The 118,540-nt window shown below is 43.4% G+C and overlaps 1 protein-coding gene across 7 annotated transcripts; it reads right to left on the reverse strand.

The window, feature by feature from the left end:
• Window positions 1-7,694: 7,694 nt before the first annotated feature.
• Window positions 7,695-105,473, reverse strand: LOC107223403. Of its 7 annotated transcripts, none has more exons than XM_046743482.1 (22): window positions 105,328-105,473; window positions 61,344-67,363; window positions 52,466-52,509; window positions 50,479-50,569; window positions 48,161-48,214; window positions 47,013-47,021; window positions 43,815-43,889; window positions 39,805-40,021; window positions 33,825-33,945; window positions 27,493-27,599; window positions 21,397-21,538; window positions 20,370-20,816; window positions 19,862-20,012; window positions 16,776-17,510; window positions 16,478-16,699; window positions 15,957-16,409; window positions 15,743-15,874; window positions 15,448-15,673; window positions 14,402-14,545; window positions 12,473-12,571; window positions 11,979-12,141; window positions 7,695-11,258 (listed from the first exon to the last, which is right to left on the reverse strand). In XM_046743482.1, exons 2-22 carry the CDS (start codon window positions 66,768-66,770, stop codon window positions 10,964-10,966), a joined length of 9,354 nt encoding a protein of 3,117 aa, XP_046599438.1. In that variant the 5' UTR covers window positions 66,771-67,363; window positions 105,328-105,473; the 3' UTR covers window positions 7,695-10,963. The 7 variants fall into 7 exon arrangements, with proteins under 7 accessions (XP_046599438.1, XP_046599435.1, XP_046599436.1 ...); XM_046743479.1 differs by having other exon boundaries at window positions 39,805-40,024; XM_046743480.1 differs by lacking the exon at window positions 27,493-27,599 and adding an exon at window positions 31,948-32,054 and having other exon boundaries at window positions 39,805-40,024.
• Between the last annotated feature and the right edge of the window lie 13,067 nt (window positions 105,474-118,540).

Here is a 118,540-nt window from a genome sequence, read left to right on the forward strand (position 1 = left end):
TTTTAATAATAAAATTCACGATAATGAAGATTATTATATAATCTTAATACGTTATATCACTTATCGCCCTATATATCATTTTGTACATTTCAACAAATTGAATATGATCAACGAACGTAACATATTATAGTACATATATTATATACTATATATATATAATTATATATTATATAGTATATATATAGACTTTGGGTTTTATTTTCATTTTCACGTATTACTTCGTTCTTTCGTCAAATAAGTTGTACATTACGTACTTCATCGGTTCATTGACGCTGTAGTAGGTATAGGTATATTGTTTACAACACTACGTGTGGGAGGAATCGTTGAGCTTTATGCGAAATCTCTTGAATGGGACGATTTGCGATCTACGAATAACGTTTATTAACACATGAAAGTCTGCTCCTATTCGCTTCAGCGCGTTTACTGCGAATCCCGGGGACCTGCAAGCGTGCGTCTTGCGTACAATCTCTATAAGGTTTTTAATAAATGGGTACGAGAGCATTATATGTAAATACAAAAATAAATCACGGAGAATCTTAGAACGAAACGTGCAGAAATACGATTTCATAAAAGAAAAAAAAAATAATAATAATACGATTAAATCAAAACTGTTTATGCGATAAGTGATTTTTATACCGGAAATTTTTAATTACGCAAGACTAAGGCCAGTTAATTTTCGAGGTATATATAATATTATACATTGCATATAGTCAGTGAAGTATACAAACCTCAAAAATGAAAAGGCATTAGTCTTGCGTAATTGGAAATTTCTGGTATAAAAATCACTTATCGCATAAGCCGTTTCGATTAAATTTTCTTTTTTTTCACACATGAAATCATATGTCTGGATATTTCGTTATAAGATTTTTAGTAATTTATTTTTGTAATTCCACGTGAATATGTAAAATGGAAATTTGTGACTCACTGTTGCCTCGTAATTAGTTTCTGCGGAACGTGAATTTTAAGCGACTGCTATATTTAAAAGCCGATAAAATTTTTAAATGGCCACTGTTGATCCGCTCGCAACTTTATTTTGGTTTCACGATCATTTCCATCGCTTATCAATTTAACGAGTGCGGCTACTCAACGCCGAAGAAAATAACGGCAAGAACAATGTAGGTATATCGTTTCATCTTTGAGTGGAGCTTAATTATGACTGTTGATTGAACAGCTTGCAAAATTAGCTCCTACATGTATAATTACGCGCACGTACGTATCACCTGTGTAACAGCGGCTCACTCTCAAGCATACCCGTCAATTATCCATAATGAAAAAATATCTCGATGCTCGTTTATAAGTATGACGCAGAGAAATTTTGACTTTCGTTCGGTGTATCGATGCTACTTTCCGCCGCGAAATTAGCCTTTTCTCTGTTGGTATAAAAGTTTCAATTCGGGATAGCCTTTTCTCCATGCCTTTCCGAGCGGTATTTATTGTGCAAATCTAACCGTTGATTAATTGCATACGTGTATTTTCGACGCTTGGTTATAAACTATAATTTTCAAGCGCGCAGTGAGCTACGGATTTCCATATTTTTTTATAGTATAAGATTAACATATTCGTCTAATTTTCATTTCACTGCTTTAATAATTTTTCTCAATTTCCTATTTTTCGTTCTTCTCGCAGTTGTTCTTCAGCGTAGATTCACAATACCGAATGAAAGTTTCGCATTCAAGGCTAAATTTTTGAAAATGACGCTTGAAAGCGTTATACTATGTTTCTCATCAACAACAACCCATTAACACACATTAAATTGATCGGTGAAACATGCATGTGTATTGTATATATAATATCTATACGTCAGAGAAATTATTTCTCAATTAAGGCTTTTTCTTGTCTGTCATGAGCCCGAAGGACGTGACGTCAATTAGCTAATGTACAAAAAATCGTCCCGACTTTATCGCCAAGTAAAAAACAGTGCCGACTCGTCATTCAAATCTCGTGAAAAGAAGACCGCACATTTGTCACCATGAAACTTTGATCTATAATCTTAAATTTGTACGCAGAGTTTTAATCCTTTTTGACGATGCTTAATGATTTCTCGGATTAGATTTTCCGCACCATATATTTTCGGTGTATACAATATACTGTGCCTACACGCTTATCGCTGATAAGTGTGATAATGTGTGTCAGTTGACGAAAGAACGTAGCGAGGTACAATGAATTATCTATATACTTATTATAATAATAGGCGCGAAGAGAGAATAATGAATATTTTTCGACCGGAAATATAGATGCTGAGAATTACATAGGGTATGTAATCGTTTATAATTTATACATACGAGCAATGCGAGTGACGATGATTGGACATATCTTGTAATAATATATAAATATACATATATATGTATATATTCATGAGAAAGTATGCTGTGCTTTCTACGGTGATCTGCACACACGATATATCGTATTATGCGCTATTAGTATCGCACTGTGAATATTTTATTTACATATGTAGCTACATAAATATATACATATACTTATTATCCATTATCCTTATACTTCTTTGTTCTCTTCGTTTCTTTTCACTTCCTTTCTCATTAGCAAATCGGTGCGAAATTAACCGACGATTATCGACCAGCATGAAAAAATTACGTGTGCAGTATTATAATACATATAATATACGTACGCGTACCGTAAAGCTGAGATGAATGAATCTGTGTATCTGCTATACGCACACGGAGATAATGAAAAAAGAAATCTTACGATATCTCTTGGCATAATTCCTGAATTTTGTGAACTAATACGGGCAAGTTCAAAACTCCGAAAGATGACGTAAAAAAACGCCCATGCGCATTTCGGCATCGTTCAAGTGTCAAAATTGAAAGCATTAGTTGCCAAAGAACGTTTCTCCGTGCGTATAATATACACACGAGGCTTGCGTTTCACACTTTACAATCGGATTGGACACGCGAAGTAAGCAGCTATCGAGTTTTTTTTATTCTTTGTTTTTTTCCTTGTTCCAACTTTTCAACACTTACGCCCCGCGAGGCGTGACCGATGTTAATATAACAGGTACTATTAGTCAATTATCTCAGCTAAAAATTAAACGCTTTTGATCCACTGATCCTTGTATAAGAGCACCGATGGGATATGGTACATTCACGCGGAAGGGAAACACATGTTTGAAGAATTTTACGACAGAAGCTTGCAAGTTATTTGCGTATAAATGCGTTTATGAGAAAAAAATCAGTTCAACATTTATTTTCGCACGTTCCAGCAAAGGGTTTCGCAAAAATTATAAATAATTGAACAGCAAAGGTTGGGCGGGGGGAGTTTGTGGGAATTATTTTTGCACACTCGCGTTACGTCTGCACCTTTTCATTATGAAGATAACAAGAATTTTCAAAAATTGTATAGTCAATTTACGTATACATTCGTTCTAAAGGTATATGCAGGAATTATATTTTATAACGGAAAGGATTAAATTCTTGTTTACATAGTTATATTTAACGCTTGCCATGTATAGATGGAAAATTGAGTCGAATAATGCCAAATGGAACATGAAATGTATTAATTTACGTAATGATCGAGGAAACGTCCACGAAGAACCAGTTACTACTGTATGTTTGATAATTACTGTAGAGTGGAATTTCAAGAGATTTCATTGGTATCTCAGCAGATTGATATTCTCTCCCCCTCACCTCGTTGCGCTTCTTCCAGTTTTCCCGCACCTTTAACCAATATATCGGTTAATTATTACCCTGACATAATGTCGGATTCATTTATACATCGATCTAAAAGGTGTTGCGAGGGTAATTTTGAAATTTCCCTGCAGCTTAATGTTAATCATGGTTCAACGTTTAGATAGGTCTATCGAAACTTAATAATATTAATATTTTTTTAATGTTTTTTTTTTTGTAAACATGTAATGATATGAAACGCGGCACAATGATCAACGGTGATATAATTTAGTTGATTTATTTGTTAAAATTTTACATATGTATATATATATATATATATAAGTATATATATATATATATATATATATATATATATATATATATACATATATATAATTGTTTATTCCTTAGCTATATTATATGTATGTGTATAAATTATTAAGGTAACGTTAACTCTTACGATGTACATCATAATCATTTCTCACGTTTATCGTAGTCTATCTAGCTACTACGGGCTAGACTCGTGCTCACTTTTTCTTCCATATACCATATTTAAATGTATATATTATTTAAATTTACCGTTATGTATGAATGACGTAACAAACAATTTTCCCCTGCGCATTTCGAAACGCGGGTTATACACACTATAATATTTATCTTAAACTTTCTATTACACTTTGAAATATATCGCCAATGGTTTTCATTTATTTATGAATACGAGGTGTGGTGATCTTTTAGGTACATGATAATACCAGCTTAAACGACTTTAAACCTATACCTACAAGGTATGTAACACGATGGTTTTACCATAATTATCGATTCACGCGGCGCCTCCGGACCTTTGAATCCGATTTGCATGACGGGGCACGTATTTGCAAATAGGATTTCGGTGATTTATCATACACGAATGTCGATTATACCTATAAACCTATGTATTCCCATTCTCACAATTATTTGCCTCTCTAATTTTCACTCATTCGTTCGTCCGATAAAGAAGTTGCAGCAGCTATAATTCGAAAACGGTGAAATCGTCTGACGGCCGATTTCGATATATTAGGTGTTGGTACGAGAATACGGAAAGGGCGCGAGTACATCCAGTATATATGTTTAATATTTCGCGAATATGACGAAAATTAGCGAAAAATACCGCCGCTGTATCCGCGAAATGGACGGTTGCAGTTGCGCCGTGAATCACGGATACACTTTTCACTTGTAGATTACAGTCGAGATGCATACCTGTATACGTCTATGTGCATGTGTGTATATATACGTGGGTACTAATATATGTGACGTATAAAATGGAAAAGATTTCAGGTTCGAGTTCTTGAATTATTCTCACCTTTATGCACAACGTATATATTTTACATTGAACGTGTAATACGACGCGAGAAAGGAAAATTAATTAATAAAACGTAAAAATCTAAACTATTCAAAAACTTAAATTCGAAATCCTTTTTACTTTATGCGTAAGATGCATTAGCACATGTATACATATACTTGTAAATGTAGGCGTACATCTGCACTATACACGTAACAAGTTTATGCATACAAGTATAAAGCTTTTGCGTTTTAACGTCATATGCAAGAAATAAATCTCCTACATACGGATGTGTGAAGTGTACGAAATTCCGGTGAAGTATGAGCTGAAATCTTTTCAACTATACACGTACATGAGATCTGACATCGTCCCTTTTCTTCAAATATAAGGAAGTATCTGTAACAGAACTTCAGTGTTGGTTCGAATAATTCTTACAAGGGTATAAATTAGGTTCTGATTTCCTCTTGTCGGTAATGCGGATATTGATATGTGAAAAATATCGTGAGTTTTGCGAATAATGTTCAGAACTAAATTTCCTCGATTGCGTTGCGAGGAATATCGAATTCGGGATTTGTCGAACGAGTTGCAAACTATACCCATTCGAAATGTTCAACGACAGAAAGATGAGTGAAATAAGTAATAAGCGAATGAAGAGAAGATTTTTTTATTCCCTTGACATTCCTTCTTCGTCCTAAATGTGCGTGTTTGGTTTGATGACGTCAACGGGAGACTGCAAATTAGGGTGTAACATTTTTCGTACACGGGTAACATATTTTTCCATATATATATATATATATAAATATTTATATTTATATTTATATAATATATATATATTTTTTTTTGCTTCTTCTTTACGTCAACAACTTTTTTAGTAACAACGACAATTTTATACACAAACACGCAGTCATATCGCATCATAAACGCCCGAGTTACAAATTACGCCATAATTTCACACATACTTTCTTGCAAATACGTCATGTGCTACATGTGCATGTATGCATGTGTATACCGATAATCATTACGAACGATAATTATGATTGAATTTTTATTAATTGTGTGTATATACTTGCGAAACACAACACAAGCATTCTCTTCATTTTTCATTATATATTGTATAATATTTATTAGGTACGTAACACACGCAAATTTCATATACGAATTTTCAAGCATAGTATTGTCAACAGTTGTGTATTTTTACTTACTTTTTTTAAAAATTCTTTTTCATTTTTCTTTTTATTTCTCCTCTCTCTCTCTCTCTCTCTCTATATATATATATATATATATATGTACATATATATATATATAGTATATATACATATATATCTCTCTCGCTATCTCGCTACCTCGCTATTTCGCTATCTTACTTTTTACATGCTTTTCTTTTCTGGTCCTTCGGCTAGATATTATACAGGCTAGTTGTCTGTGATATTTTATCTCTGCATTTGACAAATCATTTTTAGGGCATTCCGCGTACTCTCGTTTCGCCGTATACCATTTCATCACTGATTTTCAGCGCCGCGTCCTACGTATAGATATATACAATACATTTTATACTGACGCGACGTGGCAAAGTGATTGCGTGATAGTCAACGCACGCGAAACTGATGCCAAACGCCGGCCCAAATTCGTCTCGAGATTTAGAAGAACATATTTTTCCCCTCCGTTAACATTGATTTCCTATAACCGTTATTCAACTTTGCGGCCTAAACTTGATCACCGCGTGGCTGACCTCTGGTGAAAATAATTGTCTGAAGATTGACGAGATTTTTTGTCGAATGTATTCTGATAATTCGAATTCAACAAAGTGACAAAATCAACGGTTGGTAGAAAGTTGAGGAAGAGGGGAAAATATACCCACTTACAGGGAGTTCTTAATGCAAGTTTTGAATAACCGATCTACTGAAGAGGTAAATTATTATAGTCGCTGGACCCGGCTCGCGATAATCAAGTTGCAAGTATACAAGATAGGTACATATATTTGTGATTCTCACGGTTTTTCGCGTTATTGCAATTGCGTAGTATATATAATGTGTGTATAGATTCGATTGGAACTGACGTGGACGTTGATGCGTACATAGAGTAGAAATCGTAATGGTATTATCTTTCTAATATCTTTTTTTTAATGTATGAATATTTATTTATTCATGTATTACTATCATTAATAATATTGTTTCATTTAATTATATGTCAAATTTTTTTTTTGTTTTTTCGTTTTTTTTTTTTTTTTTTTTTTTTGAAAGAGAAAAATACCGTTGCTATTGGGAAAATATGTTTTAAAGGGTAATTATCACAGAATACACGAGATATTTCAAGCTTATACAGGACATATTATAATAATCCAAGCGGAGTCGATAATTAATAATAACAGTAATAATAATAATAATAATAACAACAACAATAATTATAGAAGAAGAAATACAATACGACGTATTTCGTCAAGCAGCTGATCGATTTCTGCTGATATATTGTATAATATTTTATTGTTATCATAGACGAATTTCATCTCTCGTTTGACGAAATCATTATTTACATCCATATTATTATTATATATTTACGACGCCGCCAGCGCGCCCTCACCGTTGGCTTTTTACCGGTTTTTAAGCAGCGAAGAATATAGATGTTTTTTAAAAAAAGATCGTACAACGAGTTTCAGATTTCAAATATTTCAACAAACATTGGGCAGATAATTATACGAAAGTCGCTAACGATAAGAGTTTTATTTCGTTACGGTAATGGATGATTTTATTTTTTGTTTCTTCTTGTTTTCAATTCGTTCATAGATATTGTTTTGACTAGACTTGAGGAGGATTGTTACAAAATTGAACATTGAATTGAACGGATTGATCGAAGAATGTCGATTTTTAATTGTTTCATTATTCTAGTATTAATTTCTGAAAATATTCGCGTCATGCCAATTGACGTAAGCCACAACCATACTGCAAGTAGGGTGTACAGTATTCTACGTTAACTATTATAATGTACACCCTGTCTCGAAGATGTTTTCGACTGTTTTCTGTCAATCGAACCATAAACAATATTGAGTTTTTTAATTTTTTTTAATTTCACGTACGCTACTGAAGCGGCCTACGTGTTTATGATTAACGTCAGGTAAGTGCGTCTATCTAATCGTCGTTTCCGTTTCAACTTTAGATATAACTGCAGTATTGTACGTAAATACGTTTCACGGTATGATATACCTAATATTGTGTGTAAGGTAATGTAAATTTTTTTTAACAGAACCGTTGTTTCTGGCGCGTGGGTTTTTTTTTTTTTTTTTTTAATATGAAACACTTTAAAAAATCAGACGATTACTCGTAAATTGGGCAACATGTGTACACGCTATCGTAACAGATTATCTCGAATGCATGCTTGTTTCGTTCCCTGCCTCCACTTCTGTGTAGTAATCTTTGATTTCTCGTTTTTCTCCGTAATCCGAATATATTCAATGGAATATGTGTAAAGGCGTGTATTACAATTTGGTTATCAGGCGCGCGACTCGATGTCTAATTCAAAGAAAAATTCCACCTTCGCGATCTGACCTGGGAATTCTGTTTGTTGCATTTTAATATACACCGCTTCGTTTATTTCACGGTCACAACCAATCCTTCATGCTCACACTTTTTCAACTGACGGATCTGTATTTTACATCAGCACATATCACTGGCAATCCTTGAATTTGAACGATTAGCAAATCTAGCAATTTACAAAAAAATTATTTTCTCCTTTCTTTTTCTACTTCCTCAATTACAAGGTACTGAAACTTTTTTCAAATATTCAAGTTACCACCGATACGCCTTTTCGTTTTTAACATTGTTCTGACAATATTTACTTTTTTACTATATTTTACCCAGCACGTTAATGCGAATTCGCGAATCACCGGATACACCCAGTAGTTTCCGAATTGTCTGCTGATTTGCTGATTATTCAAATTTTCCGCATACATATCTGAATGCTCAATAAGATATTGCTATTCAACCACGTACGGCTTAATCTATTCCCCTTCGATCGCTTCGAGATATAATATATCCCGTGTAAATCGTTCAGCAAGCGCCCGTGTTTACAAATTCCAAATGCCAAAAAATTGCCTAGTCATTCAACTCCACAATCAAGCGTATCACTCTTAAACATGTACTTATATAAAGAACGTATGCACATGGTACATGTAAATCTATATTTTTACACGTTATTCAAGGGCCTACATTCATAAATCGTTATTAACATTTCAATATTTATTATCGTTCTTGTTACTATTGTTGATAAAATTATTGTTATGCCATTATTATTATTCTCATTAGTAACGATTAATTTTTAATGTGTTATTACTCTTATTATTTTTATTACTATTATTATTATTATTATTATTATTATTATTATTGATATAATGAATGTAAGTAAGTTAATTTTATGATAATTTTTATATGTTAGTAATCATAATTATTACTAAAGCAGCGCGCCACTTTCAACGAAGCGTGGCGCGCGTCTTTTTTGGTCGTCCTCAAATGCTATATACCTTAATTTTTATTAGAAAAAAGAGAGAGGAAAACGAAAAAAAAAAAGGAAGAAAGAGAAACGAACGAAAATGATGAGAAAACAGTTATCGTCAACAATTTTATATAGTAAGTCTATACAATAAATTGTCCTCCGAATGACGACCCAAAATTTACATCGAGTCTTTTACGTTTCCTAGCTAGACTCAAGGCCCGGATCTCTTTCTCTCTTTCTCTCATTCAGCCACACACTCTCGTTATTCTTTCATTTAATATCTGTTTGTCTGCTTATATTTTCTTGTTCAAGTTTTTTTACTACTCATTCATGGTTTATCGTATCAACCCGTTTATTACACAGATTAAATTGTTATGTTTATTTATTGTTTTTCTGTATTTGTTTGTTATTTTTTCTTCGTTTTTAATATGCGTTTATGTGCTTGGACAACGGATGAATTTATTCGGTATGGGTTTTTTTTCACACTTAATATTTACACATTTTCACAGTCTCAGTTGTTACATAGCTATACGTACACCAACATGGCAATAAGTCTGTTTCGCATGGCTGGATACTCACGTTTTGCCTTTTTTTTCGTCGTCTTCGTCGAATAATTTTCTTTTCTTTTATAATCACTTAATTGTATTCAATTTTAATTACTTGTATACGAATATGGTTAATATTGCGTACTGGCAGCACTTATTTCACGGTCTAAAATCCAATCCGTTCAGCCCCCTTCCCCGCCGTCAGTTTTATTCCATATATTTTAATCAGTTCGTATCCTCGTAATCGCTGTACAAAAAGTATATGTACAATATCGATGCCAGAGGCACGGCCTCCGTAATTTCGTGTATCGTCATATCAAACAATAGATTAGGCATAATCTCGTATCGTGATTCCGCATCTTTGGCAATGACAGTCTTGCGATTTCTTCCATCCATATGTCGTCTTCGACGCGCGTTCGTGGCGTTCGGATCCTCATCTCCGTGAAGCTAATTGAACGCAGGACGTAGAACGACGTATGGAAGTCGGTTCGTCGTACGAATCGCGAAAAGCTCGTCAGCTTTGGTCCACAGAGCCAAAGATGAATTTTCCTTGGCGGATATTTTGCGTCGTGCGTTTTAGGTACACGCTGTTGCGGGGGCTTCAGCTCGGATGCATGAGATGTGGCAATTCGAGTAACGCGTTCTTCGTTTTAGAGATTGAGAAATCGTCGACGGTACGTCCGGAACCTGACGCGATCGTTCAACCGTTGCAGCCAGTCGGAGGTAGATATACTTGACTCGATAAAACCCGGTGCCCTCTGCTTGTCTCGATGCGATGCGTACGAAACTGCGGTGAAGATGACAAGGTAGCGATTTCTAGTCATTCTCTTCGACGACGTCGAGCAGCGCGTTTCGCTGCACTCTTACTTCGGCAGCTCAGATGTGAGGGATCCTATTTTTATCGGATGAAAATTCTCCCCCGAGCTCTTTCGAAGCTCAAAGAACGCGTCGAACGGGATTTATCTGTATTATTTATCTTCCTACGTATCGCTGCAGCTTCAGGTCGGATTTGGCAACGGGTTCTCCTGCCTTATGTCACTCTTCAACTTAACGAATTCCTTCGCCACCTCGTCGTTGTTCCTCTGGGAGAGTATCCGTAGTATCGTCCATCCGGTCTCGTCCATGTGGATTCGCTTCCCCAGGGACAACCAGCACGCGCAGGATCCTTGATCGACGATATCCTTCAGCTGCATTACCGCCACTCCCACCAGACGATCCTCACGCGCGAAGCAGTAATCCTTAACGCAGATGTGAAGCTCGAAGAAATCCAGCTGCTCCTCGTTACCGATTATACTGCAATAAGTCGAATAGGAAGCTTAGTCGATTTTACCATGCAGATTGCCAAATCATTTTCAACACGGTTCTACTTAAGTACGAATTTTGTGACAGCTGTACCAACACGTCGCTCTGTGTTGTCCGGACGAAAAATGAAAAATATTTATCCAACTAAGCGACGCTGTCCAAGTGGAAATAGCCACATGAACGCGATTCAGATTCACGCCAAGTTTGGGTTTCAACATTGTGAGCTTATCAATCGGACGAACCAGTGTTACAGAGCGCGGAGATCCTTCTCAGAAGCACCTCCACGTTTTGAGCAGGTACCCGTGTAATGCTCGGTTCGCAAATGAGTGTGCATTGTTTGGCAAACGGACGCGGTAAATACGCCGTTCTGATTTATTTATGTCAATTCACTTTCCTTTAAACCAGCCACTTTTCGTGAGATCCCCTGTCCTCTCGCAACCCTTAGTATATTGTTTTCCCTCCTCCGAAATCAAGACCTTTTCAGTCAACTAGGATTGTTATGTATGTATGAAGTGATTGAATGCTTTTCAGAATTCCAAATGCCCATTTATTCCGATCTTAAATATTCCTGGATAAAATTTAACCGTCGAGTATTCGACCATCACCCCGCGGCTTCTGCGTGTTGGTCGTTAGCATTAGGGTATTGCAAATTAAACAGACACGGATTCTGATTAGTACGAAAATAGAACGGAAGCGTGAGCTTCGACTTACAAGTGGAACGTATCGTTGAACTTTGGTGACCAATTGTTGCTCTTCGACTTTGTTGTGTGTTTTCTCTTCTTGTCGGCGAGGTGAGGACCGATTAGATTCACTTCAACGAACGGTCGGAACATTCCCGTCGCCAAGGGCCACTTTAGGTCGTTTGCAGCGACCACTATAATTAAGAATGGCCAAAGTTGATGAGGACACGGATTAAAGTACTTGAATAAATTAGATACGTATCCTAAGGCTGCGGAAAATAATTTTCGTCACTGAAAGATTCGGCTGTTGCGAACGCGAAGCATGGTTTTGCAGAAGAATTCTTTGACATTAGAAAGGTTTTATCTCTGCAATTGGAACAATGCTTTTCGACTTATTGCGGTAGCCAGGAAAAGTTGTGTACGTGTCGTGTGGGCGAAAAAGTTTAAAGTACTTCTGCTGAGAACGTAAAAATTGTTGACATCGAGTCTGCGGTTACTTTTGGAATTGAGAGAAAAGTTGGGTACCTTTTACGGTGACCTTGTGCTCGCCAGTGCCAGGATGAGTGAAAAGGTCGACTTGGATGCTGACTTCTCCCACGGAACCTTCGTCAGATCCGGTAGTATCTGGAATATGCAAGGCATTTAAGAAAAAATCGTCCGCTCAACGTAGCTCTGTAAGCTCAGCGGGTCCCTAGAGGTTAAAATCAAGGTTTCCTTCGTCTCTTTGGCCTCCTGCAGGCTCCAGAAAAGTCGTATTCCCGATGTTTACTTGCAGCTATTTTAAAAAATCTTCTAATCTATTCCGTTACTAATCCTAGAACAAACGTCATGCCCTACTGTATAATTGTGCAGCGGCTATATGTACATTTAAATAAATAATTGTTTGCACAGCGTTATTATATGTGGTGGGTGTAAAGTGTTAAGCGGCTTCCTAATGAAAACTAGCACGCGTCACACTGGAACAGGATCCTGGGCAGCTTTTCCAGCTGAAATAATTTTGCGACTATGTATGTGGGTTTGTCGAGTGGGTTTGCAAAGTGGTGGGAGTGTATGCAATATAGCGAGCGAAACGACTGACTTACGATTAGAATTTGTTCAGACACAAGTGTATGTACAATATTCTATGCGAATTGGTGTCAATGATTGAGTGTCAAGCTGTGGGTTTTTTTCATTTATCGTCGAAGGATTGTGAAGTGGAATTGGTTATTATCAGCAGCAGCGCCTAATACAGCTATCGAGACGTCCTTTAAAGTTTAAACCGTGCAGCGTTGCTTCACGCTATTTTGTTTCGCATGCTTCTTCTTGGAAGTGAATTTACGTATCTACATATTCAAATGTAGGAGCAGAAAAAGAGAGAGAAAAGTACTTTGCGAGACGGTGAAAAGAAGAGAAAAAAAAACGTCGTGGAAAAGCATATCTCAAGAACTCACAATCAGCTATATTCATAAATTTGTTATGGAATAATATTCTTCTTCTTCGAACCTCCAACGAACAAGGAGACATTTCCGTTGCGAGTGCTTTAGCCGAGGGTGTGATTTTACAAACTTTTGCGATCGTTCGCAAACTCGGTGAATAAACGAGGGCGTTACGGTTTTGAATCCGTCGATCACGAACGAATAAAAACGCTGACGACAGTAAAAGCCGTGTTTGATCAGTCCTAGTCGTTGCGTTTCTTCAAACATGTGACGGGTGATATTTTACCCTTCATTCATTAATGCATATTGGAAACAGTTTTACCCAGCTGGAATATGAAGCGTGAATTGCGGCACTCGTAACGGATATATTTCTCGTAGAAAAGTACAAAATATGATGTACGATAACTGGAAGATGGGATTCCCGCAATTGTCCTTGTACTTTATGGCTGTTAAAAGTTGTGTGCGACACGAAAATTGGCCCGTTTGAATTCGCGACTCTGGTTGCGTTTGCTATACAGTAACAATGGCTCTATAAAGTTTCAGTGTGGATTCGAGAAGTTGTATTGAATTGATTTATTCCACAAGACTTCGTCGAATAAATGGTATCTTATGATTCCTGGGAGCAAAAAAGTTTGAGAAATGTTGGAATCGAGTTCGTTCCCCCTTTTACGAAGAAGCGAAAAATACTTAGCGTACAGTTAAGCACGTCGCGTCGCGCCTTAATTAAAACTTCTTTCCCCCCCCCGTATAATTGAATGAATCCTCTCACTTTCTCTGAATCTCAATTGTATCCCGATTTCAAATAAATTTCTGGCAGAACAGGAATGATGTTCCGGTTCAATGGCCATTCCACGGATAATCGAAAGCTTCGTTTCCTCGTGCGTGTGCCGTTACGCTGGTCAGCAATAATTGGCAATTAGTCAAACCGAAGGACGTCTCGATTCAATGCAAACTCTACGAGCTACGATCATAACGTCTAATATTCGAAGCTGAATATTAGGCTAGCTGGCGATCCTGGTCTAAGGTGGCAACAAGGTACCTTGGCGGCTCTCCCGTCGAAGCGGGGGATTTCGCTGGCGAAGAGGCTCTTCGAGACCCTCCATGCCTTCGGCTGTGTCGCTTTCATCCCCCCGGTCGCTGCTCATGGACCGTTGACGCAACGTTGCCTTGTCGTTCAGCGGCACTGTGTTTCCACCACAATCATTCATAATGGCGTTGTGAGACGTGTTTTGCACGATTGTGTTAACAATGATTCAGTGTTCACATAATAATGTCAATGCAGTAACAATGGAGTATCAGCCGTATAAGTGAATCGTGTATGCGCGGCGATGTGGAGTCTGCAATTTCGCCATTCGTTAATGGCTCAATTATACCTCACATTGTCGTCCATGTCACTAAACCATTAGCGTTACTGGGTTGTTACGATCGAGTGTATTATTGCCGATAAATCAACCTCTCCGCTATACCTAACCAGTTATCCTCGCGACTTGAGACCTGGCCGTTGCGTCGGACCATAAGTGATAAAACGTGATCTCTCCCTGGGTAATTGCTCAGGTAGCTATTACGGCTAAGTTAGTATAAAGTTGAGCGGAAAACGCGCGACGTTGACGGAAATGGAATTTTTACGCCAATGGCACGGAGCGTGGCAAGTGAAGTGAAATTTTTTTCATCATCCTTTTGTCAGCTGTGCGAAATGGGTTTTTGTCGTTCTTAGAATCCTCGGCCCTTATGCCCATAAAGCGACGAGCTTTATGGCAAGTGACCAGTCACTGTTATTTTACTATGGGTAATTTTACGTCCGTTCTTGCTGCAGTATGGAAATTCATGTTATGTGACGCACGTAAAGTTCTGACCCCGTTACTACGTCGTGAACAGCGAGATAACGGCGGCAGCGGTACAACTAATCATTCGGATAATTTCACGATAGGGGAATGCAAAGAAACGGGTTATCGTGGATGAAATTTGATGCCTTTTGCAAGTTTACCGTGTAATCGAGAAATCTTTAGTCAGAAAACTTCTCCACCGCTACCGCTAGCCTGAAATATATTTGACGATAAATTAAAAACGGATCGAGGAGAAGCCTACCTTCGTTAACTTGGGATGTCACGAAGGTCTTGATGAGAGTGTCCGTCGTCTGCGTGTACAAGCTGAGGGCGTAACGAAGGCTCTGTAGCTCGGGTGATTTCTCGAGGAAATTCTTTTTCAGTCCATTTCCGCCAGCATGGAAATACTGCTTGATCGTGTCCAACGCCACGTCGAGCACAGCGCATTGTTTGGGCGACAAATTCTTCTCAACCTCCTTCGATATGTCCTGAAAAATCAAACTCATCGTGGCTCAGTATAAACGTAATTCGGGAGTTTCACAATAACTTGAGCTTACCATGACACCGCTGAGGGCATTTTTCACGTCTGGTTTACCGGCCATGTGATTTTTGAACAGCCTCGACATGTCTTCGATCTTCGCATTTGCAGCCAAGTTTTTTGCGTTGTCCGTCAGGTTCTTGAACATCATCTGAAACATCGAAACGAAGAGTCAGACTTCACGAGCTTTGGGGGTTCGACGCAAGCTTGAGTGCTACCGCATCGATGCTCACGCTCTTGTCCGTCATCGGTGGAAGAACGACGGTTTTTTCTAGAATCCTCATAACGATTTTCCAGAGCTCCTTGAGCAGCCTTTTCAGCACGGTCTTCTCGCAAGATTGGGCGTAAAGCGAAAGGCTGCCGTCGAGAAGAACCATCAACGGCCTCAGAACGTCGTCCGCTTCGACCGCAACTGCGTTCCTCTGGGCGGGTTGAGTGAGGGTAACTTGTCCCCCACCTTTGATGGCCAGAAGAAGTTCACCGAGTTCTCTGACAGAGGCTGTTATCCTCGGTTCCAAACTTTTGGCGAATAACATTGCGAGGTCGTCGAGAGCGCCATTAAGTTGTTGCTGAAGTTCTTTCAGGATGTTGGCAGCGTCTTCTTCGAGTTTCTCCCCTCCCATTGACTCAAACATCTTTTCGAGTTGAACCCGAAGCTGCTGGATGTTGTTCATGAGGATGCAAGCCTACGTGAGAAAGAAAATATGTCGTTACGGCACTTTAACAAGGTGAATCATTTTCCGCGGGCACTTACTATCCGTTCCTCCTTCAAGTGGCTCGGAAATTCCCTCTTGACGATGTCGGCGTACGCAACGAGGACCTTGACGATCGTCTTGGCGAACCTCTTCATGTACCTCTTCCATATCTCGGGATCGGGACACTCGAGTTTTGACACTACGTCGAAGCATTGGGTCAACTGCGTGAACACGTCGACCACCGAACAACTGAACAAGGCGTGTTCGCTGCTCCTTTGGAACTGGAAAAATGGAAGGTGAAAACTGAACATGCAGGATAATTCTCAGCACCGAGGCGAACGCTTCGAAAATCCTTACCGCGTCCTTTTGGTCGCGATTAAACGCCCCGTGGAGATACTCGAGTGACACGTCGTCGTTTTCGTTGAGCCACTGCATGACGAAGGGTTCGAACCAGGCGGGGTACTCGGGAACGGCCCCCTTGTACGGGGGAACATCCTTGACGTAGTTGGCGTGAAGCCACTTGACCTTGAAGTGGAGGTTCATGTACGCGGACGACTTGCACAACCTGTGCTGCTCGTGTTCCTCAAGGGCGTACTTCATGTCGACCGCAAACAGGGACCACATCGTAGCCGCCGATAGTTGACCGATATTCAACTCCTGGGGGAACTGATTGAGCACCGGTGCGTAGCTGTTCCTATCCTCGTCGATCACCGATACTATCAGGGCAATCAGCTTGTGCCAAAAGTCGAGTGAGTCCAACCGCGGTCCGTGATCCTCCGAGTCCCGTTTAGCCTCATTGGGATCGACTTGGAACTCGCGATTGTACAACTCGTAGCAATTCTCGAACAAAAATTGGTACGTCGACCTCAGGCAGGCCTTCACGCAGTCCTTGACGACAGTGCTGGCTCGCGGGGGACTCGACAGCTCTTGCACTTTCATCCTGAAGAAGGTTATGCTCGTGAGGAGATCCACCGTACTTTTTAGATCCATCAGTTTTTCCTGGCTCGACGCTGGGAAGTTGTTCCGATACATCGACAAGTCTATCCTCAGGGAGTTGTGCAGCTGGTCTAGCAGTTTCACGAACTTTTCTTTCTGCAAACGATAAAATAATATCCTATACCAAGTTCTCGCGCCGTTCTATCATTCTATATTTTATCGACGATATACAACCGTAGAACAAGTCCAACTTCAAGCTTTATTCCGGAACTCTTCATCGCTTCTTATCGACTACCTTCGGCTCGGTATCCTACACCGAACCACGCTTACTTGTTTCTCGAAACGGATTTTTACCGATGAACAAATCGCCTTGAATCTAACAGGTTCATAGAACTATGAATCTTGGTTGTAACTATTCATGGTTAAAATATGTTTTCGAGTTGCCTCAGTTGATGCATTATAGTTTGTAATCAGCGCGGTAATGTTTTAATTACTACGTAAAATAGGCTCTTTATATTACAAGATTTCAAATATTTCAGACTCCCGTTAAGATTTCCAAGACCCAACACAAGATTTCACCGAGATTTTCCCGAGATTTCTCAAGAATTTTCTATAACCATTAAGAATTCAAAAGGGTTTCCCGGTGTTTCTACAAGATTATACGATGTTATTGAAATTTCGTTGGTCCCGGCAGAGTTTCACGGAATTTATATTCCAACGGTTATATCGATTCGATTTTGAAACTGTTCAATAGCGCTGTGCTGGAATTCGGGTTGTAATTAAAATGTACAATATACGACATTAAAATAATTTGATGAATCTGTCCATCGATACCGGCAGATAAAAAGGTTGGGAAATGTAAAATTTTCACCTCAACTAAATGAACACGACTTTAGTCCAGACGTTGAAATTAAAAGACGACGAGTCTGCTGTACACGGCCCATTGCACTGCATAATAACGCACGATCTCTAAGGCTTCCGATACGAGACTCAAGGGATCAAGCTTGCCCAGACCGCGGCGGTGTAAAATGTATAGTGGGAATATCCGGTGAATCTTGATTTTCGCGGCAGCTGAGGTCGCGGTGGGTTGCCACATGGATTCGAAGAGGCAGAGTGCTGAATAGAACGGATTCAAAGGAGAGAGGGATCGGGAGGAGGTGGAAATCGGAGCAAGGAAGGTGCGGTCGGATGAAGTTCCCGCAACACCTTATTCTCCATGCAAAGTTCAGGAGAATTTTGCGGATCGTGGAATAGTCAGGTGCATTGTTTATGGCACCTTGCTGGCTGCCTGCCTTCGACCGCGGCACGTGCACGAGAGTAAAGTGCAAAAGGGGAAAAAGTTACTACGAAGAGCAGGAGGAGGGAAGGAAGAGAACGAACGGATGAAAGGAAGGGGAGAAAAACGTCTAGTCGGTATCACGAGAGAGCGAGGCAGGGCGGAGCTTGGTTATTTCTCGTCTTATAAATGGGCCCGATAGTCGAGGGACGCGATATCATCAATATGGATAAAACTTCGCCGTTGTCTCTGGGCGATGCCTCCCTTGACACATCTACTCGCGATCTCTTTAGCGCTGATTCAGACTCGGGGCGCACGGCGATTTGAGCGTGACTTTGTCCTCGTGAATCATCAATGGACCGGGACAGATTCGCTTGATTGCGTCTGTAGTTTCTTGTAGTACGCCAATGTGTACATATCGAACGAAACATTGCATTCGACACATCGAGTGAGCGTTGCCTCCATATTTTACTCTTTGTAGCGCCAAAGCTCAAGATTTCAAAGCAGCGCTTTATCGCCGCGTTTCGCGTATACTTCTCCGAAAGAGCAGTAAAGATGCAGTTTCTGGTCATGATTTATTATCAGTGTTGTTACTAAAGAAGTAAGAGTATCGGAGCTGACGCTTGTCGGCGATTCAATTCCTGTCAAGAATAATAACGGTAGAGTAGTTTTGTTATTCGATTCAAAATGTCGTATAATAAAATATTGACGAATCAATTTATTGATATGATTTTACCAATCTTGATGCCAGTTTGTTTCTGGAAAACCTTGAGAGCTGTTCCTAAACTTAACGGTTTACATGAAGATATTCGTATGAAACCACGGGTTTCAACCTTACGCTATTACAATTGGTGGAAAGGTCTGCGCTTCACATGTTTTACAAGGGTCAGATTATACATCTGTTTCCATGCAACGGGAGTTCGAAAGGTCGAATTAGGCCGATTTCCTCAGTCGGTACACATTGCAAACGTAATCAAGGATCGAGTTATATATGCAAATATGAAAGGTTGGAACCACGGACAGTCGAATCACTCAAGACCGCGGTGTTTGTTTATTAATCCGCTCCGCACTGCAAAAGATACTCAATCAAAACCTGTAACTTCTTAGGTAAGCAGGGTGCGGAATTCCGGTCGACGAATCAGCAGCGTCGTTTGTCTTGCAGGTTAACATACTGACATGAAAAAAACCATACACGTATCTCATCCTGGAAACTCTAATTCTACAAACTCACCCCGAAGTTGCTGGCAGCAAATCTATCACTCGCCGAGACTGCGGAGCTCGCTGTTGTGTGGGCATAGTAGGCGTTTATGTTGGCCAACAAAGTTGACATCACTGCGGGAACACCCGGGCAAAGGTACTTCGTTGACAGACAATGAAAGTGGCTGAAATTAAATCATACATAAGTTCCTCGATAGAGATAGATAGAGAGAGCGACATCAACCGAAGTTGAACAACGTGAGATCCGGACGAACCGACCAAATTACACAAGTGTCATTAAACATTTTCGTAATCAGATTCGTTTCCCATTAATTTGCCAAAAACATCGTTTCAAAAGCTGGCGCACCACCGTGTATTGCCTTTGCAGTCCTCGTTTATCATAAATTCACAGTATCGTGAGTCTGGTACCAACGCAATCATCAAAGTTGAAAGCTGGCATTTGAAATTATGCTACGGATACATGTTGCGGAATACAACTAGATAACGTATCGACAGGGTGTTACGGAGTATTTCACACTTACGTCATAGCCTGGTAGATGCTCTCGATGCCGTACCGCATTGCGAATTCATCAACCAGCTCCTCACCGGATGGATCAAAGTATATTTTCCACGCGTCGTCACCCTTGGCTTGTGGAAGAGTAACAATGCCGCCGTTCTCCTCGCACAGACTGTGAAACAAGTTTTCGTGAAGGCAGGTGTACTGCACGTGGTAAGGGGCGACCTTCTCCTCGCCTTTGATTTCCACGCTTATGTGCAACCGGATGGCACCTGAGACCGCGCTTTTATCAGTCCTTTTCTCGAGGTTGTACCATACGTCCATTTCACCACTTAGCGTCCGGACTTCGATGATGGTTTGTCCGAGGAAATCGTCGCTCTCGCGAGTCAGTTTTTGCCTCAGCTTCGACTTGAGGTCGTTGTCCTCGTCCCATACCCTCACCTTTATGCGATCCGACGAATTGTGACACTCGCTGTGCAGGCGGAAACAAACAATGGATTTTACGATTTTGTTCGTACGATGAATTGCCCGATTTCGTATCAATAATGTCATCGCGATACGCGGAACCGTCGCATATTTCGTCTTGTTTTGGACCGTCGAAGTTACATGCGATTGCGCTGTTATACCGCACTGTTATTTCAACACTAAAACTTGTAAAGACGTATTTGTACAGCTCGAGGGATGCAAACGCTTCGCTAATATCTTCCAAGTTTGTACAGAACGGAGGATTCGTATTGAAGGGGATGAAAACGTTGCTGTGAACTGGCTGGTACAAACAATTTCAAGTTTGACATTACGGTGAAAAGTTTAAATTGACTTAAAAATTTCACTACATGCTTAAGCAGCGCCCGCGGGTAAATAACTATGAGGAATCCCTTGCCTTTTCACGATCGGATGCCACTACGACGACGGGCTCTAAGATCGAGCGGATGAAAGGCGAAGGAGATTGAGAAGGGAAATGAATAAAAAAAAAAAAAAAATCGAAGATAAATGAGAAAAACCGTTCGCGACTTTTGTCGTCAACCGCCCGGTCCTGCATTCAATTTACTTACAAGTAGAACTTTTCATTCCAGACTGGATTCAGTTCTTGCGGCATCGTTCTCGTCCGTTTCTTCACCTTGCCAACTTGCACGGTAACGTAGGGGTCCGATGTGCCACTCTTGTCTTTCGCAATCAACCCCTGAGCGCAAATCACTGTGAAAGAAGTTTTACAACGTGAGTACTGGCTTGTCACGTTCCCCCTTTCACCAACGTCGGTCGGTTAAATGTCAAGAGGAGAGTGTAGATGTGTCAAGATTCGTAAAAAGCAAACGGTGAGTGCTTTCCTCCCACTTGCTCGTTCCGTGAATCGAAAAAAAGTACGAATTGTGCAATTTTATTTTCCGAATCAAATTCCATTTAATTATCTAGGTCTCGACTTAACGGGGACGTGAAATCGATCAGCGAGTTGTGGAAACGGCCGTACCAAACGAATGTCCTCAGCTTCTTCCATTGGCGTATGCATGTACGCGATAGGTCAGCTATCAGGTTAGTGGAAGTTTACGGCGCCGAGTCGCGTGCGAAAAATTTCAAGCTTCAAAGAGTAGAGGCGTTTCCGTGTAGGTACTCAAGGATTTCATGGGTATGCGTGATTACACGGTCGTATAAAGATAGGAACCTCGACACGGTGTACTCGAAGAGCTGACAACACGTGCACGAAGATAGGCCAGAGGGGTCAGCCGTCGATAGTTTGGTCCTGGAATTTCCGACCTGGGTTATCCTGAAGGGCGGATGACCGTGGAACGCGTTACTCGCGGATTACATTTACACGGGTAAAGCTGATATTTTGTTGAATTTTTCAGACGCGATTCGTCATTCCAACCTTCCCCAGATCGATCTTGAATGTTTCAGTGGGGGGAGGAAAAGTACAGTCTGTCTGTCCGTCGAAACTGAGAGACGTAGAGTTTGACGATATAACGTCGCCGTTGAAATGATTAAATTCTCAGTCCGCATTCCGTCGGGTCGTAGGTGTGAAATTTTATCATAGAATTTAGAGTCGAGGGCACTCGTCTTCCGTACAAGGTCAGCGCGTATATTAGGAACGATATCAAGGTTGTTGTTTTCATTTTTCATTTCTTTTTATCTTTCTTGTGAAACGTGTCGATGGTGTGACGAATCAAACATGCATTAGCTTTCAGGGATGTTGGCGTGCGTTCGTTATTCGTGTTATTGATTGTTATAATAGCAGCCACGATGCAAGCGTGCATTATAAGCGCGATAATTGTTACACGTGCGGTGATATGGACGCAGCCACACAGACGGACAAATCAACATACAATTATTATACATAATTTATATCATTATACACGATAGTCGGACTGCCGTATTACCAGACACACATGCTCATGCTACAAACGGTTTGTCCGCCATTGGTGGGAAGGGCCAGAATTATCCTTGGTCGATGAGTGTGAGATAATTTATTCCTACCCTAAATGCGACAAAGAATCGTTCAGAGTTCTTTTCTTATTCCTGTTTCTAATTTTCTCTTACACTCGTGCTCGGCGCGTGTGTGCGTGTGCGCTCCACCGCATCATTACGTGACAATCGTACAACGTACCCGTGACTTATTGTTAGGGGTGGGATTATTTTTCAATTTCAACATTTGCCCAATTACTTTTTTCCTCTTATTATTTCCATTTCGTTCTTTCACTCCGTCGTTCCGATTTACGTTCGAAATATTCACAATTATATTACGGTTCGTTCATCGGTGAATCATAATATTAAAAGCTCGCAAAAGCACACGCGAGTCGCACACAGTTGCGAGTGACGGAGGTATATATGTATATATATATATATATATATATATATATATATATATATATATGTATACATATATACACACTGTGGTACATACATATTCAAGAGGGTGAGTAATTTAGTCGAGCCACGAAATCAAGCGAAATGCACGAGTCGCGAGTTTAATGGACGAGCTTTTCGATTTCAAAGTACAACTGTTCAAACATACTTTTCACATTCAAGGGTTGACTCGTCGCGACGTATTACGTTATACCCGCCCTCTCGACACGTACACAGTGCCGTCTAATTTTTTTCACAGCGAAGGAGTGAATTAGGGTATATAAATGAAATATCTGTCCGCGTGTTGCGTGGCCGTCTTTGTCGGGTTATAGCGGCAAGTCGAGAACTACGATCCTTCGGCCGAAGGTGTTTGCACGCCACGTTACGTCGTATGAATAAATAGGCCTATAGGCGTGAAAGATCGTGTTCTGGGTCTGATTCGTATTAGTATGGGCGATAAAACCGTCCCGGCACAACGGAGCATATATATGGACATTGTTCAACCGAGCGTCCGAGCGTGAGTCGAAATACAGGAGCTCAGGTCGTGTCCAATCGATACAAAGGGTACAGCATTGCAATAATTTATTCCCTGGCCGCCACGTCTGCGTTATTCTAATTCCCGGGAAGCTTTATCAGGAGATAAAAGCCCAGCCGGACGGCGTAAGCTCTCCAGCTCCAGTTTGCTTCAGGCCGAAGAAGGGTTTCCAACCAGGACTTCGGAGTGCCTTTTCCAGTTTCGAGCACTTTTTTCCCGTCCTTTTCGTTTCTTTTCATTTTCTCGCTTCTCTCGCAATTTCTACCGAGTATTTCGATCACGATCGCAGGTGGATATCCTTCTCTCGCTCTTTCTTTCTGCATACCCGAATAAATCTGTCAAACGAATACTGGAGCGTTATTTTCACGGAGTCACCCGACCGATTCGCTATTTCGAGTCGGGTTTCGTCAAGCGCGGAATTACTGCAGCTCGCGGGTCCTTCGACGCTGCGCAATGTAGTTTTAATTTTCGCCTAGGGAATCAAGAGATTTGATTACTGGGGCGGAAGCGGATGCGGAAATGGAAACGGTGCCAACTGTTGCCCTCACACCGCCTGCCGCACGCCGCCTCATGGCTCCCGCTTGCGGAAGTTCGACGTTTCGAAGTTTCGATTGAAAATGAATGGACAAGGATGACAAACGGACAATATCGGATCTTTAGGTTTAGAATTACGAGTTCATTTGTCATCGGCAGGCTTGATCCATTGTTCCCAATGCCACGTGGAATATCTTCGCCCCGACCAGCGAGCTTCTTGGAGAGGGATCAGCTGCCGGATATACATGTATGTATATATATATATATATATATATATGCATGTATAGTTGCAATTTCATCTCCAACACCGGTGCGGACGACTAGCTTCCGAATTGGCGTTCAAATTTAACTCAGATTCTGTGAATTCAGTATTTTCCGCGAGAAAATCATTTCGAATCACCGTTTTCGTCATTAAAATAAAATCTCATCTCGGAATCATTCGACAACGCAAATGAATATATCATTGTACAAATAAAACTCGCGTTACGAAAATGAATAATTTTCTTTTACTGCTCGAGTTAGCATAAACGTGCCGACGTGGAGTTGACGTAATATGACGTGTAGAAATAAAAAACCAACTCGAGCATAGCTTTACGGGAATTGTATATAAAATATTCGGATATGCGAAGCTGGAGTTGATACGGAAGAACGTAAAAGGCGCGTAAAAAATCACAGCGTAAGTCCTGATGCCGCAGGTTTGTTATACCTACGATAATGTGAAAGTTACTGCGTGGTTTTGTGAAAATGCGAGAACGCATCTGATGTTACATTCGCGAAATGCTTCTCGAGCTGTCGGACGACGTTGTCATTATAATTCCCGTCACATCCGAAAATTTATCATCAGGAAATTACTCATACATTATTCGTAAATCAAATATAGATTTAGGCACAGCTGTCAATGCGGAAAATATGCGAAACGCCGTAACTTGTTCGCCCAGCGCGGTTTGACGAGCTGACAGGAAGGCGCGTGAAAAGTTTCCCGGCGTTATAAAGGGACTTGAAATTGGCTGAAATTGGTAAAATTTTTGCGGCTTAAGCGAGCCCCGAAGGGGTTACTACATCGATTTCTAACCACTTTTCGTAATCACCGGCAATAGCAGACGTTGAGCGTGCCGATATTGCATACCTACGCTGTTGGGAAACGATTATTCACCCCTGTTGTGAATCACGCGTTGATTTTTTTCCTGCGGTAAAGGAATTCATCGAAAAAAAAAAAAAAAAAAATACACCGATATGGAACTCTGCGTGGATTTATGTACATATCGTGCAATTTGATAATCCGACAGCGACGTGACGCGACGGGTCGTTACCTCGGTGTGGCTCAGTATTGTAATCGATGGAAGCAAGAACGCGATAGTTGACACGACGAAGGTGAAACCGAATCGAAGAGGTTTGAGCATTTCGAAAGAGAAAGATGCAATATATCTTTCACAGTGTTCAGCTCTTTCGTATAACTTCCCACGCGCTACCGCAGGCATTGAACTTTTCTCATTTTCAAATCAAATTTCAGCATTTTTATAAATTCTCATAAGTGAAGTTGTGTGAAAGTGTGGTTATCCTTATACTTGGTGCAAATTTTTGCGGAGGGATATGAAAGCTGTTTTCCGACGATCGATTTGTCCGGTCTACTGAAAATTACACCGTTCGCCCGCAGGTACATGTTGAATTTGTTTCTAAAAACTGGGGCACACCATGGCGTGTGAACAATCGGCGATTACTCGCGGTGAATCGAATTGAATGGAATTTAAAACCGCCCTATCAGCAACCGCGGTTAAAGATATAGCGAAATCGGTGAGTCTATAATAATAATAGGAAATCGGAACGGACAGGAGTCCAGATCCAAGCCGAAGGATCGAATCGCGAATGAATCAGAGGAAAAACGACATAATGGGCTTAACAGGGTAGCTCGAATCCGGCTCTGAGGAGCGTAAGAGGTGGAGGTAGCGGGGTGCCGAGGGGTGAAAGAGAGGAATGCTCGTCGGGGGTTCGGAGGGGCGAGGAGGGGGGCGAAAGTGTGGGTGGCACCGTGCTCGGATGTACGTTGAACTATCGATCTTTTCAAACTCACACAAATGAAGCGCGTGCAGGCCGGTCGGAAGCCGGGGGGGAGTTTTCACGAGCTTGAAGGTTCACGTAACCGCGTGGATCCTTTTTGTTACCTCCGGCACTTCATCACGGATTTTCCAATTTTTTTTCCAACTTTTTTTTTCTATCTTCCACCCCGTATTTAGCTTTCGTTATTCCTCAGTCTTACCGTGGCAGTGAATCCCCGAAAGCTGCAAGTCTCAACCGCGCTGTCCTGGCTTCACTGAAATTTGAAAAAACCGCGCTTGCAACCGACCGAGGCAACTTCAGCTTGATCGATCGCTCTTCAACGAGCAACGCGAATGGCGAAACGTCGACGGATCAACGGCATACCGGAGTTTAATTAATTACCGTAATATGCGTCGCGTTTGTGCCGGTGCTTCAAGGTAAAACTAACCGGAGGAAGTCTCCTTGGTCTGATCGAAAATTTATAAGGAAGACTGACGAGGTACAAGGCGTTAGTCCCGAGAGGGAATCAAAGTCAACTTTGATGTCAGCATCGGCGATACGCGAAAATCCTCAAAGATGTGTGTTACAACGCCCTATCGATGAAATGAGCTCGTAGAAATTTCACCGTATTTATTTGTGAAACGTAATAACTCTAATGGAGTTTTGGACTTCCAAGTAATATGCTTGCATGCTCTACACGCTCGAGTACTCTCCGGGGGCTCGTGGGAGGGTAATTTAACGATCGGTTATCCCCCTGAACTTCGCGCTAAGCACATTGAAAAAATTATCTTGAACGTTCCACCAATTCTTTATTTAATAGATTACTAATTTTGTGTCGCGCTTTTGCTCCGTCATGTGTCAGTGTAAATCTTGTGAATAAAAAGTCGACAACCGTGCGGCGAGCCCGAACTATCAGCTGTGATTCCGACCCAGGTCTTAGTCGCTCGGTTTGCCATGTCGCACCTGATAATGACCTAATAATGCTCAGGGTACAAACTACGATCACGAGAACGGTTTTATCGTCAGTTTATCGAAGTCGTGTATCGGAGTTTCAAATTTGAAAAAAAGAAAAAATATGTCGGTAGCCAGTTTGTGTCGTTTTGAAGTAATCCAGGTCGGTGTAGGTTGAATAGTTGTTAGAAGGCATCGAAATTGAGATGAAAATTAGATCCAAGATGAAGATTAGAGTCAAGCTTAATTCGAAGATCACCTGTGATGGCAATTTTGCAGGACCACTTGCTAGTCCCCTCCAGAACGATTTCCTCGGCCTGTTCGAGGGTGTCTATGTGCGTGTCGGGGTCCACTGAAAAGGTGGTGCTGAAAAGAATAATTTACTTGTCATCTAACATTCATTTACCTCAATTTAAAAATCCCTTTCTCACTTTTCCTGACGAGGACTTAGCCGCTCTCGACGATCGCCAGCATCAGGTTGATATCGGTGACGTTTACGCTGCGGGAGGGGGAGATGCACAGATATCTTTGCAAGTAGTTAGCCGAGAACGATGTCGTCGAGGTTGTTAATGGGAAAAATTGAACTCCGCATGATCGGAGGCGACACGGCGACACCTACTTACAGTGTCCGGAATATAACCGTCTAGACATCGTTCCTGCACGAACATCAGCACAACATCGATATACAGCCGACATACACAGGTGCCCGTATAAAAGTGTATTCGCTTGAAAATGAATCGTAGATCGTAGAAACAGATGAAGAGAAATTACGTAATCAATCAACCCCTGGCGGACAACGCCTGCAGCAGTAATTATCAATCAATCATTTGGCGCTTTCATCGGGTTTCAATGCAGGTTTTGTAAGCGGGTATTGGTTATAATTCTCACACGCGAAGGTGTGCGAAACAAGCGTCACACGTCACGTCGTGGCTTCGCGACACGGCGATGTGATTATTACGGATCGACGATTTGCGAATATCTATTTCCCGTACCTCGATGGCTCGCGCTTGATACACGTTATACCCACAACAGGCCCACAACAGGCGCCTCGCGTTTAATTCCAACTTTTTACCCGGCCCGATTAGCCACGGCTCAAGGCACGAGTGTCGGTCAATAGGTACAGCTACATCATTACCGGTAAAATGCCGTGGTGAACACCAGGCCGCTTTATACAAAAAGGTCAGTTTACCAGATAGGCTTTATATTATACACTCACGCATTTGTAACAACGGCCTGCACGCAGCCTGCGGCGAGGTGATTTTGGTAAATCGGATATTATAGCGCCCCCATTTTTCGGAGCAAAGAGCTTTTACGTGTAACTTTTCGTAGCCCAACATCGTTCGCTAATGTCCGTTGAATCTGAAATTCCATAACCTTGTCTCCTGCACCGCTGGTCCTATGTGACATCGTGTGCGAATACCTTCTCCAACATTCTAGAAGGTATCAAATTTATGTCCAGACGATCTCGCACGACGGAGTGCAACCAATACCAACCCGCTGCGTTCGCGTAGCGCGATATTCGACGATCGATATTTAGCGGAATACGCCGACCAGGGTTCATGAAACGTAAAAAATATTCCGCCAAAAACTCGACTCCGGTAGTTGTTCCGCCTGCGCGATTAAACGATAACGGCTGCTGTTCTCCACGCTCGAGAGGAAACATCTCGCGTCTTGAATGTCGGGGTAATGCACGTTGCGGTGTGTTCCTGGCATCGACCGAACCAACACAGGCGAGAACGCGGGGTGGTAGCCACTTAACGGGATACCAGAAACATCGAGTACGAAGGTCTTCTATTTTTTTGTCGACTCGATTCCGAAGACCGGGAGGTGGCTCGGCGTACTCGCCGAGGAAAAGCCACCACCTGGGCACACTCCCAAAGCGATTCGACCACCTGTTATCTGCACAATTAGGAAATTAGCATTACCCACTCTTGGCTGGCATCGGCGGTGGTCTAACGATTAACCGCGCTGTCACGAGTGCACGCCTCGTAGACGAGGCGTGAAAGATAGACCTCCCTGCAGTTGAATAAGAGTAGGTATGTGGGTACTTGTTGCTGCCCGGTTGGTGGCTGGCTGCCAACTCGCCTTCGTGTTATGTCCGACGAAATAATTGTTACGGTAAGAACCGACGCTAAGTGAACGAAAATTACCGCCGCCTTAGTCCAGCCGCAGATGTGAAACGTCGGACCGCAAAAGAGGCAGATTACAATTTAAGAACGGGTGATCACGTGTTCTATACCTTCGCGCTGGTCGATGGATGTTGATGTTTTTACACCCAGTGACCTAAATGAATTTTCGATCAAAGCTAGACAGCGAAAGAATGAATTCTTGACTCTGCGTAACTTTGACGCGGCATTATTATTTCATATACAACTTATGTCTTTTCATTCGGTAGAAATGCGCGGAACGAACTTGGTCGGGAACTAGTTCTCGGCAAGATGCAGCCAGAGTTCGAAGAGAAAGAAATTCGACCGAAGAAGACTGAAATGCGACCAACGAGCATGATGGAGTGGAGTAGCAACGTGCAAGAAAAACGATGGCGCTTCTTGTGTTCGGGGTGCAGGCGTGGCTTTCCTCGGCTCTCGCTGATGCTATCCTTTACAATAATTGCTTTTAAAGCCAGCGTGTATTCCGTCGTCTGCTGTTGGTACGTACCAACGCGGAATACGTGCCGTGCATGCACGCTTATGCATGCCTGATACGAAGAAAGAGGCATTAAGGTCTTGCATTTGCGTTTCTAAGCTTTCCCCGGATCGTATTGCGTCTAATGCCGTTCTGCTGTGAGTCAACAAAGACGGCGGATCCTCACTTTGCACCGATCCGCGATCAGTCGGTCCCCGTTGGAGTATTTCTGTTATTCAGCCAATCGAAGGTTCTACAACGTTCAGTGTTATAATCGTAAATCTACGCTCCGATAACCGTACGTGCCCGAACGATTCTAAAATAGCTGTTAGCAAGGAAAAAATTTCCAATTTCCAATCCCAAGCACACGAACAGTGTAAGTACGTATCATATCCGACAATTTCCTACACTTGGTACTTTTTCTCTTCACATTGAGCTGCGTATTTTGAACGGCAACATCTCTTTTGTCGATGAACGGTAATTGACTCGATACCCAACCCCTTTGTGACATCCAAACTCTGTCTCGTCAGATACTTATCGTCTGAATGGAGTTTTGTTTGAAAGGGGGCTAATCACGCGGTTTATCAAAGTCGGGAGAAATTTTAATGAATTGCAATTAGTGAAATTACCGTGAAATTTAAATCGTTCTAAAATAAAAAAAACATCTAAACAGAAAATACCCACGTGCGTCGCAGAGTGGGTACTTTGGTTCGTTCGTACTTGTGAGCAGCACGTTGAAGTTAACAATGATTACACCGATAACGCAGTCTCATTTTCTCGACACTTTAAGAGAAACGCGTGTTACGTTCAAAGTATAATTAAAAAGTTGAAAGAGTTTAGAGAGCATGGTTATTTGCGGGGAAAAACAAGCGGGTACCTAGTACGCTTGTGGATTTCATCAAATCGTCCGTAAAACTTTCCCCGATACGAGTCTCGGGTAGGAAAATAAAATAATAATTACAAAACGCGATAATTGGCCTGGTGAGATAATCGGTGAGTTTTCGCGAGGGAAAAAAAAGTAGCCAGTAATTTGAGGATATTTGACTCGATGTATAAAATTACCGGCAATTTCATTAATGCTCATCCAATTTCACCCGTTCCGCAGTGCTGCAAACTTTTGCCGAGTTAATTCTACCCGCCGCCCATGCGAACAATTGCAGTTGCCAAAATACAGTCGAAGCACATCGAGGTACGACACAACTATGTAACGTTTGAGGGAAAGTGGGGGCAAAACGGGACACGAATTGTCCAAATATCGAATAATCGATTAACCAGGCACGAAAATTATTCCCAGAGAACGTTGGATTAGAGAAAATGCAAAAACGAAACTTGATTTTTGAACATGGTAAATCCTGATGGTACTCAGAGATTTTTAATTTCCGGCTCAAAGTTGGGATACGTCATCATCAGCGTTAATCGCGTGCAATTTGTCGTTTGCAATTCGACCAAGGGAAAATAACAAAAGGAAACGTGAACAGCTGCAGCGTATCGTTATCGTTTTTGTTGTCACTCACAATTGCTCCGGAGCCTTCGTCCGATCCGTCCCATTTTACCCTCATCAACTCCGCGCTCTTCGGTAAGCTTATATAAAAATGTGCGGAAGTTTTACCCCCAAAACGACGATTTCACATTTACCTATATCTATGTATAGCAGCCCAACTATTTACCTATATCTATAACACAAAAGTCATCTCATCCGCAGCGACGTGTTCAATACCGTGATTTTTTTTTCCTCTTCTTCAATCCAAATGTCTAGTTTTACCCCGACTTACCCCCGTCTGACGTTTAATAATATACGATTAAGTACGTATAAATATAAATACATATAATAGACAACATCCAACATCATGGCAAGTTACGTGACATTATAAATAATGTACTATAAGGTTGTTTTTTTTTTTGCGTATATATATATAACAGAGGATTGCAGCCGCTCAGCGTAATGTACTATATATATATATATATATATAGGTATATAATGTTGTATAGTATGGACACCGAGCAACGTATCTATGAGTATATATACATATAAATATGTATGTATGAGAGACGACGAGACGTTATAGCGGAATTTCGATTGCAGCTAACAAACCTGTAATAGCAATCTTCGCTGACCATTTGCTGGTGCCGTCCAACACCGACTGGTTGATCTCCTTCATATGTTTGATGTGGGCCTTTTCACTTACTCCAAACACCGACCTAGACTCCGATGAAATTTACACAATACATCCATGGAAACATAGGTGAACGGGTTGATTGGTTTGCAATTGACTCAGGCTTATGATCAATTATTATGCCATTATGAACTAGTCGATAGCGGGTTTGGCGCATCCGTTTGGGGATCGACGGGGGTTCGGATGCGACGAAGCGATTGCCTCGCTTACAAGTCACGACAATACGTGTAACACTCGAGCAACGGCTCGAGAGGCATCGCGGTGTAATAATGAAAAAGTGTAATCGAACCCTGACCGGCCTCGCGTGTAAAATTTTGACTAACCCAAGGTAGAAAAAGATTCAAGGAGTGGAAATCCTTTGTCAGTCCCGTTCAATTGATCCAGGACTACCGTCGAAAGCGCGAAACGCGATTTCTTCCCTAATTTTTCACCATCACGATATCTCGAACCACCGAGCGCGCTTCTCCAAGCCAAGCATATTATTTGCACGCCGCCTTGCGGTATGAACAATGGAATTACTCGTTCGCGCCTCCCCTTTTGTAGCGGATAAAACTCGTACCTGATCAACGAGCTTAAACAAAGGGTAAATCCTGGATTAACACGCGAAGGTCCGAAAACAGCCTCAAAGCCAGCAAACAATATTATGCCAGTAAAATCCTGCACGCCTTTGCTCTCAATTTCAGAAATCATTTCATTACACCGAGGTAGAAAAATGTCCAGGGCCTCGTTGTCTCGGCCATCAGAGCTACTCTGTATCCTCTGTCTCAAGTTACTAACCGGCGAATATCGGATCCGCGTGCAACTCTACGTTGTAGCTTGATATTTTTATTTTCTCTCTGTCCGAAGCCGTCCGATTCAGAGTCTCGACCTTTTCGGCCGGGAGGCGTTAGGTTGGCGCGAAAAGAGGCTTTGAAATAGGAGAACAGTCTTTCACCCCGTGGTAAAAGGAAAGGTATCGAGCCGCTGATGGCTATTACGTTTCGCGTCGGAAAGCATCGCTCACTTTATCCGTTCCGAGGTGACCGGGCAAGAGGGAGAAAAGGTTGTATATGTAAGGCTAGCCGGCTATCTTCGGAGGTAAAATAAAGGAACCGCCTCGCGCCGAAGACAATTTTCATAAATCTGACTCAGTGTATAAACTCATATCCGTGACAAATCTGACGCGTTTCTGGGGGGGCTGCGTATTTTTATCCGTAAGCCACGCGGTGCGATGATTACATTTGCTTATACGTAGGCCGCATGCGATGCTGATCGCCGTACGTTGACGGACCGTGCATACGTGTATCGTACGTAAATCCAAAAGCCTTACGCGTGGCCTGGACATTGAGTGCGAGCACTTCCGGCAAAGAAGGCTACTGGGAATTTGATTACTTATCTACTTGTAAATAAATAAAATTTCATTCCCGTCTCGGTTCGAGGTTGTGCTCGCGGGTAAGGAAACTGCCTCGAAGACGTATGATCAAATTTTCATCAAGTCCATCAAGGTTTTTATGCGCGATTTTTCGACCTAGGTCGATTTACCGCGGAACCTGGGAATTCTGGTAAGTCGTATAAGCAGGCGGATCGCGAGGTCGACGAAAGGTCGTCGTAACTTTCGAAATCAACGGCTTGGCTTGGAAAAAGTAACAGAGTGTGCTCGGAGTAAATGAAAATCGACCGGTTCGGACGACAATTGTTTATCGCTCGATAATTTTTCGTCTCTTGTTGTTTCCCCTTTTGTATCCGGATCACGCGTATTTTTACGTATTAAAGTCTGATTAATGGAAAGATTTTTCCAACTTTTAATGACACTCACCGAATAAGCTCGAAGATTTCCGGCTTCTCTTTTTCTCGCTGCTTCATTCGTTCTTTCATTGCGGTTATTATGCTGTTCGCTTTGTCCTCGGCTCCGTGTTTCGAGCTCTTCTCAGCAGCTCCTGAAACCCAACGAAGATAAAACGTTACAATACTCGAATGCGAATTCGGTTCTCCCGTTGCTTGAATCAAAAACGATCTGGCAATGATGCGCCGCCAATAATCACTTCGCCGTTTCTTATCTCTTACCGCTTCCACCCTTCTCCTTTTTCACTCTCCTTGCAACTACAATGGGAATGAACACGAGACGGTGGATCTTATCGAACGCTGGCAAGAAAAGCTGGTTATTACAACCCGATAACCGGGGGTGAGTTCGAGTCATCGAACCCAAGTTCAGGTCGGACTTTATTATTGCATGTACATCAATCACGTGCGGCCTTCGAAGTGGTAGCTATTTGTTCTGCAAGCACGTTAAGCCACGATTAGCTAACCTTTTTCTCGGTTCGCCTTTCCATTCTTTATACATTTCTTACATACCTACCGCTGCGGGATTCTGTAGGAGTTCGATATCGTTTTTACAATACGCGGTTAACCCGCAAAGAATTGAGCACAGATATTTAATCGAAACTCTTGTATCGGCGTGAGTATACCACGACAATTTTACGGACAAATAGAATTGTGTATAACTATCAACGCGATTCATGTTACAGAAATAATTAAACCCTGTTTGAATTTATAATTTCTAAATCGATTCAATTAGCAGATTACTGTAGTAATGACGACTCTACAACGTGCATATCCGTCCTCGAAAATTAGCGAGAAATTTTCACAACGTTGATGCATTGATCGTGCATTTTACACCGCGTACCTAGATCATTTTTTATCACTGATCGACAAACCGAATTAGTTCGCGATTAAAGCAGACGTGTAAAGTGTCGGTACACGATTGATCGGTTTCGCCAATTACCAGTTAACCGAGAATTAACCGTCGCCGAGTGACCGAATCGTTGAATTTTCATTTTCAGCAATCAGAGTTAATCGATCACGTTACAAATGATTATCCGCCAAATCCTTGCCGATTTTAAACGACGTGTAGAATAAATTGCTGCGCTATAATGAGAACGAGGGTAGAGAAAAGAGAAGAATCCAGAAGAGGCTTATACTCCAAGGCTGCAGTACTCGGTAAAAACGCATTGCTACGTACGTACATAGCGAGTGGTTATCCTCTTTTTTTTCAACCCAGAAGCCGTTCGGCATCTCTAATTTTCCGGTGCGCCTCCTCGCTCGCTTGAATATGTTTCCAGGCAACTGGCAAAGCGGTAACACATTCATACCGGTGCAGGATGTACGTACGTATGTACGGGTATGTACAGGCTTGCGTATAGCTACGCGAGAGCCTAATAAGTTCTATTTTCGGCGAAACCTGTTTCAACCGAGCTTAACTGGGTCGGAAATTACGTATACCAATCATTCTAATGCTCGCTGGCCATTAAGAAAGAGCTGGAATAACGGGTCGCGGAGCTGGAGAGTTTTATAATTTTATTACGCTGCCACTACGTGTTTTTATCGCGGTTGCCGAATCGCTTTGTTACACATGTATATACTTGCCCAAATTCAATAAAAAAAAACTCGTATATATATAAATATAGTTGTAACGCTATTTCGTAAATTTGGGGCGATTGGAAGCTCGACAAATTTCGACTACACCCACCGAGGTGCGATTATCACGACTCACGTAAGACAGATTTCAGGCAGTTGAGAAATGTAAGTTTCACGTGAGTCAGAGGTTAGAAATATAGCGAATAAGCCGTTTTACTTTTTGCCGACAACTTTCGATAGGCGGTAGGTCTACCGTTTCTATTATTCACGTCTACTCGAGGCGCCCGGTAAAATTTTTGCTATCGCTAATTAGATCTACATGAAACAACGAACTGTGAAAAGTTGGTCTATATTTTGCGGCAGCGGCAAGTATCGTGGATTTGACCCGGAAGGCAGCGGGAGGTTACAAAAAAGACAATTAATAAAAACAAAAACGAAGGGGGAAAAAAAACGAGGAGGTAAGAAAAATGAAAAAAATATCCTGCGGCGGTTTAACGGCGCGACGTAAAAACTAGAAATATCTTTTCCAAGGCACAATAAAATCCGCGTCGTTAAACGGAACCGGAAGACCTAGATCTACACGAGACCCTGATACATTTTTCTATCCGAACGGAATAGACCGAGGAAGCCTGCAATGGTTTTTCTGGCGTTGAAAGAAGCTCAAAAATCTCTCTCTATCTCTCTCTGATTTCTCCGCGGAGTTGCGACGGGTGTTGGGCGGAGAATATAAAAACACTTCACGGTACTTTACGGTTTCTCCGGCTGTCTCACAACCCTTTCTCGATCGGGACAACGCACGTGCTTGTCGCGTATTCGGCCTGCCTGCGGTGAGATTACGACGGGTGAAATCGGTGGATGCGGAATAGAATTGATCAGGCCCCGAACCTCGGCTAGACGTTACGTACGACAGAGAGAGATAGAGGAGAATGCGGGGAAATCGATCAACTGCCATCAAACGTTAGTGCGCGGCGAGGATTTACACGACCCTATTGCATCCGGAAGCTGCGTCATCCGCACCGAGCCGAAAGCCTATAAACTCGACCCGATCTCAATCAACGTCTCCCGCGGGAATTGCACCCGTTGCAGTTCTAGTTTCGCGGAAACTGTGGCTAAAACTACGGAGCCTGCAGGGCTGCCCCGTTATTCCAGAGGTCCATGTATAAACTGCAGGGTGAACAAGTTTTTCACCGTTTAATCAGTTAGACGAACTATCAACTTCGTTGAACGCTGCGTTCGTCCTTTTCCCACGGAAACGAGGGGAAGTGCAGAGGGCTTAGCTCGATTTTGATGGAACGTTTATTTTTGGATAGAACCAAGAGTTGGATAACCTTCAAGGAACAAGACTCAGTGCATGGGAATTGTCGCTTGAAAAAGTTTAATGTTATCATGGTTTAATTGCAAGTGAATGCCGGATCGTCGGAGAGCGGACTGGGGGTATAAGATATATGCGGGTGGGAAAAACTGTAAACTTGCCACATTTTGGAAAATACTATAACCTAATCATTATCAAATTTTCGAAACTACGGATGGAATTGAGAAAAGGTCGTTAAAGGTTAACAGAGGTAGTCCATCGTGCGGAAAATTTATTTATCTATTTATCATACCGACGTGATTGAGTGCACTTCTGATAATTTGCGAATACTTTTTCCACGTGTTCCGTCAACGGTTCATGCAAAATCATAACTCTAATAAGGGAGTCAACAGTTGCAAACGAATGAGGAAATTATTGGGTGGTAAAAAAGTATTTTTTATCAGTTTTATACGTACGTAGCTTGTGAAGAGAAAATAGCATTTTATATTTATTCGTTCAACTTCGGGTTCAAATTCACTACCAACAACAATTTATTCGAATTTTCTTAAATAGCCAGTCTCTCTGGACCTTGAATTGCAGGTTGAATGTCTGTTCTAAACAACAACACTCTTTGTCCCAACAACCAGCGATTTGGATCTTCTTGTAAAACATCGAACAATAGCATCGGTCTAAACCTTGAATGTCAATGAGTAGTCAAAAGTGCGAAACAGGACATTATTCTCGTAGAGTGATTAAATTAATAAACGAAAAAACCTGAACGAAATCAATTCATGGAGAAATTTTCAACTGTTACGTAATTTTTACTTGGAATGCACACGAAAATAACGCTCGGAATATTATACAACGACGAACAGTTTTTCGATTACCTGAGGTAAGAACTGCGTTTCTGGCTGCAGCTACACGACAGGCAGAATCTGTGGTTCAGCCTGATTTCGTGATAGTTCTCCTGATATTTCTTCGGAATAGATGTAAGGAGTTTCCAACAATTTGAATGATATCCGTCGTATCCAGTAATTGATTCGGAAATAACTACATCTCTGTATTTGATATTCATCACAGCACGGATGTTTTCTTTTTCGTGGCATACATTCAACTTTTTCTTCGTGAAAAGTATTACTTTGTTGCGTAGACTTTTACATAAAAAACAAATTGGAATCTCCATGAACCGTTTGCGACAAGTTCTATGGTATCCTTCATTTTCAGACGCAATTTCCGGAAAAAGAACGTCGCTGTATTCCAAGTTAAATGCGACACGAATTTCCAGCTTTTCATTGCACAGAGATAACTTTTGATTTGAGAAAAGTGCTACTTTCTCTTTCACATCGGTACATTCGAAAACACATGCTGCATTGGAAATGATTTTTAAAACAAAACGGCAGCGCAAGGACAAGCATTGACAGTCTTACTACGTGCGTTGAAATCTCATCGGAAACTGAAGCGTCTTTCTCGTTCACTTTCCGAATGATCCAATTCAAATATGACAATTACACATTACGAAAGGAGTGGAAGACGGTAATGAAGACGATTTTTTCTTGACCTTGGTGAATTGTTGAATAATATTATTCTTGGATATGAAGGTCGTGAACATGAAAACACTTTTTTTGTGTTAACGTTTCAGCCCGGATGGGGGCCCTCCTCAGAACAATTTATTTACAACATCTGATGATGAACTGACACTTTCAAATAACGAAGAAAAGGAACCCACTAGTATGTAGTGAATGCGTGTTAGAATAACCGAGTAAAACGCAAAAGTTCATTTTTTAAAAAACGCTACGACAGCGATACGAAACTCCCAAGCATTCATCCTGGTTGTTAATTGAATAAAAACACACAACGACCGTTTTAGGTTTTGAGTCTGGAGCACTTTTGAACGTGTGGAACGTCCAGTGTGTAGTGGTCCAACACGCATTCACTACATACTACTGGGTGCCTTTTCTTCGTTATTTGAAAGTGTCAGTTCATCATCAGATGTTCTAAATAAATTGTTCTGAGAAGGGCCCCCATCCGGGCTGAAACGTTAACACAAAAAAAGTGTTTTGATGTTCACCACCTTCGTATCCAAGAATAATGTTATTCAGGAAGACAGTAATGTTCTACTGCGTTTGAAGGTCCAGACCGATGCTATTGTTCAATGTTTTACAAGAAGGTCCGAATCGCTTGTTGTTGGGACAAAGAGTATTGTTGTTTGGAACAGACATTCAACCTGCAATTTAAGGTACAAACAGACTGGCTATTGAAGAAAATTCGAAAAACTTATTGTTGGTAGTGAATTTGAACCACCATAACAATCTAAACTTTTTCAGGTGAAATTTCCTTTGCCCCGAGTCATGTTTCTTTAAAGTTACTTAGCTCTTGGTTTATCACGCCCGCGGGTAAATGCGTCGTTTGCTTAATTGCTGCGTCTCGTCGTCGATTAGATTATAATTAGCCAATGGTGTCTGCACCGAGGAGACGTTCGATTTTTCCCAGACCACCAGCTTCACAGCAGCTTCATCTATAACCGGCATTTGATTTGCTTAAATCTTCAACCGGTAGTCGCGCGTTTGATTCCGTGGATTGAATTTAGTTGCCGCTTAAACGGTCGAGTTATATACCGTTGAATGCGGGACTTGACAAAAGGTTGAAAAATCGCTTCGACAAGTCGGCAATAACGTTCGAAATAATGTGGATAAATCGTATATTTTTCCCCCTCGGCACACACGCCGCCTTTCACGAATCTGTCGGAAATTCGTTTGTGCCATAAGTTGAGTCGAGTTTGTATCCCGGTGCGAACGATTAATCAACATCTCGAGAAGGTGGTATCGGGGGTCGTGCGTGTGTAAAGGGTATCCCAGACACTCCGTCATTCCTAAATCGTTAATTCACCTAAACAAATGCCTTCCGTCACGCTGATTGCTTAGCTCCATAAACTCCCTTTCGCCGTCAGGGGAAGCATGCAGCGGTTGTAACGAAAATTTGAGTGTCGCACAAAGACGCGACTAATGACAACAATGAATTTCGGTAAACCGGAACAACGGAAATAGGTGGAAAAAATAATCTATCTGCGAATATAGTTTTATTTTCAACTCACTCTGCAGGCAGTCGGCGTTGAGCAGGTCCTTGCACTTCTCGTGACATTTGACCCCGCACTCGGTGCAGCGAACACCTTGTCTTGCGATGCCCCATAGAAGACCTTCGCACTCGTAGCAGTAGGTCGGCGAGGTCGCTGTCCAGAGTACGAAGTTGTGCGGCGTCGTCGATGATATTGGATAGATGAGAGCTTGAAGCGTTTTTTTGTAGACGTGCATCTTCTGCGAGAGTCAAGAGAACGATTTGCTGTTTTTAGTTGAAATATCGGCGCGATACCTACTTCCTAGTCACGGGTGACAGACAGCCTTGGACTCGTTCTTTTATATTTCATTTGCTTTTCACTTTTTTTCTCGCCCGTATGACGACGCTAGTTTAAAGCGACGTCTTGCTTCTACAGCTCGGAGTTTTCAAAGTTTGGCGTTGAATAGATAATCTGTGCTTAAAGCGAGAAAAACGAGCAGGGAATGGAATATATTAATAAATGTGAGTTCCGTAATTCTTGGCTGCAGCGCAGGAGGATTGAGAATTATGATCTCATGGTATGGCGCAAAACTTTTTAGCAAATAGGAACGAGTCAAGGCATATTCTGTTTTTCCAAGATTCTCTTTTTCCGATTCTTTTTTTTCTTCCTTCGTCTCTTCCGTATCCTAGATTCTATTCGTCTAACTCGCCAGCGTCACGTTCTCACAATCAGTCACGCACAATCGCAGCTGATGGCTCGGCAACGACTAGAATTTACTCCCGTGTTACATGTGTATGTATCGAGTCGTTGAAAAGCTCATATTTCAATGGAAGCTTCGCGTAAGTGGATGTAAGAAGAAAAAGAAAGTGACTTGTAACTGATTTCGAGATGGTGGAAACTCAAATTTCAACAACTCTCATCCCCAGAATATTTGGATTTGAATTATCTCGCCGTTATTGTTCCTCGCGTTTTCACGCTTTAGCGAATGTATTCGTCCGTAGCTAATTTCAACACCAGTCGTTATGAAAACGGAGCTTACAACGTACGGCCATTGAATTTTTCAATTCGACATCCGAAAGGTGAGTGTACTGTGTACAAAGATTTTATCGTTCACAGGTAGAATGACGACGTAACTCCGAGAAAGGGTGATAAAATACAAGTTTGTGGTGTTTCTTTCCTTTCTCTTCCTTCTTGTTCTTTTTTAACGGTCAAAATTTATTGCGACGTAAAATAATAAAATGGGAGCGCTTATTTTTTTAACTGCAAACGTGTGAAAAGAACTCGCTTATTCATTCTCCTTCAATCTCCGTCAACCGGATGAAAAAACAACTCTAAAAAAACAAAATAGAAAAAAGACTACAACGGTGTATGCATAACGGTGTTTTTATCACCTCGTTCAAAGCTTTCCGAATATACTGGATTTTACTCTTTGCAAAGGCAACAATCGCCTACTTTTTCCGTGAGGAACTGCTCATGAATATCGTACATATGTGCGAAACATTCAATTGTCGTTATTGAAATATACAGCGGAAATATGAAAGAAATTATCCGACTCGAACTAATACCTACAATGTTACTTGTTGTTCCGGTAGTAAATGTATTTCATTCGCTACGGGGTACGATTACGTTTCCGCGAATTTGCCTTCATGAAAAATTCAGCCCCGCCCGTTTTCCCTTTCTTCATTTTCTCCTTCGTATATTCACATTCACCCGCACGTAGACATTAAATTGCATGTATACGAATATAATACACGTACACGCAAGCATTCGAAGGGCAAAAATCTCACACCGGAAGCTCTACAGTTGGGTAACATGGCAAACGGTGCCTGCATGTCTGCCAATACATATATATCACATATGTATTATATATGTATATGTAATGTTAGCTTTGGGGATGGTTTGAGAAAGTTGCGAGACTTTTCGAGCAAGCATTTCCGATCGAACAGTAAAACGTGTCGAATCGTGGTGAAAAGAATTTCGCAATTTCTCTGACCTTTTGCTAAAACTATAAGGAAAAAGCATTAAACATATCCTAAAAAGCACGTCTCGTACTGCGTGAACTTGAGCGTCTCGACTATCGTCCCAATTTCACAAGACGAAGCTTTCTCGTCGGAAGTTCATTTCGTCACACTGCAGCGTCGATAGCAAAAGTTTGCCACTTTTCAAATTGCAATTGGCAGAGCAATAGAGAAAGTAAACAAGCATATGTAATTTGATATATATACATGTATATCAATACCGCAAGATGTATAAAAAATTCATGTAATTTGCTAGGATCGATACGCGGAAATGCGGATGATTTTGATGCGACCAGACAACGGCGACTGTTCAACAATAGATGAATGGGCCGGATAATGCATGCTTTTATAAGTCGATTGATTATTGAACGGCGACTACTGCAGGCGAAGAGCGATTTACGGCAATATAATCCATTTCGATGTCACGGCAGGTTGATATGGAAAACGGAAAAATATTTACACCCTGTGCGGGTGTAATTGAGCTTGTTGGCTTGGGTAGGCGATGCTGCTTCGTCAGGGGCCGTTGCAGCAAACTTTTGCCATCGCGTTGTTTTCGTGCGACGAAATTTAAAATCGAAGGTGATACGTTACCCTAGCGCTACCTATGTAAGGTCCTATTTTTATACCTATAATTTGTGGTATAGGTAGAATACGGAGTTATTCCTGACAGGAAATTGAATCTTAATCTACTGTTCATAGACCTACTTAGTATTTTCTATGCGGGGGGGGGGGGGGGGGGGGGTGTTAATTTGATTTTCTATACATTATGAATATAATAAACTTGCTATAGACCTTGCAGAGAGCGAGACACACTTACGTGCAATAAAATAGAGACAGCGTGGTAATGAGCATAAAACGCAGCATAGTAGATATCAGAAAAGATTGATATTTTAATTAAAACCTTTCAAATTATATTATTATACAAGTAGATTTATATTGATAAGAATTTTTCTTGTTTCTTTTACCTTACTTTTTTTATGTTCAAGTGAAATGAGGCGTGTCGTGTATAACAGGTAACAGGTAACAGAAGGTGTATACGTGGTATTTATCACACGAGGAATCCAAAGTGCTTTTGGTGTATATTAATTACACGAGGAATATAGTTGTAGAATAATTTCATTAGTAAACAGCTATATGCGAAACCGTCGCGTTTTCACGATAAATTATTACTTACGACGCGTTCGCCGCCGTACGTTTATATGTATTTACACGCAGTTTGGTAAATACGAAATTTTGTTTTTACCGTCAAATCGGACCGGAAAGAGAGAAACGTGATTGCGAAAACCGCCGATAAACACGAGTTGCGATAAAAGGCGAATAAGGATTGTAGGCGGAACTTGAGTATAAAACGGGACACAGCGGTGGCGAGAATTTTTTTTTTTTTAACCGTAAACTGCGAATTCCGTGATTAAGTTACGCCACGTGCGGTACCAAGTCTCTGTCGAGAACCCGTCAAATTTATACACACACATATATCTGCGTGGATAAGTGAAAAATTTGTAAATTTCGCCGGTGTATGCCGTGCATGCGCGAAAACAGTAATCAACGAAAGTGATACGATTATACCGTTTTCTGAGCTGTGCTCAAAATTTTTTTTTCACACTACATAACACAAAGTTTGTTCATAATCGCAATGATTCGGATCCTGCGTTTCCTAATTAAAATTTCCTCACCAGATCGGGGTCTGTATAAACTTACCAAGTTTATCCTCATTTTGGGCGGTCGTGTGTTAGATTTAACTTAATTCTGGATAAAGCTTACTACCCCTGACAAGGAAATTTAATTTTATCTTCAATCAAAACGTACCCCGCTAACCTGTCCTGTGGTATACAGGAATTATACGCACACCTGTATCGTACGTGTTGATGTCGCAGGGTTTCTTGAATTTTCATGGGAATTGATTCTAGGTTTAAGGCAACGTGTTCGTGAGTATAGAAGGGTTGAAATGCGTTATTCACAGCTCTGAGAGTTACAAAGAAATTATTTTCATAAGGGATAAGGATTGTGTATAAATTAGGTGAGCAGACTTACCAAATCCTCGTCGTTGAGGGTGGCTCGAGGAACGGCTGAAGTAAGTCCCGCGTTTCTCTTCGTCGCTGCCATTGTCTGAGGAATGTTGAAAATTAATTTTCTCACATCGTTTTCGATAAATTCGCGTGCGAATTCAACTATAGTGCCCAAAAATATATAAGTATAGTCGAGTATAACAGTATCTACTTTTAAGACTCGAGGCTAAATACAAGTCGAAGAATATAGTATATAGAAAAGCCATATGTAGTTTCAATTCAGCAATTACTTTATACATATGTATAGTATGATGTATGTACAGACGTTTCGCAATGTGCAAATTTCGGTCGATATAAGTTTACAGAAAATTACAACTATATACATAATGTGTACTTATGCATATATGTGTTTGGCATATCGTATGTACGGAAGTTCCTGTCAAGAGTTTGTGACAAGATCGGTCCAACTTATACGTATAACGTATGTCCAGAGGAAAAGAAAATAAGATAACAGGATTGAAAAGTTTCTATGTAAAATATTTACACGATCCATTTGATCTGATTAAAAATTGGACAGAGAAACACAAACACAGCTCAGCAACGGAAATTTCCGTAGCTGCGCGTCAGTTATGTTTGCAATAACAAATGCTCAGAAAAGTAGGTCTGGTCGAATTTCGAATCTACGGTGCACAGTTTGAATTTCACTAGAATTAAATGTAAAAATAAAAAGAAGAAATGGTAAATAACGAAAAAAGTACCGGAGTATAAAATATTGCGGTTGCACAGCGATACTTGCATAATATGCGAATCGGTGAATCGTTATACAGCGGTAATAAGAAATGAACGTGTTTAAAAACTTGCATCCCTTTTTTTTCTTAATCCAAGCCGAAATACGTACGTGAATATGTGGTGAACCTAGCTTTGCGATTGTTAATGTAAAACTCGAATATGATTGCCAAATTATTTTTGAGATCGGATGAAGCGAGCGCTTTATTAAAAATGAATTCTGTTACATATGTAGAAACAAGATGACGAGATAAAGCAACGTGTCGCTTCGTGCTGTAGCCAACGGGCTTTCAATGCTATAGCCACATAATAACAATTGCATTACATATACCTAAGAGTATTCACGATATATATGTATATATACCTACACAGGGTGAAAATATATGTATTATATATACCTATGCATGAAATAATACATATATTACAAGAGAAGTGTGGGTGAAACGAATGATTGTAAGAAAAAAAAAAAAAAAAATTACGTCGCTGTTCGATTATAATCTGTTTTGTGTCGTACAGCGTATATGAAACACGTTCGCGCCATTTCCCGGTCAAAGCTGATCGCCCTTGTTGACTCTGATCCGTAATAAAATATTCCACGCAATTCATCATACATCTGTCGATGATTATTTTACGGATCAATTGATAGGATGCGAGGCGTAGCGATGTCCGGGAGAATATGACGTGCTGAGTGGTAGTTGAAAAAATTTCCATACGCATATGTATGAGTAGCAGTCGTGTCGTTGTTCCAAATTGAGTGTCTCCTCTATTCATCGATATGAATCTACGAAGCGTCAACATCGGCTATATGCCTAATAGTGAGAAATTCTACATCGATACGTAATATCTATATGTATATGTGTAAGCATAGGAACGAAACGATAGATCGATAACACAAAGGTTTCTAACAATAAGGTAAAAATCTAGACCAATTAGGCATGCCGTGACTCGCAGCGCGAGCAGAGCCTCGAGCCTCGAGATTTCAATTAAGATCTTGCCCGACGTATGTATAGTTGCGAGTGTGCCTATGCATGTACACACGCCTACCTATGCATAGCTATGTCACATACTGGATGTATTCCTCGAAAGTGCTCTACTTGGCATTCTTTGCAGGCCTTGACTCGACCTGCAACTTACACCACTTTTGTCCCAAGCACCCGGGAAGTTGGGCTTCAAAAATCCCCGGCATAATATCGCGTCGTTCCGTCTAACTACCAGAGATAATTGCTATTTATTCGTCTTCGATTCGATCGAAAATCTGCAGGTGAGGAGATCGATACATATTCTCTATTCATATACCTACTAGTATAAGTTGTGTAAAGATAACAGCTAGTTTGGCGTTAAATGGCGGAAAGATAAAAGCAGCGATTTGGCACAACTGTAGCCAATGGATTTTATTTTGTGCAAGGATCGGACACTGCGAAAAATTACTCGTGCAAAGTTCGTAACCGGAGATGAACAGAGTTCGCCGCCTCATCGTCAATTACGAATCAAAGATCGTGACGATTTATTGTCGTACTTTTAACCTCGGCTTTCTCTTATTTTTATGTTTTTTTTTTCTTGCTACTTGCACTTAAGTACTGATCGCGAGTTGCCATCCTTGCGAAAAATAAAATACCTTGCTTACGGTATTGATTTATTCTCGGTGGAGTCGTGCGGCCCTGATATATACAATATGTATATACATCATACGTGGACAAGTATACATAAAAAATTCATGCTGTTTGATGTATTGGATACGCGTAGAAAAGCAAAGTAGCAAATACATGTAAGCAAAATTATCTCATCGATGAGAATTATGATATATTTTGCGCGAAAGAAATTGAACGATGAGCGAACAGTTTGGAAAAACGATAACGATGTCGTTTCGAACGATTCATTGTTATCGAAATTATTCACAAACCGTCGTCTAATCACTTGAATTAATAATACAGCGTTCTCGGGGCGGTTTCTTGTTGTACAAGCTGCGATAAATTATGCCGAGCACGTTGTACGAATGATGAATTGGCATCTTGCAGTTACAGTTCGGCTAAGTTTAGTCCCGTATACAATTGGCACTCATGCATATAAATCGTGTATATGTGCATACATATTTATATGTGATTGTATAGATCAAGTTTTGTGTGCGGTAGTAATTTCAGACATTTGCCCACATGCGACGAAAGTTTTTGCAAACATTCCATAATTTCGTCACGCCAAGTGCGAAACGAGAAAAAACGCCCTTGAAGGTGGAAAAATAAAACTTGAACCATGACTGCAAGGTGCGTTGGGAAATTTACGACGTAATTTTAATACTATATATGTATAAGTATACGCATTCAATGCAATCTACGGATATGTTGTTAATGCAACGGAAAGCCCCGTTCGTTGAGCATGCAGCAATACCCCAACAATAACTCATGCGTATATTAATTTTGGTAAGGACTCATTGATTTTGTACCTTCAAGACCTGGAGGTAGAGTTTTGAATTTGAGAGGTCAGTGAGTGGTTCAGGTGTGTTGGAGAGAGTACAACGGTCGCCACAGAGAACAAACAAGAATAGTAATTATGTGCTGATGAGTTTGTTTCTTTCTCCATGGACGTTACAGATATGCCGTAGATACATACATCAATAGGCCCACATCTGTATCCGTATATTCATGTATGTATATACGCGATTTTAAAGAACTACAGAAGTACAAAGTTACAAAATTACGGTACATGAAAAAACTTGGATAGAAAAAAAAAAAAAAAAAAAAAAAATGAAATTACTTCTTCCACGGTATGGCTGATAGAAATAATCGATGTTCGTTAGGTTTCAATTTTTCACCGCGATAAAAAATTTGCGAAAGTTGTTGTTATGCGGCATCTATCAGCAGAATAGCGATAATTTTCCCAGCCAAACCGAGGTGATGTGAATATTCATTTTTTTTCTTTGATTCTGGCAACACTGAAATGCTTACGGGAGAAGGTTTGTTCCACGCGGATATACAAACACTCAGAAAAGAGGAAAAAAAAAAAAAAAACAATTATTGTTTTCCTGGAAGGATTAATTAGTTGGCGATGATACCGTGATTATGGGGATTAAAACGGAAGCGCGGGGAATTTGGATGAGAAGAGGACCGGGGGAGTATAATATGAAAATTGCGATAATACGTTTAAAATGATGCGTCTCGAATTTACGCGCGAGAATACGAGGAATCGAACTGATCTATTGCATGTACTGTGATGCAGGGGTCAATTGACGTGTTGAAAAATCCAATGGAAGCAACTAATACCAGACATGGGGGGATGAATTAAAACTCGGAAACGAGAACAGTGATAAATCTTCGATGAATGCACGTCTGCAGTTGAACATCGAACACTGCTCCGTGCAGGGGAAAAAAATTGACTCGATGATAGCTGCGGGTGCAGTTAATGGTTCGCTAAACTGGAAGTAGAGAGGTTCTATTTGGCGCAGATAAGCACTACTTTCGTTTAATTGGCTGGTATACCGTAAAAGCCGCGATTACAAATACATAGGTTATTCAATCAACGATTTAGCGAATCGGTGTCTCGTCTACTCGCAATTAGGGTGTTTACCACTTCAACTGGTACGCATGTACGTACCTCTTCTCTCAATTTCCAGTCTCCGTGTTTATCACTAGTGAAGACAATGTTCCGCTATTGGAAATAAAACTCGTTCATAAACTGCCCTAGGAGATGCGTTAATTATCCGATCCCGGTCTATGCGGTGATTGTGTTAAGTCGAAATATGGTGAAATTTTCAAAAAAATAGGCACCGGGAAACTTAATTATCGGTGAGTGGTTCAATGGAACATGAATGTATGTGAATAACAAACAATTAGACAGTCACCGTTTCGACAATTGACACTCAACATTTACGGGACGCGTGATCAATGCCTACGGCGAAAAAGCGTGGTTCGAAATTGCAAGAAAGTCTCTGACGCTTTTGTCACATCGCTATTAGCATTGTGACTTTTGTTCCGAAATCTTTGACACGCGTTACTCTCTCTTGCAATTTTCCACCCGCTTGATCGACGCGAATTAAATCGTCAGAAAGGATCGAGTACCGCGACCCAGGGAAAACCAACAGCCACGTTGGTCACATTTTGCATGTTTTTTTTTTTTTTTAACTCGTCTCGTCTCGTGGGAAAATATTTGAACAATGTTTGAACGGTTGAGGATCAAGGGCGTCGAAACGAAAGCATCTTCCGTTGAACGTTGACGTATAGGCGTAGCGAGAGGGATAATTTGGGGTGAGGAAAAATGGATTGTAAAGGGTGCGACGATACACTGAAACGTAGAACACACATTAAATATAGGGAAATACGAATGTAGTTCGTCGAAACATTTGGAAAAATTTTAACAAAGAAATCGGCAAGCTGTTATACTGTTCGCGTGAGTACGAAGGAGACAAGTTTCGAGGCACTCGAACATATTGAGCGGTGCACAGATAGATTATACGTGAGTGTAAAAACAGAGCTTGACAAATGTTTCGAGAAAACGGGACACACAACATTTAGAAATTTGACGGTTAGATTAGCGAATACGCGTATACCGTTGTTACCGAGGGTAATTTCAGCAGTTTACGGAATTCACCTGGGCACGCCATTTGGCTTACCCACTTCGCTGTTCGTGTACATTTCGACAAAGACTTAATGAAATGATCGTCATTTGGTATGCAGATTCCAGACACACAGGGGACCGGTTATACACGTGAATGCATAACAATATACGGTTCTTGCAGGTATAATTTCAAGACGGACGGCTAGTCCAGGCCGGTGGCTAATTGCTGTTTCAGACAAGGCGTAATTGGACGTTACCACAATCAGCCGAGAAGCGCATCCGTGGAAGGAAATCCATGATATTAAAACGCGATGCTGATGCAAGGAAATTATTCCCAACGACCTTTTTGGCAATGTCAAAAGCCAGAACAGCATACCTGTTCGGCTCGTTTGCTTCCACGTGACTCCGACTGTCAGAAACGATTCGATGATATCCGGGATAATCGAGGCCGGTAAAAGGAAAGTGTATTATCCAAAATTGCGGAGCTAGCTGTGGCACAGGACCTTACACGAGATTCCCGCTAATGATTGAAAAAGGGGCTTGAAAATCCCATTTAGCCTTGGAAGGAACGAGCCATTTTCTGCGCACGAAGGGGGCTCAGTCGCATTGCCCTTAACGCCCTTGGAAACCCTTGGCCTGGAGGAAACCGTCATCTTGTCAGGGAAGTGGGAGTATCGTGCTGCAATAACCAAGGGAGTGAAGATCACGGTGAGGTAGCCGTAAAACTTTTTTTTCCTCGAACGACATCAACGTAAGCCCGACGATCAGGCTCGCGATAATAATCAGCGGGTTCTTAGGGACCTTTGAAGATCCGTGTTGTACACGTGCAGGAAAGTTGTCGAATTGTCCGATTCGACCATCCAGATATTCCGGATCGCCGATCAAACCGGAAGCCTTGAATCGAGAGTGAAAAATGAAACGAGCAAATGTAAAGTGTAAAAAGAATCAAAAAACGGGGGGGAAAAAAAAATCGGATCGGTAATTCACTGCCCTTGGGTATCGACACGAGACCTGTGGTTATTCGAAACAGTAATTCATCGTCTCCAATAGCACAGAGAGAATATTGGCGAGTAGCTGATGGTTAAGCGAGAGTATGAAACGGAGGGATCGAGGGGCTGGAAATAGAGAAGAATGGAAAGGTGCTGAGATGAAAGAAGGAGAGAGAGAGAGAGAGAGAGAGAGATATAGAAAGAGTGAGAGAGAGATGCAGAGATATGGACGGAAAGAGAGAGAGAGAGGGAAAGTGGGCTGCCGGAGTATGTCGGGATGACGGATAAAACGGAAGTGACGGAGAAAGATAGACAGATCGATAGATAGATAGATGAATGAACAGGAGGAGGAGCGAGCAAATTACGTACCAGCTCAGAGACCAGGGGTATCGACTTGCGACGTGGCCGAATGTCCGGCATGCTGTCGATGTTGCTGTAGAATGGGTTATCTCCAGGATGGCTGGAAGCAAATGTGATTATTTCCTTATTATTACCTGGCACTCGGAAGCTTCAATTTTCTATGTGTAGTGTGTACATACATACATATATATATATATATATATATATATATATACGCGCGTGTAGTGCTGACGCAAACACGCCCCTTTGAAACACCCTTGTAGTAGACTAACTCGAAAATCAATCAATTGCCACCGACTCCGAGTCGGCCACGTCACTCACCCACTGCTACCCGAGTCTCTTACAGTACTCTATTCGTTTCATCCCTGCGTTAAACTTATCACGGCACGTAGGGGCAATTATTTTCAGCTGCGTATAGGCTGGGGTTCGTTTTGACTTGGAGGTAAAAGAAGAGAAGAAATGATTCGATTAACGTATTACTTAATTTCGAAGCCATCGTGGATATCTTTTTCTTTCGTTAAGGGTCACCGGAAGTGACTTTCAAAGTCACAAGAATCTCACGATTTGTCTGTTTATCAGCAAAATTTTGATCGATTTGAAAAACTCCAAACTCGGGGTACTTATTTGAATATCACTTTTTACTCTCACCAGGAGTATAAATTTCAATATGATATGAGTGTAAATTTGTGGACAATTATTACAAAAATGTCATCAAGTGTTTTGATCGTGGATTCGTAAAGGGGGAAAAAAAAATTCACGGAAGGTTTGACGTAGGGTTTCAACATAGCGTCAGACTGAGAAATGAGCCGTTAATCATATCTTGTACACGGGATTAAAAGCGCACCCATCAAAATTAGGTCAAATAATAATTCAACCTAATTGTAAGGGTGTAAAGAGGTGACTGGCATGAAAACTCTTCCAAGTTTTTAATATGAAAACGAAGTCGGCGATTAATCATTCGGCGAGCTTTTTTCAAAAAGTACGAGCCAGAACCGGGCGACGCACGCACGGTCCGATGGCATGCGAAACGGGAATAAATTTCGCCCGGTTACGCCAAGGCGGTTACCAACCGAATTGCGTTATTTCCCATGTATACACGCACACTTGTATACATCGGCGGTGGTCAAAGTAGGCGCGTCGTGGATTCCCGTCGAGATAGTCGCGGGTGTGTACGAGCAAGAAAAGCCTGCATTCAGAGAAGACGCGAATTACTTGCTTTGTATTCCCGACCCAGCATTCGGACAGAAGCTAACTGGTAACTCGCGACGTTCCAGATATCCTTAGAAGATAGCCTGGTCTCGGTTGGCGCCTGGAAATGGCCCTCAAGACTCGCTGATGTCTCAACCGAGGGACCGAATTTACCTTTGTCTTATCGTTAATTTCGATTGCTCGGTTCCTCGGGGTTATGGCCGGTATTGTGGAATCTGGGTTACCACCTAGCGCCTCGGATACGCCCACCTATAATCTGCATTCGCGTTGTCCCACTTTCATATCACGTGAACCACGTTGGGTATATTCCGCATGATTTATTCGCTTGCCGTCTCTCGAATCGCAACCATGCAATTACACGAATTAACAATGAAAAAACGAAAAGAAACTCCGACCAAGCCTGATAAGTGTCAACGCCGGGTATCCCCAGGCTTCGATTATATTTCAGAGTCCGTACGAAGCCTTGAGGCCCACGGTTAATCCCAGTTTAGTCAGAAATGTGTTTAAAACCGAGGGTGGAGAGCTTATTTGTGTTTGACTGAACAAAAACGTTCAGTCCGGCCCGAAGCTAACGTTCAATTTTCTGCGAGCCAAATAAACGGCTGGGATTTTTGTGCCTCGCGATCCTACCGATTAAAACGTCAGTTAAAACGAGCTGGAAATTAATTTTCTCCAGCGATGTTCCGCCTTTCTTTGTCCGTTCGCTCTTCGTAACCACTAAATGTAAAAACGTGGAATTCGAAACTGCTAATCGGTTCTAAAAAGCGTTACGGTGTACGTAACTTACCCATTGCTGCGTCCGCTTGCGTCACCTCCGGGTCCGCTGCCGTTCTAACAAACAAAAAACAATTTTATTAAAACAGGCTAACAACAATAAATAATAATGATGAGGGTAGGGGAAGGGGAAACTTTGTCGTGTGAATAACAATAATGATAATGACAATAATAATTATAATAGTAATCATAATTCACAGTCTTATTAGAAACATGCGGCCACAGAAAAGCTGCGGTACAGTAGCGTGGGCATATACCTAATACAATTGCCGACTAACTTTGATAACTTTGTTAATTCTCACAAAGCTCTGCGCTTTCTCTTCTACGCGTGTTAAACACGAATTTTACTTACTTTCCTTACTTTCATCTACGTAGGTATGCAAAACGGCAAGAGTAAGCAATTGTAAGTCCGCGTTCGTCGATCTTAAGCCACCCGAAAGATTGCCGAGTGGAGAATTCGCGGTCCAAATCATCACGCAACTGACTTCCCTTTTCGCGGAATGCAAGTCAAAACGCGTGCCAGTCCGTCAGCGAAACGCTAAAAAATACTACGTAGTCGGCAATTGAGCGGGTTGATAGATACTTCATTACGTTACAGGGAAGGCGAATTGACGTCGAATGACAACCGAGTTGACAACGCTAAAATCAAAATGTAATACTCCGTGGTGATCGTAAAAATTTGAACCAATACCGATTAACTACAGAGGTATACCCGAAACGCATTTGACAAACAAAAAGTTACATTTTGAAATATAGGCAATTAAATCGATGCCGAATGGGCGGTCTTGATATTACACGCTAGAAGTGACGTAAAAACTTCGTACTCTATGAGCGAGCCGTTACGCGAGACTATTAATATTAGCCCGTAAACGGTGAAGGGATGTATCCAATTCACTTTTTGCAATAGACGGATATAACTTGGAAATCGGGTTGACGATTGTATCGAGTCGGTTGGACCGTGCCAAAAACCCGAATCTGCAAATTTGGCCGTTTTGCTTTACGCAGCTGTAACGTAATGTCACGAAGATAATTATAGCGGGATAATACATGATAGTTTGGTTAATTCTGTGGCCGCATAAGCACAATGTTTTGCCACATACAGTTTTACGCAATTAATATAAATATATAGGTACCAGGCGATTTCCACTGGCAACGACCTGCTGAGTTGCGATAAAATTTTTGAAATTATTATCCAGTAATTATGCAGGTTGGAAATTCGCCTCGAGTACCTAGCTGCATGTAATCGTTCGTTTGGCTTTCGCGAGGCTCGAGGAGCGAGATTCGAGGATGATCGTTGACCAGATCGAACGGGGGACTCGACTCTTCTTCGAACATTGGATCATTAGCCGCGAAGAACTAATTTCGGGAACTCCGAATCTCGCCGCTCTTATCTGGCGAAGCAAAGGGTACAGTTCAACAGTACAATATAAATATATGCTTAATACGTATAGTAGAATCTTTGTCGTTGATATATAATAGATAAACTTATAGACAGCGTAACAAGTGTTATAGAATTAGTTCCCATGCACGGGTATTTTCGTGAGTGAAAAACAGTCTCGTGGCAGAATATAACATTTTTCGGCGAAATTCTTGCGAAATTTTCAATATTCTTGCTGGAAGAACGTCTTTCGATGTATTTTTATACTCGTAATACCAGTTTGTGGGCTGATCCAAAAACGACTTTTTCGAAGAAGATCCGCGAGTCAGTTAAGTTCACGGGAATCATCCATACCTTTCTGTTCATTTTTCTGCGTATTTGCAACGACGCGATGATAGGCATTTCTATTCTTGTTAGAAATTCACGTCATGACACGGTTCCTTTTTTTTCGTCAGAAATCTGTGCGACAATTGAGCAACTTGACAAAAAAACGAAATTTTACAACACATTTATAGGCTCTGTGGGATTGATCCCTGCGAAATGAACTGCCTACTTGGCGGTTATGCGTTGAACGTTTTGCGAGTCTTCTTGGATCGAGACGATTTGGAAATTGAGGAAGAGTAAATAAACGTTTTTAGCTTTGCTTCTTTTACAATTAATACACGTCTGACAAGCAACATTTACAACGAAATTGGTTCATTTATCAGTTAGGCCTTATTAACATTCTACATTCACGGTATTAATATTGCAAGCCTGAACATTCTAATGTATATGATGTTCTATCTTCTATACCAAGCCATTAACTTATTCGATCGATGATTTTAATGATATGACATCTAGTGTGGTACAATGTTAGTGATATGGAGAGATGATATAGGTATACCGCTGATTCTTATCGAGGCCCAAAGCAAGTGAAAGGATCCTGTCACGTGCAACTGTAACTTTTACGCCGTGAAATTACAGAACTACGTATAGGACGTAGCGTATAATTTACGAGAAAAGAATCGCCACGTTTACGCTTATATCGTTGGACCGCAGTGTGAAATTTCAGAATCATCGAATCTGCGAACCACGCAGCGGTGTATAAAAATATTCACGATAGAATTTGATTTTGAACTTGCGAATACATCCGCAAGTTTTGCGTTAACTGGCTTAAAAATTTCATTCAGATTCAGAGGAGCGAAAAACTTGTTCTCCGCTACTTTGATTACATTTATGCTGCATGTAATAGGCACGTGCGTTTACCACAAGCCGTGAACTTCGTGATGTGTTAATTGACTTTGCAACCGGCAGTTTTTTTTTCGTATCAAAACGTGACATGTCAAATATGTTGGGAAAATTTTACTGTCATAAAGTTCAACAGACGTTGGATAACAATTTCTACGTCGTTCCAATTTAATTTCAATTCGTACAATATCCGCGATTTCCATCCATGCGTAATGCATAACGTAGGCTCTGTACGACAAACTTTGAAATTCAAACTCGGTAAACGGAAAGCTAAAGAGGTAGTAGGTGAGCATGGCTGGTACGCCCGTGTGTATATTTCCAAGGGAAATTAGCAGCTCTTTGTTGCTACAAATTGATGACGAAAGTTTTCCCATCAGCTTCTTACGCTTGACATCTTTGCTACCTTCACGGCGCTGTCTTTTCGTAACAATAAGAGGGGTGGATGTAAACCCTGTTTACATACGCGGGAGTACACGCACCTTATATCGGGTACCATGAATAAGCATGTAGACCAACGTACGTGAGCAAACAAACGGGAGTAACGCTCCCTGAGCAGTCAAGCTGTTTAATTGATTTATTCGAAACTAGCACGGAAACGAATGTCATTGAATGCCCCCACAGTCGTACATCGCCAGGAATCGCTTCCGAGTGGCGATGTGCGGAATTCGGTGATTTATCGGCACTTCGGTTCAACGGCTTGTATTCATTTACTTGCGCATCCATTCACTGACCTTGAGCCTCGGGAGAAAGAGATAAAAATATGTTCTTAATTTCTTTTTTATTCTTTCCTCCTATTTTTATACGCATATATGTATATATATACGTACGATATATTTATATATTATATACCCGTATACAGAAATATACACGATAGAAGAATTACAACGGCCTACGAAGTTTTGCCTTTGCAGAGGTCGCGTGTGCGTTTCCGCCTGCGTGCATTGTATGATATGTTAATGCCTGACCCGTGTACGCATGTACGTATATGGGTGTGTGTGTATGTGTGTGTGTGTAACGATAACCTAGTTTGTGAGTGTGTGCAGTGTCACATACGCGCGTCGTGTATGTTGGATATAATTACGCTCTACACCAGCTCGGCTGTAAATCCCGTTGTCGTGATTAATCTCACGCCAACATTTATATGTTATACCTATATACCTATGTGGATGCAGATATATTGTGCGCAAAAAGCTTTTTCTTACAGTTTCGTGGAATTTATTTTACTGGTTCCGGGGAGAGAGGGGACGCTCATATAGGGTACCTGCATTCAGTGCCTGCATGATTCTTTGAATCTATTTGGGGAACTTGCGACAAGCGGAATCGCATGAAAGGCTGCCAAGCCTTGCAGTCACGCAGTTTCAGGTCTGAATTCAACACGGCAATTGTTTATTAACGAGATGCCGGCTCGGGATACGCGGTCGGATTTTAATGAGGAGCAGATTATTCAGAAGATAGATTAATTAAGCTTCTTATACTGGCTTTCGGCGGCAAAGGAGTTTTCGGAAAAGTATCACGATTAAAGCTCTGTCGCGTTCAAAGCTGCAGAGGCTGCACGTCCAAGGCTCGGGCTTTAAGTTCCGCTCCGGAGCCCGACTTCGAATTAATAGTTCGACAGCGACGTGCTCGGCGTATAGCGAATTCTGAAACGCGAAACATGGGATAGGAAACGTCGGAACTTGGCCAGCTGCAAGTGGAGCGGGAACAGCGAGGGGCAGATTCGGGACTGGCAAACTTTCCTTGCACGATCTCTCAAACAACCCCGAGAGAGGTGACGAGGAGGGTGAAAAGAAATTGAGGGAAAGAAGGGAGGCTAAAATGGAAACCGGCCGAAGGACCTTTCCCTGCAAGTTTCGCTACGCTTCACTTTCCATTTCCATTCCTGTTCGCACCGCCTCCGGTGTTCTTTGGCTGATTTTTTCTTCCTTCTCTTTTATTTTTATTATTACTTTATTTCGCTTGCCATTTATTTATTTTTATCTCCCTGTATTACCTTCTAGCTTTACCTAGACCGTCGCAATGTGTTGCTACATGGTTCCTTCTCACACCGTGTATACGTACTTCCTGAATTTTTAGTTTTACCAATATTTGTATATATACTAGGTGTGTATGTGTAGCGAGGCGGAATATCGATTCACCGAGTACCTATGTATTTTTCACTCAGACGGGTGGCCCGAGAGACGCGGGTATCAAAGAATTGAGTCGCGGGTCTTAGGATGCACGAACTTTTTAATTGCTGCATAAAAATGGCTTAATTAGTGCGGTTTCCTTCTTGGCTGTAGTAATTTAAAAATTTTCACAAAATTTTCGTGAGTCTCAGCCGCTGGAGCAGCGTTAGAGCGTATAACCTGACCTGCACTATCCTGCTACAATGAGATTACCAATTATTTTACTCGACGTATCATCTTCGAATTTAATTACCTGACTAATTTGTGAATCTCATTTCTTCGGGTCATTACTCAAATTTTTAAATAGTACAAGTACCGGGCTTATCTGGTCATTCTTTGAATCGCAACGCTCACGAGGATCGAGAGAAAGGATCTGAGAATGGAATAAAAAACGGAAGAAATCAGGAAGCCGCCCGCAATCCCAAACTCTGACAGATCTGTCACTTTTTATCGGTAAATCAGTGTGGAGAATTACCATCAGAGGAGGACTTATCGAGAATTTTGACAGGTTAACGGCCGTAAGGGTATTTGGAAGGATGTTTCGCTATTTCAACGCAGTACGATTGGAGCGACGTGTGGATTTCATTCGCGTGGATTATTTATGCATATAGGCACGGCATTTTGAAACAAGAGTCGGGTGAATCTTTACTCAATACATTTGTACGAGAAGATAATACACCGTTGTACGTATGATACATTTTATATTATGTGTATATGCATAATGTATGATATATTACGATGAAATGTATTCCTATATGTACCTATAATATACTATAATAATATTATATATAATAATATTCTCACATGTAATTGTTTCATTGATTATAGAAATTCATGTAAAATTCAAAACGCGAGACTACCGTCTATATAATTAAGTAAGTTATTAATTGACACAGAGACGCTGCTACTTACACTTTGTTCGATAAGAAAGAGTGACAACTCGATTATGATAATGAACGGTGAATTTGTAAATGTTCAAGGAAAACGAAAAATTCATTATAATCTTATGCACGCATATTATATACCGCGTACTATATTGTAGTCGAAAACTATATGCCGTAACAATATAATTGTAACACATGAAGTCATTGTTACGTTATAGGCGTGTTAGTTATCTTTTGTATAAAAGTGTGAAATTGTTGGTCTCCTAGTTCACCAAAGCTTATTGAAAATTTTTTTTTGTTTTTGTTTAATTTCTTTTAGGCGGTGGTGGAGCGATTTCAACCCATCGTATTTGTCAAAATCATTTCTACTGAAATTCAACCGAATCCCGTTAGTTATGCTTCTTCAGATGCAGGGCAATTCCTGATGATAAACGTACGTTTATCACTTGGCAGAATATCGGATTATTACAGCACCGTTAAAGACGGTAAAGTGGAAGATATCAAAATCAGAACGCCTAACTGAAATGTTTTCAATTTTGTCGCGGCATTATTTCAACACTACGATTTGCCAATGAGTTCATATTCGCAATATTTTTGCGCCTCCTTTTGTCCAGTTTCTTTTTCGCGTGCAGGACTATTGTTAGCGCAATTGATGTGTATTACCTTGTTAACGGTAATTATTACTAAGTATTAACGTCCCCATCGCCCCAACCACCTCCACCCGCCTGACAAACTTTGCAAAATAGAAAATTATCAGAGTGATGATTTTTCAATAGCTACTCGACTGGTCGTGATAATAGTGTAATGACAATGTGTGGTAATAATAATAACGATAACAATAATACTGGTAAGATAATCACTTGGTTCTGGCGTAACGTAGAAAAAAAAACAACCTAAAAAATAAAAAAGGTTAAACGAATAAACATCTAACGAATCATAAAAACCTACGACAGCCACGAAATACTGCTAAGGGTTTAATTTCGAAGTATTCGATATAACGAAGATAATTACCTAATTAACGGCTAGTTAGCTTTACCCATTTTCAAATATCGCGAATAATCTCCTTGTTTGTGCAGGGATGCATGTGAAGCCGCGTTGTACCGACTATGACTCGCGTGTTTGAGCACATGAAAACGATATATATCGAGGTACGTCTGCGTACGTGACTCAGAGGGGCGCGACGTTAAAGTCCTGAATTCAAAGCTGCGCTGAAGACGAGTTTGCGTTGTTACTGGTAGTATAAATGGCGTACGGAGAGTGACGGAGCTTATACGCGAAATGCTGATTAAACATACGGAATGTATACACATCTATAATGTATACGTATATATGTGTATGTATATGTATTTACCTACGCGTATACTTATCGTCTACTTATGCCTGCATACTCGTTTTTCCTGTGAACCTATAACACCAAATACAAGAGAGTATGCACGATTCCTATATATTGTGCCAGTCTAGAGCAAGTCTTTAGATACGGAAGCATGTATTTTCTTTACCTTCTTAAACACCAAATGATATATGAAATGCGGCGGGAAGTGCTCGCACGGCATCAAGACGCTTGCTAGGAAATAACCGTACGATATATGCGGTACGAGCCGACAGTTTCAACGTGGAAACTCAACCGTCAAGATTAACGTCAAACGCTATTCGTCCCTGCGCGTGGCGGGAGCTCGTTTACAGCGGGCAAAAAACGATTTCGAATTCCGTCAGATGCGAACGACGAGGGAAGCCGAGGGTCGCCCAAAGGCACGGTAGTTGTCGTCTTTTCAAACGTGCGGCTCAAATTTCCGGTTACAATGTTATAGGGTCCGGCAGTTTTTGCTAGATCGGAGGCTGGTTCACGCCACGCGTACGCAAACTCACCCTCATTTTCTGACATTTTTTACAAAGAAATTCGAATAATCACATTCTGCAAGTTATCGGTGAAAGTGCGAAGGATATTTAGGTATCCTTATACTGGACTCGGCCTTTATGAAAGTGGCAATGACAAGAAGATGACTGATTGTGAGTACGCTTTTGACAATGGCCAATCAATCGAGCTACACACTCGTATACGCGATAACTGTAATCTATTCGACTGCAAATACAATTTGGCCTGATTACATTTATACGAGAATGAATAGTCAAATTTTGAAGCCCCCCGTGGGCTGTCAAATTAAACTAGAGTAAAAATAGTCGTTATATCGGAATTAGATGAGCAGCCGCATTGCGTACAAACATGTTTCATCGACAAGCCTCACGTATTTCCCGTAGCAATAAGATCGATTCGATAAAATTTACCCGACACCGGGGTACGGATGTCGTGACAATAAATATCCCCACACGTGTGTCTGAATACATTTCTGGTGGACAGAAACACGCCGTACGGTTATTTTCAACAAGCTTTCGCATTTGAAATTGTGCGTAAAGAGTGCAGTGAATAGGATTGAATGGTGTTACGAATGATTCGATGTGCGTGAAAATGTATATGATGCATCAATCGCAGGTGCAAAAATCAGCGGTGTGTAACCTTGGAACTAATTCTTGCACCTGCTTTAGAAGATGTCCGTCTCAAAGCATTACAGACACGGTACAGACACCGTCTACTTACACTTACGATTAAACTACAGCCATGATATCGTTCCTACGATTATATATGTATGTATATATTTTTTACTACAGTTATTAATAACCTATTTTACTACGTGCACTCAGTGTTCGTTATCGGCTGGGTGGATTGATAGTTCGTGTTCAGGTTCTTAAAGATATTGCTTTGCAAAACGTTGATGGTGCTTCTTTGAATTGACTAGTTAATATTTGTTTATCATGTATCAGTTCATAGGGAGGATGGGTGTACGCAGTGTTGAATTACGCTCGACATGACAAACTCAGCGTGCACGAGGAGAGATAAAGAACACAAACTCGGCGTACATTATCCGCACACACGTGTAACATCCACGATTAATTGATAAATAAGGTATTGACTTGTTTTCGTTCATCTCGCTATCCACGATAGCTCCTTATCACCTCTGTTATCATTTGATTACCGCACCTAGGGTCGAGCGGCTGTAAGGTACATTCGCGATTCGCCAGGCAAAGACTACGGGATCATTCAAAACTAGCCTTAAACGCAAAGCTCAAAGAGCAAAGTTCGAGATCCGCAAGTTCGATGAAAACGCGTTAAATCTTTGCCCAATTGAATCGCGAGTATACTTTACACAAGTTTTCGTGCCCTCACTTGATCATTATACTCACTGCCGTGGGAGGATGAGTGACCGTGGTTTCTTGTTGGGTTTTCGCGTCTTCGACTTCCTTCAGCTTCTCTTCGGCCTTTCGCTCCTTCAGCGCCTTCAGAAGCTTCCACTTGGACGCCGGCGGTCCGGGACTTGCCTGGCCCTCCTTGAGGGTCGTGTCGGAACTTCCGCACGACGAAGAGTCGATTTTGATTTTGGGGAGGCTGAGGGTTGCCGTAGTCCCGGTCTCTTCGCTCCCGGCGTCCTCTCTGTCACCTTCTAAGACAGTGCTCTCTGAATCCCAGCCTCCTGGGATACTGACGGATACCTCACTAGGTGGTACACTTACGCTACCTTCTCTGGACAGCGAATCTGACCCCGGAAGATGCTTTTCACCGTGGCGCAGGGTCGACCCGCCGGAGCTCCTTCTGGACTGTTCTTCGTTCGGCATTTCATCTTCCTCCTCGTCCATCGAGTTTCCAGGACTATCGGGACCAGATGTTTCCCCCGAGGATCCTTCCTCGGCCGGTTCCATCCTCTCCTCTCTTCTGACTTCCTCTTCGTGGGCCCAGGTGTGATAATCCGTAACTCTGGCGAACACTGTCTCGACGCTTTCCGCGGTCTTTCGCTTGGGAATCGGCCGCTCGTCCCGGTCTCGCGATCTCTCCAGCTCTCTTTCTCTCTCCGGATCTCTCATAGTGCCGTTCATCCTCGCGTTCCTCGCATATTCATCCTTGCTCAGCACCTCCTCCTTGGGCTGAGCCTTCAGCCGCAGCTCCCGCAGGACGAATGACATCCGCTCCTTGACGTCCTCGTCCGGTTCGAAAGGCTCCGTCTCCTCGGGTTCCCGTATCACACCCATCTCCATTTCCATCTGCGTCTGTCTCTCGAGTTCCTCGAGTTTTCTCAGCTCGTAGCAGTACCACTCGTCCTCGGAATCTATGGAATCCTCTGTGCTCTGCCTCCTGGAAGATACGCGTGACGTGCTTCGGTACGAGTGCGTGCTTCGGTTGTCTTCGTCAGCTTCGCCGCTCCTTCCCCAAGGAATCTCGAGCGATTGCTGATGCCTTGGCAGAAAGCGACTCCCACTCGTTGCGTGTCCTCGCAAGCTCGATGCAGAAGGGCTGCCTTCGGACGGTGGACCCTCCTCGGATATACTCGTCACAAGTTCCGGCGGCTTGGCGATCGAAGGCTTTTCCTCTCTCTCGGAAACCGTTTCCTCGGTGTACTCGAAGGTAGTGTCCAACGGTTGAATAAAACCGTCGTCCGATTTCTTATCCACTCCGACGTCCTCGTTGTTCGCCTGTTCGTCGGAAACGGTTGAAGACTGTCTTTGGCGATACTTGCCCAATGCCCTAGACACCGCGAATTCCATGCTCGCACCGCCCATGAGCGCGACCGGCGGTAGTTTCGGCGCCTTCTCGTTCGGCGCCTCGTCCGAACTGCCCGCCGATCTCTTGATGTCACCGACGGTAGCGAATATCGAGGAACCACCTGAGCCGGAACCAGTGCTCTTACCGGAAGCCTCTTCTTCTGCACCTATATTGTCCGAAAACTCGTGTTCACTACCGTCCGGTTTACGCTCCTTGACCACATTTTCCTGAGCTACTTGCTGCTGGAGCTGTTCTTGATGCTGCTGTATTTGTTGCTGAAGAATCTGCTGTTGTTGTTGGATGTTCTGTTGCTGCTGTATGAGTTCCTTTTGTTGAAGCAACGTCTGTTGTTGTTGATGATGAAGCTGCTGCGCCTGTTGCTGCTGCTGCGTTTGCTGTTGGTTCTGTTTCCTCTTACCGCTCGATTTGACTTTAGCAAAAAATGCAGTGTCCTGAGGAGCGTCCGACAGAGCACTGTCCTCGTCTTCCGACATCCCACTCTGACGCCCGCTACTCCATTCCGTTTCTGACTGTTCGGGATCAGAAAGTGATTGCGTCTGATGCCCCCTACGTTTTGCTTTTTGTAAAATTCCTGACACGGTAGAGACTAAGGTGTGCTTTTTTTTCTTTCGTGTAGATTGGCCACCACGTTCCCTGCCTCGCCCCGTTACTTCCGCGGGGGGTCGTTGTTGAGGAACACTCTCCGGCGGCATGTCCAAGTCTTCTCTCCTGACGCCTCCGGGTAACGACTGGCTCCGATATCGTTTGCTAAGGTGTAAGTCAGGCAGCCAACTGCTCATCGAACTCATCGCGCTCTTCAGCGAAGCTCCTCTTCTGACTTTCTTCGAAGACTTAGGTTCTTCGTGCTCCTTGATGTCCGCAGATATGCTAATGTAGCCCGACTGTGACACTATGACCCCAGAGGTGCCGTAGTATTCACCTTGTTGCGCCTGCTGCTGCTCCAGGCCGGATAACCTGGGAGCTTCGAGGTCCTGAAGGTACTGCTGTTCCCTCTGCCACTGTCTCTGGTAACCGTCCGCTAGTTGAACGCTTTCCGAATGGGTCAGTCTTAATCCGTAGGTTGGATACTGTTGCTGCTGTTGCTGATGCTGCTGCTGTTGCTGCTGCATGTAGTTTTGCCGGTACATTTGATTCGCGTAAGCGTGATACTGCTGCGACTGATAGCCCGGAGGGTTGGGATACCTCCTGTCAGTGTAGGGGCTTTGAGCGTAACTGCCGTCCGAAGTGAGAGAGCGAATGCTCGACGAAGTAGAGTCGTGGGGTATCTGTCCTTCCATTGAACTGAGCCACGAGTTATCGTTCGACTCGGTCCTCGGTAGGTTTTCGCTAGTCGGGTAGTAGGATAAAGCGTCTGTAATGTTGCCGGTCGGGAACATGGTGCGGTACATCGCTGTTTTGTAACCTTCGTGATTTATCATACCGTCACCGTAGGACATCGCTCTCGTAGGTTTTTTACCGTGAGAGCTACTACTGGTTATGGTCGACGCTGGGTAGGGATAGAGGTTGTAATCCTCGGGGTAATTCGAGTACTGCTCTAAAATTTCCGGATAACTGTCAGCGTCCATCGTCCTTGACATGTACGGCCCGGAGCCACTCGTGTAGACACTGGTTATAACTTGCTGACGATTGCTACCAGCCACGGAATATATGGCGGGTTGTTCCGAGCGATAAACAAAGTCCGCACTGGTGCCAGTAGGAACGGCGTCGTAAGTATGCTGCAAGCTCTGCTGCCTTTGTCCCCGTCTTTTAGGACTTGGACACGGGTTCTCGGAGCTCGGAGCTGGCGGAGGCACGAAGTTGTAGTCATCTTGAGCGGAGGCAGGGGACTTGACGGTTGTAAATGCCGACAAATGATTTATCGTTGTCGACAGTGCGTCAGTGGTGGAGTGAGCTTTTGCCAGGGCAGCGTTGGCGAAAGCGTCTCTACCCTCAGGAGTATCATACAGTGGTTCCTGCGTAAAGATTGGCGTCTTTTCAGGCAGAGGAGGTATCGGGCTACTAGTGCGAAGCGTCTGTGCTGTAATTAAATTCGATCTGCTGTGATCGACCGAGTACGACGTCAGCATTTTGTTTATCGAACTCTTCGGCGACCCTGGGGATTTGTCGAGGCTGCTCCATCCGCTCATCGACGAGAGGCCGGAATCCGACTTGGCTGCAACTATGTTCGCATTGTTCGATTTTACCGCATGCTTAGGCGAGATCTTCGGTGATTTGGGGGAGTGCGGGGTTCGTGGGCTAAGCCGCCCTTGATCAAGGCCAGTAATTTTATCCCCACTCCTCGAGAAGCTCGGACTCGGGGCTCTTTTAGCGTCAGTGGAATCCGACGCTCTCGGATCCGAGCCGGGCATCAAAAAGCTGTCACCGGCGTCCTGAGGGGCGGGAGGTGGTGGGGAACTGGGCGAGGGTGACGGAGGCGTTCTGCCCTCGGAAAACTCGAGGTTCAGCCTCGCCGCGCTACCAAAGTAGCCGTCCTGGCGGGTCCTGAGGCTCTGTACACTATGGACGCTGTGAACACTGTGGGCGGACAAAGTGGGGGAGGGCACCTTGTCGGTCGGGGTATTATATATCGTCGGCGAGGCGCAGGTCACCGTTGCAAAGCTCTCGGCCATAAGATCAGTGAGCTCCTTGTTTTCCGCATACCCTTTAGCGAAATTTCCAACGTCTATAGGCAGCGGGATAACCGGCTCGGGGCTTTTCTCCAACAGCGCAGCAGTGTATCCCAATCTCGGGGGTGTGTACGTCGACGACGCGGAGTCCGTGTTACTTCTCTGAGTGTTTACCCTCGGAGAAATCGATCTGGTGGTGAATTCGGCGTCAGTGACCATTCCGCTATCCGTGCTCACTCTCGAGGCAGACCTGCCCGTGGAACCGGGACTTCTGGAGTAAGTCCAGTTGTCGACATCCGTTTCGGCGTAGATTTTCCGAAGTTGTTCGTCGATGCTGCACGATTCCTCGGCGAGTTTAGCCTCGTTCTCCGTTGCGTACTGGTGCTTCGGTGACTCCATGAGTCTCGATTGCAATTCCTTCAGATTTTGCGAGTCTTTTTGGAGTTTCGTAGTGAGCCTATCGAGTTCGTGGAGTTTCTCAAGTGCGACCTGGTCGATGGAACTAAGTCTCGAAAGCTGCGCGAGGTCCTGCTCGCTGACACACGGTGTATTTCCACGGTAGCTCTTGTAGTCGGCTGCGCTGAAGATTTCACCCTCGTCCTCGTCATCCCCGTCGTCGATCGCGGACCCCGCCTGCTGACTCTCTTTGTCCCCGAAGGTCTCGACGCACGTGGCTCCACCCTCCTCGGGTTTTTCCTTCAAAGAGATCCGCTCCAAGTGGTCACCCGCCTCCTTCTTCCCGTTCCCGTCTTCCGCCTCTTCGGCCTCCTCCCATATCATGCCCAGCTGGGAAGTCGGCCTCGAGGTCTCGCCGCAAATCAAGTCTTCCCGGTAAGCGTTATTCAGACTCCGGTAAAACGCCTCGTCGGGGGTGTTTGCTTCTTCTTCCAGCGTCTCTAGGGCCTCGCGATCAAGATTACGAACGTTCCTGTGCATATCTGCGACGGCTGCCACGGCACCTGTGCTGTCCTGAGTTATGCCGTGTAATCTCGCCAGTTCCTGCTGCGCCAATTTTTCCCTCAACACGCTCGTTTCCTCGATACCGATGGCCGCCCCCAGGCTCTCCGCGATGGCGTCAAGCTCGCCGACGGAACTGTGTTGCGCAACGAGCGCATCCTCGACTCCCGCAACGCCGTCCGGAGTTCCTCCGGTCGCGTAGAACTCTATCAGCTGGCTTATCACCGTCTGCTGCTCGTACAGCAGACCTTCCAGTTTTTCCAGTCTTTCCCACATCTTGATATACTCTTGACTGAGGAGGTCCAGGGCTCTCCAAGCGTACTTCAGCTCCGTCTCGAGGATATTCAATCGCGTACCTAGCCGCTCCATGTAGTCGCTGATTATGTAATCGATGCTACCGTCTCCCGATATCCCGTAACTCGGCATCATCGGGGGATGAGCACCAGGAGGGCTGCTTGGGGCCTGTCCGGAACTCAATTTTGCAGACTCCATTTGAAACTGCGTGGTTCGTGACACTGTTTTAAAATTTGGCCGCCTCACTCAGGTTGTTATGTGACATCGCAGTCATCGACGGTCGATGTTATCACGTCCGAGGAAACGTTAAAATAGTAAGATTCGTTCTCTCGGTCCCAACAGCCATAGTTTCGCCGAGTTCAGAGTCGGAAAATTATTGATGATTTTTCGCTCGCAGCCGGTACAGTTGCGGCGACTTTGTAGGCCCTCGTTAGCAGAACTGAGTATCTCCATATTCGATGAAACATTCGTTTACTTCTTTTCGTTCGTCAATTATTCTGTCCTTATTGAGAAACTCTTGAAAAACTATTTACTCCGTTCTAAAGCACATTTGTATTAATTTTTTTTTTATAAACTTTTTATTCAAAGAAACTTTCAAAGCACTGGGTCTGTAACGGTTTTCGTTGTCAAATTCCTTTTACCTTGTATTTTCGTATTTTTTATAGTTACTTTAATCACACTGCACGCCACGAATGTTTCCAACACGCGATGAGTCATTGAATCGTTGGGTTTACACACCACTTTGTGAACATGAAATAACAACTGGCGGGTTCAAGCTGCAATTACTCTGCCTGTAAACAATCGGAAATCACAAATTAAATCCATCAGCGCCGTGACAGCGAATATAAACCGTTGCAAAGTCTTGTATTGGGCTAAAAAAATTTCTCAATGAATTATTCGACAGGCAGCACAAAACCACTTTTGGTAGTATCAATTTTGTGCCGCACAGTCGAATTGATTTCGTGAAAACCAAAGGCTGATGGATTCGACAATGACCTTTCAACGATCACAGGCCCTGGCTACAAATTACGGTGTAAGCAATGCCCGTGCGATTTATCGTCAGCGAATCGATGGTGATCTATTATTTAGAGTCAGAGGTTTCGGCAGAGCCGGTATTTCTGTGCCCATGTCAATGTAAATAGTTAATCAACAGCGAGTCGCTGGGAATTGTCGAGGTGAGCTCGGTTGTTCGTTAGACATTGCCGAGGAGGATTACGCGCCTCGTAAGGTGAGGCGAATAAGCTTGAAATTAGGTGTCACGGCGCCGCAAATGGTTAAGATTGTATCAGGAAAATCGACAGGGAATAGGACGAGGTGTAGCGTAACCGCGGTTCAACGTGGGTCCTTTGTAATTGTGATTAATGATAAACGAGGATCGGAACTTCCGCGGGACAGCGTAGCCGAGGAGTGCGTGGTTCGCAGGGCAGATCGTCATCCCTTATCCGTGTGACAGTGTTAAGCCTCCGGGATGTCGGATGAAGGAGATCTGAATCTATCACTCGTCGCTTCTACGTAGAATGACAGTCGCATTTATGTGCTTCAAGAAGTAAAGAGTGCTGTCAATGCCCGGATTCTTCCTTGAAAGTGACACCGACCCTCGAACGGATAACTCCTTTCACCTTATACGTATACGTCCTGGGCTAAGTGAGATAGACCAACGTTTCAGGTGGCCTCACTGATGGACGAGCTCGTCAAGTTTTGTTTAATTCGAGAGTCACGCATGCTGCAGGTACTATTTAGCGCAGGAACGCGCCCCGAATTTTCAAGGAATTTCGGCTCCGTACATCGGTTCGGCAACTTTGTCACCCCCTCGGGTAATTACGTCATAATTTCCGCAAGCTGATCGGAACTGCATGTAAGTTCCCGCGTGCCGTGCTTTAGTTTTACCGGATCGCACAGAGGCATTGGACTTTCGATGGGTACTAAGAGTGTTCTGAAATAGTCGCCAGATATAAATGCAAGAAAACGGCGTGAACGTTATTTCAACAGGCGAATAACGCGTCGAACACGTTTGATCCGAAATCATCTATCAAATTGGTTTGTTCCCTTCAGTTTCCCTACCGCGAATAAGGTAAATCAGACTTTTGTAAGCTGTTGTAAATTTATGACTCGCAAGATCCTGAAAGTGTTTCATGGGCTTTCTAAATAAAAGCGGTAAAATGTTGAGTCCTCCAGTTACAGAGGAGTCGTTTTTTCTTTTCCTGCTTGGCAGTTGACCTCCTCGACTTTATTATTCTTCGAGTTGTTTGTTCGTGGACTAAATGATTCTCCGGTAAAAAATAGCGTGCCTAGCGTTTTTTCTCTCACTTTTGTCATTCGTTTGGTTCGTTAAAGTAAAACTCGCCAGAAATTTAATTAGCATATTTCTACGGTAAACGAGACTCCCCGAAGAAGGGGGTCAATTTTCATCAAATAATTCGTCTGCACTCTTGAGAAAGTATGGATTTTTTTTCTCGCTCAACAGACCGTTATCTGTCTCGTAGAGGTTATGGCTGCCTCTTATCTGTCCTCCCTTCCACTTAATCAAACGGGCGCGATGCGAGGTAAAAGTAACCGTGTATACCTATATCAGATTATATACCGTGTACATAGGAACATATATACGTATACCTATACAGCTCTGGATTGCAAAAGAAATGAGAGCAGCACTAAGGTTAGTTCGGAGGGCTGAGCAAACGATAGAGAGGCTCTTTCGGCATTTTTTAAAAAGCATTTCTACCGAGTATGTACCCCTCTTTTGCCTCATATCCCAGGAAAAATGGGATCAGCTCCGTTGGCTTCGGTAAACAATGATCAATGGATTCCGGAGACGACGGAATTTCGAGACCACTTCATATCAGGCAAGACTCGGCTCTGGTTGGACACCTGCGAATTTCGTCCAGGGTGGTTTCACCCCGACGATATAGGTCATGGCTACGGTACGTGGAACGAGGTATCGTATCGCAGCTGTCGTATATTTGAAAGATTTTTCTCAAAAATCGAGATACAGAGGGATTCTCTCAACGCAAGCTATAGCTTTCGGAGCGTGAAGTCGGATGCGATATAAATAGGCGATTTTCCACCCCACCGGACACGTAATGGAAATCCAATTTGAATGTTGGAGATAAAAGAAAAAAAAAGAAAAATGAGCGTGTCTTACAGTAGTCGCCAATGATGTGTAACATTTAACCTTGGTAACGAGCAAAATTTTTGGAAATATATCAGAGTCGGGTATTGATTGAAGTGATTATTCTCTCTCTGTTCAAACATTATGAAAATATTGATGTTCGTCGTGTTCTCTAACATACTGCAGCACAAGCGCCAACTGTAGTTTGCACCAAAGAAACACATTATAGTAAATTGAATAAATTAAGTAGCGCATGCTTCTCTTTACTTCAGGTTTCACATTTTCACCGCATGTTTTAACATCAAAAAATTGACTCAATAATTCTGCGTCACGACAATTCAACGAACGTATACAGTTGGCATTATTCAGTTTGAAAACGCAAAGAGTAAATATGTCGCTGCGTTTGCAGTCTCCGCGAAAACGTTCATATTAAATGAGATTGAGTCAATATTACATTTATTTTCCGTTATTCAACGTCGTTCTTGCTTTTCTTGTCTTTCTTTTTGCTTCTTCCATTTCCTTTCTTACTCACCGTACTAAGATTATAGCGACTAGTTTACCTTAACTTTCAAGCCCTTCGGCTAGTATCTCTGATTTTTAATTTCTATTTCTAATCCGAATTTTTTTTGGTCAATTTTAATTTTCAATTTTATTTTTCAATCTTTAATCTCCATTTTTATACACCGACTCTACTAAAGGACCTTTTCTATTTCATTTCTCTTACTACAGTATAATCTTAATTTCTCTTCACGCCACAATGTACTTCTAACTTAGTAATATTATCAGGTCTTTTTCTCTTTTCTTTTCTTTTCTCTTCTTTTCTTTTCTTTTCTTGTTATTAGATTAAGTTATTTACTGAGTTTGTCACTCTGGCAACAACTGATTTATACTCATTTATACGCATTTATACTCATTTATACTTTGGGGCGCCCACCCTGGGATAATAAAAACACGTTCTTCTGCTTCGTCTTCTTCTTCTTCATACCAGGTTTCGACATAATTTGCATCGAGAAATAAAAATTGATCGCTGTTTAAACACCCGTTGGCGCAAGATAAGCAAACCTTCCGTTGCCAGATATTTTTCGCCTCGATAATGTCGAGTTGAATATTAAAATTCAGCTGTTTAACCGGGGATCGAAGGAAAGTAAATTCCTCGAGGATGGTTCTCAGATATGGAAATATTTCCTGCAGCCGCAGCTGACGGTGAAAGTCGTGGCACCTTTTAGCTTGCAGGGCGATCAATGCTTTGAACCCTGCACGATATATATACCGTGCTATTTCCCAACTTCAAAAATTCCCCGAAAAATTTCTCCAATATGAAATATCCACTCCTCAAGTAGAGTTACCGTTGACCGTCGAATATTACATTAGACGTAAGCTTAGGTTATGATTTAGGGTAAGGCTGTCTACTTGAGTCGAGTTAGGTTCGATTTATTGAAGGTATCGTACTAAAAATACAGAGCCAGGTTAAAGACTGGGTTTGATTGAGTGAGAGAAGCCTCTCAGCTGTGCGGGGGCTTCGTGTTTTAAGTAGCTGTTAAACATGCACAGCGGTACCTATAAGTACAGATATATCGTCGTTGACCAGGCGCGAAGAAGATCCGAGCACCTACGTAGATTAAAATTCTCCACAGTCTGATAACTTTGGAAGCATCTGGAAGGTAATTAGGGCGAGCTTCGCGTTATTTACCAAGTTTAAGCTACCTTAAACCTTTTTCATTATCGCCTAAACAGCTTAATCACCGTCAATTATTATTTCAATTTAAGTACTGATACGCAGAATACCTAAGTTTTCACCGCTCGACGGAAGGGATTTCGCCTCTTGTAAATTTAGCATATGATTTTGCAAAACGGGATATTCGAACCGTCGCAAAGTGTACGTTCTAAACTTTGCTTCTCACCTGTAGAGAAAATCTCCGTCGATTATTACAAGTAGCAAAATAGTTTGCGAAATTTTACAAAGGTAAATTTTACAAGACGCCACGGCTCGTATCTAAAAGATGCAAGCTGTCTTTATGTAATTTTTCCATGTTTCGTCCTTTGGTGCTGGGAATATAAAATGGCGACGACGATAGATCGGCCAAGACAACGTCTGCGCAACGGGTTTATGGGGAGCCCTGAGAAACTGCGTGAATGTAGAACAAGGGTGAGGGTGTGAATATTTTTCTTCGATATGACGTAAATTTTCATGAAGCTTGAGCGTTGAGATAACGGAATAATAAAGCTGCCACTATATACTCGGCATTCGAATAGTCTCAAGCCCTATGCGGTCATGCAGTTGGTCGGAAATATGAGAAAACCAAGTTTGATAATCAAGGGAAACTCGTGTTTTATCCCGCCAGTTATACCGCAACAAATTTAGTTAGGTCGAGGAGTGGTCTTCGCTAATGAAACGACCCTCTCTCAACTTTCACCAGTCCGTATTTGAACCCATGTTTGCTCCTCGGCTTCGCTACAGTCGGAATCTTGTTTGAAAAGTGCCCAAGGCTGGTGTTATACTATCTGAAATTGTTCGGAGAATCTCATATGAAAATCACGTGTCTTCTTGGGTTTGTTGAAATCATAATTACGAGCCCAACAGGCAAGCTTTTGTTAAATTCTACGTAGCCACTCATACAATATTTTTCTTTCTGCATAAATGAGCTCGCTATTGTTGATCTCTTGTACCTGGGGGAAAAACAACGCTGCGGCAATATGAGCAAAAGCAACTAACATCCCCTAAATATACAACCCTACGCCCACATCAATTTCACGATATTTACTATCATGCGCTTCACGTCGGAGGGCCGTTCGAACGCCAGAGGTCTTTCAAGACGAAGAGGGCTCTATTTTCGTTCGCAAATTGGAATACCAGACTGAAAATACGTGGAGTGGGTAGGTATTCCGCGACAAGTTTGGAGCTTCGACATCAGCGGAGAGTATTTAATGCGTAATCTGTGATTGATTCATGCAATTAACCGGGGTTTCAAACGAATCCAGACAGTCTACAATCTGGCCTGACGATAAATTCATGAGAAAAATTTTCATCGTTGAACGACTGACGGAGCTTGAAATAGTCCACACAGCCGAGACGAAAGGGATATAAAAAGCTGGCGAAGAAATGAAAAAGAGTAACTGATCGTGCAATCAAAGGCCAGAGAGGGATTAAGAGTTTTCACGAATCTCTTGAAAACATGCTGCAGGTCGTTGGCGTTTCCTGCGCCACAGCAATTACGTCACGAGAAGCTACGGAGGTCATTAATTTACGTCAGAGACGCATTTCGGACTGTCTGGCGCTGAGGACAACTGGAAATGAAAATTACAATCCTTGGCGAGGGCCACCGCGAGAACAACAGGGTTCTTCGCTGCTATACAAAATGGAAATTACTCTGGAGTACTCGGTGCGGGAAGATGAGTTACCTAGTGAACCTCGGCAGAGTGACAATTACTGTGACCTACATTTAGGTCAACGGCAACTGGACTGCAGACGTGGCACGGTACGGTCAATCCGGGGTGAACTTGGACGAGGCGTCTGTTTAATTAATCCATGTTGTATCAATAATCATTCCGCCTGCGAATTAATCCAGACTGTATCAATTGGGTGTATCTAGGTATACGTAACTCTGGACCATGGCCTGTGTACCTAATAAGACAGTCCCGTCCGGTACTAAGACAGCGAACTCAATTCGTGGCGATTCAACGTTGTTAAACAGTCAGTTATTTGCGGGGGTGAATTGAATCGGGTAAAATGCTCGAGGAGCTGGGTGAAAATTTTTTTAACAACCGTTTCGGGATTTGCAAAAATTATCCAGATCAAAGGTTCATCTCGAGCGAACATACACTAATAAGATTAACCGAGAATCAAACTCGAGCTGGTGTAGGTGGAAGGAACGGCGTCAATGCCTCTTTTCAGAAAGTCCCTGCTCCAAAGTGCAACTCAAAGTATTACGAACTTCGAGGTTGGCGCCACGCTCACAATTAAACCACATCAGAAAAGCCCGCCGCGTAGTATAAATCTTCCGATTGAACGTTGCTAGAAATAAAGCCTGAGATTACTTCTCTCAGTTTTTCGCCTAACGTAAATAGAGTCGGTGGCTTAATCCGTTGTATTAAGTAGAAAGATAGGCAGTGCGATCGAAGTTTGCAAGATTGAATGTTCTGAAACGTGGAACAACGTTTTTTTTCTCACATAAATTTATACGTATACCTGAAATATATTATAATCGTAAAACTCCATCATTGATCCGAATATTACCAGATAGGCCGACTGATGAATTTTTAAAAGACGAGAGGTTTGCGTCGGTGAAAGCTGTGATCAGCGAATCTCTGTAAAAGCATCATTCATTTTACCTGTCACGTCGGAATTGCTTTTGGTTTTAATGCCGTCTATAAGTAATTAGTGCGAACGAAATCCGCGGTAAGCCGTTATGTGAGCTTTCCTCAAATTCCTTTGACATTCAGTTCGTCCAGTGTAATGTTAAATCTACCCTTTCTATCATGTCTGTAACTCCTAGAGATTTGCACCACGCGCAATGTTCGCGAACGTAAAAAGGCTCTGACGCCGCGCGTTGGGAATCGCCCTACACGTCCGCCTCTTGCACTCGATAGTAAAAAATCGCAAATCACCCATTCCTAGGCAGGCTCGAGAATGAAGTTTTCGAGGTAATTCTACCGGCGCCAAACGGATTAAAACAACCGCCTCAATGTCTGTGCGGATGTAGCTCCCTCTTTCAGGTTGAACGAATCTTATTTGGGTTGTTGAGAATGAAGTCGGGGGCAAGATTAATCGCTGCGAAATCTTTTCAATGCAATAAAATTTGCTGAACAAGAATGAGATCGTGGATCCCCTGGCCCATCGGAAGATCAAACTTCGATTTTGGTTGTAAGGAGCCTCTGCAAACTACTGAACAAGTTTGCCGAACATTCGCTACTGCTCGTAATCAACGGTTTTTTCAGAAAATTGGCGGATCGAACGAGCTGGATCGAAAGTTGAAATTAAACGAGTTGCAGGCTGAGCCGTGCATGCATAAAAAAGTTTGACTGAAACTCTTCAACTATCTGAAAGTATATACAGAGAAAACTGAACATGTCTCGAACCAAGGATAATGCGATGCGAAAATGTTTTTCTTTTTCTACCAAACAAACCGCTGGACTTGATTATCCTCACTTACGGGGCTGACAAATGTGAATATAATAGAATTGATGGCACGCGTCGATAGACGTGCCGATATAGCCCGATGGGCTGAGGACTGAATTGGAGATGGATTATGCGCAGGAGGGATCATGTAGACGTCGTTCAGTCGTCGCGGAGGGTGATCGACGGGGCGATGTTCTTTTGTGGGTATAATTAAACTCGATCGAGATCAATTCGAGCGACCGGTTTGTCACGGACCTGTCCGCAACTCTGTTCGAAAGGACATAGCCAGGAACCCGTGAAGATTTACGGTATTTCAACCGGCAGAAAGACAACCTCCGGTTTACTACTCGGAAATACATTTCCCGGGGTCCCGCCTCTTGATATACCGTTCTATCCAACATTAGCGGGAACACGCAAGGTAACAAGACGGTAACAAGTCTCGCGCCGCGGGCGTTCCATAAAAGTAACAACCCCTGAAAGTAAGCTCAGGGTAGAGAATAATTAATCTACTAAAGGCGGTAGCGCGTATAAGCCTAGCCATGCCCTTCCGGTTATAGGAACCTCCGCCCTTTCGATATCTCCCAAAAGTTGGCGATACGAAACGACAGACGTCCGAACGTGGATGAGGCTTAAAACGAAAATGGCTCGTCATACAGACCGAGCGAGGTTCGGATCCCTTATCGCGGTAGTCAGAGCTTGTTGTCTTAGGCGGAAGACGTTAAAAGGTCTCGAAGGGCGTAACGGGGCGTTAAATTTAACGAAGCTGTTCCCGAGCCGGTAAACTCCGGTATAGTTGGACATATACCGGCCGCATAGATACCAGGATTTCTCATTAGTTGGTCAATTTACCCGTTGATCTTCGCCCGTCGCGTTATTCGTATTCTGTATATCCTTCCAGCTTTTTCTATGACACGGTCATTTCCTCGTAGCGGATGTTACTCGTCCAGGAGCACGAGCACCGCCGACTACCCCAAGGTTAATTTTTTCACCGGAATACTTTTTTGTCGATCCAGCAGGGCCGGAGGAATCGGCATTCCTTGTACCAATCCTCGAACACGTTCTCGTCCTTCAGACATTCCGTGTCCTTGGAGAGATAAGGGGCCATTCCGACTGCGATAGATTGTTGGATTGGGAGAATGGCGAGGGACGCTTCGCTTTTAAATTAATTGTCATGCGGTGAAGCGGTCAAGCTGAATTGATTATGCAGAAATCGTGAAAAGTGGACACGTTTGAAGATGGCTGTTCAATTTCTCGCTAGTCACAGTGGTACAATTAATAACGTATGCGCTGGGCTGATAATGGTGCGGCGCAGCGATTTCTCTTCATTTCTCGGTACATTTCTAGTAATGACGATCGATTTATTAGACACTGCCTTCATTTGCGGAAGTGAAGTGAACAGTAGCGAATAAAGCGAGAGGCATTCTTTTCAATAAAACCTCCTTAGCCTTTAGCCCGTGGCCACATCTCCGAGGTAGCTATACTCTCGAGGTATAACGTTCACCGCGAGCATGCGATAATCAAAAACTCGGTCAGAGGCGACCGGGAATTCCCGAGTGTCCTATTGCGACACGTTTCTCGCATAACCGGCGGTTTGTCAGTGTGCTTTATTGCACCCTGTTACGATTTAATCCGGGGACCTTCCGACTTCCTATTCGTCGGAACGAATTACCTTTGTCTCATTGTCAGAAGCAGAAACGTTACGCGAAGCTGCGAGATAAGGATCGTCCTCGGTGATTATGTCCACGAGAAAAGGAGGATTATATTCACAATTAGTATCTGACGATTCGAAGTTTGTGCCATTTGTACCGTGTGGCGTGACGGCTTCATCCGTCTGTTTTTCTGCACGTCAATTTTCGGAGGAGGAGATATGGCATGGCCCTCCTATCGAGAGGGTATTACATTCAATTTTCAAACTTTCATTTCGCATATAGCACCGTGTGAGCTAGGTCATAAATGATTAGAGCAACGCAAGGATGCAATATCGTTGATATCAAGAAAGTTGGCACACTTATGTAATTGGATCGTTTATTATTTATGACGGAGCTTCTTGAAGCCGGCAGATACTCCCCAAGGAAGCATTCGGTGTGTATTCAGCGGAAAAAGATACTTATTAATTTTTATTCAGACGACATGCGGAATCTCTTGTCGTATCGTCATACTAAATTTCGACACTTCTTCAGCAACCCGGGTTTAAAATACGGTGAAATTAGAACTCAAGAGTGCTTTTCGAGCTGGGAAAATTTACATGTTGAAAGGATTTACGTGCGCGGAAGATTTTCTCCCTACGACACCTGCAGCGACAAATACATTTGGCCTCGAACTACATTACCGTCGCATTGTTCACGGTATTCCCCGAGCTTTCGACCCGGGCAACGAAACTGAGAGACCGCAAGTGAAAGAGGGCCCCCAGACAAAGAGGTGAAACAGCGCCCGGGTAATTTTCTGCCAGTCTCAAATGGCGGAGTTTATTCACCGCACCAGAATTTCTCTACCTCTGCGTATACCGATACAGCATTGCACGCACGCCTGCCTTATGCATGCATATTACACGTTATCAGGATTCACGTCTTCAACCTAACATTGTAATGTACCTACAAATTGAGAGGAAAAGAAGAAACGTCTTCTCAGCACATTTCTTGGGCCAGAGTGACGTCGCGTGAGTCGTAGCAATGCCCATTTAGAGAAAAAAGTAGGTGTGAATCTCGGTGGTAATTAATTGATCGATACATCACGACCCGAGGCAGAAGGCGAGGAGAAATGAGACACGGCTTTGAAAACGAGCCGGAATCAATGAGTCCTGGTTCTGTTCTGCATTGGTATTCGCGGTAGATCCTCGGTGGTTCACTTTCGCGTTCGATATTCAACTCCCCTTTCCCTTTCTTTGGCACAATTTGTTGACCTAGGCAGAAGCCGGCGTTCTTGAAAATTGCGACTGACACAGCACACCGAAGAGGGCTGAAATTCACTTATCCTAGCAAATTGAACCATTTTAACAAATTCGGAGGGTCTTTTAGGGAAACGTTTACCTCAGGGATTAAAATTGTAATCCAGAGTTTTGATAAAAATTCATTCGACTTCCAGCCAGTCGGTCGATCGGGCTTTAATATTCTGGTTATAGCATTACGTAAATCATATCTCTCGATTGTCACTATACAGCGGCGAACTGTTGCCTGAAACTTTTACAGAAGCAACAGACGGCGTGAAATGGAATTAATTTCGCTGGTTACGGATGCTGGAAATACTGTGAAAATTCATCCCGATGTCAACCTATCGCGTTTTGAACATGAAATTAGACGGCGTTTCTATCTTCCGCAATTCAGTGAAACACGCACAGCCCAGTTTCCGTTGTCATTACTTCTTGATAAATGGAATTTAATTGAAGATCGTTCGAAGCTCGACTCTTTTATTCGTCGAAGTTACAGGAGCGTCCTCAGATTCTCGTATTACCTACTAATTACCGTGCGACGCAATTGGATACTCGGTATTTTAGAAACACATTACCAGCCAGCTTTGTTTTGCAATCGAATCCAAGACTGTCCGCTGCTCGTAAGCTGTAATGACAGCGTTGGTAAGCTAATCGTAAGAAATACGACACCATATAAAATAGATTGCTAGAAACACGCCTACCGCTGGGTCGAAAATAGAGAGCGAAGATTCCACTCGTCGTTTGCCGACAATTCTTTTCAGAAAATATGTCTAGGTAGGTAGCTGAGAAAACCTGAGAAAGTATTTGCAAGTTCTGCAAAAAGCGAGCGTAAGAATGACGTCACCCTCCGGTTTTTCGAGGCAGGCGGTCCCAGTCAGCCAATAAAAGATCGAACAAAGAAGATCAGCTTTTCCCCATGAATAAAAAAATTTCACTTCGGAAACTGGAAAATATACCGACGCACTCGGGTGACACGGAATATTGCTCGTGTATACAAAGCGTGCCTTTAGCTCCTTCTTTAATTCTGAATTATCTCTTCGGTAAAATATGCTTTCAATTTGCTCCCTTCGAATATCACGACCATGAATTTTCTTTCCGCATCGATCCGTACATTTTTTTCTGCTACGTCAATTACCTCATAATACGTTGAAACCCCGGACTTACGGTGCATTGTCGAAGTTGACGACCCTTATCTGAGGCTTTGTCACGTGTGGTTGGAATTCAACCTTGGCGATATAAATATCGATAATAGTGAAACGCTTTAGCCGCGTCGGATTCCGTGCGGGATAAGTTATTCAGGCCTGCAAATATCCAGCGCTTATTTTCTCGAAGAACCCGAAGATGCTCGAGGTTACGGAAGAGATATTCCTAGCCCTCCGTGAATGCTTCGGAGTCTTTGGAAATGCAATCGTTCAATTCTGTACGCTTCGAGAGCCTTTCAAAATGCCCGGAAGAGGGAGACTCGAACTGCGACGGATGCTGTGTGTACGTATATTTTGCGCTCCAAGAAATGGCTCTTCGTTATAACTCTATGATTTCAAACTTCTCCCAAGTTAACAGATTGGCAGGTGCTTCCTCCTCGCCTATAGTCAAGCGGTCCTTACGTACCCGGTGATTATGGCAAAGTTAAGGGCCAATGATCGCCCCGTATTGGGTACTTGAACCAACCAACGTTCCTTGTCCAAATCGGGCCAACTTGACTTCAAGCATTCCACAAAACCTCTCGACAAATATACGCTCAAAATCTGGCGACAGGCCTTTTCGTAAAGTCAGGGAAACTTCGGTTCAAAAATAAAATGACCAACCGTGGATGGATTATAGGGCGAAATGTTTTTCAATGCTCTTATTTTGATATTACTTCCTTTCACACCATATGCGATGTTGATGGCTCATACAAAGAGTGCGTACGCTCGTGTGACTTTATATCGAAAAAGAGATGAATAAAAAGGTAGAGGGGAGAATCATTGTTTGGATATAACGTTGCATGCTCGTTGAGATATGCCGGAGTGAATTATTGTTCGTACGTCCGAATTCTCTTTTCACTGTATTTTCGCACTGTTACATCGAATCGATTGTTGTATGGCGTATGCTTGAAACGTCAGCTGTTTGAGCCTCGCGGTGTTAAACACGGGAGCAGAACTGACTTGAAAACGAATATTAAAAAGTGGCAACGCGTATATATACCGAGTTCATTCAATTTTCCGTCAGTGCTACGCTTCACTAGCGATTCTAAACAAGTGTATCTGCCAGAATGTAACGTTGTATCTCGACGTCTAGCAGCTGGCTTAGACCTTTGGCAATCCGTCACTGCTGATTCTATTTTATGGAAAGCACGTTTCAATGAAGCCTAATTCCCCGCAGCTAGCAGTTAACGAACCAGAGAAGGTCGGTGTTGGAACGGTCCCCAGTATTTCACGAATTCGCTCCACAGCTGGGACACCGCGTTCCTTTTGTTGATTCTCGTTAATTACAAGATCGATGATAAACGGATTGAAACGTAAAAAGTAGGGAACATTCTACTCGCGGTCAAACGATACCCATAATGCCAAACTTAATTAGCATACTCAAACTCAAGTGATTTAATCAGGATATCACTGAAATTGAGATATCGGGCTTTACACACACACACACACACACTTTTGGAAAATACCTGTTAATTCTGCCATTTCTTAATCTTTGAGAAGGTGAGAAAGTACCGAATGTCTGCAAAGAAGTGTCAAATGAAATTGTACGATTGATCTAAGAACAGAAAAATCTCGGGTCCTCGTTTATGTGTAAGTCTCTGTGAAATTAGCCAACTTTACGAGAGTTGTAACGAGTAAAAAGTCGTTAACTTCACCAGACGCCTGACACGTCGAATACAAGAAAATTGAACATTTGCACAAGTTATATCGAGTCGAATCACGGTGTGAAAGCTGGTGGTAAGATTTATCCTATAATTCACAGAACGTATGAGGAAATTGAGGAAAGGACCGGAATGTTCAAGAGGAAGAACGACGAGGGCTTTTCCCACCGCGAGCTGTATTCCCGGCATAATTCGGATGCGTGTGGATACGCCGTCGTGTCATATACGTATGCTTCTCGTCGGTGATGTGCATATACATGTGCTTATATATACTCGCAGCCAAGTTCTCACAGGTGAACGCATACGGCTGCACATAAACATGACGAGGAGGGTGGGAGGGGGAGGGGGAGGGGGAGGGGAAAGCACGTTTGTGAATACCACCACGTTGTACGCGCGCATACGACGTAAGGTCCGGGGTTCGAGACCGAGCTTTCACTGGCGGCGAGGATCAATATTCGGCAACCCTCCAAGCCCCAAAACTGTGACCGACTCTTTCTAGCCCCTGAAACCCTCCCTCTCCACCACGGCCTACGGTTTCATCCCCTCTCGCTCCCGCTCTCGCTCTCGGCCCACGTTCTCGTCCTCGTCGCAGAGACAGGGCCACCCTGTAGACGTGCAGGCTGGTGTCTGTCTCTCCCCAAAGCTCTCCTTCTCCCCCTTCTCCCTTTCCGTGTCGCTTGGCAGAGTGCTGCCAACCAGCGTCTTGCTTCCCGTGCCGTTTGAACGCCCGTATCGCTGTACGAATTTTCATTCACTTTCGTGCCTCTGTTAATAGGAGTCGTGGCTGCTCGTTGATGCGAAATTCGTATGTATGGTGACATTTTTGCTCTTCATCTCTTCGAAAATTTCTTTGCTACGCTCCGCCAAGTCGGTTATAGGGGTACGTCAAGAGATAGAATTTTTACGCGCGTATCACCGCATATTACCGGCGTATTTTGGCACCTCTACAACTGGGGATTTATTCGTAAGTTGATAAGTTGACACGGGATGGATCAAGGAATGTCGGTGTTCTGTTAGTGCTTACTTTTCATGAGGGAATTTTTTTTTTTTTCGGGTACCGTCATTTTTCGCTATCATCAAGTAGTGGACGTCTTCGACGTATTTCTTTGAACGGGCCATTTCTGATCTGCGTACATACCGTAATATTTTACGAACTCTTTGGCGAAGGAGGTGGACATTTTTTTTTATTACTCATACAAACTTTAACCCCTGAACTACAGGGTTTCTTATTCTTGTACGTTCTACCGACTTAAGGTTGAAGGTTGGCTTTACGAGAAAGTTGGCAAACGTTGGATACTTTTGGAATTATTGTATGTCCTTCTCAATAATTTAATACGCTTGAAATTCAAAATCGATATATTCGTATAAGAATATATTTTCTTCTATAATCTGTAACTTGTACTTTATCATACTCTAGAAATTTCTACTCCCCTCGCTCAACCGGAATTTGTAAAATATGAGTTTCTAATGGCCTGTTGGTTGAAATATCGTAATTTAAGGACTGTGCGAATCTACCGGAAAAACGACGATGGCAAAAAATCCTGTCTGTGAAGTTATCGGTAGAAACTGGAGAGGTCGATAAAGCGTATACACCGAATTTTGAGATTCTCAACGCAGCGATAAATTGTTCCGATATTTTTTCAATCCTTGGATTAGGTGAAGGAAGAGGAGGTGGGGTGAAACCTGATGCGAAAGCGTTCGATCAGGGTTCTTCGATCAGGGTGAAAGTTTCATTTGCCTCGATACGAGTCAAGGCAGCGTCGCTTAACTTTTTGTCGATCAGAGCTCGCCGTCTATTGTCGATGCGTGCTTGGTCCGTACGTTCGACGATACGTACGCAGTATGTTTATCGATTCTCTTCCAGGGTGAGCCAACGGCGTGACAAAATATACGGTACACGCTATTTGCGTCGCGCAATAGTATTCGCGGCATTGAACCCTCACCTTTGACCCATAATGGTTTGCAAAATTCGTGGGTCTCGCACATTACGCGGCATTAATTTTCGCCTCCATTTTATCCTCTGAGTGTAATACCAAGTGAAATCAGCCTTAATACGATGTATCCGACAGAGAGATTGATCCGATCAATCCCTGATGTGGATCCTTTGCGAATAAGATACTCCGCGACCTTTGGTGTAGTAACACTGCGATTAACGTTGCGGAGACGTGTATCAGCCCGCGATTGTAGTCCTCTTTGGGTCGTAAAATATCAATTTTGGTACGCTCTACTGCGTCGTAAATAGCATAATTAATTACGGGCTCTAGGGCGAGGGCGGCTTTGAACCCGTGTTCACAGAGACACACGTGTGGATGAGGAGACATTAAGAAAAGTACCGGTACCGACTATGGGGCTGCGGGGCTGCTTTGTACGGTTGGAAATTATGCCAATTTCAACTCGCTGATCGACAAACTCGATAAGGAAAGTACGCCGGAAACGAGTGTGCCGACTGCTAATTACCGCGAGTGTATAAGCTAGAATTATGTCGGTTCCCCCGTTCTCGTAGGCGCCGATCGATAACGTCAACGTGCAAGCCTGATTGTTATCTTTCAACTTGGTACAGACATCGATGTAAAATATTTCTAGAACTTCGCTCAAAACCCGGCGTTTTTTGTACGTCGATACGCGTTAAGACCGTGCTAAAGGAATGCAAACGAGGATAAAATCGGGGGTGTATAGAAAGGTGAGGATAAATTTTGAGGGGTTCTGAGAGGGCGTCGAGGTCGAAGGTCGAATCCCCCTACAGGAAAGGAAACACGGAGCTGATTATCTGGATCGGAGACACGGGAGGGGGACGTTGCTCGGGCACGCTTTCTGCATACGAACGCGTTTCAGTCTCCAGTCTCCTGTTGATCGGCTCCCGGCGTTATTGGCGAGATCGAAAAGAATGAAATAAAATAAAGTCCGACGAGAAAAAAGAGAGAAAAGTAAAGGGTCAGCCGCCTGAGCAAGCACCGCCCGTTTTCCTCGCCGATCGAGCGGCAGGACATGTATCACGGCGTCCTCCTGGTGGTCCTTCGTGGCTTCCAGGGCCGAATGAAGACTGACCTAAAATTTATCGGCCGTTTGGTTTCTCGGAAATTCCTAGCGCGTAGCCCTCGGACGTTTACCACGGTTTTTGGTTGGCGGACGAAGAGCGAGGGAAGCTTTAAAGACCCTCCGACCGCGAGGCAGAGGTCAACTTGTCACGCGCCAGCGCTACTTTCTCTGGACTTTCGATAAGCTCGGCTTCAACTTATCCCTTGCCCTCTGTCTCCGGAGAAATGTATAATAAGGCAACCTGATTTCGGACACTTTGCAATCCTCTTACATCGACCGGTTCGAACAGCCAGACAGAGGCTGAGCAATGCGGACTCACGTGTCATGGAAATATTAGACTTTTACCGAACCGCTAGGAGTTTATGCGCAGAGCAATTGAACAAACTAGCGCGACTGTCGCCTCTCACTCTCCAGTATCGTATCGGATCTTGATAATGCTGTAGGATAGGTCGCAATCAAAGTTGTGCCCTATACGCGGTAGTTTCCAAAGCGCGATAAAGAGGCGTCTGAAATTTACTGTTTACAAATACGAGCGTCGCTGCCTGCGCCCTTCCATTTCAGTCCCATATACCATTTACGCGACGGGGAGAAATATGCTGGAAGACGAGTGAAATTATTTTTTCTCGAACCGATACGTGACATGGTTGGTTGTGCAGAAAGAAAGAGAGAGAAAAGTACGCTTGTATTTATGCGAATATGCACAAGTCTCACGCGAGGACTTCGATCGGGTGAACGGTATACCTATAGCAGCGTCAGGGGTGAGTACAAGCTCGGTGGCTTTCGAACGTGAAACGGAAGCCAATCGCACCACAAGAAAGATTTATGGTTCTGGCTAGCCAAGTCTTTAGTCAACGGCAGGAAGCATGGCCCAGGACCGAGTGTCTTATCTTGAAACTTGTTGAACTGGTGAAAACGGTACTAAACGGTTCTTGCTCTTTGCCGTGGCGTGATGCGGTCGCCAACTTTTTCCGTGATGTTTGCCAAGACACCTTATTTGACTCAACCGCACTCTTCCACCTTTATCTAATCTCCTGCCTAAATGTTTTTCCAAAAACACTCAAGGCTCACCGTTTCACGAACAATTACTCATCTGAAACTCCGTTTATTACTCATTCTGCCTCTGGAGAATACCGAATGCCGGGTCGATGCCTAAGTTTTCACAACAATCATCGAGGATACCACTGCGCACGCTAATTTCGTATATTATATTTGACAGATGAATGAAAAGAAAAGAGACCATAAAATCTAGGAAATGGTTGAAATGAACGAAGCACTGTGGTATTTCGATGTGCACAGGAATTTATTTGTATAATATGTGCTTTTGCGCTCGGAGATTTCCGAATCATCATTCAACCGATTGATGTTCATTGCAACAAAAGCTGCAGGCCGCGTATCCGCGTACAAACATTCACTGCATACGTACTGAGCATACTTTTTTTTTACATCCGTGATCACGAGTTCGTTAAAAGCGTGTGCAGACTCCGAAATAGAAAGCTTAACGATCCACTCGGGATATTACCGGCCACTGAGGTCTGACACTGTAAACTTGTCCCGGCACCACCAACCAACTAGGCGCTGGAGATTATAGAGAAGAAGGACAGTGGCTTAAATCCCATCCAGGCGAAACTGTCTGAAGTCAACGAAGTGGGTCCCACTAATTACTTAATTTAGTGTAAGGGGTGCCAGCCGAAGCGGACTAGACTTTGAACCACGCTGATATGGGTGGGTCAAGGCGAGGCAGATTATTCCACTGTGGCCGGTGATGTTTGCTTGCGAGTTAACCGGCTCCATCTAATTAGTTGAAAATCGTGGATAAATGAAGCCGAACGTAAAAAGAATGTCATATAATACCTCGTCCCTGCCTTGACCTCGGTCCAAGAATCCACGTTATATCGGAAACCGTTTCGACCCGGATGGTAGGGTGTAACCTTATTCGCAAATGGGACGTGACCACCTGGACTTGAGCCGATTACGTCTGGCCGCCTTGGTTCCACCAACAAAGTCAAATGGCGGTTTAGATTGTCCCCAGAAGTGCATTTGAAACTAGGTTAGGAAGATTCGCGACAAATTTCACATACACAAAGGTCGTTGGATTTCGAGGTTAGTTTCTAAAAGCACTTTGCCACCACTTATGCTTAACTATGCAAAGGGGTACGATGTCGGAGCGTCTCACGTTCGGAAACATAAAACTTGTACCGTGGCTCTCCGTTTGTTCTGGGTCGCTTAATACTTACCACGGTTGACCGGCCCGTTTTGGGTCACGTAACCGTAGTTTGTGGTTCGTTAGTGACACATTTCGTTTCCACTACAACGGGCATACTGCTATAATATAAAAATAGCAGAAGTAAGTCAAGTCGACTGATGTCGGGTGCATTCCGCTCGTTAAAAATACAATTCGAGTTGAAGTTTCATTGTAATGTAACCTTGGTGAAGTTAAAGGTATATTATCAAACTGAATTGGATGGTGAACGATTTTTGAACAGTTTTCCTCGAGACCTGGGGGCAAAGAATTTTTTACTCAATGGACGGACGAACGACTCTGATTGCTTGTATTTACAGTTTCAGGCAGGTGGTTCAATTCCATACAACTGGCAGTAGATCTATAGTCGATATACTTGGCTTTTATATTTACGCTGGCCTCTTTCTCGGGAACGACAATTTTCACTCCGGGAATGTTTTCAGACGGAAACTGCGGGTCGATACGCCTACGAGCTACTGATTTATCACCCAGCTCCGTATGAAAACGAGCTCGTAAACACGTTGCTCGTTCAATTTTCTGAATATACACAATCTGTATGGCTGCTCGCACAGCTTCGGACAGGGTAGTTCGGGGATGTCCGAGAGAATAATTGGCTCTTGAAATTTGGAGGAGTGAGGGTGTCGAATAAAACACAGTTTCGAGTAACGTGGGCATAATTTCCGATACGTTAGATTCCAAGTTCCAATCATGCGACCATGTCGACGATTCAATTAATGTCGAAGGATAATTTCCTCCGATTGGTAGGGCAATATTGATGACCGAACTCGGTTTGAGATATCTTGATCGTTATCAGCAGGACGTTGAGGATGAGTTCCTCATCACTTAGCAGAATATTCTTTTGTGTCCGATAGCGGTGATAGAAGAGCTTTAAGCGAGGCGTGGGCGTAGCGCAGCCCCAAGTGGTGGTATAAAAAAACTCGCCCTATAACTGGGAGCACTTTCGGGGTGGCTCGGGTTTCCGAATAATACTTGTCTGACTGGCAGGTTGCGGGCTACGCGATGCGTGACATACGACGTGTGACATGCGACGTGTGGTAACTAGCGAGGTATGATCGGTTTCTGCTTTTTCGTTTGCTTTTTACACCCACCCAGCGATATGCTGCTCACAATCTACGATCAAAGATCTCGGTGGTTCAACAATTTTCCCGTAAACACTTTCACGCTCTATGAACCACTTTCCGCGAGCTGAAATGCATGGAAATAATTATTGTGAAACATGGTATACCTAATCGTTCCATGAGGAACCAGGCGGCACGTCAACCGAACGCATAAATCGGAATCCAGGTTAGAATCAAGAGTTGTGACAATTTAATATCCCTTACCCGAAGTGGGTACCTGTTGTTAAATTTGAGCGAAACTCAACGGATGGGTTATATAATAAAACGTCGTCCTGATAATCGTCAGAGCGCCTCAAAGCTTGTATCAAAATTTCATTCGCGTGCAGAGTGCAAAGTTTCACATCCCTCCTCCTTGCCTCTGTTACCCGCCCCTCTCATGCAGCAAAAGAGGGGCAGGAATATGAACGTCGAGTTGCAAAAGGGATCGTGTTTCGAGGGATAAGAAGAGAAAGGTCGAAGCGAGGAAGCCTAGCTGAGTAAATTCAAGTTTCCGTTCAAAGCACGTGACCGGAAATTTTTCAAAAGATCATCCCCACCCGAAAGCCCTTTCCATTGGACTAACCGAGACGTGTTTACCTTCCGCATCTTCCCTTGGGGCACGGAGTTAAAGAGAAGACCAAAGACCGGATCATCCTATCCATGTATATATATATATATATATGTATCACAACGAGATCGTCCATGACGTGTTTTGCAGGTGGCCGGTTGGGTTGAGAGTGGAGCGCATGTATCCTCTTCGGAGCTTCGAAGTTTCCGTGATCTCAGCTGATTTGAGAAGTAATGCGAGAACCGATCGCCGAGGGTGAAATTTAACACCGCGCAATTGATGGAAGACCGGTCTAACATCGCGGTTGAACTAATCGCGTAATCGCGGTCGGGTGACGATTTGATAATGAGCACCGACGATGGGTAAAAACAGGCCGGGACGCGAAGGGATGAGACTGACAATGAAAGGAGGAATTTGGTGTTAGCCGGAATGCTTTGACACAGCGATCGATCGCGGTAACAAGATTGTTACCTCGTCCGCCGAATGGAGTTCCTCGAATCGCCTACCAGAGCGGAGTTAAACGACCAGAAAGGGGTGAATTTCTCAAGGGTGTTGGTATACATGTGCCGCATCATCCCGGCTCATTTTCATGCAAGAGAAAAGCGCAGCGGCGTCAACCCCGGGACGGTTGCACACACTTGGGTATGCGGAATTAGAATCGCAACGTGTAAAGGCGGGGCCGGCTCGGCTTTTCACATTTTCAACGCTTTCCTCGGGATAAACTGGAAACTCTTACGACCCTGCCCAACGATCCCTTCGAGTGGCGAAGGTGGGAACCCGTCGTTAACAAAGTTATCCGGTATACATTCCTTTCTGTGAAATAATTACGCCCAGTATTCACCTACTGAATTTCTCATTTTCGTGCTCGCTGGCTCGGATCTTGCCGGTCCTGCAGCGCTTAAGTGAGGACCATCATCATCTTCGGCCTGACAGGCCCCATTGCCAGTCCTAAGTATCCACGGTCCTGAGTAATGCGGCACAAACACTTTACATGTACAAACAATTTTCGACCCACCGTCGACTGAGTTACAAGGACCTAAAAATGAGGCAGGGACGCAACCCGCGCTCTACCAGAAAGTGGTCCTCACCCGACTGTCGACGCCGTATTATTTATCTTGGAAAAATAAACGCAGAACAGCGGATATTTGTTGTCCATCATTTTCCGTACACTCGACAGGTCTGGTTAATTGGAATATTTTCCAAACTCATTATTGTTTTGCAAAAAGGTAGATCGTTTAAACAACGCGAAGTTGGCGAGAATAAAATGGTAATGTAAAAGTTAAAAAAAAAAGGAAAAGAACTAGATAAAAGAAAACGCTTCTGACAGTCACTTCATGTGGTATCTTTTTTCTTCAATTTAAGAAGCTATGTCACTGACTTAATATTGTTCTTCAATTTCCATCTTATTTCAGGGATACATACTACGTGATCTCGGCGGTATTTTTCCAAGGAATGAAGCGTTCGACGAGCTTACCGACGTTCGAGCAGTCGAAGGTTGATCTCGATACCTTATCAGTCCTCTCGCAATTAATTCGAGCGAATTATTTGCCAAGGGAGGTTTGAACCCAGTACCAATTTGCTATCGTGTCCACGTCGTATCGCCCCTTTAACTCACAACGGAAGAGCAAGAATCCAGTCGATTCCAGCCGGCTTCCGTTGTTACACTGACCCGGCCATCTGCACTAGTTCACCGAACTGATCGGATATCGGCAGCCAGCGGTGCGAGTGACAATGCATTTCCTGCAGCGCTCTTTCGGCAATGGAAGAGGGTCAACAGGCAGCCCCGTCGATGGTTTTAATCAATTTACGCGGACATCCATAATTTGCATGCGATTATTTTTACACCCTGTGTTTTTTTCGCGTTTTTAATTATGAAACAAATACGTGGCAGGAGTAGAAACGTGCAAAAGTGACCGAGGGCAGCAGTGAGCTTTCGATATCGCGAAGAATCCCGATGATGCGGGGGAATTTTTTCGCGACTCGAATAAGGTCCGGGAGACGACTCAGCCAATTTTTGCGAACAATACGTGACTGATCTTCCGCTCTTATTGCGTTCTTTTAATCCTACGTAGCCCGATCAATTCTTATCTTTCAGCTTCGAAGGTCGCGTTAATATTGTTCAATGACCCGCTGCAGGGATGGACGTTCCTCGATTCTTTCAGGGCGGGATAAAAAGCGTCGATCACTGCTGGTGATACTTCTACACGGTATTACTTTGCCGGTGAATATAACAAAATCATTCTTGGCTAGAATGAAGTTCTGTTTCAAAACAGCGGACGATCAATTACATTGCATGGATATTTTACGTGAGACCAGCTGTTACGCCAATTACTGTTAAGCCACTCGCAGAGACAGAACGTAATAACAATGCGGCGACCATTCTTGGCGGTACAAGTTGCGGTAAGATTCTGACGGCACTCAGGTTACGGACGAACCTACGTAACGTGGCGGGGTCGATACTCGGTAGCTGATTGCATGGTATTTATGAAGCCCGGATGGGCAGATCGTGACGTCATGCACCACTACCATCAAGTGCAGGTTGACAGGGCTTGCGATAAATTGCAAGTCGCGCTCCTGGAAATATCGAGGCTCGGATAGCCGGGAGCCCAGAGGTTCGTCAGCAGAGAGTCCCACCCTCTATTTACAGTATCCAGCTCTCCAGGCCCTCGGAGACGCTGTGGCAGTCTCTTCTATCCTCCAAGGGCCTCCCAGCAACAAAAACTGTGGCTCCGAGTACCCGAGGCCCCTCCTCGCACTCTCTCTTTCCCTCGGCTTTCTTAGTTGCTATTTCTCTCTCGTCTCGACCTCGAGGACGACCTTCTCCACCCCGTTTTTCCGAATGAAATCCGGCCGGGCTCTTTCCGCGTAGGAATAGCGGAATCTCGGTAGACCAACAAAAGCTGGAGACTCCTAGGCGCCTGTCTTAATTTTCCCCGATCCCTCGAGGAAGGTCGATTTGACCTTGTCCCGGGAAGTCTTCCTTCCTCCCACTAACGCAGTTCGACGTCCCGGAATTTCAATCCTTCTTATATCCGCCGTCGTTCTCGCGCTGCATGGGGCGCGTCAGCTTTTATTCCCAGGAGAGAAGTGGTTTGGGATTCCTCGCGGCGACGCCGGTGTGCGAACTCCGGGAAAGGTGAAAGCCCTGCTGCCACTCAGCGCCAGATGGCAAAGAACGAGGATAAAGTGAAAAAAAAAAGGAAGAGGAAAAATAATCTTCATACGTCCGAAACCCGGCTGCATTCCAATGCGCCGATGCTATTCCGATACTAACGCTTCTCCGGAGGCAGGAATACGCCGAATGAATTTTCGATAACTCATTGAGGGCGGCGACACTCCGCTGGCATCGGGTAAACATAATCCTAACTGCCGGATGAAGGGTGGAAAGCCTTAGTGTCCATGGCACGGTGACCGTAGGCATAGTCGAACTGGGGCAAAATCAATTCGGCCGTTTTGCGACTCGTAAGCAATCGCCAAGACAAACGGCCCCGATCCCCAATTTTCCCTCGACCCCATTTACAGTTTGGCGAACCTCACCCGCTAATTGCAAAGCGTTTTCGACTCCATCGTTCTCCTGTGATAAAGCAATAACGCCACCTCTTTAAATTCGACTTAACTCGCGTCAAATTTATAGTCGCGATAGATCGAATAGGTTTCGGTATTATAGTCGGCAACAGAATTGCGTAAAATCAAACTCGAACGGGTCGCTATTGACGAAGACCTTAAGCTGATCCGACCGGGTTAATCGAGGCTCAAGACTCAATAGGTAGACGTGACACGCACCAAGTTCAGGAATTCCAAGGGTATATCAACAACGTGGTGCCAGGATTCCCTCATGACTCGAGCGTGACTCGATATGGCGAACACGTAACTTATTGCCGTTATTATATTATTATCTTACAGTCTTCCATTCCGCGTCGTTTCCATAGTCGAGGAAACAGAAGGGGATGAATATAAGACACGTACACACTTCGGTGGAGTTTTCTGTGCGAGAGTCGCGACACAATTAAATGGATATTCCACTCCAGCACGAACTCAGCTGCTGTGCGCAATTTTTCTGTCACAACTGGATTTATTTGAAAACGAGCATAGTTCGTTCGCAAACTTGTAACGGATATTATTTCAACCAGCTGAATCACCGGATAATGGAACAAAGGTGTTACGCTATCTCTGGGAATTCATGGAATCGTCGAATATTCAATAAGTACCCTTCCATCCCAATGTAACAAGTTATTACAACCATCCGGTATAGGTAATTAAAAATTCATGACGAGCGAAAACTGTTGAGCCTGATAAGCGAAACATGAACATACATTCGTCGGTTACAGCACAGGTCAAAAAACCACGGAATTAACGAGCTTCTGATTATTGACAGAGAAGCTGGTAAAATTTTGTTACTACCATGCTTTATGTAAAAATTTCCACCGCCACTTTCGAGGGCTAATGAATAATATCGGTTGTAGGAATTTTCACCGCAATGTAATTGCAGCGCTGTAAATGAATAACCGTCAACCGGTCCCACCGACAATGAGTTATTTACTCAACAAGCTCACTGGGATCACGGCTGAGTGGCATCAATTGTCTAGCAATTTCGAAACACTCGACATTCGCCGAGAGGAGTACGAAAAGGCTGTTTTTCTCGGAGTTGCGGGGACAAACTTGGATGACATTTCCTCCGGCACGAGTACTCGTTAAATATTGGATTCCAATAAAGTAGAAAAATGTTTCCGTGTTCCCGTGGGTATCGGGTCAAGATAGGATACCGATGATTTAATCTAAACTTGAAGAATTCACCAACATTGCACGTACATCTCGACGATTGTTCCCGTCATTCGAAGCTTCGGGATCTTTGCTTCGATACCGGAACGCGTTTCAAGTCCTATATACCAACCAGTCCAGGGTATAGATGTATATATATATATACATATCGGGATAAGTTGAAGATATACGAAGCGGTTTGCTCACCCTCGCCCTCTGCACAAGTTAAACGTACCGTAGTTGCTCAATGGTCGACGCGTCAAGGAATCTTGGGTGATAAAGATTTGCCCCGGTAGTAAAAAGAGTCGAAAAGGTGTAGGACCAAAGCAGCTGAAATTCGTTGGTGTTTTATGGGCGCCAAGAATTTCGGCCAGATCTATTCGGCAGAACCGATTCCGAAAGCTAGCCAATCTCGTTTCAGCTTATCGAGGCTTGTCTAAAAAATGGGGGAACGACGTCATCCGTCCGGTGTATCGAAGTTCAAAATACATTGGTTTCATGGTGAAAGTTATAAACGAATTTCTGCTTTTTCCTCGCAGAAATACGTGTAGTAGGTGAATTTGCTGGCATAAATTATACTCCACAGCGGAAAATATTCACATGTAAATGACCGAAGCTCGGTTTTCAGTACGATATAGGAAGCATAAAACTTTACTATCATTGGAGATTGTCGTATTAATTCGGGAGTACAATGCTATTTCACATTCGGCGAGAGAAGTAATTTATGCAATTCAACTAGCGAGAGAATAACCACTGGGAAATCTGTACGTGAAACTAAATTTCCATTTATTCAGTAAACAGTACTCTGCATAACTTGGGTTATGCGAGTTGGTAATTTTTCCCCGCAATATCTAAATCGGGCTGGCCTACTTCGATAAGATAATGGGAGTCCAGTAACCGCAATCGTCGGCCTAATCGCATTTGGAAAGGCGCTAAGCCTCCGCTGGTCGCTGTTCCTCGAGTTATAAACGATCAGGATCGAAGGAGCAATGACAGAAAATTTTGAAGACATCGTCGCGTCGAGGAAAAGTAGGTATCATCGATCGCCCTGCCCAGCCGTAGTCGTCTTCCGAGACCTGCCTCGGAGGTATTTGTCTAATAGCGGAAAACAGCGATAGGTATACGATATCGCCGAAGGATAGAATTTTAGTGTAGTTACAGTGGGATGCGTGGGGCGGGCCGAAGATGTCGGTCGTATTTCCCGAGGAGAGCGGGGATGAGATCAAGGCCGAGCGGAGCTCACGAGGAATGAATGACATCGCGTATGGAAGTATCAATTATTGAATATCGAGTATGGAACAGCAGTTATATTATCCGGCCAGATCGAAAAAGATGGAAATTCAAAAACTATCCCGTGCAACGCTCACCGGCGAAAATTAGAGCTTTTCGGCATTTCGCTATAGGCGTGCATGGTGTGTCGGTGCGTTATTTTTACAATTTTACCCCCTCAGGCGAAGGAAGGCGCTGGATAGCGACTAAATGAATTTCGCCGTCTCGCGGATACGTTGATTGACCACTCAATTAAACGCAGCGTGCTCTATGAGGCGTGATGGGTTATAGGCAGTCTCAACTCGGCTGAGCTGATAGCTCTAATTGCCGCTGATGATCGAACGCCTCAAGTTAATACGGCACTTACTCCACCCCGGGTGAGCTAGGCGCTATTATTTATCCCTATCCACTGCGCCGGTTTCTCGGTCAACCCTGTTCCGGCTATTTACTTCATTTTCTGTTAGCCTTCTGCTGCGTCGAGTATTACGACAGGCAATTTCTTCCTCGCGGTGAGTGACGCGCCAAATGAGACTATCATAGTCCAGGGAGGAATTCGTCACGATTAGCTCGCCTTTCACGCATCGTCGAATCGACGAAAATTGCGAAAACCTGCGGCGTGACGGGACAATGTTGAAGTTTGTAAAATTCTCCAAAAGGCTTGGGTTCAACGGTCGAAGAGAGTCGACACTTACTAAAATGCCATCCACTCGGCTTTCGTTAACCGACGAACAATTTGTGAAAACGAATTGTTTAATGACACTGAAGATTGAAACTGGATCAGATGAGATGATAAAATTTCATTTTTCTCCTAACGATATCCGCAAATCGCGTGGAATTATGTCTCTGGTAATTTTGGCGAGGGATTTACGCTCGTGTTGTCGAAGGAGAAGGAGGAGGACTGCGACAATAACTTGGCGGTATCTCGAGGACGCTTATCTCGACTCGGACAAAGCCATTTTTTCAATTCATCTTTTTTCCGAACCGCAAGCGCTTATTAGAGGTCATAGATTTTCTAGGAATAACATCGCCCCGCGCTTCCCGAACGCGTCTTCATTTTTCACCCGAGTATATATACATTCTCTCACATCCCTCGGATTCCCTCGTAAACCACGCTAGGAGGTAAGAATAGAGGAAAAAAGAACGAATGAAAACCGTTCGACTCGGCTGTTGCAGGCAGGTGGAATGTTTTGCGAAAGCTGCAGAGTCGCAATTGCGGCACTATATACCTGTGAATATATGCATTGTATACGTCTACAACTTCTATCTCCAGAGTTTTAAATTCGCGATAAGGGTTCGGTGAATTACTGGCGCATAGTAGAGACGACTGATTAACAACCACGGGTGGCAAGCTCCGTCGAGAACGGTTGAGCTTGTCTGAAAAGAACGCCCAAACACTAGGAGATGCTTCGTTGCACGGCAAAGGTTGTTTTTTTTTTTTTTTTTATTAAATCAGCTTGATCAGGTTAACCAAGCTTTTATGAAACCCACACGCCGGCCTGTCTTGCCGCCTGCCACCGGATGATATTAAAACCCATTATCCGAATAATACAGTTGGCTTACGGTAGCTGCGTAAGGTGAGTAACATTATGCAAAATATTATTACACACAGAGTTTTCTGCACCACTCGGATTAACGCCGGAGACTGTAACGCGAACCTCGTTGTGATACGAAATATTTTCCGTGATTATAATCTACCGCATGCTTCCCCTCGTCACGATATTCAACCTGCAGACAGGCTGATCTTTTGTTAAATTATTTTCACGCTTTTCAATCTGTGCTGGATAATGCAAATTCGACGGTATGAAAATTGCAAAGTTTTGCACACCCGTGTGCTGAGTTATTAAACACAACGAAGCTCGCTGATTAACCCAACATTTCAAACATCTCTCTAATTATATTTGCTGGCTGATGTTATAACACGATTAGGCACTCAAACCGTCGCTATTACCGAACAGTGAAAACGAACTCGCGGTTCTATAATACGGTGGACCGATATTATAAGTTGGCAACTTACAAACTCGCAATTTTTTCATTAATTATCTCTCAGTTACGTTAAACTCTAATGCTGATTCCTCTCTGATATGATTCATGTATGCATATCGAATATTAAGAACGAAATTACGATGCCTTACCGTAATTGGGGGAAAAAAAAAATTATCCAAACGATTGAGTTTGAAATATGACCTCGTCTTTTCTCTTTACTCACAGCACAATAATATCCTTTAGCCAATTTATGGTCTCCGTGCAGATTGTACACCTGCGGCCATTTATTTTCTGGTAATAATTCGTTGTGCGACGTATTTCCATTAAAAGAAAAAGTTTAAGGGGATTATTTCAAGCCCGACGATACTCGGTCCAGCTGTTGGCACTGTTTCGATACAAAATTGCGGAGATTTTCACTCCGGACGGTCGTGAGCAGACACGATAGTCATTTTCAGCCGTTATATTTTTCGATTTTCAATCGATACACTTACGGTCTCGCCAAACTCACGTTTATTTTTTCGTGTCTAACAATATCGATAATAATAATGTACAACATACCTGTTCTACGAAGCAATGAGAATATCTATCGACAACATGGTTCGTTGCATGTTTCAAATGTAAGGGAATCGCGTTTACGACTTGGCATAAAGTTTCGGTATTTCAGAGTTCAACAGAGGTTGACCCAATTCATCGTGCGCATGAACGTGAGAAATGTGAAACGATCGTGCGTACTTGTATTAAACGGACAGGTTTTTCGTAATAAACGGGCTGCAACTATTCGCTTCAGTCGCGTTCTGGATCAGCGAAAAAAACAAAATTCTTATTCTTTCAATTTCAATGGGAAAACTAGACTCTAAGTGGCGAGACTGATATCATAAATCTGGACCGGTAGGATCGCACGTTCACGTTGAATGTATGTATATATACGTATATATCTATGGTGTAGGGGATGTTCAGCCAGTATTGAACTTGTGCTAACTTTGCTCCCTGGGATTTATTCACGTCTCGCAATTATCGGCGCCCAGGTTCAGCTGCAGATCTTTCACACAGCCGGTATAAATATATATATGTATATAATCGTATATATATATATATAAATACCGAACTTTATATATATAACCTATGACCCAACTGCAAGATTGATGGGATAGAAAGAGGGACGAGAAGGAGATTTGAGTGCTGCAAAGATTACCGCTTTCGCAGCGGCGAACGGTAGCTCTCAGTTTCATTTTAATGAAACAAAAACGAGCCCTCTACAAGATTCTAATATTTCGCCGCCTGATACACGAGCAATTCGACCACGGATGAAATTGAAATACGTCCTGACAAGCCAAGCTGTTATCGTTGTTATTATTATTATTATTAATAATAATAATATTATGATACCCTACCATTATCATTATCTACCGAACTCTGACGCATTATCGTAACGTGAAACGATCTCGAGGACTAACTTATATTTATTCGCGTAACTTGTTACATTTTTTGCAACTCATCCGACGGGGTCAATCAGGCGGATTAGGAAGAAAATTTTCCGGTATCGATCAAGCTTCGGGATTTAACGCCTGGCAAGTTGAGCCGAATTTCCACGCATACTTAAGAAGCCTCCCCATGCAGTTTCCACTTGAAATACTTCGCCTCTTGTAAATATTAATACATGCGGGCTGAGCGGAACAATAACAATCTTCCGTAAACGTTGTGGGAGTGGGGGTGTCTCTAAGCCGTATAGTCAGCATATTCCACGGTACCTCAAACTTGGCGAAAATGGGTTGAATAGATTTTCAAAGTTTCCCCGCATTCCACGAGTTCGCGGTATGCGTGTGTAAACTCGTAAACATGAAAGTACAGGGGTTTGAAGTCTCAATCGGATCGTCATTTCGGCATTCGGTTATAAAACTTTATTACATATTGAACCTGAAGGTATTTATTTACACCCGTGACACACATCGACAAGGGGAGCGCACTCAGGCGTTCAATAGGCGGTCGTAAGAAACACGTGACATTTTCTCGATTGCACGAGTAGGTATCTTGTTTCTTTGGCCAATCCGCGACGGGCGAAAGCTTCGAAGATGCTGCGAAACCTGGGATCAAAAGCCGCCGAGGCATCTTGCGGTACAGGCAGGGAAGCAGACGGCCGTGTGGGGAAAAAAGATTTAAGGAATATATCGGACGGCGAGAAAGCGTTTTTCAAATATATTCCGAATCTCTTTGAAACAATTTGCAAGTTCTGAAACCACACCGCGCCGGCCATACTGCAGCAGCCCGGAAAGTCGGGCACTGTGAATTCATAAATTACAGGCTCGGGAAAGTTCTTCTTCCCGATATAGGTATATGTAGGTACCTCCGTACTATTTCTCTTTCGCCTATATTACGCCCGACAATGCTACGAGCTAACATATAACCCAAAGTTTGGGGAACGGCTTTCCCCGTTTGAATCACGTCTCGAATTCCCGTATCTAGTGCCGCTGCAGGAAACTCTTTGTGAGCATTGCTCGCGCTCCGGTGTAAAGATCCACTCCTCGGATAGACAGGCAACTTTGGTCTTAACGATGATCGTCGCCCTCGGAGGAATTGCCAATGGGAGAAATTTAGACTCGTTATACGAGTCGACTTACTTTCGTACGTCGAGTTCAGAGTGTACCGAGGGTGTGAGAACGTGAAAGAACCCTCGAACGTTTTTTTTTTTTCTGCACACCGTGATCCTGAAACCCTTCCCATGTTGGCTGAGTCTGCATTAAGCGTATTTTTCAGGCAACACATACCTACTCAATCTCAAAGCGGGGTCGACCACATGGAGAGAAAAATATTGTAGATTTCACATTTCCTGTGGTGAATGTTATATATGGACAGCACATTTTTGGATTTAAATCCACAGCAATCGTGGCAAGATGTACAAACCCGATAATAAGAGTTACAAAACCAACAGTAATTACTCACTACGATCGGGTGATCACGTTTTTACAGGAATCCTAAACATGTATCCGTACCGCAGGCTTTGCAAACGGTAATCAGTTGCAAGTTTTGGAAAGAGGCAGCTGGCGCAATTTCTCAATTTTAGGTCACTACAGAGGGCTCGGTGGTGCGTGACCAATAAAAAGCAGACCGTCAACCCAAAGCCTTGCCTGCAGGATCACTTTGGTCCTGTTTAATTACCGCAGCGTTGGAATTTCCCAAAGTGATCAAAGACGCTCTATATAGGCGAAGGCTTACATTCCACGATATTGGTATGCCCCTGGCATCCGGAAGTAGTGTACAAGCCGACCCGGCGTCGAGGTTTCCAGGGTAAAAGTTACTCTCGGTGACCCTACTATATTCTCCCCCCCTTCGTCTTTTTGTTACCTGCAGTGTTGTTCTACGCGGTGCATTTGCAGCCTGTCTGACAGTGGAATAGAAGCGTCTGATTACGAGCTACTGTATCGGTTTCAAAGTAAGTATGCGGCATTTGCGTAGGCAAATGAGGGTTCTCTGCTGTCGTTGGAATCGAAATTTTGCGACCGAGGTAAATAATACGTCGAAAGTACACAAAGAGAGAACTGATGGCTGCACATAGAACGAAAAGAATATTCAATACGTTCAAATGGTGCGATACAGAGCCTTATTTTCAATGGAAATACGCGGAAACTCGCATATATTTCACTCGGCGTGTATAACAGCGGTGAATATTTCCCTTTACCAGTGCTTTCTGTAAGCACATTGCACATCTGTGCAGAGAGGGATAAATTGGCTTGGCGACTCGGCGTTGGCTGCTTTATTTAAATTGAATTTTTCAGCACGTGCCAAGTTATTTGACAAGATTCTTCAACCTGTGAACCAGTATGTCCAACAGTATCCAACTTCTCTTCTTTATCCTTTTGCAGTAAATTGATTCTCACGTTTCTTTGAAACAGAAGACGTTCGTGACTCTTGGAGTTAAAAGTTGCCAGGCTGAATTTAATCGGGAAGAGTGTCGATTACTTTGTTATTTTTTCTTTTTTCCGTACGTATTTTAAGAAACAAAGTACACGGCGATACTCGAATTTTCCTTTGTGGATTTGCCCCAGCATATAAATACGTCAGTTGCCTCAGCCGTGTGGTAGCGAGGATTAAATCCGTATTGATCCCTAGTAGCTACTTGAAAACTGCTCGCTCGTAGCCCCGATAATTTGAAGGTGAAAAATTAATCCAAGACTCGGGAGTCGCTGCACTTCGGTATATTCCGATCCCTTTTCCTTCCTCCCCCGAACCCAAGGTCGATTCTTTTTCACACAAGGATATGTGGCAAAGGGATTCTCGCATTTCCACACGGAGTGTCTAATTACGAATTACGTCCGGGCATTGTGTGCGTGTCCGACCGTTTTTGCTCTATATACCTAGTATTTCCCCTCGGTATCCGGGACAGAGCGGAGAACCAGAGCGAAAACAGGGAGGCCGTGAATTATGCAGCTTAACCCCGGCAGCCCGGTGCCTTCAACGAGCAGCGACCCATGGCTACCGGGGCTAAAAGCAAATCGCAGTGACGAGTTTCCCAATGGCTCCCAGTGGCCCAGTGCAGGCATGGCGTCGTCATCGAATTCGACCGGCAACTTGATCTGGCATCGCTAGTGTGACAACCTGACCGTGTCGATCTGCCGTGAGCATCCGGGATCACTACGACTGGAACGACGTAAATCGCTTCAAGTTCGTGCGTACAAGGCAGAACGGAACAAGACAAAAGCTTCCGACGTCGAAACTCGATCATGGCAGATAAGTTGAGTAGAGATGGGTGCGGCATTCCATTCCGCCATCATGCGAGAGAAAGTGAAAATTTGACCATCTTCTGGGTCGAGATGGAAAGATGAGGCGGTAATTTGATTGGTAAACTTATTTTGCTTCTGACTTGGAAGACCCAGAAGTCGGGAAAGAAAGATTTGATTTGAAGAGAAAGTTCCGTCCGGGTGAATATGGAGCGAGGAGCAAAGGAGGAAGGGAACGCTGTCGAATCGCACGGGACATAACGCTCTTGTTTCCGCCTTGTAAATCAGACCCAGATGTGTCTTCAGGGGCGCTTTTCTTAACGCGTGACGTCACCGAGTCGTAACAGGGAAACACACCCTCAGCTGGATGCGCGCAACGCATAACGCGCTCATTGTTCACCTGGCAGGTAGCTCGTCAGCGCTAGGAAAACTCGTTACGAAAGCGGTTCACCCTGGCTGAGACATGGAGGGTTCATGTGCGTCGCATAACAGGATCCTGAGCGTTTCCGTGTTATATGTTACCGGTGTAATAGTCTCTCCTTTCAGACGTTGCAGAGGCTCGAAAGCCGGGTATAAATGACAAGACGAAGGAGAGCCGACTCCTCCAGGATTAAGCCAGATTCGTCACACTTGACGTCATTTCGCCGAGAGAGGAGAAGAACCGTAACGACGTTAGCATTTCCTTGTTGAACTCCAACAGCTCCAACGTCGGTAAGATACAGAGACAATTTGATAGTGTGAGGCGAGGGAAAAAGAAGGGGATCGAGTACTCGCGAGACCAGGCACGGCTGATGGCTAACTAGTTTTCAAATTACACCTACCATTGGCTTTGGCGCAATTAAAAGTTCTATTCACGTAGGTACGTGCAACGTCTACCTGCTACGGTCCGTTCTTGCATTTCACGCAAAGCTGCAGACGCGATGCGTCGGGTTTCGCCTTTGATCCGGGACGCCTCGTCGTTGAGAATTGTCCCAGAAAAGCCAGCTGAGGTAGGACGAAAAAAAAAAATGACTCGGTGTTTCACCGCTTTACTTCCTTTTGACGTACGTGTTGAATATGCGCGGCTTGGACGGCGAAACATTGAACACGAGTTGTAGAAGCGCGACGCGGAAAAAACCTGCTGTTCGAAATAATTTCCCGACTAAAACTAACGGGGAATGAAGTAGCAGGAAAAATAGGATTAAATCGATTTTTATGTGTAAGAATGATTCTCGCTCGAATTAAATTGTTGCATATAATACGACCTCGAAAGCTGAACGAGGGGCGGAATGCTTAATTGAACCTCTTCAAGTTAACGACTACAGCTCAAAGGCCCAAGATTCATCTTCGTCATTACGATCCATCCAGGAAGTAAGGTTACAGTCCACATCTCCGAATAATACCCTCGTTTGATTTCAGGAGTTGTAATTTATTTTCTACCCTAAACTGGTCTCCCAGTTTTGTGATTGGATTATGGGGAAACCAAACGGAGCTAATTTTCTCTCGGTGTGATAATTCAGAACGAATTCAGTCGATGTTTCTCACGAGTATATTTATGAGATCGACGGTCAGGCAGCGAGCCTGGAAAAGTGTGACGACGACACTCACCGATGCTGCAGTGTCGGTCCTTGACCGTCGATCGCGACGAATAAGATGTAAGAAACGAAAGAACTCGGGGAACATCAATTTCCCCCGACGTCAAACCGCCGCTATACTTTCGGGCATGAACCTAATCTCGTTATTGCAAGGAAGTAAACTGCGAACCCCAACGGTTCACTCGATTTTAATTGATCAGCTTGAGGATCAAAATTCCTTGCGCGACAAAGGCGCAGCGTTACTCGCGAAATTTTTAGCAACAGCTTTTCCCGAGAGAACAGGACAAGCTCACCCCGTCAACGAGCCACTCAAGTTCCATTGATACGAGTGCAGTGAAGGCCCCTTCACCCTGCTCTCGCCTCTTCGCACCGCGTTTCGTCGCCCCTTCGCCAAAGGTCTTACGCTTTTCAAAAGCGACTTCTCACCAACTTTGCTTCGCAGGTTTAGACGAGCTTCAATGGACGACGTCGATCCGAAATTAATGCCCAGTTTTTGCTCGTCTCGCGGCGAGAAAACAAGGCGAAATCGGAAAGTCCGCGTAATCATTTCACGCAATTCGCCGACGACCTGGAGCAGGGAATCTACGTGTGTAAACGGACTGTATAATGTGAAAAACTTGAGGTGGGTGTGCACGTGTACGTATATACGTACACAATATGTATTATGTGACCTATCGAAATATCGATTAAAGGAGGACATCTTGACAATAGGGACAAAGCCATGTTGGCGTCGCGGTGGCCGCGGGGGGCGGGGTGCGAGGCTGGGGGCGAGAAGAGGAGTGCCGGAAGATCTCCTGCAGCTTCGACCGAGCTGAGAGGAGTCAACGACTTGGACCTCGCATCGATTGCAAATATTTAAAGCCGGGTCAAACAGGTTCCGCGGATAAGTAGGGCTTGACACGTTCCGAATAGCTTGACCACCATGAGCGTAGGGAGTATTGATCCTGATTGAGAAAGCCCGACACCCCCCGAGATTGTTACTGCCAAATGGATTTGATTTCGTACTACGATTCGGTTACACCACGATCTTAATTTGATACGATGAGAATATCGACAAGCGGAACCCAGTCGAAGTGCAGAGTTGAAGGCACAGGGCGAAACTGTTGAGCGAAAACTCGTCATTCGAAAACAAGCGGAATTTCAATGCAATTTAATGGATTCCATAATAAATTGAGTCATTTCGCGGATTTGATTGCCGGTAATCAAACGGAGTCCACTGCGATAGTTTTTCATCAGATATTTGCTCACTTCGGAAAAACGACCCCACGGAAACATCGAGAATTAGAAACGTGTCAAACGATCATCCTGTGATCGTAACCTAGCGATCTGTATTTTCAAATCGACCACTCGCGGCTTACGTGACTTTAATTTTAACGTGGCAGAAGAAAACCGTGATCTCCAAAATTGGTTTATTCTCAACATTAAGGTGCTCAACGATGGGTAACGTACCTTGTACTATCTAACGTGCAGGCAAAAGGCAAGTGACAGAAACATTTCCAGTGAAAAGAGGTGAAATTTAAAAAAAAACGGTAAAGTAGAACAAGGCATTGTGTGACCAGCCGTAAGCCGAGCGGAGTTTGCTTCTGGCGTCAGATTCAATGCACGGACTTACTGCAAAACGTGGTGGTGAAAGGCAATGATTTAAAAAATAACAATAGAGGCGGGTCTGTATGGCGAAGCGCAAGAGGAAAGAAACGCGGGAGGGTGGATCGACGAGCTTGAATTATACAAATCAGTACAATACAAAATTGCGGGATTCCCGTGACCGTTGAAAAAGGCCAACGAATGAACGTGGAAAAAAACTTGAAACAAAAAAGAAGCTAAAAACAAAGAGCACTGGAGGCAATTTCATGGTTGCGCGTGGCCGAGCGACCAAGGTAATGACAGCGATGGAATCGCTTTGACGCGGGGTGAAAAAAAAAAAAGGAAAAATACAAAACCCATATATAACGGAATGAGAATAGCTTGGCAAAGTAATACTAACGTACGTTTCTAAAAAGGAATTGGTCTGACAGAGATTGGAAGTTTTTGAAATTTAATCATAGATTCTAAATCCGTCTTAACAATTTGAGCGTGGTTTATAATTGAAATTGAAACCAAAACAAACAAAAAATAAAAAATAAAAAAATCTTTTTCCCGTCGGCGCGTTGTTCATTCAATTATTTCTTCTAAAACCGTACAAGGTGCTCAGTTATCGCGGTAGTGTTCCTGTCTGAAGTAATTTTCAACCTGTCAAAAAGTATACCGTCGGTTAATAGATGAGAAAATTCGCGCCCCGCTACATCTCTTTAACAGTCCTTGGGGACGAGAGTAGACGAGAATATCATGAGAGAATCCTGCTGGAATGACTATTGACTTATAGAGGCGTGCAGAGAGACGGTGGGAAACTGAAAGAGGCACACCCGCCTGCCTACCGGTACTGAATAGAAAGTGTCTACTAGGTCAATTGTGTAGGTGGTAGGTATAGTCCGGGCTAAACCTAGGTGTCAACAAGTGGGTTCACGTTGGCACCATTTCGGACTTGTCGTTTCGACTCTTTTGTGTGTTTGTTTTTTTTTTGGGAGGGAGCGAGAGATCGTAGAATATATTTCTGGCAGAATCCCTAACGGCCAACTATCGCGGGAAATCGTGCGAATTGAAACACTGACTCCCTTCGAAACTGGCCCAGCCGAAGAAGCGGCCAACAACCGTGGCTTGCGGCCGTTTTCATGCCGTGAGAACGCGATTCGCGGAAGTTGATATCACCAAGGCTCGAGGGAAGAAAAGAAAAGAAAAAAAAAAAGAGTCACCGCCCTATCTCGCGTGCGTCTTGCGACTAATTTTCTCTAACAATAAGATCCCGTCGCGACGCCACGTCAACCCGTATGCGAAACACCCTTGTGAGATTGGCATCGCCGCCAGCTGCAGAGTCGACAACGCAACTTTACGCATCGAGCTTGCAATCAATATCAAACACCGCGTTCCAGGTCGCGAAGCACTTTATTAACGTCACCGCTGCGTCGCTCTTTGGCTCGTTCGTTGCTTTTCCAGCCGATTCGGCGTGACGCGTGTATTACTTTTTTTACCCTCAAACTTTGCGAACCCCCTTGGGAAGGGAATTTGGACCCACGTTAAAACTCGCTTTCATACCAGACGACGGAATTGGAATTCAAGTTTCGGGGGTGCGGAATTAGGAGGCGTATATCGTAATTTAAATCTATGAATGGCGCGTCGCTGGGTAAAGCCGAGACTTGAGGGTGGAAAACTTGGATTATACTCGGTTCGATTGAACGGAGCGGGCCGTTTATTCCGTCAAGCGGCGGCTTACAAAGCAGCATACTGCACGCCAAGATCTCGTCAGCCCGGCGAACCGCCATTTACCCGTAATTATTATTATTTCACTTGCTGGTTACCTGATGTCGTTGATTATTTACGGTAAATAATGTGCATTTACAACCTTGGACGGTGGTGTAGCACACAACCTATACCGAGAAGGTTGATTTACACCTTTGATGCGGATACATACATGATACGGAAGATCACTCGAGCAAAATGCGGCATAGCATCTGTGCGATTTACACCTGTAGGTATTCGTACAGGAATCATAAATTCATCTCACACTGCACAGTATAATGTAGGCCGAGATTGGCATTTCGTTGTTAACACGAAGTTTATATTGTATAACGAAATTTTCTTAACGATCATTATTTTTCATAAATATACATATATATATATATATATATTCTTGTGTGTATATATATTATGCGACAAGTCAACTGTAACTTCAACAAACAATCATTGATAATAATTGACAGTTTTCGATTGGTCGAAACATTCTATACGGTTCTACGGCATCTATTATACTCGCGCACACATACACTCGGAATTGTTTAATCTAACTCGCGACGCATTCACTGCGATTCAACTCGTCACTAGGTTAATTCCACTTCTATTTACCGCACTAATTTGTCGCATTAGTGCCACTGTGATTACAATCACTCCACAATAAATTACCGTAAGGATAAAATGACTAGCAATGATTTTTGTTTAATATTTTTCCCCCCTCTTCCTTCGGTTTAATTTCGTACTAGTATTTCATTAGCGATATTGCGCGCATACAGACTTGCGTTCATCCACGCTGTGCCTGTATACGCTTGATAAATATATTTTATAGAACGTGTATAATTATATCTCCGTTTATTTATCTATTCCCTCTTAACTCCGAGTTTAATATCTCAACTTTGTATTAGGCAGATATGGATTATTAACGTAATTTATGCATTTTCCCCAGAGTCGATTCAACGCCGCGATAACCCGAACGATCGCGTGAAACTTGCGTGCGTTGGTGGCGATATTTTACACATATACGTGTATGCGTGCTTAACGTAATGTAACACAGGTATCCGAGTTTCCTTTGCCACTTTAAAGATATTGTAACAGCTTCGTGAATATTGAGCGATGTTAGGTCGAACTTATTATCAAAAAAACGTGCAGCTTAACACGTATATCGAAGGTGTCGGAAAAAATGAGTAAACTCCCGAAAAAGTGGGTCGATTGTGATCACCGACGTGGCAAGTAGAAGAACGGTTATAAAATACGCGACACGAAACACGATCGAAAGAGTATTATATCATGAAATGTAATAGAATCAACAATTATGCAAGGTATTATTACTTATAAACCGATTATTGAAAATCGTCGTGTACCGCAAATCCACGATAACAACACTCGAATGGTATTGTAAAATACAAACGACAACAATGATTACGATGAAAAATTGATATATATTATTTTTTGTATGGAAATAAGAGCAGGCAAAGAATCGCAAGGTTAAATTTATCTCCGGCACTGTAAATAAATAAACTTCTCCACTGGTTTTCACTTCCAGTTTAGCAAGCCTCGTACGATAGCTTTAGAATTTCGTTTTTGTAAAAACTCGTCGCGATTTCTAACCGCCGCCGTCTCCGGACCCAGGTGAGACCCAATGTGGGCCGGGGGCCGTGCAGCACGGCTTCTGCTACTGCCGCCCGCCACAACGTGTAGCCAGGCTACTGAGGCACCCCTCAATCAACCCGAGGAGGACGACGACGAGCACGACCGCCACCCCCTTGACTACGCATGCGCCTCGACGAGGAGCGCCTCTGGTGATTCAATTGACCCTACATTTTGAATTCACGCACGCCGATCCGGTCGTAACGAAACGCGCTAATGCTTGTCTCTTGGACGCCGTCCGGGCGCGGTCCTCGAGTCGGCGGCGTTAGCCTCGGAGATGCTGTAAGTCGTTTGACGGGGATGCGGATCGGCCACGAGGCCTGGGGCACGCGAGACGTGACGAGATTGAACCAGGCGGTGGCTTTTGTACGTGGCGGGAGCGTCGCGACGCGCGTTCAGCAAGTCCACGCGGCCATCTCCTCCATATTGATTTTCCTCGTCGGCCGCGTTCCACGGCCATATCCTCGTCGGCGCGGTTCGCGAAAACCACGCCGAACAATCTCCTCCCCTTCGTCCTTGCAGCAATAATTTTCTCGATCCTCCGCCAGTTCCCGCGATGCGCCAGTTTCTTTTCTTTTAATCGCTAAATTCAGGGGCGATGTTTTTCCACCCGCGACGTCAACGTCCGCGATCCCGACTTCGGGTATTGCGGAACGCGAGGATTGGCGGTAAACGGAGCTGCGGGTTGCTAAAGGTGTTGAAAATACAACCTGCACCTCGGGGCTGAAAACGGAGCTGCTGAAGCAACTCGTTACGAGAATGCAGCGGGAAGTTTTTGCTCTGCCAAGCCACATTAGCGGGGTGGCGAATCTAGCCGAGGTGAGGAAAACTGCTACCTGCAGAGCTGATCTATGTAAGAGCTAGAGACGCGTTCCGCGCGCTGGAGCGAACGTCTTGGAATTTATAGCGTAGCTACGTTTCCGCTGCCATGGTTACGGGAGAAACTGGCGTCGCGGCCCACGCAAGAGGAGCTTTCAGAATTCTTGTTTTCCAATTTTCAAGATTTACTTTTCTTCCTTCCGCTTTTTTCCCCTCCCTCCGTCGTCTCCAAGGAAAAAGCTTAATTTCCAGCCGACATCCCCCTTATCTCTCAATGACGCGAGCAGTCGGATTTCGATCGAGCCACAGATAGACACTTTCGTTAATCACGTCCCCTGAACCCCTTGCTTTGGGTATTCCCGGTTGATTCTGCGAGGCAATCGTTGGTCACGCAGAGAACCAGAGCGGAGAATTAATTAATCAATGACGCCCGCACTTTGCTCCGCAGCCTCCCGTAGTCCTCTTCGATCCATCCGCGGCTGTGCGCCGTTAGACGTTTCAACCTGAGATGCGGAACAAGGTAGGTACACACCTGCGATCCTGGCTTATATACATACCTACATAAGTTCTCCGCGTACGGAAAGCCGAGCGTTATTGGCTAATCGGCGTTTGTCCCGCACCCACGCCGTTCTCCTTGATAGTAATTACCTACAGATAGATAACCAGGGATGATTAGCGACGAGTATCCCGCTTTGACTACGTCGCTACGTGTCTATCCGCGTTGATATTTGGCCAACAACAAGACCTGCAGATGCGAATTAACAGTTGCATGGGCGTCTCCGGAACAGGTGGCGGTTACGCGTTATCATTTTTATTATTTCAGCTCCTAATTTCGAGAGAAAATTCGCCGAGTCGTTCGTTAGCGCTCAATTAATCAAGTACGAAGTTTCTTTGGGACCAAGTCGGGACAGTAAAGCCAATTAAACTTTAACTCTCTATTTGAATTAATCATGCACCATTGAGTCTCGGCCACCGTGGATATAATTGTTGGAAAATCTTTATCGGCGTTCGAGAATTCTCGACGGATATTGATAAGAGGAGAGGATGACACACAAACCGGGGAAAAACATGATGAGAGATGATATTCAAAGGTATCTATTTCAGAGGGACACGATCATTCGGGGGTATTGAATTCATTGCCGCGAAACTGACGAGGATCCCTCAAGGCTCGGTATCCGGAATACAGTTGATGCTTGTAGCGTGTCTGTACACGTAGTGCAACTCGTTGTCGGAATCGATCGCTATTACATATATATAAACGAACTTCTATTTATGCAATTAGCGTACAGTTGAGTCAGAAGCGACTATAGTGTTATAACTGGAGTAGGTACTCGTGGAAATTCATTCATGCATTAACAATGGGAGGAATATAACAGTTTTCAATAACTGTGAAACTTCGCGCCTGAACAGGGAGTAAAAAAATATTGTTGTAAAATACAATTTCGCCGCATTGTAATTAAGGACAAGTAAAAAGTCGCAGCCATCGTCGGTGTAGCCGTGAATTTCGTTCCCGATATCCCGAAAGCGACGGGATTGACTCGATAACTGCAGAGTTCCGTCTTTGCGGCCGATCCGTAGGGGTTGAATAATTGGTTCCCATCTCACGCGGCGCCTCAGTTCGCGCGACAGAATCGGGCTACGAATTTACCCGGAACATCAGGCGTCACGTATGCGAAGAATGACAATATCTTCGCGGCAGGAAATGTGCCAAGTATACGCGTGTGCTATAATATGCCAAATCATGGGACGCGAGGGCGTCAATAAAAGGTGAGAAAATGTGGATCGAAAATACTCGGAGAAAATTTTCAGAGGTCGGATGTAAAACTGGGGAGGCAAGAAACTGAGAACTCATATAGCTGACGGCTCGTGCCGAGGGAAGAAGAAATTCCTATTCGTACAATACCTTGCGTTCCACTGCAATCAGAAGATCAAATACTAGCTGAGGAGCGATCTAGGCGACTTGATTCGCCCGCACGGCGGAATATTTCTCGGTTTCTCAGATCCGTACTTACGTACAACCCGAGGAATAAAGTAAATTGCTCGACAAATGTTTCTCTCCTCCCATTTATTTTCCCGAAAAACATAATATCCCATCGGTACAGGTTTCCTCGCTCAATCGTGCCACATGAAAGTCCATTTTCTTTCAACCCAACGTCCCCGATAATGCCCGAAAAACTTTTCCTCCCAGCTGGAATCCGAGTCGTACATTTAACGACACCGGGGCGCGATATGGGAAGGAAACGAGTCGTATCGCATTCTTATTACAGAGAGACACACCGAAAGATTCACTCCGTCCAGTTCCCGCCCATGATAATACTTGACAGATAATAAAAATAAAATGCCATTTTACTCGCGAAATGTCAACCCAACGAGATCACGGTTATTGTTTTCAGATATCGGAAATAATCCTCTCCTCGATAACCTCGAGCGGTAACCCCGTTGATGTGATCCGCTGGATTTTCAAGGATAAGGACAAAGTGTCGTTGTTTTGAACACAGATTATGCAATTCCAAGTGAGTTTGAACAAAAAACTAGCAAGCTTGTCGTATAAATTGACGAATATATGTATTATATAGGTACATTGTGAAAAGTATATGAAAAAAATTTTTGTTTCTGCTACAGATTATGACCAGAGTCATACGGTTAGCCTGTTCCGAGTACTCGAGTACAAAAGCCTCAGCAATTTTCACACTCATTCGAATATGTCCATGCGCTCGCAAGCGGCTTACTTATTGTACGTACAGGACATAAAAGTAAGTAGACACGAGTCGGAGAAAGGAAGAGTGCTAATTGCCCGACGCTTAGTCGTGAAAACGTGGCTGCCATCAAGTTGAAATACGACTAGGGCTGGACTAAGTACCAAGACGTTATTATTCCCGGTGTTTTAACTTTCTCAGGGATCCTGCAGCTAAAGAGTTTTATGAAATTTTGGTATTTAAGCCTCTCGCAGGGATATTTTTCACCAAGAGTTCAGAAAAATTTCACCCCAACGAGTAATACGAGAAATATTCCAAACGTTTCGTTAATTTAGACATTTTTTTCATCCCCGGATGAAAATACTTGAGATTCAACGGAGCGAGGAGTTTCTCCTCGCCACATCGTGGTTCAGCTCCAAGGTTTTTCGATTCCCCTCATATTTTTTCTTCTTTTCCTCATCTTTCCGGTCGGTTTTTTTTTTCTTCTTCGAAAAACCAGTCGCCCAAACGACGGGCAATATATCTGAACGTGAACGTCGGCACACTCGAGTAAACGCGTGCCTCGTGTCCCGATGCTTCGCCCCTATTTTTTCGGCCCCCGCGCCGCCCTTTCATGACCTACAGCGTTTATTTCACGTGTGTCGGCGTGTATTGTTGTCCAGCCTCGAGCGTTTTAGCCTCAGCCACTTGAGCACGTTAAGACCACGGAAGAGTTCCTGCACCCGATGCAGAAGGAATACAAAATACGCGAATTGCCTGGAAACTGGCAACTTGTTATCACGATTATTTGTTTTTTTTTTTTTTTTGTACCTCGTAAAAATCATTTGTTAAACCCTTTTTTCACCCAGTGACTGATGCGACTCAGATATATACCATCGGACCTATTTAATATTGCAGGCGTGTTTCAAGCGCAATGAGACGACGGGGGAAGGGTTAAAATATGAGAGAGGCAACGCCTTCACGACGCCTCAAGAGTTTCGGGAAAACGTGTAAGGAAAGAAAGGCAGGGAATGGAAGAGACTGGGAGAAGCTGTATTTTCGCGTAGGAGAGCTCGGGCTTCGGTGGAAAGCGAAATTCAAACGCGTAGGTAAGCAGCTCGAAGCTCGAGAATTATCGGACAATCTTTATGCGCGCAGCAAGTGTTTGCTCTAAATCTCACCAAGATTTTATCAAGGAAAGAAATCAAAGCGAAAAATCCAAATAAATCAACTCGACGCGTTTCGCTTAAGTCCCCGATAAATTTTCGCAAAGTACCCGCGATACGTATTTTTTCACCAATCGCACAGAGTGCTGTAGTTTACGCATGTCTGCGAGTACTATTTTAGATTACAAGTACTGCGAAATTGAATACAAGATCAACGGCACGTCCCTGTTTTGAAAAATTTATCTACTTAATATGACGATGATTTGAGAACGACGTACTTGCATGAGTGCAAAATTCTATCTCGGATTTGAAGAGTGTACAAGGGCTAGAGTTCGTGTATCCTCTGCACGTTGGATGACTCTTTTTCTAACCTCGTAGACTATTCATCGTGTTTTAGAAATGTTGTTGAATTCAAAGCGACGGTCACTTTTGAACGGCGATAAGTTCTGTGGGAGAAAACCAACTGAGGATATATCGAAATGAACGTGGACACTTTCGTTGGACGCCTCTGAACAATAACGAATTTAATGCGTTTCGTGCAAGCTGGCCAAGCATGCGAGCCCCTAGAGCTGCACGTCAAGTATTATACGCATAGTTGGGGGTGAAAATTTCATTGGGGTGAAATTCTGTCCGTTGCAAGGTAGAAAAAAATCAGCCCCGAGCCGAGTAGGTCTGGCTACAGGATATGCGGTTTTAAAACAGATCGCACAAGAACGAGGACCTGCTGCTGTTGACACGCTAAAGCGATATTTCAGCACGAAATGGTGAAGATCAAGTTCTCGCGTTGCGTTATTCGTTTGATCGTTAAATCCAATTACTGCAGTGTAGGAAAGCAGCTTTCTTTTTTAATTGCGGCAGAATTTCGCGGAGGGGTCTGTTGCTTGCGTTGTACTTATCTATAATTAGCGGAACTTTAAAGAAAACTTGAAGTTTACTTGACGCGGTTTAATAATATTTGTCTCGCGTCGATGGGGCGTAATATCCCCACGTCTCAGAGTCGGGGTCAAGTTCTTTACGAGAGTTAATACAGTGTCATTAGCGAACTCGTTCGTAACTTCGAAACTTAAACTGCGAAGACAGACACGGACGGATTAAGCTTCGGTAAATTTTCTCGTCGAACATGCTTTAATTTAATTTCCGAGTTACTTGATTTGTCTCGTGGAGGTAAGGAAGCAGCTCTGCAGTTCCAAAGTGGGGAAGGTAGTCAAAGGCAATTTGATTACCGAGTAAACAGTTGGTAAAGGAAAAAGCAAAACTTTCCCACGTCTGTCCAACTTCCTTAACATGTCTACGTGTATGTACTTCTAGGATCATTTCTTATCGTTGTGACCACGATATCGACCGGCGTGTTATTCTCGCTGAAGAAACACGATACCTCCTTAAAGGGTTCTCCCGTTTTTCCCACTCCCCGCGCGATCGACGTTCAAAGGTTTCTTTTCCTACGATACTGGTAAGAGCTTGAATTTTATTTTCACGAAACTCGGCTCTCTGCACATCGCAAGATTCTTAATTTTCAGTTGATCGAATCAAATTTGGCGTTCTTGGGGCATTCTTAAATTGCAAAGAAGAGATCCGTTCGACACAGCAATTCCATTCAAGACTAATTGTAGAGAAAATAATAAAACATAATCAGGTAAAGAGAATATATTCAGCGAAATAATTCTACGAAGCTTGAACAATCATCCGGTGAACGTTCTCGAACAAATTATGTTTGGCAGTAGATGATGGCGAGTAAAAAAATCTTGAAATTATGGATAAAGCAAGAAGGGTCGAAGAACAAGAAATCTAGAATAAATCCATGATGGAGGAGACGACGAAGAAAGGAGGAAAAACTATACACGAAAAGTGGACGAAGGTGAAACACCGGCCCAGCCGAGAGCGAAGAGAGGCGAGGAAAAGTTGGCTCGTTGATGATATTTTCCTCCTTTTGCCGCGGTTCCCGCCGCGACAGCGTAATCCCATAAAAAGCCAACATTGCACCGTCCTGTCTGAGGGTTTAGGTATATGCAAACGTCGTTCTTCGCCCGTCTCGTCGACGAATTCATTTTAGCAGACTCGTATAATTCGCTTCCTTCAATTCAAACTGCACGTAAGCGACGTGTTGTAAATTCACGTCGCGATCAGCGCTTCGGGAGTAATTAAAACTTGGATGCGGACCATGAAACTAATCAAATATCCGCAGCCGGTGTCTTCGCCAAGATGTTGCGAGGCGTTGTGTATAAATCATTCGACCTTTGCTGGAGCGGTAAAATTCAGACCAGTGTCACAATTGAAGATCTTCCTTCCATCGTTCGTCGGCGGTTCTATTGTACCTGTAATACGGAATTCGTATTCGAAGAAGAGTTAGAAAATAGATGAAATCAATCCCATCCCATCTCTTGCACGGAAAATTTCCACCTCAGACTTACATATTCCCAGTCGCGATTTCCTCACCCCGCCCTCGCTACCCACGGAGGGTTGGTTTAACGATTTGCATATATAACCTGTTCCCCGCGTCGCGGCGACGAGCGAGCGAAGGACCCACGCGCAAAAGTGGACAGAGCGGAGAGCGGTATCGAGATTGGACCAGACGGGAGCCCGAAGGTTTGAATTTAACTAATGTATTCAAGAATTGCGTTCTGGGGTAATTTTAAGTCGCGTCTAAAGCCCCCGAAGGGTAGCGGACGGCAAGGCCGATTAGTTTCCATAGCGGGCCCCGCGAGGCTTTCGTCGCGTAGTTCCCGATGCGTGAAAACGCAATTAAAGCGCGCCTTTCGGAGCACCTCGTGTGTGATTGAATTAACTTTACGTCAACGTCGTTACTGGACGACCAACCCTGCATGCGGGTACCATCTAGATACGGCATTACTCACCTCTAAAAGCAAGAGGGGAAAAAAAGAGGAGCTAAAATTTTTGTCATGTAAAAGTCTTTGACGGCTTATTTCATTCATTCCCTCCTTCCTTCCTTTCTTCCTTACAGTCATGCACTCGAGCTGTGCAATGCTGCGGGTTTATTGACACAGAGAGCTGACGGTTTGCACACGTTTGTGTAGTATGAAAATTGTTTTCGGCTAGCTGCCGGCTTTACGGTTGATGCTTACCGTCGCCCATGTCATAATATCGCTCACTCAACTTCTCCGCGTGCCCGGAGGCGCCGTGGTCTATTTTCACTGCAAGCTCAAGCTCAAGCTCAGGCCGCGCGTCGCGCGATGAACGACGTTGAGCATCGCAAAGCGTCGCTTTTACGGCAGATTATAAAGCACGGCTGTCACTGTCTCGACACACTCGTCGACCTTCTGTACGATTCTCCGTTTATGGGTAAGGCCTCGAATCCGGGACGCAAAACTCCATTTTAACTTCTTGATTCCTAAAACGTTTCGCGGTCGTGTAAACGCGTCCCTGCGTTTTCTCACATCCGTTTCATCCCTCGCCGCAGACTCGACTATTCGAACGTCTTGGGTTGGGAATTTTTTGAAAAATACTCAATATTTCCCGCGATATATCAACGAGACAGTATCGTTCGTAGGTGATAAACGTCGACCCATCCGAGAAATTTACCAGTTACTCATCGTAGGAGGGAGGGTGTCTGCCTCCCGTCAGAAATCCGACACAAAGAATTTGTCAAGCTCAATACGGTGTATCCCAAGTATACATACACAAAAGTTATTTCTTGTAGCGAGTAAAATTATACAACAACGTACTGAAAAAGCGTAAAAATGATGAAAATAATAATTTTCTAAAACTGTCGGATACATCGTTTGTCGAAAATCCAATACCCTTGAAGTACTTGGAACTTTGCAGTTGGAAATCGGGCTAGTAATTAACACATATGGTGCAGTAAGCTACGCGGTATTGTCGCGTGACAGTTGAAAAAACGGAAAAAAAAATCGAAAACCGACTCCCTAATACGAAACCAGGTGTCACACCGCTGTATTTCAAACACTCCCGTTTCCGGCTTCAAGTGAGACCCACAATTATCGTGTTACCTATGTACCGCCGCGTATGCATCCGCGAATAATAACTTTTTTAATAACATATGTACGCACCCTCGAGTGACACGTTGACGATAATTACTCCGTGTTAAAGTACGATGCCGGATATTATGAACGAGACGCTTGCAGATGGCGTCGCGTCGCCCGGGAGATGCGGGTGAAATTATTCACTTCTTCCGGTATCGTATTTTCGCGAGCTTAAAGAATCCTTCATCTCCGTAAAACAATGCAACGTTGCGTCGCAGCTCGTAACGATCGTTAAGAAAAGCGCGCCGCGTGATGACGAGGAATAAAGAAGAACTGATTTGACGAAAAAAGAAAAACGGCAAACTCGACACGGACAATCTGCAGCGTTGTCTTCATCCTCCCCGACGCTCCCCTTGATATCTCTATTAAATTCACATCCATCATTTTTCCGGGTCATTAGTCTTCGTGTCGTGTGTATTCCTCGCCTTTTCACTACCGTGTATACTTAATACACGCCGATGTTAAAACCGCGAGATTAGCTAGATAAAGACGGACAATCCGGATGACGCGTGGGTGTGAACGCGGAAGGCGACACGACATCTTATCCGGTTAGTTTTAAGTGAAATGTATTAGCAAGGTTGAACGTGTTCAAAGAATTAGGTACAACCACATTGCGAGTTCCAAGGAAAAATATCACGCTGAGCTTCCGCCAAGTTCCACTTTGTTTCTTTTTACGCGATGTTAAACTTTTCTACGTCTTATTCACTTTATTGGGAGTGACTAATATAATCGACAAGTTCAACCTGGCGCCAGTTTTCGACGAAATACACGCAGTTCGATTGATCTTTTTCTCTTTCTTCGTTCTGTTAAATCCTGCTGCGAGTGAGTTTCGATATCGCTTCGGTGTGAGTAAATTTCAACAATGCGGTTTTAATCCTGAGCGCGATAGCAGATAAAGCGTGAGCTTCTGCGTTGGATTTAATTCCTGTATTTAGGTGAAATTGAGTTGAACGAAATGCTCGGAAATTCGCGGTCTGTGTATAGCCAATTTGAAGTTTACCAACTTCGCATGCGCATTTACGTCTCAACATATACATATAGTTTATTACTGTATATATATATACATATATACAATATATACGTATATGTAATATGTATAGAGTACATAAATACATGCTATATGTACGTTGGGATGCAATTTGCGCAGTTGAATGCTTTGAGCGAGTCGAATACCGCACTCGCCGGCAGAAATTACGATTTATGGAATCTTCAAATTAAATTTACACCACAGTCGCAACGTTATGTTATATACGAGGCAGAAATATCCGGTATACCTTGAAATTCCACAGAGGGTTATGATCCGCATCAATTATGATGATGAAATCAAAGGAACATCAAAATAAGGGTGTAATCCTGGCGCGTTCGGCGAGGCGAGCTTTTCGGACGGTAAGTACCCACATCAAATGCATTCGCTGATCTCGAATTCCACCAAGGAGCAATTACCATCGCCTGCATTAATCAGCCGATAGTTGCAAGTCTAACGTTTACAGATTCAACGGTATGCATAAGTGATTTAGGACCAAGGGTCGATTTGGAATTCCGTTTGATTTCGGTTAAATGCACGATCAGAATAGGGACCGAGATGATATTGCAAAGATTAAATGGACCCTTCGACGCCGAGGTACCTTTGCGAAAACGTGCCAATACTTCATCGTTTTTCTATGATACGCGTATGTATTAAACGGATAACAAAACCGACGTACCAACTCGATTCGTCGCTGAAATCGTTGAGTAATTCAGGTTGAGAAATAAAACTTAATGGAGGCGAATCTTCGACAAGTCCCGCTACGTTAGCAGAAGCGGCTCTTGATTGTTAACATTTCCAAGGTGATTTATTGTCTGCTAAACGATCCGTACATTTGAGTAAAATTTCCCGCGCATTATCGGAACCTAAATTATATTGAAAAAACGCCGCGTCACTCAGCCGTAATTGATTATTAATTTGAAACTGAATTCAAAGAAAAATTGTCTTAGATATTGACTTGTGTAAGAAATTTTCAGCCACGTAAAAGCTACGGGGATCAGTGAATAACGCAAAGTGCTACGAGAGAGATAAACAAGCGTGAAAATAAAATGTGAAAAGCTCGTCAGTTGAATGCGAGAAAGCTTTCTCGGCTGGCTTCTTCGATTGCCGTCAATTGTCGATGTGAGAAAGTGTCGCCAAAAATAATTCGACGAGTGAAATCACGCGATTCAATGGCCCGGGATCTTTGAATGCTTCCGTACTGTTCCAATTAATACCGTTGAAAGGAGAAATCTCCACGGGGGGGATATTTTCACGAATAAGCGTTAGAACTTGAAAAATTATGGCTCCAGGGTATCGCAAGGAACTTCCAGAGGGCCTCTTCAACTCCGAGAGGGATTCTGGCTCCGGGCTGATACGTAGCCTTGGCGAGATTAAAATCAATATGAGAAAAGAACACGAGAGATGAAGAGTTGAAATAGCGTAGACTAAAATTGGGTTTCGTTGAATCTTCTGAACCGTATACAGGCAAGAATTGTTTAACATTTTTTGTCCGAAGTATATCGGCCAAGTTAATTTTTATTGCACAATATTATTTCAGCTCGATTCAACGTTGAAGCAGCGTAATTAAGAGAATAATAAGAAAGAAAGTTTCGCGTTATTTTTCTTGAGGTTGAAAAAAGCACGAAAGTCCAATATCTTGGACCTCGGTCTGTTTCACGGAGGCGAGCGGAGGGAGCGAATTTCAGTAAATTTGATCGGAGTAAATTAGAGATGTGAACCTTAATAAATCCGCAAGATATTCAGACCACGTTTACGGCCCCGCGTCGTTTTCGGGTTTCCGGGACGCCTGAAATGGGGAAAGAAACGGCTGCAAGACGTCGGTTCATAAATTGCATAATTTTCCTTCCCTCGAATCAACCGGGCTTGTGATGTAATCCGCGCATAAAACCTGTCCGCTTTCCAGGACACGAGCTGCAGGATGTTGTCCTCGAAACACCGGCCAGGCAATGATAATAAAGTGTGAGGGCCGCGTCGCGGCAAAGGCGTTAAAAGTCCGGCACATTTCGGCCTCGCGCAGAGAATTATGCATGAATATTTAAAAACTCATACATCACATACACGT

The sequence above is a fragment of the Neodiprion lecontei genome, chromosome 6, assembly GCF_021901455.1.
Source record: "Neodiprion lecontei isolate iyNeoLeco1 chromosome 6, iyNeoLeco1.1, whole genome shotgun sequence".
In the NCBI taxonomy this organism is placed as follows: domain Eukaryota; kingdom Metazoa; phylum Arthropoda; class Insecta; order Hymenoptera; family Diprionidae; genus Neodiprion; species Neodiprion lecontei.

What these genes read in the sequence shown, in the direction of transcription:
- LOC107223403 (XM_046743479.1), bottom strand. Translation starts at nt 66,770, where the DNA reads ATGGAGTCTGCAAAATTGAGTTCCGGACAGGCCCCAAGCAGCCCTCCT. An exon ending in TCACTCATCCTCCCACGGCA is followed by an intron (nt 52,510 to 61,343) that starts GTGAGTATAATG and finishes TTTGTTTGTTAG; the next exon opens with AACGGCAGCGGACCCGGAGG. An exon ending in AGCATCTACCAGGCTATGAC is followed by an intron (nt 20,013 to 20,369) that starts GTAAGTGTGAAA and finishes ATTTAATTTCAG; the next exon opens with CCACTTTCATTGTCTGTCAA.